Consider the following 136541-nt stretch of genomic DNA (forward strand, 5'->3'; position numbering starts at 1 on the left):
ATGAGTAATTAACAATTGAATTAAATCTGGTTTGTTTTCAAAACTTTTTGAGTTTTTTTGTTGTTATTTTGATTTGTTTATTATATTATTAGGTTTATTGTTTATTGTTTAGTTTTTTTTTTTTTTTTTGATGAGAATGCAAGCTTTTTTAGTTTTTATGTAATATTTAGTAATTTATTTAAATTATTTTGTTTTTGAGAGCAAAGTTAACTTTTTGTTTAAAGCCCAAGTTATAAATCATGTATATTTTATTTAATTTTTTATTGTTTTTTTTTAGTTTTATATAAAGGAAACCTTAACAACAAGCTCATTTGTATTTAAATGAAGAATGTTAATTATTTTTTTATTATAATTTGTGTTTGTTTTTAGCTGATTTAGTAGGTGTTGATTTTTTGTCTGTTTAAATAAAAAAAAATTCCTTTCATTATCACACCTTAACTTGGCTTAACTTTGTGTGTTTTCTGGGGTTTTGTTTGTTTTATATTTTCTATATATTTATATTAAACTTGGTCCTTTTATATTTACCTTGTTATGTTTTATTCATTTACTTAGGCTTTTTATAAGTAAAGTTTGTTTGTATTAATATGTATGTATATGTTGTTTGTATTAATGCGATATTCTTTTAGATTATTGCTATAAAAATTAACAGAGGGTTTAACTTTTGAATTTTTAAAAGAAAATACAAATTTACTACATAAATTTTAGCTAACTAAATTTTTAAACAAAACAAACTGTTATTGATGTTTGTTGATAAATTATGAAATTTTGCTAACTCTGGTATTTTTAATTAAATTTTCACTATTGGCTTATGTAGTATATGTGTATGACTAATTCACATAGCTGGACATTTGAGGTCAGTAATAAAATTCGAATCCTAAAAATTGTGTAATTTTTAGAAAATTCCTCACATCCCTAAATTGCCAGCTACGTATGATTTTTAAATTTAATTTATGGTTATTGATAACGTTTGGTGTTTATTGAAATAATTTACATAATTCCGTTTGTATTATTTTTAACTATTTAAATTTTTTAAATTATTCTAAACTATGTAAATAATTTTGTTTATATACTTAAACTTAGCAATTAGTTGTTCGTATTTTTTTTTTTACAAAATTTATTATAAAATTAAAATTAAAAAAGAATCTGTTTAATTTTTTTGTTAACTCAACTATTTTTATAAATATAATTTTTCATGTCAACGCATTAATTTTAATATAAGTGTTGGTATATACATGTTTGTTTGTTTTTGCATTTAATTAAATTCCTGAATTTAGATTTAATTTTTTTAACAAATTATGTTTTTTTTTTTAACTAAGGAAATAGTGTTTAATATGGAACCTAGCTATAATAAATTTTTAAATTATTAAATTGTCCTATGGGATTAAAAGATTTATATAAGAATTATTTAAAAAAAGAAAATATATTTGGTCATGATCGGGACCTTATATAGAACTTATGTTAAAAAGTGACCAGACTTTCACGAAATTTAGATGTCAGATTTCTAGAAGTATATTTGGGCTGCTTATACCTTAGGGTATAAGTAGATTAAAAAAAAACTCAGATAATTAAATTTAAAAAAAAAACAACAAAAAAAAACTTAATGAAAAAGTTTTTTTCTGCATTAAATAAATTGTTGATCCATGGTGCAACTATAAAAGAAACTAACTGAATATTAAACTTAATAAGTCAATTTATAAATACAAATATTTTGTTTAATTAGTTAAGCCAGTATTTATATTAGGTTTTTATAATTAAATCTATTTGGTTTTAGTTACATTAGTTAGTATATACTAAATGAATTAGTTAATATAGATTGATATATTTTTATATAAATATATAATTATAAATTGTAATACTTATTTTAGTACATAAATTGCATTAAATTTAAATCACATTAAAGTTTTATTTTTAACCTTTTTTCATATTTATGTTTATACAGAGACTTAAAGGAATCAAATTAACTAAATAATAATATAACAAAAAAAAAAATATAGTTTTAATTCTTTTTCATCTCTGTGTATGATAATAATAGTAATAATGTTAATTCACTTGTAAGAAAACAAATTACAAATAACCGAAAAAACCAAAAAAGTAAAAAGGACAAAAAACAGTAAGAAAATCGCCTTCGATATCGTTAAAATTTATTTGAGTGTATAATGACAAAGTTACGTGTGCCAGAGGATAATGGGGTTTTCTTTCTTTTTTTTTCTGTGGAATTTTTTTATTTTTCGTTATATTTCTAACTAATGCAGTAGTGAACAAACATCTTCATATTTTATGGGTGATTGGCTTAAATACAGCAAAAAAAATATAATTTTGTTTTTTCTTTCTTTGCTTTATAAAAAAGTAAAATGTTTTTTTAATAGAATTTTTGCCTTTTGCTTGGTTTTACAGTGCGAAGAGTTTTAAAAATGTTGAGAAAAACTTAATGTTTTTTTTTTTAGATTTTTACTTTGAATTTGTGAACGAACGAGTAGTTTGCAATAGATTTATGGTGTAAAATGTGTGAATTTATTTCTTATATTTCGATCCATAAAATATGTTTCTTTTTTTAATAAATAGTCGTTATAATCTATGATATTATTTTCGTTTTGTTTTTTTGCTATAAATGCTTTCAAAATTTACAGCTTAATAATAAATAAATTCTTATCATGATTTATAATAGTTAAGTTTTTGTTGTTTGTTTTTCTTTATTTTTGGTTTCTCTAGGTTATAATAGTTAGATATTTTTGGACTATAATACTAATTAGAGTATGTGGTAATGCTACCTGGTGGTATCCAATTGATAATTATTCATTAATATTACAACTAAGGATATCAGCAAATATTTTAATCTAAGGGATGTCGTTGATGATATGTGTTGATTTTGGGAGGCGGTATTACAGGCATCGGCATCACTGCAACTCTGCAGACAGCCATGTACATATCTGTAGGAATAGAAAATATTGTTTAAAACGGATTTAAATTAATTTGTATTTTAGTATTTTACACTCACCTGTCATCATAATAGAATTTACCACAATGAGACATACGCACGATTTCCGTGTCTGTAGTTAAAGTGCCACTATCTAAAGCACAGCCTCTAACGGTTATAGTTTCACCATTGTCATCTGTAATATAGAAAATAATTAAAATAAATATTTAAAATCATTTGTAATTAAAATTTTGTTTGTTCTCATTAAATATGAGGATGATCGAGTTTTGTCTAGTCTATAGTCTAGTCTATAGTCTAGTCTATAGTCTAGTCTATAGTCTAGTCTATAGTCTAGTCTATAGTCTAGTCTATAGTCTAGTCTATAGTCTAGTCTATAGTCTAGTCTATAGTCTAGTCTATAGTCTAGTCTATAGTCTAGACTATAGTCTAGTCTATAGTCTAGTCTATAGTCTAGTCTATAGTCTAGTCTATAGTCTAGACTATAGTCTAGTCTATAGTCTGGTCTATAGTCTAGTCTATAGTCTAGTCTATAGTCTAGTCTATAGTCTAGTCTATAGTCTAGTCTATAGTCTAGTCTATAGTCTAGTCTATAGTCTAGTCTATAGTCTAGTCTATAGTCTAGTCTATAGTCTAGTCTATAGTCTAGTCTATAGTCTAGTCTATAGTCTAGTCTATAGTCTAGTCTATAGTCTAGTCTATAGTCTAGTCTATAGTCTAGTCTATAGTCTAGTCTATAGTCTAGTCTATAGTCTAGTCTATAGTCTAGTCTATAGTCTAGTCTATAGTCTAGTCTATAGTCTAGTCTATAGTCTAGTCTATAGTCTAGTCTATAGTCTAGTCTAGTCTATAGTCTAGTCTATAGTCTAGTCTATAGTCTAGTCTATAGTCTAGTCTATAGTCTAGTCTATAGTCTAGTCTATAGTCTAGTCTATAGTCTAGTCTATAGTCTAGTCTATAGTCTAGTCTATAGTCTAGTCTATAGTCTAGTCTATAGTCTAGTCTATAGTCTAGTCTATAGTCTAGTCTATAGTCTAGTCTATAGTCTAGTCTATAGTCTAGTCTATAGTCTAGTCTATAGTCTAGTCTATAGTCTAGTCTATAGTCTAGTCTATAGTCTAGTCTATAGTCTAGTCTATAGTCTAGTCTATAGTCTAGTCTATAGTCTAGTCTATAGTCTAGTCTATAGTCTAGTCTATAGTCTAGTCTATAGTCTAGTCTATAGTCCAGTTTATAGTGTAGTCTATAGTCTAGTCTAGTCTATAGTCTAGGCTATAGTCTAGGCTATAGTCTAGTCTATAGTCTAGTCTATAGTCTAGTCTATAGTCTAGTCTATAGTCTAGTCTATAGTCTAGTCTATAGTCTAGTCTATAGTCTAGTCTATAGTCTAGTCTATAGTCTAGTCTATAGTCTAGTCTATAGTCTAGTCTATAGTCTAGTCTATAGTCTAGTCTATAGTCTAGTCTATAGTCTAGTCTATAGTCTAGTCTATAGTCCAGTTTATAGTGTAGTCTATAGTCTAGTCTATAGTCTAGTCTATAGTCTAGGCTATAGTCTAGGCTATAGTCTAGGCTATAGTCTAGGCTATAGTCTAGTCTATAGTCTAGTCTATAGTCTAGTCTATAGTCTAGTCTATAGTCTAGTCTATAGTCTAGTCTATAGTCTAGTCTATAGTCTAGTCTATAGTCTAGTCTATAGTCTAGTCTATAGTCTAGTCTATAGTCTAGTCTATAGTCTAGTCTATAGTCTAGTCTATAGTCTAGTCTATAGTCTAGTCTATAGTCTAGTCTATAGTCTAGTCTATAGTCTAGTCTATAGTCTAGTCTATAGTCTAGTCTATAGTCTAGTCTAGTCTATAGTCTAGTCTATAGTCTAGTCTATAGTCTAGTCTAGTCTATAGTCTAGTCTATAGTCTAGTCTATAGTCTAGTCTATAGTCTAGTCTATAGTCTAGTCTATAGTCCAGTCTATAGTCTAGTCTACAGTACAGTCTACAGTCTAGTCTATATATTAGTCTATAGTCTAGTGAAGTATCTATCATATATGTATGAATGTGTATATCGCTATATCGAATGATTTTTTAAATTAAAAACAATTTATGTAAATCTGTTTTTAAAACAAATGATCCTTAAATTTATTGCATATAGCCCTATTTAAACAAGCATTTGCTTTTGTTTTTCAAAAATCCTTTGTTTAGTTTTTATCTTAATTTCCATGTAAAAGACTATAAATATGTTCGCCAATAGCACATCATCGATATCATCAGCATATAATCGCCATAAATCATCGAAGATTGTCATCATACAACAACAGTGTATTTTGTAAGTTCTTTTCTATTTTTGAAAATGAAAGAACAAAAAAGAAAAAAACGATAAAGTGCTTACCATAGTAACCAGCAATTTTAATGCATGCTGTAGCTGGAAACAGTCCATTTCTACCTTTACGTCCACCCATGCACGGTGATTCCAATATACCGGTTGAGTAATTATTGTGAAAAGGATCATCACAAGCCTTGTTGGTGCCATTATATGAAACACACTTGAAACAGTCGATGGCAAAAACTGAAAACAAAAAAAGAAAGAAAACACAAAATAGCAGCAACATTTAAAAAAGAACCATTGAAAACGACATGAAAGACACAAATTATCACATTACAACAACGGAAAATACACACATGCTTATTCACATAAACGAGGATAATCCGAAAAGTTCTGTATTTGTGTTAAATGTTCAGGAAAGGAAGGCAACAAAAGCTCACATTGAATGTTTGAAAGTTATAAGAAAAAAATAGTTGAAAGGACCTTTCAGCCTGCTTTCACAAATACACATACATGTGTATGGATATAGATAAATGTTTGTAATCGTTGACAAGATTACCAAGCCTGTGAATGTTTCTGAATGCATTAGAGTGTATGTGTGACAGTGTTTGTGATTTCGTCGTATGTTAAAACTTACCATTTGTTATTGTTGTCATCAATATAACACATACAAGTCCTGTAATGGTTAAAGACCACAAGTTAAAAGGCAAAGGCAGCAACGGTAGCGGCATATTGTTCTTGTCAAGTTGTTGTCGTCGTTGTTGTGCTTGTTGTCTATGAACGAACAATTTTCTGGCCCAATACAGCTAAAGTAGTTGCTATTGTTGTAGCTGTGATTTAGCTTCCTAAATTTTGCACTCTCCTCTGTTTTTGTTTGCTTTTTAAAGACTAAAAAATGTTTGTTTCGTCTAACTAAATTCTAACGAAAGAATATTCTAATCGTAGTAGTGGTGGAGGCAATTACGATGATGAGGATGTCGAGGATGTTCTTGATGTTGATGTTGATGTTGATGACGATGATAATGACTTTGCCCTTTTCCTTTTCTTTTTTTGGTTCTCGGTTCCTTTCCTTTTTGTTTTCTTTCTATTTGTGGTTGTTGTCGTCTCGTATGTATGTGTGTGTGTCAGTATGTGTAGTTAATTTTATCGTTTACGGCTGTTATTGCTTCTACTACATACGTCTTCTACTATCACTACAACAACAACTGTTATGTTTGTTGATGATGTGTCCTTGTTGTTGTTTTTAATGTGCTGTGTATATGTCTACTTCCTGCGGTTGTTGTTTTTGTTGCTGTAGTTGTTTTTGCTGTTGTTGCAGTATAAAAACCACTTGAAATTTTAAGATGATTTAACGACGACAAGGATGCTGCTGCTGCTACTTTAACTATTGTAGCGGCACGCATGGTTTTATGGTTTTAGGAAATCATAAAAGTCATGTTACTCCTGTTGTTGTTGCTTCTTTTTCTCCATACAACCTTTAAACCACACATTTAGGCTCATAATCAAAAATAGGCAGTTTCAGACATTATTGGTGATTATATCAATCTGCAACGAGTAGAAGTGGGAGAAAAAAAAATAAGTTAAAATGGGCGAAATGTTATGTATATGTCAGTATAAAAATCAATGTTAAGTAGAAATCTTTGGATTTAAAATTTGTTTCTAGCGTTTGTTTTTTTATTTCTCTTATGACGATTTGTTTGAAACATGTTACTCGTACTTTAGCACATTTGGTGGTCATCATACTACGTGCCTATTATAAAGAAATACATTAGTCCTACTTATTCTTAAGTAACAGGGTGGTTTCATTTGTAAGGTGTAAAAAAGAGTTTATAACATAAATTCAAATTTATTCGATATGTTTCATATAACAGGATCGAAACGATACTCACTTTCAATTTCGAACAAATGAAAATATTTTTTTAGTTGTGTTGCGACTATATAGTGCAAAAAAATGTAACCATATACGGACTCTATTACGTTATAAAAAACCAAAAAAAAAAAATACGTATCTCCCAGTTTTGCCCCAAGTTATACACTTTTTTATTGGACCTCGGCGTCATTTTTGCAAAAAAGTTCTCAGGCTCATATCATACAAACCATTCGGAATTTTGTTTTACTCTCTAAGGAAAAGTTGTAGGTAGCTCTAGTCATAAAGAACATATAAAATCAAAACGACTTGATCAAGTGCTTGTCTAAATTAGGCGTATACTTAATATTTGTAATATCAATAAATCATTAACACGTATACGTACAGGTGTCGTTAATAAAAGCAATGCAATTGCACAATGTAAAACTTTCCATTTTAAATGAAAAAATTAAGATGAAGTTTTTTTTTGATTTTATATATACGGGTCATATAAGCCCGAAAAAATGGTCTTTGTAAAAATGACATTGAGGACCCAAATCTTTGGGGGTCCATAGAAAAGTGCATGACTTTGGGCAAAATTGGGAGAAACGGGTGTGTTTTTTTTTTGGTCTTTCATTACGAAATTATGTCCGTATATGACTTTAAAAATTACACACAGTGCTAGTAAGAAAATAAAAATCGGATCAGAAACATAAATAATGATTTAAATGTTCACATATTCCTCTAAAATGATTCGATTTGTTAATATCTAATATTTTTTTTTTTAAATTTCACCAATGTTCATCGAGAAACGTATGTGTCTTGCAAGTTAATATAAACGAATTTAATTAATAATCGTTATTATACAGTCCAGTTTTACTATTTTGCAAATTAGTTTAAATCTGTAAAAATGAAGAGCTCCGAAACAGCTTCGAGTTCCAAAATACTTAATATTATACCGAATTTTATAGAAAACTCATATGTGCAGGACCATCCTAATATACCAAGTAGACAAACATGTAGTAGCGTAACAGTACACTTGGAAAAAAATCAATCAGTAATATATGTATCTTAAAAAAATGTTAAATCACTCCGCCTTAAGTATTTCTCCCACTAATTCTCCTTTTGTACGATTATTTACTCACATAGAAATATGAAGTCTTATATCATGTTACAAAGATTTTTAATTAAAAAGGTACCATTATTTCCTAAAAAAACTAAAAACAAAGTGCTTAAAAGGTAAATTTTATAAAAGTACTTTTGATATATTTAAAATAAAATAAATTTTATATAAATAAATTTAGTTTCGGGGTAAGCCTTTACTACAAATATTGTTATTAGAAGGAAGAAAAATATGTAACAAAGAATTTCTTTAAGTGTATGCGTATGTAATATGCAGGCTTCTTGAATGTATGTTAAAATGAAATTCGTACATTATTCAAAAAGTCGTTTTTAATATATAAAGAAAAAACAGAAAGAAAAATGGAGAGTAAAACAAAATAAAACAGTTATAATAAATTCGCGTGACCCTCTTACATTTTCTTGGGGAGTAAATAAAAAAATACTGTAAACCCCATAAAATTGATGATTACGCCAAAAAAAAAAAAAACGAAAATAAGGAAAAGGAACCAAAAACCCACATAAACTCTATAAAAAAATAAATACTAACAAAAAAAAAAAAAAAAAAAAAAAACGATTTCAAAATATAAAAAGCAAATATATGTGTGTAATAAATTTAACTTTCAACAACATTTTATGCTTATTGCTACTGCAACTGGCGAGGGGAGGCAAGACTAGGGAATTTATTCGTGGCATTGTGGACAAACTCACAATCAGACAGATTTCTTTATGGCTGGAGATGAGGAAAATAAAGGTTATAGGTTTCCTCTTTTTATGACCAAAGTGTAAATAATTGCTTTTGCCTTATAAGTCGCTGTTGTTTTTTTGTATTGGTTTTCAACAGATTTTTATGACCCGCTAATTCCCTAATGTTTTAACAAAATAAGATTCTAGTTCATGTAGTGTCATTGTTAACTAAACAAAAAGAACAACAAACCAAACTTTTATACACTTGCCAACACTCAACTATAAATTATGACATTTGTGTAAAAATATGACCGTTAAATCAAAGTAAAAACCACATAAATCTGTGCGATACGCAACAAAAGTTCCTTTATATTTTACGAGTAACATGTTTTATTTATTGCCAATTTTTTATATATTTTTTTTTTCTTCATCTTCTTGCCAAATTAACAAAATCTGTTAGATTTGAACGTAAATGAAATGTAACGAAACGTAACAGCAACAAATGTTTAATTTTTATTACGTCGCCTCATTTTCAGTTTATTAAAAACACATTTTTTATGACTTTTGCTTCATAAATATTACAGCATTTTATGTAGAAATTTTACGAATAATCATAAAAATAATTAACAATAAGAACAATATGTTTATGAAACAATTATAATTAAAATAACATAAAAAAAAATCAACCAGCCAACCAATGGGAAGGTGGGACTAGGTCATGAAACTCAAAGGAGACTATTGTTAAAATAATACAATATTAAGAAAATAAAATTTACTTTTTTGCTAGAGAAGGAAACGGAAATTTACGCCAACACAATATCACTTATTCATAAATAAGTAGTAGAGAATACAAAATAAGGAACAGATTTCTTAGAATCTTAAAAAAGAATGTCATCGTAAATAAGCTTAATACAGGAGAAAATAATGCTAACAGCAGTTAACGTGGTCTTGGCTTTTGGTCCAAGTCTCAGCAGCAGAACACTGACAACATCTGTTAATTATATTGCTTTTGTAAAATTTTTGTATTCCCTTGTACATTAATATGTGTGTGTGTGTGTGTGTAATATACTCACATTTCTAAGAATTTTTTATAATAAACTCTCTTGCTTGAATACAATGAATAGAAACTAATTTGTGTGTTTTTATTGGATGTTAGTAAGGAAATTGAACAACTTTTCGTAGAATTGTATTCTTATCACTTCGGAAGAATTTGTATAAAACTACTATGGAAGTGGAGTTTATTTACTTCTAAAAAGTGATTATAAATGTAGTTAATCTAGACATCTCCTTAGTTTTATAGTTTGACATTTTGTACGCTTCACCAATATATTACGGAAGGTATTATTCGTTAATGCTTATATTTGTAACGACTTTTCGACCTTCTGCCATTCCTCCATGTAAACTTTGTTATGCAAGTCACAATTTTCAATATAATTTGATAAAATTTGGCACAAATATTTTCTTTAATCTAAAGACTTAATATAATGAATTTGTTAAAAATCCAAGCATTATTTTTCCTATCTCACGTAGAACTGAAATTTAATATTCATAATTTTGTTAAATATTCATGTATTTTTAATGAGATGTAGGGCAGGTATAACTAGACAATTAAGTTCTATTTTACTTTTTCCAGTACTTTTTGATATCGAAAATGCCGCAGTAGTACCACTTCTACTATATTAAGAACTTTCAGACACAGTTTGTAGTCTCCATAAAAGACAAGTTTAAAGACCATAGATTTGTCCATAGACTAGCCCATAAACTAGTACATACAGTAGTCAATAGACTAGTCCATAGAGTGGGCAATAGACTAGTCCATAAACTAGCTAACAGACTGGTTCATAGATTAAGCAATTGAATAGTCCATAGACCAGTCAGTAGACTAGTTAGTTGACTAGTCAATAGACGAGTTAATAGACTAACTAAAACACTAGATAATAGAATAGTCCATAGAATAAATAGTTAACTAGTCAAAAATACCGTGGAGGTATAGGGTATAAATGCCGTGTTTTATATTTAATTTTTAGAATTGTACGATTCTTTCAAACTACATATTTAAAAATTTACAAACTTGTTAAATTTTAATTAAAATCTGCTCCATCTCAAGACCACAAATATTATAACAACAACATAAAATAAACACTTAAATGAAACAGCCATTAAATTCTCTTGTCCTGTTTATGTCAGATAAAAGACCAGAATCACGGCTGAAACTACACGCAGCAGCCAAATAAAAAAAATAAATATTTAAAATCAATTATCAGTTTCATGAAAACAGAAACAAACTTGTTGTGCGAAAACTTTTGAAATATTCGATCCAAAAATAAATATTTAAATTTAATTACTGGAACCACTCAGATGTTGTGAGAAAGAGACCAACGGATGGTAAAATACAATGTTAAAGATTTTTTATTTCTTAAATAAACAGTTGTGAGTTGGTCGTCACTGTCTTTATCGGAATTAAAAATCAACCATAAAAAAAGTAAAACAAATTTGAAAGTGTAATCAAATTATCTTTATATCTCTGTCAACATCCTTTTCCTTTTATTCAATCAATTCATTTCTGCATAATGGTACTTTTGTTGTTTTTCTGTAGTTGCTAGATGAGGTTCTCTTGTTTTCCATTTTTATGTTGTAGGTCCTCTTCTGATTTTTTTCCTGTTGTTTTGTTTTGCTTTTTATTATGGTAATTACCTATTGAAACAACCACTACAACATCAACAATGACAACAACATTACAACTACTACTACTACTAACTAGCTAAAGTAGTAGTAAATGTTTAGCTATGTTTGTGTGTAGCTGTAAGTTGGTGTATGTAAAAAGGAAACGGAAGCTAAACAGTAAAACAATTTTACTTTATACAACTATATAAAACCAAACTGGCAAATTAACATTAAAAATCATAACAATAGCAATAAAATGCAATTCAGACCAAAGTTAAAAGAGTTTAAAAAGTATAATAACAAGATATTCTATTTTTATGTTCTTCATTGTTAAAATGGGCGTATACATATATTTTTTGTATTTAAATAGCTGCTTAGTTAGTTTGATATATTTTTATTTTGGTTTTAAGGGAATTCTCTACCTTGTGTCCATTAAAACTTATTGTGTTTTAACAATAATAATCATTATTATAATGATGATAAAAATAATTAAATAAACAACAGTTTTATGAAGAAAAAAGTACTGAAGCATAAGTAAAAGAACATTATAATAATCATCTCTTAAAATAAGGATTCTAACTTAATTTTCTTTTCTGCTTAAAAAAATCGTTTAGGATGTTTTTCTTTCTTTCTCATGTTGGCAGCAATAATGTTAATTATGAACATTTCATAAAAGGTTTTTAAATAAAATTTTTAATTTTTCAAACAACTTTTGTCATTAATGTAAATAATAAAACAATTTCATTTATATTAAAAAAGGTAGATTTAAAGAAATTAATGCAATTTTGAAAAGGTATCGTTTGTAGGAAAATAACTTAAATAATATGAATTTAAATTATTAGTTAAAAATGTTTTTTGATACTTATTAAAATCAACTGAGAAATAATTTGTGGTGACAATTAAGTTTGTCTGGGCTTTTTTATTTTTCATATTTATATTTTAATATAAAAATAATAAGAAAATGCAATTATATTGTGTTACTAACTTTTATGATACCAGAGAGACAAAAAAAGTAATTTGTGTCTCCTTTGTATTAAACCTAATTAACTTTAAGCAAATTAAATATATAAAATTTATTTTCTGTCTCATTTATTTTTACTGCAACATTAAAGATTTCACCACAATGTCTTAGTAAAATAAGTGAAATCTGTTTAAATCATTTCACCTGGATAAATCTGTTCATGAAAAATAAAAAAAGTTCCTTTTTCTGTTTTAAATTGTTAACATTTTTTTAATTAAAATTTCTTAAATAAAAAAAAAACACATACAAACAAGCAAAAAGCATATGTGAAAAAGTTATTTTTCTTCTTGCTAAAATCATATTAAAATGTATATGTATGTCCTTATATGTGAGTACACACATGTATTTGTATATGTTATTGTATTAAGTAAAAATGCTTTTGAAGTAAAATAAGATTTTCTAATTAAATAAAAAATACCATGAGCTGGATTTCTCGAAATTCTAGCACAAAAATTTTTCTGTTTGAGGGGAACAAAAAAATCCTTTTAACAAGTAAATTTCCAGAAATGTATGAAAAACCTTTCAAATTATTAAGAATTGTTTAAGAGTATGAATACAAGCGATTAAAATCAGTATTACTTATACGCACGTGTATACATTAAGTTGACACACTTTTGTATGGAGTGTAGAATAGTTGGCAATATTAGCAACTAAATTCCTTTGACTCCAACACTAGATCAAGTATCTTGGTAATATTGTTTTAAATAAATTTAATTTAGTGTAGAACATGTAAAATTTCTATTTTGGAGTCTCCCTATTAAAATTGCGTTTACAAATTCTAAAACATTTTTAACAAATAACAGGTGTTCTGGGATTTATATGATATTTAAATACTTAAATACATTTATAATACAAATTTGAAAATACTAAACGAAGTGCATTATAAATATCGCTCATTTACTTCAAAATTGTCTTAATTCAAAAATTTTTTTTGGAAAAATTTTAGGTTATGACATTTTTAAAGAAGTCAGTAAGATTAATCAAGCTGAGGGTCCAATTCCTGCAGGAGACTTTGACCTATTTCTTGGTGGGTGAACAGATCCTTTATCTTCTTTAATAGTAAACTAGCATTTCTGATCGTATTCATATATGAACTAGTTCTTCTACTCATATATTTTTAAGAAACTTTATTAACAAATCTTGTAAAAATTAAAAAAATCAAACAAATTCTTACCAACTAAAACTCATAAACACATTTAACGTCATTCTTACTAAACCCATTGTCTCTCCGTCATTTAGAATTTAATATATGTATGTGACAAACACCTTTTAAGTATAAAGATATACATACATACACACATACATTCATACATACTTATATATATGTATGAGCATGTTTATGACTTTTAAAAGTTCATCACTTTCATCTAACAGGTAAAAGAAATAAACAAAAAAAAAGACAAAACAACAACATCATCAACACAATGGCAACCAGATAAACACACAAAAAGTCCAACAACAACAACAGGAACAATCAAAAGTAAGAAAAGAAACTTAAAACCAAAACAATTGTTAAAACTCATATGTTGTCTACGGGTGTAAATGAATGTGCTGGCATGTATGTCATGAATTTCACCTGTGTTCCTTAGATATTTAGTGGTTAGAGTAAACAACAACAAAAAAACTTACAAACACCGTGTCTCACATTTACTCACTCACTCTCTGACTTAATTGCTTACTCAAACTCGAATACATTTATAATATATAACGGGATATGCATTACTTATGTACTTATATTACTTAGTTCAAACTGTTTTTCCATGTGTCTGTGTGAGACAATGTGTCAGCTTGGGAGCATGTGTGTTTGCTTTTGTGGCATGTTTTGTTGCCAGAGCAAGAGACAAACAAATAAATTAGCTGCCATCATTTTGCGTGAAATTTTAATGAATCAACATTTTTTTCCTGTTTTCATTTTTGTTTTACAACAAACAGATTTTTGCCTGTATAAACATCAAGTAGTTAGATACTGTGAACTCAGTTTCATACAAACATATGGAGGGAACATACATACATGTGTATATTAGGATGGCTACAACTACAATGTATTTAATACTTGATCTAAGTGGTATGAACTAAAACAAATCGATAAGACATCGTGTATTATTAAGTGTATTAATGAAAGTTTTTTGACAAATAACTACGACTACCAATTGAATAAGTTTAAAGTTTACAGAGAAAATAAAATAAAACATTTTATGCCAGGACTTTACCCTTTAAACTCTATACAAAGATTAATTTCCACACAAATTAACCTTATTATCATCAATAAAAATTGTTTGGCTCTATATAAAGGAAGCCATCCTAAGAAACACATACACTTGTGTGGTAACATATGTATGTCTACATGTATATATCTATTTACTAAAGTTGTACATAGCTTCATGCATGCATGAGATTTTTAGTGTGTTGGTAATGAATGTCAGGAATTACTGTAATTAGCTTAAAGAAATCTCACAAAAGAAAAAAATATTACAAAAATTATTCATTAGCACATACACTTTAGCAAATAAAGGCGTGTTTATTTGTGTCCTTAATTCTTTCAGAGAAATGTCATTACATGTGTCAAACTTTCAACACTCAACATTGGATTCATAGCAATTTGTTTCGCGAGAGGAGTTCGAAAATATATTGAAAAGAAAAATCTTTAGTATGTTACTTATTCACTAACAAAAACTCTGATTTAACGTTAAAAACTCGAAAGTAAAACAAACGAAATTTCACAAAAAACTCTGATTTACAAAAGACATAAAATTTTACAAAATATTAACTTTTTTTAATAATAAAATCGCAAAAAAGAATCAATGTTTCGACTAAAACATGATTTTTAAATAAACCACTTTTTTTACAAAAACTATTTTGTTTAAAATATTTATAAACTTCACCTTTATAGACAAGTTTGTACAAAAAACCTCAGTTTTCACTTAATGTTACCAAAATCCATGTTTTTACTAAAAACTTCCATTTTACTTTTTTCGCTAATAAAAGACTTTCTAGTCTAAACTCGTATGAGCACAAGTGTCAGCTGTTTATTAATTGTGTTTAAGAAGGTACAGCAAAAAAGTTTTAAATTAATTGGCAGAGATTTAGAAAATAGTCTAAGTTGTCCTGCATTTTAATGAAAAACATACAAATATATAAAACATTAAACTAAATAGCTAAAATTTTGTATAAGAAACTTAATATTAAGAAATGAGAGTACCTGGACATAAAAACAAAGACATTACTTATGAATTAAAGAAAAAAATTTTTACATTTTCAACAAAATTTTAACGGTATTAAAGACACAACATAACAATTTAAAATCCACAAATTAATTTGCTTAATCTAGCATTTACTTATTAATAGTAAAATAATTTTTTGAAATTAAATATTTATTTAACACTCATACGCCTAAGTGTTTTCCCCTTCTGAAGGCAACGAAAATTAAAAAATAATTCAACACTCATACGCCACAGGGAATCAGAATCAACTTGAAAACACCAGCCACCACATTCGAAATATTACGCTTGTACAAGTTTTTTATTTTTTTGTTGATGGGATTATGTAAAACTTGTTAAATACTTGAGCGGCTGCTTGTTTTCTCTCCACTTCTCCCACAACTTTTTGTGTATTTTACGTAAGTGCAGAGATAGAGGGTCTCTATAATTCTGGTAGTCTAGTAGTACGGCATTTTAGCGAATATATTTTTAATAAATTCGTATGGTTTATTTAACTGTAAAAAAGTTGGATTACAACTATTAAGCGCAATAAAGGGAAACAAAAAGATACCTAAATATGAAAAAAAAACAACAACAACAGAAAAGTAATAGAGAAAACACTTAAATATGAGCAATGAATTTAAATTCTTAAGCCGCTTAAAGCAGCATAAATAAATGAAGGGATAAAAATGAACTAGAAATCTCCAAAAATATATGATGAAATTCATATATGTATATGAAAACCATAAGTTTTGGGTGTTAAGATTTAAATTGGTGGCATTCTTTATACATTTTAAATTTTGTCTGTAATTGCAGCATTTTCAGTTTAAATTTTATACTATTAAATTTATTTGTTTATACCCTACACCACTATAGTATGGAGGATATTATGCGTTTGTGCTTGCAGTTTACCAATCGACTCAGAATCACTTTCTCAGTTAATTTAGCGATCTGACTGGCTGACTGTTTGTCTATATCCATGTAAACCTTGTGCGCAAAGTACTGTTCGCAATTTTAAAGATAATTTAATGAACTTTGGCAAATACCCTTTTTCTTTGATAATCGGACCTCGGCTAAGGTCATTAGCTGCTGTACAAAGACTCCCTCAGAAAATGGATTAAATATCCTTAACTCCCGTATTAATATTACTATAACAATGAACTTTGGCATACAAATTTATAAATAAACATAATTGCTCATATTTGACCCGGTAGAAATCTCTAACGCTCGATTTCTCTCTTTTTATAACCTACATCATACAACCTGACCTAACGATTTGGGGTTTTTAACTCATAACTACGTCAAATATACTACTATCTCTACAAAAATTGTATACGTTTTAAAGTTGAAATCATGAAGGACATTTTCAAATGAATAAAACTCTTTTCCTTTAAATACTTACTTTTATAGTCTGTTAAATACTCAAGTAATTAATAGTGTTGTCTTTCAAGAACTAATTACTTACACCATATTTAATATTTATAAATAAAAATTTGTTCATGTTAATTAGATATTTTAATTAAAATCCAATTTAATTTAAACGTATTCATTGTTCTTATATCAGCAACATGTATAAATAAGAACATTTTCATATTTAAAATTGACATCGACATAAGAGAGTTTATTTTCTTCATTAATTAAGTTTTACTCAAACTTCAATAACATTTTTAGTTTAGTTACTCTAACATGTATAATTGCTATACAAACACATAGATATGTTTATCTAACTATAAATAATTTATAATTGTTGATAAATTAAAAGTAACAAGTGAAATGCTATCAGGTAAATGTGTGAAAAGTAAAAGAGGTAGAGAGGTATGCAAACTTTAAAAGTCCTTAAACTGAATTTAAGTTGTCAAAATTTAGAGTAAAATATCAAAATAAAAGAAAAAAGGTTTTAAGATGGCAACGTGCCAACCTTGACAATAAATAAGTGCATTTTAATATTATTTAGTCATACTATTTAATTTGTATATAAATGGCTTATGTGCAAAATAAGCTAACTCACTAAATCATATATTATTAAAAAAATACCATAAAATTTTATTATTTGCTTCACCATCATTACTTGTTTTACAATGAGTCAATGTATCTGTTTAAAATTGTAAGTTTTTTTTTTTTTTTTGGTTTTTTTAAGACATTTGCAATGCAAAAGGAATGGATGAATGCATCACTTGACTGTACCTATGTAATGCATATAGAAGTCAAACTACACCTTAGTGTCCCTAGTTTTAGAGTTGCTTCTTAAGAAATAATTCAAGTGCTATAATACTGAAATATTTAATACGAAAAGTCTAGTTAATCATTTTGACAATAGGGAGCGAAAGAAACATTTAGCATTTTAGCAATATGTTGTAAATCTGTATATATGTATGTATCTAAACTATGTTGTCTAAGTAACTTATGACTGTGGTATGCATATGTATGTCTACCCTCTTAAATAGTATGTTTGCTTGTTCATTTTGTTGCATATATTATTCCAAGTGCACACTATAAATTTAATTTTCATGTCTTTTCTTTAGAAATTTTAAATTCATCCGAATGAAGACACAACACCAAGAGAAATTCCTTGGATTCTGTTTTTTTTTTTTCAAGTTGTCCTTGTTGTTTTTGCCATTGCTGTTCATCCTTTTGTTAAACTTACACCTTTTGGGGTTTTCATTATATCAACTTGTTCTATATAGAGTATCAAAAGCATACTCACACATACATACATACGCATTAAATACAAACAAACATTTATGTATAGAAATACTAACTCACACATTTAAATACTTTAGAAGACTGAAGATTTTATTTTACATAATGTTTAGTGGGAAGAAAGTTGGTCCAATAGAAGTTTAAAAGATTGGTTTCTTTTGAACAGAAAAAAACTTGAATATTGAAGGCAAAAATTATGTTTTTACAAACATTTTACCTTTCACCTCGTAAAAGGCAATACAAATCATAAAATCATATAAATTCGGTTCATATTGGCAAACAAAAATCTTCCACACAAAATGTCCGTCTGTTTTTTGGAAGACTCTGATATTTTTGGAATCCAAATCTTAAATTAAACGATTAGCTATACTATTAAAAATTTTGCTATATAAAACCAGTAATATTGGGTCATAATTATCGGAAATATGATCAAAATTCCGAAAAAACCTAAACCAAAGTTCTACTCGTATAATGCGGTAATTTTTTTGACTCCAGCGGAAAATTAAGATTTTCTTTCTTAATATTTTTGTATGTCTTTTCTGATTTTAATTTCCGAAAATTTTTTCAAAAAGAGTACAAAGAATACACTATTTAACATTTCTGACAACCGGATATGCTTTTAATAATGTTGTAGTTGTTGTTGTTTTTTTCATTCTCACTTCTAAAGTGTTTTGTTATTCATGGAATTCATTAAAATTGTAGAACCCTGAGTAATACCGCTTAACAGAATAAGTATACAGTAACATTGAGTACGAATGCGAGTACTACGAACATCTTACTAAATAGTTAAGGACTAGAAGAACTTTCACTACAACTAAAGTTTTCAAAAGATAAAACTATTTAAAACGAACTAAGTGTGTGAAAGGGCGTGTGTATTACAGAACCACTACCCTGCAGTTTGGTAAGGTTATTCTGAACTATTGACTTGAGTCAATCATTAAATAGACAGAAAAATAATGGGTTGGAGATTACTCAGGGTCTCTAAAGTGAGTTGGGTTGTTTTCCTACTAGCTAAAATGTTCAAAAAATATATAAATTCAAGTCTACTAGTTAACCTATTAGTACTGTCTAAAAGTGATACATACATAGACACTGTAAAAAACTTCTGGGTAGTTTTAGAAATATGTTGTTCTTTTATATTATATATAAGTAAGTAAGGAAGTAAGTAATACATTTGCATTTACTTTAGTTGTTGCTTTTATGTTGATACATCTTAATGCAATTGTTGTGTGCGCCACCATATGGATAAATTATTTAATAACTTTTTTTATACCCTCCACCACCATCAGTGGTGATAGAGGGTATATATAAGTTTGTCATTCCGTGTGTAACACCAAGAAATATTCATCTGAGACCCAACAAAGTATATATATTCTGGGTCCTTATGAAATTCTGAGTCGATTTAGCTATGTCCGTCTGTCCGTCCGTCCGTCCGTCTGTCTGTCTGTCTGTGTAAAACACGCTCACGTTAAAACGAAGCAATATAATTTAACCAAATTCACCCAAAACATTCATTATTATCCGGTACAGTTTGGTATTGAAAATGAGCAAAATCGGTTCACATCGGGAAAAGTTATGAATCAAAATTTAAAACAACCTCGAAAAAAATAAGCATTTTTTACACATTCTGATGTAATTTTCTCGAAAACTATGCAAGATAATTTCATGAAAGTCATCATACATTCGTTTCTACACAAGATATTGATTCCTGCTGAAAACTGCCAGCATCGGTCCATAATTTCATATACCTCCCATACAAAAGTACATATTCCCGGAAAATGGGTTTTTTGTTAATAACTTCCGTCAGGATGTTGATATCTTCACAAAATTTTACAAATTAAAATCTCATGTTAATAGAATTCATTGAGAGAAAAAATTTTCTGGATCGGTCCATAATTGGACATAGTTCCCATACAAGGTCCCCTCCCAAAAATCACTTGAACGCGCATAACTCATTACTAAATTAAGATATCCATATAAAATTTTGAATAAGTATTGCTCTCACATACAGAAATATTACTATGAATTTTTTTCCGATCGGTCCATTATTGGTCATAGCTCCCATATAAGGTCCCCTCCCGAAAATCACTTAAACGCACATAACTCATTACTAAATCAAGATATCCATATAAAATTTGGTACAAGTATTGCCCTCACATACAGAAATATTACTATGAAAGTTTTTTTGGATTGGTCCATAATTGGTCATAGCTCCCATACAAGCCCTTCCCGAAAATCACTTAAGCGAACATAACTCATTACTAAATTAAGATATCCATATAAAATTTGGTACAAGTATTGCTCATATGTACAGAAATATTACTGTGACATTTTTTTCCGATCGGTCGATAATTGGTCATAGCTCCCATACAAGGTCCCCTCCCGAAAATTACTTAAACACACATAACTCACTACTAAATTAAAAAATCCATATAAAGTTTGGTACAAGTATTGCTCATATGCACAGAAATATTACTATGAAATTTTTTTCCGATTGGTCCATAATTGGTCATAGCTCCCATACATGGTCCAATCCCGAAAATCACTTAAACACACATAACTCATTACTAAATTAAAATATCCATATAATGTTTGGTACAAGTATTGCTCTCACATATAGAAATATTATTATGGAATTTTTTTCCAATCCGTCCATAATTGGTCATAGCTCCCGTACAAGGCCCCCTTCCGAAAATCACTTAAACGCACACAACTCATTACTTAATTAAGATATCCATGTACCATTGTACCATTTGGTACAAGTATTGCTCACATATACAGAAATATTATCATGGAAGTTTTTTCGGATCGGTCCATAATTGGTCATAGCTCCCATACAAGGTCCCCTCCCGAAAATCACTTAAACGCACATAACTCATTACAAAATATTGATATATATACATTTAGCACAAATATTGCTCTTATATACATAAATTACACTATAAAATTGTTTTGCAATCGGTCCATATTTGGTCATAGCTCTCATACTAGGTCCCCTCCAGAAAATCACTTAAATGCACAATATTCATTGCCAAATATAGATACAGAATTTTGAAATTTTGTCTTTATATACATAATTGGTCATAGCTCCCATACAAGGTCCTTTTACGAAAATCTCTTAAACGCACATTACTCATTACCAAATAAAGCTATTGATTCAAAATTTGGCACAAATATTAGTTTTGTATACAAAAATTCTATTTCAAGATTTTTTCACGATCGGTTCATAACATGGGTGCCGACTTCAGAAAATCACTTGAACACACATTTCTTATTACTAAATTACGATATAGATACAAAATTTGACTGAAATATAGCTTTTATGTATAGAAATTTTGCTTAAATAATTTTTTACGATCGGTATATAATTGGTCATATCTCCCATACTAGGTCCTGCCCCTAAAAGCAATTTAACCGTATTTAACTAGTTGCATTATCAATTTATGTAGAACAAAATTATATATGTATTTTGAAAATCCTTATATCTTTCACACACATGCATACATGCACATTATTAAATATCGTTAAAGCATATCTTAGGGCGCTATAAAAATATAAAAGAATGTAATGTTCAAAAAATCATGGAATTGTAACAGATTTAAGCTGTTTAAATCTTGGGGTTTTTCAATTTAAGACATGAGAAAACTTATTTCTACAAATATTTGATCAATTAGAAAAGTATTAATATAAAAGCAGCTGGTGGAGGGTATTTAAGATTCGGCTCAGCCGAATATAGCACTCTAACTTGTTCTAGCTGTATATGCGCTATCATGACAATGCTGCTCACCATTGAGACCTACTGCATAAACGATTAAAGTATCTTTATTTATTCGTATAGAAAATCGTATTTTCTTTAATTAAGATAATTTATTTAAAAAGGAAATTTTTTTACATTTCGACTTGACTTTTTATAAAAAATAGTTTACAACACTACGGCAAAGAGGATAAACATTAGCATCTACTTTTAGATTAAATACATTAAAATTCAAAAATTTTTAAACCGGAGATACAGATTCCTGGATTATTTGAATCTTTCATAAATTCTTATATAAATATCACATATTTACTACAGTACTGGTATAATCCAAAACTCGGCTTTTTTGAACTGAATAGTAGAAAATATTTATATCATTTAGTTTTGATATACATAGTACATATGTAAGTGTAATATACAAATGTACCCCAAAGTTCGGAGTGTTTGTACGGAACTACAGATTATACCCTACACCACTATAGTGCGGGGGTATTATGTGTTTATGCTTATATTTGTAGTGCTCAAAAATATTAGTCCTTTACCCATTTTAAAGTATACCCAACGATTCAGAATCAGTTTTTGACTCGATTTAACTCCTTACAAACTTCAGGGTACTTTATGTAATGTTTAGTTGATAGTGGTTGGTAGTAGTAGTAGTTGAGTTTACTAAAGAGGAGATGATAAAAACTTATTTCATTAAATATATGCTGATAATGATCATTATCAGCAACATCAACATCATCATAAATACTTGTAGTATTATATGTAAATACGTTTTTAAAATATTAATGCCTGATGTAAGGAATTGTTTTTGTTGTATTATATATTTTAGTTAAATAGCTTTTTGCTGTTAAATATTTTTAAATAAAACGGTTACTAGGGGTTACTTATACATACATACTTATATATATTTATATTAAGTATAGCAGGAAAGAAAATGATTAAGAAACTAAAAAAGGATGCTTCAATATTATAAAGAATTAAAAATGTGTTGAGATAACGCTGTAAATTATTTGAATTAATATTTAATTTTAATTAAAATTACTTTATATATGTAGAAAGTTTGAATGAAAACTTAAAAACCTTTTTCCCTTTTCACTAAAAATCCAAAAAATCACCAAAGATGTAAAACATACATCTTTGGTGAATAATCTAATTTTTAACAATGCAATCCATTTTTCATTAAAATTACATATGTATATGGCCAATTTCTTGTCATGTGACTCAACTGGAAAAATCGATTTTGATGAAATTTGCACCAAAGTTAGTACTATTGGATAGTAGGACAGAGACAGAATTTTTAGCTCTATCGGCCAAGAACTGCCGAAGTTAGAGGGGGTCAAAATTGGACATTTTGGTCATACAGGGTTTTATTTAAATGAGTGTAACTTTTCCTAGTAAAAACTGTCCAAAGGAGTTCAAATGGCTAATTCTTCATTGTTTCAAAAAAAAAACATATTTTTTTTTAATTTTTTTCAAAAAACTCCCTTTCATCCAAATCGGAAGACATCGATTTTAAAAGTTGGGTCACTTGACACGAAATTATCCATATGTATCATTTTTCTAAAAGGGTTTGATATTAAAAATAGTTTTTTTACCATGTAAAATTTCATAATGTTTCAATTTCGAACTAGTCCTTACTCCCAAAGGGACTAGTTTTAAACCAGCCCCTTTCGCCTACCTATAGAAGTTATCAGTTTCCAAACATTCAAACTCTTAATTTGTATAATGGAAATTTCAAAAAGTAAAATTATTTCAAAACTTTTAATGGTACCTACTGTCTGCTGTGTTGAGTTAAACATTTTATTAATATTTCTTTTGCTTTTACCTTCTGTTGTGTTAATTATTTTTTATTGTTATTATTTTCATTATTATGATTATTACAGACCTTTGTCCCATATATTCATTTTTCTATTTTTGCTTTCCTAAATAATTTGGAAATTTTTGTGAACAAACAAACAAACATTATTTGCACGTGTTTCACGTTGAACAAAATGAAAATCAACTTAAATATTTTGTTCCTTTTGTCATTTTCATTAAATAAAATAGTCAGTCAGTCAATTAAAGACAATTAAAACAACCTCAAATGACAATGATTCAGTGAAGTATTAAAACAAAGAAAAAATAAAGAAAGAAAGGTAAAGTACCATCCATTCAAACGTGTGTACAAATATAGAGATATACACATAGATACAGAAACAGATACTAAATAGTTAAACACACGCTTATACCTACTTATTTATACAATGCATTAGTGGTGGTAGTAGTAGCAGCAATTGTTGTGATAGTCGAAGGTTGAGGACTATTGTCTTTCGAATTGTGTGGAATGTTAAAAATTTTTTATTTTACGTGTATACAACGAGCGTATACAAGTACAAGTATACCCCAAAGAGCTAGAAGATTGAAAAACACCGAACTATTTTCTTATTTCAATGACAACATTGTTGTGTTTTCATTTAATTAAATTAATTAACATTTTTGTGGATTTTTTTTCCATACTCGGCTCCCTCTCGCTTATATATGGCAATATGGTTTTAATTAAAATGATAATTATATGTCAGAGTATTAAGTACTAATTTGTATGTTTTGACTTTAAAATGTTAATTTTTATATTTATTGGATTTGTTTCCATTCTAGTGCACTTTTAGTAGGGGGTTAAAATGTATACCTGTAGCTGAATCGGTTCAAGTGATTAATTATAAGTTTGGAAAAGTTTCAACTACTTTTTGTACTTGTGTTCGTTGTATAAGAGCAATAAACCTATAATAGTGAAACTTATATTGTTTTGAAAATTATAAATATCTATTTCTATTTATAGTTTTTATATTCGTTTTCATGATGATAATGATTAATCTCTATTTGACACAAATTTACTACAATCATATTATAACACAGGTATGAAAAATTAAAATATAGAATTAGTACTAAGTACTACTAACTTATTCCAAGAACAGAACATTTTAAGATTAAAAGTACTTTTGGCTAATCTATATACTAGTCCAAAAACTAGTTGTTTACTCTATTGAAACTAGTCTTTATCTATGTAGTTGTCTAGTCTATGGACTAGTCAATAGATTAGTTTATCGTCTAATCTTTTGACTTGTTTATGTATTACCCTTTTGACTAGTCTATGGGCAAGTCTGTGGACTATTGTATTACCTAGCCTTTTGACTGGTCTATGGATTAGTATATCGGCCAATATTTCGACTAGTCTATATAGCAGTCTATGGTCTAGTCCATGATCCAGTTTAAGGACTAATGTGTAGACTGGTCTGTTGGTTTGTCTATTGACAACTGTTTCGGCTAGCTTTTGGATTAAGTAGTTTATCATCTAATCTTTGGGCTTACTTGTAGACTATATACTATAGTCTATGGACATATCGGTTGACTATTATATGAACAGGTCTACGGACTATTCTATGGACTATGCTTTTTTACTGGTCTATGGTCTAGTTTATAGACTATCCCTTTGGTTTGTCTTTTCACTAAACTTTTGACAGGCCTATGGATTAGTTTATCGTCTAATCTATGAACTTGTTTATAGACTAGTCTATGAAAAAGTTTATGGACTATTTATTATATGGACTAGTTAGTTGACTAGCCAAAGATTAATCTATCAACTAATCTTTTGACTAGTATTTGGTCTATTGGTCTATCTTTTTACTACTTAGTCTATGGATTAATATATTGACTAATCTATGGACTAATCTAGAAACTGGTTAAGTATATTGACTACTTTATGTACTAGTTTGACTATTTATGGAATAAGCACTTGTATAGCCTATTCATTAGTTTATTTCTTAGTTATTTTACTAACTATCGATGCTGTTATAATATTTTTAGTGACTATAACATATTATTATAATTGAAATTTGTTAGTGGAATTTAGGTAGTGATTTTGAATAGAATCCACAACATTTTTTTTAATATTCTATTAACACAAACTGATTTTTGAAAGCATACCTGCTCATCTTATATTTTTATCACATTTTATTTATACTCATTAACATGTTGATATTTTCATAGAAAAGTATTAAAATTTGTGTTTGCAAGCCTTTTAGTCAACCAAGTCTCTGTATTAAAGTACTTGACAATTTTTTGGCTTTTAAGAGTCTCTTTAATATTAACAAGTATCTATGATTGTATGTGAATGTGCAGATGCATGTCGCAATAATAAATAAATAAACAACATTATAAATGTTGCAAAGATTTTTTCTCACATTCTCTCCGGGCTCAAGCTTGAGTTCTGGAAAAATTTATAAAAAGTTAATGAAACCAAAAGACAAAATGTATAATAAAAAACTAACAAGTATGTAGTTTCAACACTACAACTCGTATTCGTAACTGAGGTTTGTTTAGGTTGTCGGTGTTGAAATCTTCAAATACAAGGTATATTTATATTGAGGTGATATACATACATATATGAACTTAGCCATATAGTGCTATGTATGTTTGTGTGTATGTATGTATGTGGTTTTAGTATAAATATTTTTGTTCTATATTTGTGTGTATGATTGTGGGTTTGTTGGTATAAGTTAGTGAGTGCATTTGTGATCCCTAAAGGCAAATGAATTTTTAGCAGCTTGGAGTATAATACCCATCATCCGACGAAACACTATCAGCCCAACATACGCTAGCAAACAACTAAGTTTTTTAAGGTTACACACATACATATCAACTAACTAACTTTAGTTTCATATATTTTTTCTTTTTAAATTCATGTGTATGTTCACTATACTATGGTTGTTATTATATGAGTGTATTTTTTAACTTTTTTTTATTTATCTCACTCTCTTTTTAGTATTTGTCTACAGGCATTTCCACATGTGTGTATAAGTATAATTGCAATATGCATCTGTGTGTATGTATGTTTTTGCATATTTATACATACATTAGGGTTTACTGCATTAAATCTGACATATTGACACATAACAGATTTACTTTACGCTAGTTGATTCCATGTGAGTCTGTGTGTACGGTATTTGTGTTACAACATTATACCACCTGTGGTTGTGCGGTTTAAACCTCAGTCAAGGTATGCTATAGTTTTTATACTGCAGATATTTTGTTGTGTACATTCATATATGTACGTATATGTGTGGTTGTGTGATTCTTCCCAAAAATGAAACTAAAAAACATATTTTCATACTCTGTCATTTATAAGCTAGTTCTTCCTTCATCCTTTTTCCTTTTTGCTAGTGCTATTAAGTATGGATAAGTAGGTGTGTATTTTTTCTGTATGAGTGGATATTTATTTAAAAATCATTGAATCAGTGAATCAGGTATAAATATGTTATATTTCCAGAAAATTTAAGTAATTTACCGAATCATTTTGTATTATTTTATTGCCAAAAATTATATTAGTTATTTGGAGATTTATATTATATTTATATTTGGGTTCTGAAGTGATATTCGAAAACAGAAAGGTGAAGAAATGGACCTATTCCTATATAGCTTCAATATAGGAATAGCTTTATACCTTTAATCATCTGGTACATTGATAACAACATATACATGGACACGTAAACGGACGGATATCATTAATCGACTTAAGTAGAATTATTTCCTGAATTCTACGTCACCAACATATACATAAACCCGTAGTACATAACAGTGATGTAGGGCACAAAAATAAAATACAACTATATTTAAATTGCTGTTACTTATTTGCCAAGACTTAAAAAGATAAACTGCTTTTTGAAAGTAAATGTAAAGATTTTGTTTTTACAATGCGAGTAATTTTAAAAACTTTATTTTCAAAATTCTTTTATTTGTCTCTCTCCTTTAATTACAATGAGATTGCAAATTCGATTCTATTTTCTCTATAAACTCATTATTCACTAATATTGGTTAACTGTCCATCTCTGTATCTCATGCTTCATTACAATGAGTTAGCAAATTAATTTCTTTTTTGTAAATTAACTTTTTTCTTTTAATTTTTTAAAAGCACATTATTGGACTAAAATAAATAAGAAAAAAATAATTATTTTATTTTTTAGTTTTAAGTTTTTCATTGCTCTGCTTTCATCTCTCATTATTTACACAGACAGAAGCTCTAACATGAATTGATTGAATATAGAGGTAGACATGAGTGTGTTTGTGTATATGAAGTGTATAAGTGTGCAATGTGAAAATGTTTGTAAACAATATTCAACAAAAGAAAAAAAGAAAGTAGAGAGAGTAAAACTATTAAATGAGGTTTCCGTTGTTGTTTTTTGTTATTTATGTGTCGATGAGTTAAGTTTAAGTTGAAAACTTTCTCTATTTCTTTTATAAGTATGTACGTTTGTATGTGGGTACTTTGTTTTTAGTTCATTTTAATAGTCTACATATTGCTCATTTATTTCAAGATTGTTCTAGCTCAAAAATTGTATTTTTTATTTGAATTAACTAATTGATACAAAACAAGTTAGAGTGCTATATTCGGCTATGCCGAATCTTAAATACCCTCCACCAGCAAGCTACTTTTTATTGAAACCCATTTAACTATCTAATTTTTAGATAACTTGGCAAAATTTTTGTTTCCGTATTGCGGGTACTAACATTTATGCATATGTCAAATTTTAATTATGTCGAGATATATGTATGTATATTAATAGGCCAGTTTGAAAACATTTTAATATATTGATTTATATGTACACAGAACATACTCATTTTGAATTTTATCCGGATGTAATCATTTAATTACGAATTAAGTGATTTTCAGAAGTGTACCTTATATGGGAGCTAAGACAATCTATGGACCGATCCGGAAAAAAATTCCGTAGAATGATTTATATATACAAAATACAAAAAAATCAAGTCGAATTTTACTACAATAGATTTATTAATTAATGAAATATTTGCATTTAGGTGATTTTCGGAAGTGGACTTTATATGTATTTGTATAAGGTTTGGTAGAATGATTTATATGCTTACAAAACATATTCAAGTCGTACTTTATCCCGATAGCTTTATTATTCAAAGAAATATATGCGTTTAACTGATTTTTGCAAGTGGACCCTCTATGGGAGCCTATCCGGAAAAAAATTCTTTGAGTGATTCATATAAAGACAAAACATATTTGTGTCGAATTTTATCAATATAACTTTATTTGACAATTAAATATGTGCGCTTAAGTGATTTTCGGAAGTGGGACTTATATGGGAGCTATGGTCAATAATGGACCGATCCGGGAAAAAAGTGGTAGAATGATTTATATGTACATAGAATATATTCAAGTCGAATTTTATCCTTATAGTTTTAGAATTTAATGAAATATCTGCGTTTAAGTGATTTTCGGAAGTGGACCTTATATGGGAGCTATGACCAATTATGAGTCTATCCGGAAAAAATTTCGTACAGTGACTTATATAAAGACAAAACATATTTGTGTCCAATTTTATCAAGATTGCTTTATTTGACAATCAAATATGTGCTTTTAGGTGATTTTCGGAAGTGGGCCTTATATGGGAGCTATGACCAATAATGTACCGATCCGTAAAAAAATTGGTAAAATGATTTGAATATACACAAAACGAATGTCGAATTTTATCCCAATAGCTTTAGAATTCAATGAAATATATGCGTTTAAGTGATTTTTGGAAGTGGACCTTATATGGGAGCTATGACCAATTATGGGCCTATCCGAAAAAAATTTAGTAGAGTAATTCATATTTAGACAAAATATATTTATGTCGAATTTTATCACGATAGCTTTATTTGACAATGAAATATGTGTTTTTAAGAGATTTTTGGAAGTGGGCCTTATATGGGAGCTCTGACCAATAATGGACCGATCGGTAAAAAAAATTTGTAGAATGATTTGTATGTATACAAAACATATTTTTGTCGAATTTTATCCCGATAGCTTTATAATTCAATGAAGTATATCCGTTTAAGTGATTTTCGGAAGTGGACTTTATATGGGAGCTATGACCAATTATGGGCCTATCGGAAAAAATTTCGCAGAATGATTCATATTTAGTCTAAACATATTTGTTATCAAGATAGCTTTATTTGACAATGAAATATGAGCTTTTAAATGATTTTCGGAAGTGGGCCTTATATGGGAGCCGATTCGGAAAAAATTTCGTAGAGTGATTTATACATACACAAAATGTATTTATGTTAAATTTTCTCTTGATAGCTTTATTTATCAGTGATATATGCGCGTTTGAGTGATTTTCGAAAGAGGGCCTTATATGGGAGCTATGACCAATTGTGGACCGATACTAATCTACGTTGGTAGTATGATTTTTGTTGATATTTTATTTATATGTGCAAAATTTTGAGTTGATACCAATATATTTGAGGAAGTTATTCACGATAAATCCATTTCCGGAAATATGTACCTTTGTATGGGGGCTACGGGAAATTTTGGATCGATTGTTTTGATTTTCAACATAATTGATCCCTGGGTAAAAAAGATAATGTGTATTTTGTCACACATTATCGAATTATCTTTTGTAGTTTCTGAGAAAACGACTTAAGAATTACGAAAAAAACGTAATTTTTTTCGAGGTAGTCTGAAATTTTTACTCATAACTTTTAACGTTGTGAACCGATTTTGCTGATTTTCAATACCAAACTGCTTAGGATAATAACAAATATTTTTTGGTGAATTTGGTTTATTTCTTTTGCTTAGTTTTAACGTGAGCGTGTTTTAGGCAGACAGACAGACAGACGGAATTTCATAAGGATCAAGAATATATATACTTTGTTGGGTCTCAGATGAATATTTCTAGGTGTTACACACGGAATGACAAACTTATATATACCCTCTATCACCACTGATGGTGGTGGAGGGTATAATAACCAAAATACAACAAATATCAATATTGCTGATGTAAGTATAATTTTTTCAGATCGTTATTTAAGAAACATTAAAATATCTTAAAGCATTCTAAAGCCATTTTTGGGTTAGAACGTTTTTAATGTAAATGAGCTTTATATACCCTTTTGTTTTATGAACATCTTCTACATCAAGGTATTTAAAGTTTATTGGCGGTTTTACTTTTAAAGGTAAATGTATGCGTGTGTTGATGTTTGACTAAGTATTTGAAGAAACATTTTAAAATGTTGGTTTGTAGATTGATGTGTAACACACATACCGTTGTACTTATGAATGTATGTACTTCTTTCTACTATAGTTAAGTATTTGCAAAAAGTTTATAAATAAATGGATTTCTTTCTTCTTTGTATCTTAATTTCTTGTGTTTTTTTATATTTTATTATGGAGTATATTTTACAGGTAAAAGTTTTATAAAACAAAGTAAGAAATAAATAGAAGAAGAAAAAGAAAATCTATAGAAAAGTTTTTCTCATGAACTGGTTGCAAATAAACAAGAACACAGCAGAAAAACGCAAAACTATAAACTCTTTTTCCAACATTTACATATTATTGGCTGTTTAAATGTGAGAAGGTGTTGTAGAGAATGTTGTTTGTTTCATGTTTTGTAAAATTCTTTCAATAAAGTGAAAGTTTTACATTTTAATACTTCAAACCAGAACGAAATACAATACTCAATGTGCATAATAAAATACTTATAATAACTGTGTAAAACTCCAGAAAAAGTTAAAGTTAAGTAAGTTTTCTTTCTGCTGTGTTATTAATTAGTAATTTAAACAAAGTTTATATAGAACTTTTTCTTTATTTTGTCTCTCATAAGAAGCTAAACAAATATGTATGTGAGTTTTATGTAAGCAAAAATTTAATAAAAATGTTGTAACTGAATTGTTCGTTTTTTACATTTTTTTTTTCTCAATTTTTCAATATTCAATAAATTCCTGCAAAATAAAACTATCCATACAAGTACATGTCAGTTATGTGTGTATATTATTGATTCTACTATAAAATATATACGTTTGATATGAGTATACCATTTAGCAATATTTGTGGTCACAAGCTATAACTATCTAAGTGGACTTACATGAAATCCCGTCCATTTACTTGAAATCCTTATTTCTCTAAAAAAGTTTTCAGAAAATTTAACTATAAAACATATTAACAAAGTATTTGTTCTTGACTTAAGCTAATATTGCTTGGAACTAGAGATATTACATCATATATATGACGAGCTCTATAAAAACATACACCCACATATACTTTATTGGTTCACAAACGCACATACTCATGTTTAGTATTGTTTTACGATACCAATTGCACCCTTTTTTTTCCTTTCCTTAAACGCACTTCAATACAATAGAAAAAGAATATTCTCATATAAACACATGCACAAACTAACATAAACAACTGCAAGCAAGAAAATTTTATTATTAAAAGAATGTTTGAAATTTATAGTCATTTGACTATGAACCTAAGTTACTCTACATTAGATTACTTATAGAAAAGGAAAGATATTCTAATATGATTAATTTAAATTATATTAATTATTAATCGAAATTGGCCTTATTTTTAAAAATTCTATAGAACACGTTATAATGTATCAGATCATTTAATCAGTGTAGGGTATTAAAAGGTACATATGAACTCATTCAATTTTTCAAAAACTTTTATGGATGTGTATGTGTGTCATATATTTAAGTACACAATGAATAGAATACATCGTATAAGTGAAATGGCCTCAAGTACTCAACTAGACGACAGACAGCAGAAAACATACACATGCACGCACGCACGCACACATACACACAAAAAGTACTTAGTTTGACAATCACTCAATAAATGAAAGAGCATACTCCTTGTAACCTGATCTATAAATGCAAGTAGAAAAAATGAGCACCAAACAACAGAAAAAAAAACTAACAAATAGATTGAAAAAATAACATATAAAGACTAGAAATTGGGAGTGAGGAAAAAGGTAAACGATTTTCCACTTTTACTTTACCACTTGAATAGAACAAAAAATAAAAATAAAGAATAAAAAACCAAAACAACTACACACAAAATATTTATTGATACGCTTAGAGAGATAGAAAAAGTATTCGTTAAGAGTACTTGTGTAAATAGTGAACAAAAAAAGAAAAAAAAAAACCAACAAAGATAAAACTGAAGGAAAAAATTTTTTGCAACTGTTGTTAGTTGTTAAAGTTTTCCATATAAAACTGGTCAAAATGTTGATAGAGCAAAGAAAAATATAAGCACTAAATGAAAAGTTTTTTTTTCTTCAAATTTTCCATATTTTGCTTTAATATTTTTTCTGTGTTTTTTTTTAAGTAAAAGTTTTTTAAGGTTAAACAAATTAACAAAGTTGAAGACATTTAAAAACTTAAGTAAATTAAACAGCATTTACAAAAACGTTTAAAAAAGAATAACAGGAAATAAAATGTTTAAGAAATTATAAAAAAAAAAACGAAAATAAAAAATTTAATAAAGAGACGTTTCTTTAGTAGAAAAAGTAAATTAGGCGTATACTTAATATATATCTAGACATGTTAAGGTTTGTTACTCATACGTACTATATACAACAGCAACTGGAGAGAAAGAGTTAACATTTTTATACCCAACACCACTTTAGTGGGGAGGGTATATTGGGTTTGTGCTGATGTTTGTAACGTACAATAATATTGGTCCTATACCTACTTTAAAGTATACCAATCGTTTTAGAATCATTTTCTGAGACGAATTAGATATGTCCGTCCGTCTGTCCGTTCATGTAAAACTTTATCGGAAATATTTTATGTAAAAAAATTAAAAACAAAAAATCTATATCAATATTAAAAACAGGTTTTGACATATTTATCCAAAAAGATTTCTATGATCTTTTTAGGATTTTTTTTGTAAATTTACTCAATTTCCTTCCAGATAGAGTAAAAAGGTTTCGACTAAATATTCCCTAAAGTACTCATGTATCCGACTCTTGAATTTATTTACACGAAAAAGTCACATCGGAAACTATAATTAAAAGGTTGTTGAAAAAGATTCGACAAATATAAAAAATTCTGCAAAAACCTAACAAGCATATGATTAATATTAAACTTCTTCTTTAAGTTTAAAACTTTTGTTACTATTTAAAAGTTTAGTAATTTTTTAGCTCATATACATATTTTCAACATTTATGTTAATTGTTGGAATAATTTTTAAAATAAAATCTTATTAAAACTTTTAGTTCAAAAAGAAAAAAGTAATATAACAAAAAGTTTCTTAAACATAAAATTCATAGCAACATGTACTTGCCACTTATTTGGCATTTAATTAAAAACATAAAAAAATTTTATTATAGAAATTTAAATTATAATACATTTTCATATTTACTACTATACACAAACTTTTACTTAACAAAACAATAAATCAAAATAAAATGTATTTTACAGACAAATAAAACGAGAGACTTTTAAAGCAAATTTTAACTGATTTCTATCAAAATGATTGACATTTTTATAATGATGTAAAACAACAAAAATTTGCTTTGTGTTCTTTTAAAACGCAACAACAAAAACAGTTATCAGCTTAAACTAACATTGATAGAAGTGATGGATTTATTTTTGGGGTGGGTGTAGGTAGAGGAGGTTGTTTGCTGTTAAACGCACACAATTTTTACTAGATCAGACTTTTGAAATTAAAAATTCAATTGTTTCCACCACTGCAATGAAAAATACTAACACCTGCTAAACACAAGAACAACAACAACAGTATTTTTCAGTTTCTAAAAACAAAATTAAACTTTTTTTGTCGAAAAATTTCATTAAAAATATTTTGGCTTGTTGATTACAAAATAAACTTTCTTTCAAACTTGTTGTGTGGCTGAGGGAGATGTAAATGAGGCTGTCTGTATGTAAATACTTTTCAATGTGTTGGCTTGCATGTTTGTTTATGAAACAGAAAACAACAACTACCACAACAAAGCTTGAACAACAGCAAAATTGAAAATTGTTTATTAAATAGCCTTCACAACAACAACAGCAGCATCAGCAATACTTTAGCAAAAAACATATTAAACAATATACTCAGAATGAATGGTGTCATTCGCATAAAATTGCTGACTAGCAAATTTAAAGCAAAAAAACACAAATTAAAATCATGTCTATATGTATCTGTGTATATGTCAGTAAAAACAGCCTCATCATTATCAGAAAGGACACAGTAAACACCTTTCTCCAACTCCATCACATTGGATTTTCATTATTGAAAAATTTATAAATCTGACCTCATTAAAGCCAACTTATGAACGTTAATATGAAAACCAACTTCTGCGAATGCAAGTTCTAGAATAATAATAAAATCACTCTGGAGATTAAAAATGAATTTCAACAAGAGTTTAATAAAAATTAAATAAAATTTTTGCAAGAGGGGTTCAAATTTAATGAACAACAAAATGTTTTCACTACAATTTTGTAGTTAATTTAAGGTAAATTCCTAATGAGTAACAGACAACCAGAATGAATGGAAAAATTCCATTGTAATGAGCTTTATACAGTTTATGTGATTTCTGGTCTCTCTCGGAATTTCTTCATTAAATCGTTTGTTTGTTCATTCAATCAAACTGTTTTTCATTTATTCAACATACAAAATCTTTTCAATACAGGTAAGTGAAATTTTTGCATAAATACTTGCTAACTTGCAACACATATGTGTGAGTGTTTAAAATCGCATCATTGGGTTGAGTGTATGTGTGTATGTTTCATACAACCAATTTTAAAATCGGGTGCATTTACAAATGCAATTTAAGCTTTAAGTAAATGAATAACCACTATGGACCATTGGTCAGCAATTTCAAATTCACTGTGTCTGCGTATTTATTTGAATGTGTATATGTTGGTGTGTGTACATTCATAACCCTGCAGTATGGAAAGTCTGTCTTTAAGTGTGTGTTACTTTGAAATTATGTTCGTAGCACTTTCTGATAAATTAATTTACAAGCATTTAATTGATCTTTATTGCAAAGTTAAGGTATATGAGGCAATCAGATAATAATCAATAAAAATCTGTCTAAAAAGATGGATTTAATACCTGTTGAACTACTGGGGTATGTTGTATTTATTTTCATGTATATTTTAAACTGCATAACAGAAAAATACAAAAAAAGGTCACGTATGCATTTCTATGCTCAATGGCATGGCACAAAAACTATTTAATTGGTTAAATTTGCCATAGTTGTTGTACAGCGGACAAAACTACTGCAGTGCGAGAAATTGAAAAACGAAGTAAATGATTTTTTTTGTAATGATTTTTTTCTAATTTGCCATCGTTTGTGGGGATTTGTAGTAGCTTTGAAATAGAAAATTAATTGCTGAGGGTATGTTGAAAAAGAAAAAATCAATTAAGTGCAACACAATACAATATAAAAAGTACAAAACAATAAAATAATATAATTGAAAGAAAAACTTTAAAATGCATATTGTTCACTTAATTACTCAAATGTTTTGTTTTTACAAAAAAAAAAAAAAAAAACAACAATGAAAATATGTCAATTAGAGGAAATACGAAAAATGTAATTGTTTAATTGGTTTATATTTACAACAACAAGTAAACGTGCTATATCGAATTATATAAACCCTTCACTATATTGTGTTTAAAAAAATATTATTTTATTGAAACAATTTTTGTTAACTCCTTTAAAAATTCTTTAAAATTAAAAATTATTTAAAAAAAATTAAATTTTTTTCTGACGCAAGGTTGTAGCTTTTGTCATAAAGAACAAAAATTGTGAACATATAAAATCAAATAAAACTTCATTTTCATTTTTGCATTTCAAGTGGAAAGTTTGACTTTGTTTAGTTGCACTGCTTTTATTACCGACACCTGTACGTATACGTGTTAATGATTTATTGATATTGCAAATATTAAGTATACGCATACATACTTTAGAGAAGCACTTTTTTTACACGTCAAATGTCGATTTTTTTAAAGTTTTCTCCGGTTTTTGATCTTAAAGATGATGTTGTTGTAGTTTTACATTGTCACAATTATCTTTGCCTCAGAGAATAAATCAAAATTCCGAATTGTGGAAATTTATGATAACCTTATATATAACCTTCCCATTAAGGTGAATGTTATTAAAAGATATCTACGTATGGGAAATTTCGAGTCAAGTGACCCAACTTTAAAAAACGATGTCTTCCGATTTGGATGAAATTTGCACAAACGTTAGTTCTATTGGATAGTAAGTCAGACACAAATTTTCAGCTCATCGGTCAGTTTAAGAGGTCCGGCAGTTCTTGTCAAAGTTGGACATTATGGTCATACAGGGTTTTATTCAAATGAGTCTAACTTTTCACCTATTGATCCTAGCAAAAATTTACCAAAAGAGTTCAGATAGCTATTTCTTCATTCTTTCCAAAAAAAAGTAAAAAAAATGTTAATTTATTTTCATTATTTCCTTGAAGGGCTTTATAGTCCCAAAATGCTAGTGGAATATCTATCAAAAAAAATTTTTTTACACTCAAGAATTAATTTTTTTTCAATATTTGGAACTAAATTTCCCCCTATTTTTCAAAATGGACGTTTCTGTTGTATTTTTTTTACACAAAAGAAAGCAATATCAGTTATATAGCTATAGCAGTTCTTGACCGATATAGCTGAAAATTTGTGTCTGACCTACTATCCAATATTACTAACGTTTGTGCAAATTTCATCAAAATCGATTTTTTGAGTTGGGTCACTTGACAAGAAATTCCCCATATGTTAAAATTTGATTAAATTTAAAAATTTTTTAATTCATATAAGTAGTTAAATTTTATTTATCTCTCAGACCGAAAATAAATTAAACTTAAATGCAATTAGGAAAAAGTATAAAATTTCAAATTAAAACAAAATCAATATTCTTAATGTCACATAAAAGTAAATAAAAATATAAAAAAAATCTACATCTTAGGTTTTGTATCAAATTACAATCTATTGTATTGAATATTACTGATTACTTAAATAAATAAATAGATTTAATTATAAAGATGTCTCTTCAATGTAAACAAAAACATTCATTGAAGAGAAATTTTTAGAAAATTTTAAATGAAATCCTTAGAAAATAAACCGACACACACGTACTTACGTACAAGCATATTCACTTTTACTTATTTATGTTTGTAAGTAGACATGATGACATTTGTATGAGACTAAATAAATATTTACATAAAATATCAATACAACGATTCTTAAGCAAATTTAAATATAAAAGATGATAAATAAAGTACACACTTATACACAGACAATTACAGTAAACAAAATAGGAAATTGGGGTTAGTATGAATTTCCTTTTATACATCCTGCTGCCTTTAAGGATAAATGTGAGTGATACGAATGAATGGCTTGATAATGATGATGAAAGTGAACTAGAAACCATATAGATTACTAATACAACTGGCGGCAGCAACGGCAGCAGCAGTTGCATTACCAGCTCATGTCATGTCATTTTATATCAACTTCAAATGCCACAAAAACAACAACAAATATCTTAAACACTACTAATACCAGCACAAAATGTTGTCATATTTTAACTTGTTTTTAGTTTTTCTCCCTCGTTATTTGCAGTTTGTTATTTTTCCCCTTTAAAAACATTTACACTTGCAACATCAAATAAATGTTTTTGTATTTGCTGCTCTTCACTCTTTTTCTTCCTGTCATTACTAACAATTATCTGTCACTCTAGTGACATTTAACCATAAATGAAAGTTACAAAGGAATGTTTTTTCTATTTGTATACGTGTGTGTAGTATATGTACTTAGATAAAACATAATTTTCCTTGATTTCCATGTTATAAATGAAATTTGTAGTCTATACATGAATGTTGGGTGAAAAAAAGAAAAATGTGGTCATAATCTATTTATTATTGATGCAGGTACTTGTAGGTACATAGAACATTCATAGAAAGATAATATTTTATAGTCATCTTTCTCACTCTCTCCCTCTTTTTTCCTTAGTATACACATACTTGCACACGTGCATGACAGACACAATATATGACAGTGGGGTTTAACTAGCGCAAAGGATTATAAATTGTAGTTAGTATTTAGACATTAACTAAGTGGTTTCGAAATTGTGATTAAAGAGAAGAAAATTGTATTAATGAAATAGAACATTCATAGAAAGATAAATATAAAAACTGCAAAATAAATGAAAGTTTATTTTGCAGTTTCCGAAACTAAAATGATGGGGTTACAAACATAGTTTCATATAATATTTTTCAAAAAATATGTTCCCTTTTAAAATTATATCAAACATTAAAATGTTTTCTTTTGAGCAAAAAAAAGGGATATTTTTTTTTTTTTTTTTTTGAAAAAATATATTTAAACAAATTTTGACAATTTTTGCTAGGATCAATAGGTGAAAAGTTATACTCATTTGAATAAAACCCATGACCAAAATGTCCAACTTTGTCCCCGTTTAACTCCGGCAGTTCTTGGCCGATAGAGCTGAAAATTTGTGTCTGACCTAATATCTAATAATACCAATCTTTTTTTTTTTTTTTGAGTTGGGTCACTTGACATGAAATTGCCCCACTGTATGTCTAGCTTGACATGTGTGTTCATTCGGTTTCATTTTTATCTCATTATATGATGTATTATATGGCCATGCGATGATGTTATAATCATAATAAAATCATAACCATATTATGAGTATAAAATTCTATTATTATTGCAATACAATGACATTTTATATTATTTTATTATGTCATGTTTGTTAACATTTCACTATTGTATTCGTAGTACTTGTCTCTAAATGTATACGTGTTTGAATTTTTCTCTACTATAGCATATTTACTATTGGTAATATAAACACATACTTTAACAATGAATATTACCAACTACCCAATAAACATCGATTCAAACCTGTGAATATTTTTGAAAATTTTCTTAACTAAATAATGTATTTTCCAAATTGTTTTCAAATTTTAAAGTTTAGCCTTTGAAATAAACATGATAATTTCAAAAAACGTTTAAAAAAATATAATGTGTGATATTTATAAAATTTTCAAAGTTTTGTTTTAATTGAACTTAGAAAAGTTTCTTTCAAAAAATAAATTATTTTAGAAAAATAAAAACAGAACATTTTTTCTACAACAAGGGAGCGAAAAAACGTTAAATATAGGAGAAATAATCGGAGATATAAAAGAAAAATATGCTAAAATAAATGTATGAATGTTTTATTTTCAGGTGATGTAAAAAAATATATAAATTTTGCAATAGTTAGCATTATAATTAGGGTTTGAAATATGTATGAAAATAATAATAAAGAATACTTGAAATACGTTTGAAAATTTTTTTAGTTTCAAGCTTACCTCTAGCCTTTTTTTAAATTTGAAATACATTTGAAAAATACGTTTGATCTCTAACTGCCTTTTTGTTTGAGAAGGCCATAATTTTCCATTTGAAAACAAAAATTTTCAAATTTGTTCTCAAAGGCTATGTATGAAATTTGAATAGGTTTTCAAATACATATTTACATCATTTCAAAGGTTTTTGCTTATTGGGTATGTATATCTATATAAAATGAATAAATACACCTGTTAAAACCTGACTGCCAGCCAGCCTGTTTTCATACAATAGAATGTCATCTCAGCAGTTTTTGTAATAGACAGTGAATCACTTTCTAATGTATTTGGTTTTTTTTTGGCACTTGCATATGTGTATTTTATAGAAGTCAATGATTTCTGTCCCCCAGAACTGCAGGGAAATTGTTAATATACTCCTATATTATAAGAGATTATAGGTGAGAGAATGGCTTAAGAATGAGATAACAGTTGTATAGAATACCTTGGAAAAATATTATACAATTGGGTGACATATTGTCAAACAGAATTGGTTCAATTTTTATAGAATAAAAGAATAGTTTCTATTTAGAATTAATACAATTTAATTTTTAATTCGGCTTAAAATTTTTTTCGAATGTACAATTCCTTTAAATCATACTCTGGATATTAATTTAAAAGTTTAACTATTTGGTTTTACATTCGATTGAATTTGATCCCAAGAGTGTTTATTCTTTTTTGGAATGAGTTCAATAAAATTATATTTCCTATTTGTATGCCCTTCAACTTCGTGAAAAGTTTGTTATTTCGTTTGTAATATCCACAATTTAATTATCCGATCCCTATAAATCGTATTCTAGCTATGTCCGTCTAACTAAAATTTAAATTTAAAAGATAGTAATAAAACTCTTTTGAGGTTTTTATAAGACTTTAACAAAATCTGTCTCTACATATATAATATGAAAAGGAATTATAATAAACTAGCTAAACCCAGTGTGCTTTGCTACCCTAAAAGCCATATGTATAAATAAAAAACCCACTTAACGATTTTGAAGATTCTAACTACATTAGTTTTCCAGATTTACAATATGTTACATATGAGAGATGTCAAGCAAATTATTGCAAGTTTGCCTGTTTCTATCTATCTATGAAAAATTTAAAGAATATAAGAGTTTCCAAGATACACGAAATTTTGTAATTAATTCATATATGTGGTGCCAAGTCACCCATTGAAAGTCCGCCCGTTATTCTCTAAATGTTCCCATGAATGTCAAAGTTCTTCATGTAAAATTTGAAGATTCTAGCTCTAATAGTTTCTCAGTGGGGGCTTCAAGCTCCACAGATGAAAGCCCACACTTTTTCCCCAAAATGTTCAGATGAATATTAAAATAATTTGTGCAAAATTTTAAGAATCAAGTTCTATTAGTTTCCCAGATAAACGAAATTTTATATTTAATTCATATGGGAGATGCAAAGTTCCCCATTGAAAGTCCGCCCGTTATACTCTAAATGTTTAGATGAATTTCAAAATTCTTCAAGTAATAATAGTTTCTCAGATATACGAATTTTTCTATTTAATTCATATGGGGGCTTCAAGCCCCCCCAGGTGAAAGTCCGCTTTTTTTTTCCTCCAAAATGTTCAGATTACCCAAAATGTTTAAATGGATGTTAAAGTTATTCGTGCAAAATTTTAAGATTCTAACTGTAATAGTTTCCAAGATAAACGAATTTTTGTATTTAATTTATATGGGAGGTGCCACGCCCCCTAATGCTAGTCCGCCTACTTTTTGTCGTAAATAATTATATTGACACTAAAGTTGCTCCGACAAAATTTGGGGACTCTAACTGTTATATTATCTCAAATATACGGATTTAATAATTTCTTAATATAGGCGTGGCTGCTCGCCCACTTGGAATTTCAAAGTAAAAAGTAGCCTATTAAGTATTCCAGACATGCAGGAATATGCTGTTTGAAGAAAATCGGTTCAGCCGTTTAGTAGTCTATAACGTTCAAACATACAAACAAACTCACATTCATTTATATATATATATATATATTTATATTTTAAAATGACCCCAAATTTCATTTTAATTTCCTCTTTAGTCTATTTAAAAAACCTTATTTATAAAAAAAAATTATCAAGTTTGACAATTGAAAACATAACTTTTCTTAATATAAAACTCAACATTATGAAAATTAAAAGCAATTAGACAACAACAACTAAAACAATAATAAAATTCCAACTTAAAAAACAATAACAGCTGTTAGTGTTATTTGTTTATGGGAATAACAAACTACGCACCCACATATAAAATACCTTCCTGCACTTTTGGGATTGCCGTCCCCATCATTAAAGTCAAAATAAACAATTGACTTTGCAATAGATAACTTTTGGGGATCAAATAAATTTCAACAGTAAATTATAAAAAATATTAAGAAGTCACTCTTTTGATTATTTAGGGACATAAAAATCAAGACTGACTTCCACAGCCACAGTGTATCCACAATGGTTTCTTATGAGATAAAGTACTTAGTTGACACGAATTTAAATATTGTTGGTTCATTTGATAGGTTGCTATTCAAAGATATTTATTACATCACAGCCCTCCAGTAATGCAGTCACTCTTTCCACTCCATTACTGGAGGGCTGTGATGTAATGAATAACTTTGAATAGCAACCTATCAAATGAACCAACAATATTTAAATTCGTGTCAACTAAGTACTTTATCTCATAAGAAACCATTGTGGATACACTGTGGCTCTTTTTAGAACTGTTGGATATTATTTTTTATGACTATTTAACATTATTGTTAGTGGCATATGTTGGCATATTCATCATTATCATCTTCATCATCATCACAATTATTTCAAATGGTTTTTGTTTTTAATATTGTTACTGTAGCTGTTGTAGTTGTTTATGTTTTTATGATTCGTTACAAACGTCATGACAGTCATTAATCATATGAAAATATACATAAAATATACATACATACACAGTCACTGCAATTATATTTATAGTACTAAACAAACAATAACAACAATAGTAAAACGGGCCATGTTAGAAAAACAATTAGTTTTGCTTATTTGTTATTGCAAAATATTTATGTTCTTGTGGATGTGGATGTGCGGTAAAAATGTGGCTATAAAACCCAACAGTTTTTTAAGGAGATAATGTATCCTTTTAAGTTCATACGAAACAATGCAAAGGGAAAAATTTTTATAAAAAAAAACTCTAACAGAGTTTGATTTGTAACCATTTTTTCACAGCTCCACAATAACCACCCCAACCAGCAGGGTTTAGCTAGCACACACACTACCAACAATACTGTCATGTCCTGTGTAAACACACATGCTGTCGTATGTGTCGAGTGGACAAACTCAATTGAAAATTTAGGTCATTAGTTAAATTTTGTGTTGGTTGGCTTTTTTTATGAAAATTTGACACTAAATCATGATGACAAATTATTCAAATTCATAAAATATACTAAAAAATAGGAAAAAATACTTAAAAATAAATTTTTCATTTAGGAGAAACATTTTTATAGTCAAATGCCTGTTAGAATAAATATTAAATGAAAACTATAAAAATGAAAAGTTAGAAAACTAATGAAAATAATGGTTATAAATGGATCGAGTAGGTAAAATTTAGATAGGCTTCAGAGCTGGTAGTTAGCACTTAGAAAAAAGATTTCTTTTTGCAAAATAAAATTCCAAAAAAAACTTCTTAAATTATTTTGGAGCTTATCTTTTTGTTACAGAAATTGCTTCATTGTTTCAATATATATTTTTATAAATTAAATAGTAATTGAAGGAAATGTTGTTTAAATTGTAAATGTTACGAAATATCCCTTTAATTTTTGATATTTACAAAACCTATTTAAAAAGAGTAAAGAAAAAAATATAATAATTCGGTCAGTTTTTTTCCATTGCTTTCTATTATTTTCACTTTCTGTTAAACATTTGTAAAAAAAAACGAATGTTAAAAAGAAAACGTTTTTTGGTTGCACAAATAAACCTTTAACAGAAAATTGCTCAAATAAACCCAACAAAGAGAAATTTAATTAAATTTCATACAATAACTTTTCGTCTTTTAAATACACAAAAACTTACACGTACAAACTCATACATTTAGAAAGTATTTGTTTGAAATATATAAAAAAATAAAACGGGGAATTAGAGAAAAGATTCTTTACTTAGTGTAAAAGAAAACTGTTTCAAATTGCGTTAAATATAATATTATTTCTAGTATCTCGGTAAATAAAGGCCTTAGTTAAATGGCAAACATCATACGTATCAGTTTCGGATTCACTTAAAAGAAAATAAAGAAAGATATCCTTTCACCCCCGAAAAAATAAAACGTTTTATTGTAAAAAATTAATAGATTTGTTAAAAGGAAAATGTTAAGTAAATGCTTACGTTCTAAAACATGGCCTGTTTTAATGGCTTTATTTAATAGGTTTGAAGGTTGGTCGGTCTTGTTTGTGTTTAATTTCTTAAAGGCTTTTGTTTACTTTAAATAAATTTATTTTTGTAAAGGGTAAAAACTTATTTTTAAATAAACACTAGAGTTAATTACAGCTACAGTTTTTAACAATCTATTACAACGTTTTTGAAGAAAAAACAAATGATCTGGAAATGATATTTTATTTCCGGTGTATTGGTAATAAACTCGTAGTTAAAGACAATACATAAACATAAACAAAATTTTAGCATTTTTGTAAAGTATTTCCCATTATCTGCCCATTACTTCTTGAGTCACGTGTTAAATAATTTCTCATGTTAATTTAGTTAATTATTTTTGAAATGTGAAAATATACTACGTGATTACATGATCCCCTAATGCATACATTAATAAACAAACCAACTGCAATAAAGAAAAGCCACCTAAAAATCGTTAATATACTTTAATTAATCTCTACAGATCCATTAAATTAATATCTTTGTCTGTGTACTATGACGATAATGATGATGTCATTAGAACATTTAATATTAAGCTCTTTGTAATCTGCTAGATTACTCACGGCTTAAAGTCACATGAGTGTTACATCCGCTTTGGCATGTTACCACTACTAAAACCTAAATAAAATTTGCTAAAAAAAGACATTTTGTAGGCTTTGAAATACAAACACACATACATACAAACATACTTGACAACTTCCGTTTTATAAACAACGCACGTTTTTGCAATAAAACAAAAATCCAAAAGCTCAACGATTTTATTATACGCAAAATAAAAAAGGGAATAGAAACACATAAAAATACTTACACCAACTAGTGGTAGTTGTAGTTGTACTACCAAATAACCATCCTTACCAACACATTTTTGATGGATATAATACTAAATAGTCTTTACAATGTACTCGCATGTTATAAGATAAAGAGGTAACACGGAGTAGGGAAAAGAGAGAAAACGTAAAACAACTACCAACAATTTCTAAACGGAAATGAAACTTCTTTTTACTGGTGACAACATCATTTCCGTTCTAACCAACACAAGCTACGACGACCTTTCATTATTTCTCTTTTTTTATTTTACATTTATTTTGCTTTTTTCAATTTTTAACTTTTTCTTCATTTGCAGCTGTGTTTTATGTGAAGAGAAGGTGTAATAAAGAAAAACGACAACTCAAATTGCAGTCATTTATAAAGAAAAAAGAACAACAAATTTAAAGAAAACAAGTAGAGAAAATATATAGTATATGGTAAAGGTAAGCGAAGAGCAAACAAACACAGGATAAAGTGAGTAAATTTGAGGTGTTTTTTATCTGAAGGAAGTAGACTAAATGGCAAACAACACCTTTTCTTTTTGGTAGAAAAACAAATTTTCAAAATTAAAAGGATGTAATTTAATTTTAAAATATTCCCAAATGCGCACATAACTACAACAAACAAAAAAGAACTTCATTAAACTTTAAGTAAATTTGAGATAAGAATAATGTAATATTTAACTTTGTCATTTTTTTTATTTAGAGATGGACTAGGAAAATGTAGAGCAATGAGAACTGTAGACAGTAGTTGTATGTTTGAAAAATTTAAAAAGGTAAAAGATTTAAAGCTTTCGAGATAATGAGACAGATGTTAATGCATTTAAGGTTATGAGAGCATAGAGTTTGTTTATAGGATTCAAGCATTGACAAATATCAAAATCAACTTTACTCTAAATAAGTTAAAGGGAGAAAATGTCTTGAGCTTGAGACCTGTTATTATTTTAATAAGTATTTTTGTTTTAAAGAAATTTTATTTACAAATTTTATTTTTTAAAAGATTTTTAAAAATATTTATACCAAAACAAATCTACTGGCTTAAAACTGAAGAACCCATTATATAGTAAATTAAAAATAATTAAGTAGGGATAGAAAGAAATCCTCTTGTTTGTCCTTAATACACAGAAAAGTATATAAATTTTACTGCCATTACGTGCACAGTACAAACAACTATAACCACTGTTAGGCAACATTCTATGTAGAAAATATAAAAACAACTTCTTACCGCATTAAGATGATAAATTAGTTTATGTAAATAGCGTAGAAAAGAAAACGAAATTGTGAAAACAAACATTTTGTTAATAGCAGAGAAAAGAAACAAAACTGTAAACAACACAACAAATACATTATTAAAGACTTATTCCGCCTACTGTTTCAACCTCTACCACCACATCCGTTTCCTTCCTCAGCCACCCACTCTGGCTGGTCATAATTCATACAAAGATATGAGAGTTTAAAAACATAAATTGTCTAAGGTTCGTTCGGTATTGTTTTTTTAGTGCCTTTATTACATTCATATTATCAACTTAAATTCACAATTCTTTTGAAAAATTATTTATTACAATGATTGTTTTTTGCACACAAAGTTAAACAAAATCTTTGTCTCATTTTGTTGTTGTTCGTTCTATTATTTATTTTTTTTTTACAGACTAACGTTTATAAACTCACTTACAAATACTAATACAAAACACCGGGGCGAATAATGAACGTATGTTTGTGTGTATGTAGTTGTATCTGTATTGTTTGTTTTTATTTTAAATCCTCGTAAATACTTGGAAAGACCATAATATTATAGTCGTAATATTTGTATGTATGTATTGGTTTATGTACATATACATATGTATGTGTGCATGTGTGGGTGAATGTCTGTATGTGTTTACCGTTACAATAGGCTTGTTAAGCACTTAATGCAAATGACTGAATATACATACACTGAATTTGATTCACGGAAATACGCTCCACTTGACTTTTGCAATTTGCATTGTGGCAATTGTTTCCGTTTTGTTTTTGCTTTTTTTGTCATTACTACGTTTATTCTGTTTGAAATATTGCTACACTATAACAATTTCTTCCTGCAGTTCATAAGACTGCTCTTCAACGCTTTCAATATCACAATACTTAACGAAGTCTTTGCTCAGCAAAGTGTCTCAATTATTTCTATAACATATAGTTTTAGATCGCTTTTCTGTCATAATAAAAGTGGAGATCATTGACTCAATCAGAACGGACGGTAGTTTATGTGAAAGTTGATATGGAGGAATTGCAAACAAAAGACGTAGTTCAAACAAAATTTCAATGCAATCACAAACATGTGAAAACTAACGAAATTAAAAATTCTGGAATATATTGAAACACAATAATAAAAACATAAATGATTAAAAATTATTGATAAAAAACACGTAAAAGCGTTCTTTTTTATACCCTTTGTGAGAAGGATCCTTATTTATTTATTGCGGAGTTAATTTATCTGTTTGTCTGTCTGTCTTTCTGTATGACTCTTTAATTTTGTAATTTTCTTTTTTAATTTTTTAAAATAATTATTAAAATTATTTTTATGTGATTTTTCTGAATTGTATTTATATCTTCCTTATTTATAGAACAATTTGGCTAATTTGAATATAAAACTTTTTCAGAACACATCTGATAGAAACATTAGAGATTTGTATCCAGAAGATATCTAAGGGTTTCAGAAAATTTTTTCAACAGACATACAGACAAACGGACATATCTTAAATATCATCGCTATCTATAAGAATCTAGAATATATATACTTTATTGGGTCAGGAAATCATATTGTGACAAATGGAATGGTAAACTTACCTTCTCACTAAAGTGAAAGGTAAAAGAATCTTCTTAATCTTACTAAAGGAAAATAAGTTTTATTTAGTTGTTACCTTTATTAAGGACGATGGGGTAAATTTTAAGAAACGATTTTTTAAATTTCATTATTTTTATACCCACCATCAAAAAAGATGGGGGGTATATTGATTTTGTCATTCCGTTTGTAACACATCGAAATATTGGTCATAGACCCACAAAAGTATATATATTCTGGGTCCTCATTAAATTCTAAGACGATCTAGCCATGTCTGTCCGTCTGTCCGTCTGTCTGTTGAAAGCACGATAGAGTCCGAATGGAAAGAGCTAGAGGGTTGAAATTTCACACAAATATTTCTTATAGGTAAGGTTTGTTTGGTATTGAAAATGGGCAATATCGGTCCACGTTTTCGGATAGCCCCCGTACAAGTGGCCCTTCGAAAAGCAGCTTTAACAGCCATAACTTGTTTAAAAATACGAATATAGCGATGAAATTCGACATAAGTAAGTTTCTTATGATCCAAAATCACTATGCAAAATTTTATGAGGATCGGTCCATAATTGACCCTACCCCCCCATATAAGGTCCCCTTCAGAAAATGATTTTAACGCTCATTACTGGCTTAAAAATACTAGTATATAGATGAAATTCGACATAAGTAAGTTTCATACGAGTCAAAATCTATCTAAAAAATTTTATGAGGATCGGTCCATGATTGACCCTACCCCCCATATAAGGTCCCCTTCAGAAAACGACTGCAACGCTCATTAATGGTTTAAAAATACGAGTTTAGCGATGAAATTCGACACAAATAAATTTAATACGAACCAAATTCTGTCTATCAAATTTTATGAGGATCGACCCATATAAGGTCCCCTTCAGAAAATTACTTTAACGCTTATAACTGGCCTAAATATACGAGTATATAGATGAAATTCGACATAAACGCGGTTTGATGGTGGGTATATAAGATTCGGCATAGCCGAATATAACACTCTTACTTGTTTCCTTTCATTTGGAAACAACAGCTGAAAAGTTGATGAATTTAAAACCTCGCTTTAATAAAGCGGTGTGTTTTAAGCTGAATGACTACTGCAGCGTTTTACAGACTGAAATCTCAGCTATAAATAGAGCGGTTAACTGGATGAGCAACTATAGGATATACAACGGTAATATTCGAATTTGTACTGAATGCAAACCTGCCATAAAGTCTCTATCTGATGTCTACACTACATCCAGACTGATTCTCAGGTGTCTCTTGACGAGATGGCGAACCATTCGTGCCGAGAACTGCTCTGGGTACAGGGTCATTATAATGTACCTGGAAATAAAAAAGCGGACGAACTAGCAAAAACTGGTTTTCGCCTTCATATAGGGGACACTGACACATTAATTGGTGTCCTACTTTCGTGCTGTAAATCCCTCATACAGCATGAAATTTACGGTTCTGCTCAGACCAGATGGTCATCACTGACCTACTGTTCGACATGAAGAATGAACTAGCCTCTCTATGGTGAGCGAAGTTTTAAATGTTTGATGGGGCTCTCCAGGACGAAACTACGTGTATTAGTAGCCATTCTGACAGGGCACTGTACTATAGGTGCGCACGCTAGAAGACTAAATCTTCCATACAATGACTACTGCAGAATCTGTAAAAATGAGGAAGAAGAGGAAACTGTTGAACACATCCTCTGCCTGAGTTTCTAGACAGTCCAATACTGCGTGAACTTGCGGCTCTATCAAATATAGACATATAAAAGATAGAATCGTTCATTCGTGCATCTGGATGGTTTAATACCATGCTAAACACGGACATGTAATGTCCTTTAGATGGGTTTTTTTCGTATGATCCGTTACAGGGTAACGCAACGTGACCACTAGGACCCAAGTGAGTCGGTCATTGGCCGACTACTTCAATAACCTAACCTAACTAATTGAAACTAATTATCTCTCTTCCACTAAAACCTTTTTAACAAATACCATAAAATTGTCAACAAAAATTTATAAATTTCCTTTAAATCACTTTCATTCCCCAAACACACTGACACGTCTTTCCTTCCGTTGAATTACATTTGTTATTTCAATTCACTCATACATCAAAAAAAAAAAAAAAAAACGAAGAAAAATGAATTATATTTTTTATATAAATGGCTTTAAAATGCTAACAAAATATTAATGTTGTGTGTGTGTTTTTTTTGCCTTAAATTTTGTGGTCTAGCATTTTATCATCATCTAGTTATGTTTTTTTTTTTTTTTTTGTCTAGTTTGAATAAATAAATTTCTTATGGAAATTATTTTTCATGTCATGTAATAAACAATAAAAAATATTAATGATTTAACAGCAGTTTTTTATTTATGCAAACTACTGAATTTTTAATATTATTTAAACTATTAGTTATAATCTTTTTTTGATTTATTTTAGTTATTAAAAGGGATAAAGATGACTGATGATTGTATAATTGTCACAGAGTTTTGTAATTTATTTTAAGGCAGATTATTATTTAATTGTTAATGAAAGGCAAAAAAAAATTGGATTTATTGAAATGATTTATGTATGTGTGTGAAAACATAATACTAAATTAATAGGGTAATATTTTGCTAAATAACTTTAATGCCTTTAAAAGCTTTTTTGTTATATAACACTTTTTTTGTTAATATAGTTTTTATATTAATATTTCAACTATTAAACTTTAAATTCCACTAAATTAATATTTATTTACATAAATTTCATTTATTATTCATATTTATTAGAAATGAATAAGTAATGCTATATTTACACATGTTGTTATTTGATTTTATATAAAATTTCTATTTACTCACAATCCAAAATATTTTGTTTACATATTTATTTATACAAATTGTTTTTCGAAATTCAAACATGCTGAAATTTTCCAAATAATTTTATAAATATTTTAAATAAATACACACACACGCATTGACCTAGAGAAATTGATTTTTTATATAAATATAAAATTGTTTGGTAATTTAGAAACCACACTGAGATTATTGTTTTTATAGTCATAGTTTTTAATGAATAAATTGATTTTAAATATGTATAAAGTTTCTTGTTTGTTCGTGCTTAACAATTTTCTTTAAATCTGTTACATAATAAGTTAAAACAATAACTTTTAATTAAATTGACTTGACTGATTAAATACCAATAAATAATAAGAATTTCAAATTGATTTAAAAAGTATTTTTTTTTAATTTTTCAAAACCACCCTATCATTTTATTACAATATACGTATGAGTAATATGCAATTATTTTTAATTAAATATTAAGTATACGTACTCACAAATACTATCCTTTTCTAGATAAAAGAGTTTTTGATATTAATAAAATGCAATCATGAATAAAATTATCAAGTATGTATGAATAATATTACGTTCCATTTAAATTGTGTAGCAATGAAATGAATCTGCACTTAATTTGCCAGTTTCATTTTAATGAAGCAATTTCAAAGTGTTTTTATTTATTTTCTGCTTTAAGATATTTCATCTCAATTTTCTCTATATTAATGTTTAAACATATTTCATTTTAGTACATATTTACTGCGATAGTAACTTTTTTGTTTCAATGATCATTAATTAACCTAAATTGAGATTTTAAAATTTATAAAATTAAATTGATTGAAAACTTTATTCATTCGTTTTAAGGGGGATTAAGCCCCTTTACAAAGGTCATGTACATTCTGTTGGCTACTTACAATGTCATTTATAACACTAAAATTTTCCAGTTTAGAAAAAAAAAAGTATTTCATTCTCCACCCCTACAAACGAAAAGGAAAAATGTAGGAAAAAAATCCAACAAATGACCGTTACAAACAGATTTCAACCAAAAGTTAACAAGAATTTTTTTCAAAAAAATACTTAGCCAAAAGAAAAAACATCAATATGAAAACCTAAAAAGTTGTTGAAACTAAACAGCAAATGTTGGTTTCAAGTCGTCTGCAACTAAATATATAAAATTGAGATGAAAAATTGTTAAAAGACGAGCATTTCAAAAAAAACATTACTTACTTACATACATATTTCTAGAAATGGAAATGAAAACATAGCCAGCAAGACGCAATGGGTAGAGTCAGAAAGTCAAACATGTTTTGTATATTAAAAATGTACGAATTTAGGTTGAGTTTGTAAGTACTTTAAATTTTGTTAAATGTTGAAAAAACGAAATGTTTTTTTAAAGCCAAAAATAGTTTACACCCAAGCTTTTGGACACAAATCTGCAAATCTTTGGCCAGGGGACTAAATTTGCACTTAAATCTATGGATTTAAGTATTCTCAAGATGTTAATGCTATTATAATGATTGATATTTTTGTAAAAAAAAACTTATAAATTTAACTTTAACTAAAAGTCAAGTAGGATTGAGTTTATTGATTTATCAGTTTTGTTTCCTTTATTTAAGGCCCCTTATTTGGTTGTTGTACTCCATAACCATAACTTAAGCTGCTGTTGTCAATACTTATAAATATCTTTTGTATTAATGTAGAGTTTGGTTAATACAAAAATCATATAAATCTTTTATTTGTCAGTCTGTTTTTTTTTTTTTTTTTTTTTGTGATAAGAAAAGCTTATCGTTGTAACATTTTGGGGCAATTAAATGGCCCATACAAAAGGCAATACGGCAAAACAAAGCTCCTAAATGCTATCAGCAAAAAATGCCAATGAAACCAATTTCTTTCATTTTAATTTTCTTTCACATCCACTCCTTGTTTCTTAAATAGGAGCAACAAAAATAAAATAAAATAAACAAAAATCAAAATGTATTTATCTATAATGATGACCTCCTCACTTTTGGCCTGCTTTAATAACTGTTATTGGAAAATGTTTAGAAAATGTGTTTGGTTTTTGGAGATTCTTCTTTTGTTTTGGTTTTTTTTTGTAAGTTTATTTATGCTTTGTTTTTATAGGACCTGCGTAACCCAACCCTAACAAATAAAAATTGAAAAAAAAACTAAACACTCGTTTATCCTTTTTAGCAAGAAAAACAATAACAGGAACTACAACAACAGCACACAGTGGGGCAGAATGGAAATTTTTTGGAAATAAATCTGGCATTTCTAAACGGCTGATCCGATTTTGAAGATGAACCCTGCAGATGCCCCAGGGACGGCGCTGTGGCGGCTCAAAGTAGGGTACCTACGACATGTAAAATTTTTAAACTCGTGCCATTTTTTTGTTTTTCACCCAAATACAAAGATTTTTATATTTTATATTTGCGCTCGACGAGATCTTGAAAAAACATACTACTTATCTCTTATAATATCCGAGTTATAGGCATTTAAAAATTTAGTGATACAAAATTTACCATACCTTGATCCGCCTTTTTTTGAATACCGGGCGTAATTTTGGACCAAATGGACTCAATTTTTTCTTGTTAGTTAGACAACAAAATTTCCAATAATATACAAAAAATTTCAGATCAATATTGTTTACAGATCCAAAAATATACGTTTTTTAATTTAAAAATTCAAAAAATTTTAGATTTTTGGCGTTTTTTTTGCCAAAAATGTGTCTTAACTCTTTTATTAATAAAATAAAATTTTTATTAAGATTATATAACAATTTTATAGTTTTCTAAAAGGTATCTTTACGCAGAACGCTTTGGCGTAAAAAACTTGTCCTATTTTTTGAAAATGTTGCCACTGCGTCCTTCCGAATATGACCTATCTTTTATCAAAACTTCAACTTTGGGCGACATGTTCTAAAATCCCAAAGCTGGGATCAGAAAACTGAAAGCAGTTTTGGAAACCTCAATATGTTTTCTATTTACTCCAAAAGTATTTTCCCAGCCTTGAAAGAAATGTGGACCCTATGGGCAAAAAAGTAAAAAATCCCATTTTTGGGATTTTCATTCCTATTTTTTGGGAATTGCGGGATGCCCTTTGACCTTTTCAATTTTTTTTTTTGCATATTCTTATTTGAAATGACAAATTTAACAAGCGTTGAAAATTTCATTGAGGTTTGTTCATAAATAAAGATTTTGTCATATATTACATATTTGTTTAATTTCTAAAACTATGATTTATATCAAAATTTTAATAGGATCGCAGATAGCTACAACAATTTAGTCCATATTTATCCCTTAATATAATTTTTTAGTTAGATATGGAAATTCTCGACCCTTTACAAAAAATTTCAAGCCAATATCTCAATTATATTCAAAAATATGTTCATTTAAACCTGTGTCCTTTAATTTCATCTTTTTCATATTTTAGTATTAAGTATGACAGCACATATTTAAATCTTATATTTACCTATTTTCTATTTGTTTGCTTATCCTTATAATTGAAAGGTCCTATTATGCTTGAATTTTCAAAAATTTATAACCATTTGTTACCTAAATTTTTTCGACAGATAATTTCGTTCTGTTTCGTTTATGATCATGTAGGTAAAAATATACAGGTAATGATAATTTCGATTCATTCACTAATAAGAAATATCAATGACTGAATTACAGGTTATAGTAATATAGTCCTAAATGTTAATAGGTAGACAATTCGTAATTTTTTACTTTGGAATAGCTGTATCGGAAATGACAAGAATTGGTATATAAGTAAACTTCTCAGATTTTAAGTACCATATTTAATAAATCTACAATGAAGATTACATTAAAGTACGAAGAGTTGTGTTCCGTTTTATGGAGTATATCTTCAAAAGGGCCAGAAAGAATTGAAGACATTTCAAATTACATAAAAACTACATATAGTAGAAAAGTAGACAAAACAGGCATATCAAAAATTGAAAACTTTTTAAAACTTTTTGATGTAAAAAGTAAGTCTGTGGATGGAAATCAAAAGAAATTTCGATTAAAATTTTGTAGTTGGATGGAAACTACTACGGAAATCTCAACTTACAACACATCAACAGGAGCGCCTTGCAAGTCATACGAAGACTTATGTTCAAGGTAAAAAAAAAAGAGGGTCACACAAAAACTTTTTTCAATCTCAAATGAGCAAATTGCTGATACATTTAACGAAATGCTGAAAAAGGAAAACCAACATATGGATGTCGTACATATTGCAACTATTCTTCCTAATGCATCACCAAAACGACTTAAGCGAATTGTGGAAAGTATACCAACTCCAACATCATAATCAAATTTTACTGAAGAGGAAGCAATAGCGCTTATGTTGGAACTGGGTCTCAGTCGAAATAAGTACCAAATATTAAGGAAAGCTCTGCATGAAAAAGGACACAATATATTACCATCATACAAGGCGATCCAGGAAAAAAAAACAAACTATCCTACTAAATCAACAAAAAATAATGAAGAATTGAAAGAACTGAGAGCTGCGGAAAAAAGCAGAATCCAAGAAGAATTTAAAGTTCAGATGCGATTAAACATCGACAAACCACTTTCAAGTTGCGGTAGTACAAATGACGGTAATACGTCGAGAAGGTTTTTTCGTGATTTTGAAATTACTTCAAAAATAACTGGAATCGACAAGGAGTTGCTTCGAAGAGTTAAAACTATTTTAATGGCACTGAATAGTAAACATAAAATTAATGAAAATCGATTTGGGGAATACACATCTGAAATTTCTAAATTACTTGTATCTCTGTATCCATGGAGGGAACTAACACCAACAGTACACAAAGTATTGTGTCATGGTCAAATAATAATTGAATCGAATATTCTTCCACTTGGAGAGTTAACAGAAGAAGCCCAGGAAGCGAGGAATCGAGATTTTAAGCATGTTCAACTATTCAGCTCAAGAAAATGCTCCAGGCAATCACAGAATGAAGATATTTTTAATAGTTTACTTCTATCTTCTGATCCTGTTCTTTCAACTATGCGAAAAAGATGGATTTGTTATGAAACTCTATCATCTCAAAAAAAGGAAGATTTAAAGGACTTATATTACCTTCTGGATATGTATACCGATATGACAGATTATTTTATAGAAAATAAGTAGTGTTAGGAATTAACTATATAAGTAGGTTGTAAGAATTAATTGTATTATGTTTAAGATAAACAGTTCAAATAAAAAAAGCTATTATACTAACTGATGATATTGTATTAAATTGTATTTTATATTTCGGTGGGCGGGAAAGGTAATTTGTGTGGGGTGATTTAGGTGTTGTTGTGCGTGGCTCATAATAAAATTATAATTTTTTTATTTTATATACAATATTATAATAAAATAATTAACTAAATAATTTTTAAAAATTGTCCAAATATTTTATTCAACACCAAATGTATGTTCTGTCATACTTAATACTAAAATATGAAAAAGATGAAATTAAAGGACACAGGTTTAAATGAACATATTTTTGAATGTAATTGAGATATTGGCTTGAAATTTTTTGTAAAGGGTCGAGAATTTCCATATCTAACTAAAAAATTATATTAAGGGATAAATATGGACTAAATTGTTGTAGCTATCTGCGATCCTATTAAAATTTTGATATAAATCATAGTTTTAGAAATTAAACAAATATGTAATATATGACAAAATCTTTATTTATGAACAAAACTCAATGAAATTTTCAACGCTTGTTAAATTTGTCATTTCAAATAAGAATATGCAAAAAAAAAATTGAAAAGGTCAAAGGGCATCCCGCAATTCCCAAAAATAGGAATGAAAATCCCAAAAATGGGATTTTTTACTTTTTTGCCCATAGGGTCCACATTTCTTTCAGGGCTGGGAAAATACTTTTGGAGTAAATAGAAAACATATTGAGGTTTCCAAAACTGCTTTCAGTTTTCTGATCCCAGCTTTGGGATTTTAGAACATGTCGCCCAAAGTTGAAGTTTTGATAAAAAATAGGTCATATTCGGAAGGACGCAGTGGCAACATTTTCAAAAAATAGGACAAGTTTTTTACGCCAAAGCGTTCTGCGTAAAGATACCTTTTAGAAAACTATAAAATTGTTATATGTTCTTAATAAAAATTTTATTTTATTAATAAAAGAGTTAAGACACATTTTTGGCAAAAAAATGCCAAAAATCTAAAATTTTTTGAATTTTTAAATTAAAAAACGTATATTTTTGGATCTGTAAACAATATTGATCTGAAATTTTTTGTATATTATTGGAAATTTTGTTGTCTAACTAACAAGAAAAAATTGAGTCCATTTGGTCCAAAATTACGCCCGGTATTCAAAAAAAGGCGGATCAAGGTATGGTAAATTTTGTATCACTAAATTTTTAAATGCCTATAACTCGGATATTATAAGAGATAAGTAGTATGTTTTTTCAAGATCTCGTCGAGCGCAAATATAAAATATAAAAATCTTTGTATTTGGGTGAAAAACAAAAAAATGGCACGAGTTTAAAAATTTTACATGTCGTAGGTACCCTACTTTGAGCCGCCACAGCGCCGTCCCTGGGGCATCTGCAGGGTTCATCTTCAAAACTTAAACTCGAATACTCCTTGGCTACGCTCACGCCAAATTTTATCCCGATCGGATCAGCCGTTTAGAAATGCCAGATTTATTTCCAAAAAATTTCCATTCTGCCCCACTGTGCAGCAGCAGTAGCAAAAAAAAACGTTTTAATCCAATTTACTTAGCCATGACCAAATCGTCTTAAGTTTTCTTTTTATTTATTTTTTATACACATAAACACATACATATATACTTTCTTTCAATCTTTTTGGGGCTTTCCAAACTGAAAATGTTGTTTGAAATGTGTAGCATAATATGGGTAGAAAATATTGCATATTTACACAATATTTTTTAAAGGCCTTTTTACAAACAAAACATAACAACAATCATCTATAATAACAAACAAAATAACGAGCCAAACCAAACAAACAAAAAAGGAAACAATATTCACAAAATACACACAATAAATAAAAACATAAAAGTTATTAAGAGAATTGGTTTGGAAATAAAACAAAAAACATTAAATACACAAGAAAAAATATTAATAAAATAAATAAAAAACACACATACATAATGCAACCAAGCAAAAGAGATTCTTTCGACTAACAATGGACAAAGATATTTAATTGGTCTACAAAAGAACGATTAGATGTTGATATTATTTTAGATATTTTTTATTGAAAATGGTTTATTTTTATAAAAAATATGTAAATATAATATTAAATTTAAAAATATGATCACTTTTTTACAGAAATTTAGAACAAATTGATTTTTATTTAAATCAATTTAAATAAAGAAAAAGAAAAATGTAAAATCCTATTTTAGTTATAATTTTTTTTTTTTAATTTGTGGGTTTTCTTATTATTATTACCTTATTGTTGAGCATTATTGAAACTAGAAAACTTGGCCTTAGCGCCCATATATTGTAAGATTCTCTTTAACGTTCAGAATTGGATTGAAACTTCCAACGATTGAAATTCGTTATAAACAAACTTTATACGAACCGAAATCTCCTTACCAAATTCCATGAGAATCCGTTCATAATTCCTTATACCTTCCATATAATCAACAAGTAAGGATGTACCGAATCTTATATGCCCTTCACCTTCAGAGTGTGTTAAAAAAAACAATCAGTACTAATTTTATTACACAAAATCAAAAAATACCAGTTGTAAAACGAAAAAGTACAAGCAAGTCCCGTTTTATAGATGTTCATTCTATCAGGACGATGCTTGTTTAATTCGATAGTCCTAGGTTTAATATTAAAAAAATATTCAAAAAGTACCACTTGAATGATGAAAAAGTACCATAATGTTATCTATTAAAAATAATGATTCAATCCGTCTGGTGCATGTTTAATTTAGCATTTTTTAGGTTCAATATTATAAAAGATTCAAAAACAAAAAGTACCAAAAAATTCACTCTTTTAGATTTTCATTCCATCAGGATCCTATACATATGTCTGATTATATGTTTCTAGGTTCAATATTGCATAAAAACCAAAAAGTACCAGTTAATAAACAAAAAAGTGGTACTTAGGTTTTCATTACTCCGGGCTTTATATGCTTAATTTTATGTTTTAGGTTCAATATTATAGAAAATTCAAAAAGTACCTTTTAAAGAACGAAAAAGTATCAAAATGTTTTTTATATGTTATTATTTACTCAGGTCTTTATATATATAAAAAGTACCTTTTGAAGAACTAAAAAGTACCAAAATGTCCCTTTTTATTGGTTCTCACTTCATCCGTGCTTTATATATTTAACTTCATGTTTCTATGATCAATGAAGAACGAACAAGTACCAAAAAGTTTCCTATTATTGGTTTTCATATACTCCTGGGTCCACATGCTTAATTTTATGTTTCTAGATTTAATATTATAGAAAATTCCAACAGTACTTTTGATAAACGAAAAAGTACAAAAAAGTCCCCTTTTATAGTTTCTCATTTACTCCGGGCTATACCTGCTTAATTTCATGCTTCTAGGTTAAATTTTATAGAAAACACGAAAAATACCATTTGAAGTAAAAAAAAATACGAAAAAGTCGCTTTTTATAGGTTTTCATTTACTCCGGGCTCTGCATGCTCAATTTTATATTTCCAGACAATAACAAAACACATGCCATATAATGTTGTTTATTGTTGTTTTTAATGTCTAAGCATGCACAATAAATCTCAATTTTTAATGAAATTTTCAGTGGTTGTCTCGTAGTTATGTTCATATCTCTGTTTTTTATGGACCGATTTTGCTGAATTTAAATAAGAAACTTCTCGAGAGCACGTCTGACGGAATTATTGAAGATTCGGATGTCGCAGATATCTTTGGTCTTCTGAAAACTGATTTTAACATACAGACAGACGGACATGTCTAAATCGTCTCCATAAAGATTCGGAATATATCTACTTTATACGGTCGGAAATTTATAGAAATTACAAACGGAGTGACAAACTTATACTATATATATGTATACCCTTCTCACGAAGGTAAATGGTATAAAAATCAATTGAGAAAAAAAGAAAGTAATCACTTTCCCAAATTCTGTAGCGTTTGTTACGCTGGCCCAGGGTGCAGTTTAAAAATTAAGTAAATACAAAAGTAAATAAAACAAAAACAATCAACTAAATAACGTAAACTAATACCGATACAAGTAGAAAAACCACTTATACAAACAGCCACAAAAAAATGAAATCCCACACAAATTCAACCAAAATTCTATTTGGCCTCTAACGCAAACAATCATTTGTTTAAAGGAAGTTATTAAATGTTCTCATTAATTTCTTTGATAAATACTTAAAATCCCATTATTTAAACATAAACCATTTGTTTATTTATTTTCTTATATTATCTTAGTATTTTCGCTTTTTTGTTTATTTTTGCCATCTTAAGGTTTTCTGGCTTTCATTTCTTTACACAACTATGAAAAACAAATAGAATGTCATGTTTATACCGATGATATTTAACAATACATGTGTGTTGATGATGATGACGATAATGATATTTTAACATACAAACCAGCCCAAAAAAAAAGAGGAACCGAAAAATACATAAATGTGTAAATAAAATCTGCCAAAAACCATTAAAATGTAATTAGAATGTATTACACACATCATTACCAAATATATACACAAGAACAACTGTATTAACCCAAGAATATGTATGTATATATGTAAAAAAAATGGAAAAAGTAATGTTTTTCCTTTTTTGAATTTCTACTCATTCGAAGTATAAAAATATTTAAGGATGTTGGAGTAAAAAAAGGAATATATTATACATATTTCTTTTTTTATTTCTGCCAAGTAGCTGTATTTGAAAACCCCTTGTTGTCTTTATTGTTTGAGTCCGTCCTTCGGTTACACATATAGACAACATAAATCGAGATAAGTACGTGTATGTGCCAGATTCAACAGACATTAAGACATTTATTGAGTACGTTTTAACGACTCTTTTGTATGACTGCTAGAAGTACAGTGCGGAACTTGTACATTCCCTTTTACACACACATCGACAGGGGAAAATTTCATGCCGTGAAGAAGAGATGGTGGCATAAAATATGCCAACAATTTTAAAGAACATTTAACAAGTATGTAAAGAAAAAGGACCTAAAGTACAAAACTAATAATTAAAAAATAATTTTTTATGTCAGACAACAACAAAAAATTGTAAAAAAGATTCAAAAATGCATATATAACCACAAAAAAATCAATCAAAATTTTAATTAAATCAATTAACTGTTACCTCAAATTGTGATATATATATACATATACATATAAGTAGTCTTTGTATTGTTAATTTTGTGTCAAATTTGTACTTTATGACCTTATTTATATAACTCTTTTTATATTTCAGCTAAAATATTTATTTCCTATATTCTCTAGCAAGGAAATTATTTAGCACTTAAAAAAGACTAATGTATAATTTATTTTTTCTAACCTAATTTATAATCTATGTAATAATGAAATATTTCATTTCTTGTAATAAAATAAATTATCACACATATTCAAACACAAGTGTATAATTACCCCCAAAGATATTTGACATAAAATAATTGTGCTCAAGGAAGTTGAATCAATTACAAATGAGTCAAATCTATGATTGACATTCATTAAACGGAATAATTACAGCATTTATGAATACATAGTTTGGACAAAATTGTATGATTAAGAAAATGAAAATGTTTATGAGAGGAAAGAACACTTACCAGTAGTATTCAGCAATTTATCAGCAAATATGTTTGTACGTTGTAGTTTAAACTGAAATAACAAAAAAATAAACCTTTAATAAATATTTACACAATCCCAACATGTCTTTATTTATGTAATTGTATTTTCAAATATTTTTACATAAACAAGATTTATTTATTAATTTATTCACATTTGAACTTTCACACCAAAACCACAATTAACATTTTAAACACGTACTCAATCTTTTTAAGTTAAATGCCAAACAAAAACTTCAACATTCCTTAGCAAGAGATGTCATATGGAAAAATACATTTTCTAAATTAAAAAAAAAAATCAGTTTAGTTTTTTTTATTCTTAAACAACATTTTACTTAACAAAGTTAATTGAAAATTCTTTTGTGTTTTTTTCTCATAAACTTAAGAGTTTATTGGCACTAAAAACATGTAGAGATTAGTTTATAATCTTTGAAACAATCATCATTAGTTTCCTTTTCCTCATCGTTTATTGAATCTTTTTCGAACGCTGTTTATATTCATTTTTTTAATATACAACTAAATTAAATGAAGTGTTTGTAATTTTCTTCAGTTTTTTAAACAAAAATTTGGCAGAGAAACAGTAGAATACAATTCTACTCAATTTCATGTATTGCATGTGTTTTTGTTATATTTATTGTATTTTTGTTTAGTTTTTATACCCTACACCACTTTAGTGCGGAGTACACAATGCGTTTGTACATCGATTACGTCATGCATGTTCGTCTGCCCATGTATACGTTGTAATCAAACCGCAGGTCGCAACATCGATGATGCTCGTTTGAAACTAGATTTATAAAAACAAAAATCACTTTACACACTCTGTGGGGTATCTGCTGACATCGGCAAAAGCACCGAACTTACCTTGCATCAGTCTTTTAACCAACACTCTCTTCCCGCGAATTTGGATTTAAACCACTTGCAGCCTGAAGAAACCTCTTCAATAACCGGGACAAAACAAAGTCCAAAACTCTACCCTGTGGGCTACCGGTTCCCGTCGTGCCAGATTATGTGTTTCTCTGGTTCGACCCCATTTAATCATCACCAGTTTATAGTCCCGGCAAACTAGAGGAACTGGTAGCATCTCTTTTCCCCGGGATTGCAATCACACCAAGATGGGATCTTTCATCAAGGTAATATGCCCCCAGGGGGACATATACGACAGAATGTCAAAATGCTTTACGTGAACAGCTTCCATGTTGGCCTATTTCACTGTGGTCTTTTTCATCCACCGGGTAACTTTGAGAACGGTCTACCATCGCCCCTTCAATGAAGAAATCAGATGGAAATTTTTGTACATGGCTAAGCAGGTCCATGTACAAGCACTTTGCTGAAGTACTCCAGCTATCTAATCTCTTGCCATAGTAGCCCCGTTGGGGAAGGTCAGGTGTCATGAGGAATCTCAACCTAACCCTGACAAAGGAAAAGCCAATCACTAGTTAGAGTTAATTGAAGTCACCAACATCAGGTGAAAACACCCTATTGATATTATAAGGAATGATCATGTCCCTACAAAACATTCTCATCATCTAAAGACTCACCCCAGTGCATTCCTTGACCTTTTAAAGTCGCCCAACCACACTACTGAGATGGCTTCTGTTGGTTTGGCAACAGCACCTAGAGACGTATTTGGTAGCCCGAAATACCCAAGATAATAAATCAGGATGTAAAATTTCAAAAGTCAACTGCACCCAATAATTGCACCGACAAATAGTGAATCAATATATCCTGTTGAGATGGCAACAGCACCGAGAAACTTCTCCGAAGCGTAAAAAGGTATACTAAATCAGTTCTAATACAGTATAATTCCCATGATCATAAAGATCTTTCTACGGAATGACAGGCAACTACTGAACGCTTACCAGACAATTCGCCAGCATATACCGGCTCTCTACTTCACAACCGATAATCCAGCATATTCTGCTGTCCCGGCAGACTTGAGGTATTGGTTACACCTCTTTTCCTCCGGATTGCAATACACCAAGATGCGGATCTATCATCAACGAAACATGCCCTGGGGCAACATCTACGACAATAGAATTCAGCATAAATCTAATAAATCATTAAATTACAAAATTATCGATCTATGAAGTCATCAACAGTACGATTAACAAGACGGCCGAAATTCCGAAGTTCCGAAATTCACCATAAATTAAGAACTCTTGTGTTAATGTTGGGTATATAAGATTCGTTATAAGCGAATTTAACACTATTACTTATTTTATATAGTTGTTTTCTATGTATTTTATCTTGTTACTGTTTTTCCTTCCTTTTTGATTTTCTTTGCCATATTATTGTTGTTTGTTGATTTTGGTATAAATAAAGTATATCCCTTGAGTCCAATTCAATAAAAATTTCATTTAAGCAAACATTTTTTATTACTTACATGCATATACATATATTTACTAAGCAAACTCCCACAAATACATCAAACATTCACACAATATATAAACGCACATATGTTGATGTATCAATTTAGTTACAACTGTGAATACACTATGGCTCATAATTACAAAAAAGCGGAACAAAAGACAAAACAAATAAACAAGAGAATAAAATATAATTTAACCAGAACATAATCTCTAACTCACAACCACCAATTCTGAAATTTTTTAACAAATTTAAAACTATTCATCCCATTATGCAAAGCTTAAATAATACATCTTTTTTACTATTTTTTATATAGAAGTTTTTATACTATTCATTCCACTTTTTCTTGCTTTTCAAGAGTAAAGTTTAATCAATGTGTTTTGTTTACTCATTGTACTGATGTTGTCTTTTCGTTCATCTTTACGTGTCTAAATATGTGTCATTTTATGTGTGTATGTGTGTAATATGTCTTTGTGTTAATAAGAATGTATTGGGTATGATGTGTTTAGTCATTCATAAGGGACAGTACAATGAACATATAAAGAAATTCATTTAGTTGTTCCTTAATTCTTGTTCATCTTCATTTTGCTTTCTGCTCCTTTGGCCTTTAACCGACACTAACCTATTTATTTACGTAGATTTACACTAGGGAGTTATTGAGCCATGTAGTCGTAGAGCATTTTATAACCGAATTTGCTAATAATAGCCAGTTTTATTAACTATTTAAGACAATATAAAAACTACAGAGATTAATGTATAAAAAAGGGTATGAGTTAGGAATACACGACTTAACTTATTTAATTTTTTTATAATAAATATTTAGTTTATTAAAGGTATAACAGAATTTGTTTCATAAAACTTTAATAAGTTCAAAATTTTTATTATGAAAAGCCATGCCAAACAATTATGTTAATTTTTATACCCTCCACCACCATCAGTGGTGATAGAGGGTATATATAACTTTGTCATTCCGTGTGTAACACCAAGAAATATTCATCTGAGACCCAACAAAGTATATATATTCTGGGTCCTTATCAAATTCTGAGTCGATTTAGCTATGTCCGTCTGTCCGTCTGTCCGTCTGTCCGTCTGTCCGTCTGTCCGTCTGTCCGTCTGTCCGTCTGTCTGTGTAAAACACGCTCACGATAAAACGAAGCAATAGAGCTTAACCAAATTCACCCAAAATGTTCTTCATTTTCCTAAGTTGTTTGGTATTGCAAATGGGCAAAATCGGTTCACACCGGGAAAAGTTATGAATCAAAATTTAAAACAACCTCGGAAAAAAATAAGCATTTTTTAAACATTCTGATGTAATTTTCTCGAAAACTATGCAAGATAATTCCATGAAAATCACCTTACATTCGTTTCTGCACAAGATCTTGATCCGTGCTGAAAATTGCCAGAATCGGTCCACAATTTCATATACCTCCCATACAAAAGTACATATTCCCGGAAAATGGGTTTTTTGTTAATAACTTCCGCCACAATGTCGATATCTTCACAAAATTTTACAAATTAAAATCTTATATCAATAGAATTCTTTCAGAGGAAAAATTTTATGGATCGGTCCATAATTGGACATAGCTCCCATACAAGGTCCCCTCTCGAAAATCACTTAAACGCGCATAACACATTACTAAATTAAGATATCCAAATAAAATTTGGTATAAGTATTGCCCATATGCATAGAAATATTACTGTGAAAGTTTTTTTCGATCGGTCCATAATTGGTCATAGCTCCCATACAAGGTCCCCTCCCGAAAATCACTTAAACGCGCATAACTCAGTACTTAATTAAGATATCCATATAAAATTTGGTAAAAGTATTGCCCATATACACAGAAATATTACTCTGAAATTTTTTTCCGATCGGTCCATAATTGGTCATAGCTCCCATACAAGGTCCCCTCCCGAAAATCACTTAAACGAGCTTAACTCATAACTAAATTAAGATATCCATATAAAATTTGGTAGAAATATTACTCATATGCACAGAAATATTATTGTGAAATTTTTTTCCGATCGGTCCATAATTGATCATAGCTCCCATACAAGGTCCCCTCCCGAAAATCACTTAAACGCGCATAACTCATTACTAAATTCAGATATCCATACAAGGTTTGGTACAAGTATTGCCCATATGCATAGAAATATTACTGTGAAATTTTTTCCGATCGGTCCATAATTGGTCATAGCTCCCATACAAGGTCCCCTCCCGAAAATCACTTAAACGCGCATAACTCATTACGAAATTAAGATATCCATATGAAATTTGGTATAAGTATTGCCCATATGCATAAAAAATATTACTGTGAAATTTTTTTCCGATCGGTCCATAATTGGTCATAGCTCCCATACAAGGTCCCCTCTCGAAAATCACTTAAACGCGCATAACACATTACTAAATTAAGATATCCATACAAGGTTTGGTAGAAGTATTACTCATATGCACAGAAATATTACTGTGAAAATTTTTTTCCATCGGTCCATAATTGGTCATAGCTCCCAACAAGGTCCCCTCCCGAAAATCACTTAAACGCGCATAACTCATTACTTAATTAAGATACCCATATGATACAAATATTACTCATATGCACAGAAATATTACAGATAATTTTTTTCCGATCGGTCCATAACTGGTCATAGCTCCCATACAAGGTCCCATCCCGAAAATCACTTAAACGCACATAACTCATTACTAAATTAAGATATCCATATAAAGTTTGGCAGAAATATTGCTCATATACAGAGAAATATTACTGTGTAATTGTTTTCCTATCGATCCATAATTGATCATAGCTCTCATACAAGGTCCCTTTCAGAAAAACACTTAAAGGCACAAAACTCATTACCAAATAATGATATAAATAAATACTATTTTTGTTCATAAATACTATTTTGTAATGCAAAAAGCACTTAATGCTATTTCAAAAAATTTTCACGATCGGTCTATATTTGGTCATATCTCTCATACTAGGTCCTGCCCCTAAAAGCGCTTTAACCGTATTTAACTCTTTGCATTATCAATTTGTGTAGAACAAAATTATATATATGTATGTATTTTTAAAATCCTTAAATCTTTCACACACATGCATACATGCAAATACGAGATATCGCTAAAGCATATCTTAGGGCGCTATAAAAATTTAAATGAAAGTGGCGTTTCTAATGTTCAATAAATCTTGGAATTGTAGTAGATTTAAGCTGTTTAAATCTTGGGATTTTTCTATTTCAGACATGAGAAAACTTATTTCTACAAATATTTTATTAATTAGAAATGTATTAATACAAAAGTTGCTGGTGGAGGGTATTTAAGATTCGGCTCAGCCGAATATAGCACTCTAACTTGTTAAATTTATTGTATTCATTTTGCTTGTAATAATATCAATCATTAAAAAGCCCATTGAATATCAAAATCAAGTTAAATTGACATCTTATACACAACGTTTCCATGTCATTTAATGTCAATGCAATGAGAGAATCCTTTCAAAATGTCAACAATATAATATAATTAAAAATTGTTTATACTTTGGTATGTTGTTTTTTGTATTAAAGTAACAAACAAATGTTATTCAGTAGCAGCTTACAGAACAATAACAAGAGACTACAAAACAAAAAAGGAACAGTACAAAAGATTGCTCTAATGCCATCTGAAAAATAAAAGAACGAGAAAAAAGAATTTGATCATCATTTACATATACAAATATACATACATGGCTAATGCGACTAGTACACAAATTCACATTTTTATAAAATGCACAATAGGATGGCACTAAAAATTTCTAATTTTTCAAATACAGAAAAAAAAATTTTCGAATTGATTTAAAATAAGAGTAAAGAGGTAAAAGAGTAAAAAAGTTTCCATATTTTAAGGCCTTGATTAAGTATATCGTAATAATTCATAAATAATACAGATATAAGCAAAAAATTTCAATAAATTTAGGAAGGAAAACCGAAAAATTAAAAAAAGTCTAAAACAAGTTAGAGTTCTATATTCGGCTGAGCCGAATTTTAAATACCCTCCACCAGCTACTTTTATATTAATACTTTTCTAATTGATCAAATATTTGTAGAAATAAGTTTTCTCATGTCTTCTCATAAAGACAAAATTTCAAAATTCTGTATCTATACCATTATTTGGTAATGAATATTGTGTATTTAAGTGATTTTCTGGAAATGACCTAAAATGAGGGCTATGACCAAATATGGACCGATCGTAAAACAATTTTATAGTGTAATTTATGTATATAAGAGCAATATTTTTGCTAAATGTATGGATATCAAGATTTGGTAATGAGTTATGTGCGTTTAAGTGATTTTGGGGAGGGAACCTTGTATGGGAGCTATGACCAAGGATGGACCGATCGTGAAAAAATTTTGAAATAACATTTATGTGTTATAAATAGTATTTATTTATATCATTATTTGGTAATGAGTTATGTGCCTTTAAGTGTTTTTTTGGAAAGGTACCTTGTATAGCAGCTATGATCAATTATGGACCGATAGGAAAACAATAATATTTCTCTGTATATGAGCAATACTTCTGCCAAACTTTACATGGATATCTTAATTTAGTAATGAGTTATGTGCGTTTAAGTGATTTTCGGGAGGGGACCTTGTATGGGAGCTATGACCAATTTTGGACCGATCGGAAAAAATTTTCACAATATATTTCTATGCATATGGGCAATACTTATACCAAATTTTATATGGATATCTTAATTTGTTAATGAGTTATGCGCGTTTAAGTGATTTTCGGGAGGGGACCTTGTATGGGAGCTATGTCCAATTATGGACCGATCCAGAAAATTTTTTCTCTCAAAGAATTCTATTGACATAAGATTTTAATTTGTGAAATTTTGTGAAGATATGGACATTGTAACGGAAGTTATTAACAAAAAACCCATTTTCCGGGAATATGTACTTTTGTATGGGAGGTATATGAAATTGTGGACTGATTGTAGCAATTTTCAGCAGGTATCAAACACTTCGAATGTATGGTGATTTTCATGGAATTATCTTGCATAGTTTTCGAGAAAATTACATCAGAATGTGTAAAAAATGCTTATTATTTTCGAGGTTGTTTTAAATTTTGATTCATAACATTTCTCGGTGTGAACCGATTTTGCCCATTTTCAATACCAAACAACTTAGGAAAATGAAGAACATTTTGGGTGAATTTGGTTCAACTCTATTGCTTCGTTTTATCGTGAGCATGTTTTACACAAACAGACGGACATAGCTAAATCGACTCAGAATTTGATAAGGACCCAGAATATATATACGTTGTTGGGTCTCAGATGAATATTTCTTGGTGTTACACACGGAATGACAAAGTTATATATAACCTCTATCACCACTGATGCTGGTGGAGGGTATAAAAATCTATTAAAAGTATTTTGTTTAAAAAAATTTAGATCTATTATAGTAGAAGTCATCCTAATATAGAATACAATAAAATTTCAAAGCATATTGCATATGAATTATTATGATGTTTTTTTTTTTTTTTTTTTGTTGAACACAACAAACATACATTTGTATAGAAACTAGAAATTTTTTTATCTGTCTGTTTAAGAGGGAATAAATGAAAGTTAACCAGATATTCACACTCAAATATACATACATAGAAAAATATAAACAAAACATTTACTATGCAGGATTCTAGTAAAAACTCATATTCATCTGTTGTTTTCATGTAAATAGATGTTTTTTTTTTCTCTATATTTCCAGATTTTTTATTATTCATTCTTATACTAACAAAAATTCATTGTAGAATAGAATAGTTTGTTTATACATACATATGTGTATTTGTACGTATGAGTGTTTGGTTGTTCATATGATGTTGTGTTTATGTGTTAAGAGAAAAGGATAACAAAGTCAACTTTTTTGTCTAGTTTCTTTATCGGCTACAATATCTAGAAGAGCAAAAAGCATTTGGAAGCAAAAAAACACACAAAAATTAAAAACCGGAAAGTTACTGCAGTGCAGCATTAGATCTCTTTAGTTTGAGTAAAAACAAATAGTAAACAAAACAAGAATAGACCAACAAAAAACTCTATGAGAATGAAAAGTTTTTACTTTTACTACAATATGTAGTAGTATGTAAAAGTACACATGCATATATGTATGTATAAACGGTTGTGTAAATGTGTGCAGACGCATAGAATGAAACAAAAATATATTTAATTTTACATGTGGGTCAGTATGGTACTTAATGCCCAGTCAGTCACTGCTGTTAGTCATACTAAATATGAAGTTGTTTGTTTGTCATGCATGTAGTAGGTGAACAAACGAGGGTTAACTGAAAAGTTCTATTACATATAATGGTTTCTAATACTGTTTTTCAAAATTAAAATTTTTAAATTCATACTTTTACTATTTATTCTCGTATACATACATATGTATATGTGCATTTACTATAACTGTTTCAGCTGCTAAACATTTATAGAGCATAGATTTTACTTTCGTTATATTGTTGTTGCTGCTGTTTACATTACTTTTTACTCAGGTAACTTGTTGTTTATGTTCACGTATAATAAATTGAAGAACAATGTAAACAGTACATGTTTGTACCGCACACGCATACAATTTATATTACTTTACCTTTGACAATGTATGTATGTATGTTCTTCTAATACACTTACTATTCGAGACATGTTTTATGGGAATGTTTTTGCTTTGTTTTTATTTTTGAAAACAACAACTGAATAAAATAGAAAACAGACAAAACAATCTGTGTAAATAGAATTAAGTGAATGTTTCTGCGGAAAGTGCCATTATAGTCATATTTAATTGGCTGGCACATACATATAACTTTTGATAATTTTTTTTTTGGTTCTATTTAATTGTTTCGTTAACAAAATTTGTAAAACTTTTTTCAATTTTTAAAGTAATTAGTAAACAAACAAATGGAAAATTCTGAAATACAATAAGACAGTTCTGGAATACAATTGGAAATGGTGTATTATAAATAAAATAAAAAAACTAAAAAAAATTATAAATAAATTGTATTTAATATATTGCCACAAAATTATCTATTTAAAATCCATGCAAACAAAATTAATAAACTTGGGCGTATGAGTTATTTTCCTTCAACAACTAATTGCCTACATTATTCATACGCCATGAGGTGCCCCAAAATAAAAATTCAATTGTTTACAGTGTCTGTGAGTTTTTTGTTGTAAATTAAAGAAAATTATATTTCTTGCTGACTTAAGCAAAAAACATACAAAAAAATATATATGCATACAACAATAAAATTTCACTTTTTTATTATATATGTAAATTAAATTTTATTTCCATCATAAAGTAAAAAACTTTAAAGTATTTATTTTTATATAAATTTTTCTTTTTATTTGATATTTTTTTGTAGGAATTTACATAAATTTAAATGTGCCATTATTTGTTTGTTGTCACATTGTTTCTTTCATACAGAAAAAAACACAACAACAAAAACAAAGAAGTTATGTATGCTCAACAGCAGCAACAATAAGAAACATATAAAAACTCTTACCTACAGAGACAAGTTAGAGAAGAGAAAGAGAGAATGAAATTCAAACAGTTTTTCTCCAACATATTTCACTTTAACATACCTTTAGGGTGGAATAACAGTAAATATATAAAATAACAACAAAAAATCTCTGAGAAAAAAACAATAACAACACCAAAAACAACGACGACGACAACAACAAGTAGAAATGCAAATGAAACAACATCAAAAGCAAATGACTTTTTAAAAAATAAGAAAAAAAAACGGATAAAAAACAGCAATGAAAAATATACAAATATTTATATACATTTTGTACATACTACACATACTATATATGTATGTATGTGCTTATTTATATGAATATATACAACATGTATGTATGTGTGTTGTGTTTACACAACAAACGGATATTCAAAAAATACTTTAAACTTAAACTTATGCCAACAACAAAGCAACATTTTTTAAGTAACAACATCCGTACAAAGTAAACAGACCGGTTACCCTGTTTCCCCAATTTTCTGTTGCGCCTTGCAATGTTAATGATTTGGCATGATTTACTTTAGAGAATTTTTACTATAATTTAGAAACACTGACAGAAATAGGAGGATATTTATTCAGAATGTCTAAGCCAAAGCACTTTATTAATCTTCATCACAAACTTTATGTTGAGATCCTTACTATCTATAGATATAATATTTTATCAGATATCGGCTCCTACTTACTATAGTTTAAACCATAGTTCAGATTTAGTCCAGGCGGTAGTTTAGACTATTGCTAAGCATGTACTACAGTTAAAACTACAGTCAAGTCTATATCTCAGACTATAGTTCAGAATACAATTCAATCATAGACAATCTAATAGATAACAAAAAAAAACTTTCTTTAACTCCTTCTTACAAACTGTCGAAAAACATAAAAATTTAAAAGATTGTTTTAACCTTAAATGTAAATATTAACAAAATAAATCTTTAACTAGCTTATAAGTTATAAACACTTTATTTAGAGCTAAGTTGAACATTTTACCCTTGTAACCAAATATTTGTTTAATGTATTTTCTTCTGTATAACTCTGGGGCATATTTTTGTGTACAAAATACTGGATTGTGTCTGGAACTTGCTCAAGTTTGTCTATTTTTAACATAGAACTGCTGCTGGTTACTGGCAATAATACATCTAATATTTATAGCAGATATCAAATGTACCAGTAAAGTTCTAAGTATTTATAAATGAAAAAAGTTTATATGTAAGTGGTCGGCAAACGAAACCATGAGGTATGAAGAAAAATAAGCTAATTACATCTACATAATAGGTATCAATACATAACTAAAACTTATCAACAAGTAGCTTTTTAATAAATTCAAATTATGTCTAAGATAAGATGTAAGATGCATAATCTCTTTGTGCCAACCAATTGTCTCTATATATGTGTGTATGTAAATCACCTTTTTATTGTTGGTTATAAAAACAAACAAATATTTTTATTTTATTTAATAAAACTGCACAATAAAATAAGCAAAATTTTGTCATATTCCTTGGGCATGGATTGCTTCTTCTTTTTTCCCAGTTACTTTAAGTATTCAACCATTCAACTACACATTCATAAATAATTTTAAAGTCACACATGTTTGTCTCCAAACACCAGCCAACGAACCAACAAACCAACCAACCCGTAGCACATGAAGATGGATGAATACAATAATAAAATAAAAGCATAAATTAAAATGTTACATTCCTATTTGTTTTTCGTTTTTTTCCCAGATTTTTCCTTTGACTTGTCATTCTGCTTGAAGTGGTAACATTTGTTTTTAACAAAATATAAAATATGTATATTTTTCTTAAATTATTGAATCTTTTTCTTCTTTTGTTAAATTTATTTTTTTCTGTGAGTCTGCATATTTTTTCGTTTTGTCCCCGTTTACTATCCCCTCCTGCCCTGTTTTGGGTTTGGCAAACTCTGAACATTGTTTTGCATTTAAAATAACAAATATGCCCTTAAGCCTTAATATTTTAACAAGAGTAGCAGCAGCAACAGAAATAAAAAGTTTTTTAAGTGTTGAAAATATTTTATATTTTAATATTTTTTGTTGTTTTGCGTTTTGTTGTGTGTATGTTTTATCTTAATTTTTTTGTTTTATGGTATTATGAAATATTTTTTATCAAAAATTTGTACAAAATATAAACTAAATGTAAATACGAATATGTATTTATAGTTGTAGTTGTATTGTACCTTAAAGCATTAAAAAGTCATATACAAATATTTTATATTTAAAAAGGAGAAATATAAAAAATTAATATAAATTAAGTATGTCGCTTTTCGTCAGTGATTAACAGAAAAATGATTTATATACACACACACACACATTGGTAGATTTAAATGTGTTCGTATGTATGTATACTAACATAAACTCATTAAATATGTGTGTTATAGAGGTAAAATATTTAATATTGTACATATGTACATACGTATTTCATTGTACATATGTATTTCTATTTTATTTTATATGGCACATATAATCACATGTGTAGTAATACGTTGACTTAAAAAAATTGTATTTTAAAATTAATTGTTTTTTATTTCCAACATCTTAATTTAACTAACCTTATTTACTTATTCGGATACACAAAAAACAAGTTTCCTGCAAGTCCAACTTTACCAGGATTATATATTTCTACTTTATAAAATTAAAAATATCTACACAGAGGGAAAAGGAAATATACACGCCTGGTAAAAAATTGAAACCAAAGAGTTTATATTTTTTCAATAACATCCGTTGTCAAAGTATATACATACGTACGACAACACTATGTAATGTTAACAACACTACGTTGTCAACATTGCAACAATTGGTTGTCGAAATCTAAATTTCATACACATCACTGTTGAGAAACAATCCGTTGTCAATAGCGAGCTTACTACGTTAACATTTACACAACGGATATGTATAAAATTTAGATTTCGACAACTAATTGTTGCAATGTTGTCAACATTACATAGTGTTGTCGTACGTATGTATATACTTTGACAACGAATGGTATTGAAAAATTAAGAACAGTTTGGTGTCAATTTGGTACCAGGCGTGTATATTTATTTTTCCCTTTGTGTACTTTCAATGTATTCTAAAGAGAAGCTTCTAAATATCTTATAAGTCCCAATCGTTCCATAATAGGCTAAGTTATTATTTGTTTTATCTTATTTGTATGTATATAACTATATCTCACTTATCACCCCATCAAAAAAGATGGAGGATCTTTGTCTGTCTGTTTGTCTATCTGTCTGTCTGTAAGAATACCTTTATTGTGATGCAATTCGACAGAAATAAGTATTATTAATAGCAAAATCGCTCTACAACATTTTATGACGATCTTACTTTACGTTCATAAAATTTTAAAATGTCAACATACTTATGCAATTTGACATGGACGAGTTTTATATTAACCGAAATGTATCAACAAAATTGTATGACGATCGGTCCATAGTTGATCCTACACCTCTCTTACAAGATCCCCTTCAGAAAATGAATGAGAATGAATTAGCAAAACTGGATACATGTTTAGCCAATAAGACTTAAAAATGCTATAAAATCCATAAAATAAAGTAAAACAATATAAAAAGAAAACAAAATTAAATTCATGATAATTAAATATTAATCTAAAGATTAAAACATATTTATAAATAAAGTCGAAGTATCCAGTTTTGCACGTTTAAAAAAAAAATTTTGATTTTTAATATTTTGTGCAAAGTCCTTTTTCTTTTATGACACTCCGTTTGTACTCTCGACCAAAGTTCTTTAAGATTTCTTGGTGCATTATCGAATTGCGCAAGACGTTTTTTAACAAAGCCCATAAATTTTCAATTGGATTGATTTCCGGGCATTGAGTTGGCCATTGCATCGTTTGAAAATTCTGCGCTGAAAGCCAATTCTTTACCATTTTTGCCGTATGCTTCGGATCCCCATCCTGTTGGAGTATAACCTCTGACTCTGGATATGCACATTCTTCCACAAAATCTGGAATATTGGATTGAAAATGCTCAAATAATCCTCCTTTTTCATTATAGCACCTAATTTTACTAAAGACCGAGATTCTACCAAATGAAACAAACCCACACCATCAGACTACCACCACCCATGTTTCACCGTTTCTTTTACTTGGTGCTTTTTTTAAGGGTTCATAAGGGCGGTGCCAGTAACATTCCTTGCCATCAGACTGAAAATGATTAGTCTTCGTTTCATCGGACCATATAACCCTTTTGCAGTCATCAACACTCCAATTGTTGTGCTTCTTGCTAAATTTAAGACGATCCTTCACATTTTTTTTCTGATAACGCTGGTGTTTTCTGTTTTACGGCTGATATAAGGCTAATTCTACGAAGAGCTCTCCGGGCTGCCCATTCACTTAAGGGCTTATTTATGGCGACAGGAGCCTATTTTTGGTGTTTTTACCTGTAGGTCCATAGTGGACCCTCCCTATAAACCCTCTTACATAAAGTAAGTTTATCGTTAATGAATCATTCCAAAAGTTAAGAATTATAATAGAATTCGAAAAAAATAATAACTTTTTTTAAATTCTTTTGGATTCAGAAAATCGTCCGACAGTCCATATAAAGGGCCAAATGTATGATTTGATAGTAATTTAAAAATAGATACCAACCTATTGTAAGCAAATATTTTTACTAGCTTATCTTAAAAAAAACATTTGTCATTTTACAGCTGTGTCTGCAAAAGTGTTTATGTATGTATGGGTACTTTTGGGGCCATGTGTATATACGATATATGAACATTTGTATATGTATTTATGTAATTTTCATATAGTTAGTTTATTTATATGCAAACATGTGTGTAAATGCTTGTCAGTAAATGTAGATGAATATTGTTTATTTTCCTCCCTCTGGTTTGTTTGGCGAAAGTGCGGGATTGACAAATGTGTTTTTATACTGTTAATTTTACTTTTTGCTCGTTGCCCTCTTGCTTTTTTATGTTGTGTATATTTAGGCGTAATATTTTTAATTAAAGTAAATAATAATAAATTTAACAGCCTTCTTGGAGATTAAGATAAACTTGTTATATATGTAAGTTATAAAGCTTACGTTAGAAAATTGTGAAACATGCTGTGGTCAGTATAAGTTTGCTGAATGTAGTATTAAATTAAATTAATTTTTTAGCTTAAAACATATAATTTTATATGTGAAGCATTCTAAACTAAATGGAAATTCTATTACTCCCAAGTAATACATATGATAACATTAACAAACTGGAGACCCTTTTAAAGCCAACAAAAAGTCAGGTAAGTGTGTAATAAAAACCTCATTTAAATATTTTATTTTTATATAATTTTAATTTTAAATATGTGGCCATTAAATTATAAAAACAAATAATCCCAAAATGATCAAAGAAAAATATACGAATTAAAAACCAATTTTTTTTTTCTATTTTCCACTTGGATTTGTTTCACTCTGCTTTAATTTTGTGTTAAGTCTTAAGATTTTTTGCCATTTCTGCGTTTTATTCCCCTCAAAAAAGATTAAAAATAAAATTAGCGTGACTAAGATGTTGATGACGGTGATGGTTTGTTGCCATGTACAATATATTAAATATTCCTTTTACCACATTATTTAATCTGAATTTGTTTGTTTTCATAAAGACGATACACAATTTTTTTCATGATTTCTACTCATTATCAGGATACTTGACACATTTAGAAAAAAAATTATTTCAATGTTTTTCTTTTAGACAAACCTACAACAGCATATTTTTCTTTAAAAAGAATTATGTAAACAGGAATTTTATTTTCCTATGCTTTTGCTAAGGTTTCTTATGGTTTCCTTTTGGCATTTTAATTCTCTCTCTTGCTTAGTTTTAACAATAATTTTAATTTGGTTAAACCAAAAAAAACCAACGCACAGTGGTTCGTTTTAATGGGAAAAATCATTCCTTATTTCATAAAAATGCTTTATTTTTATATCCTTCACCTTTGTGAAAATCTTCAAGAATTCTATCATATATCCTTTCGAGAAGTTCGCTGCTGAAAATCAGCAGTGCCGGTCCATTAAGAACGGATATATGGGCGAAATTCCACTTCCTGTATTCCAAAAATTAAGCTAAATTTCAGCTCCATTCTAGTCCTCTAAATATTTATATCAAAACGAAACACTGTACAACGTTCGAGTTTATAATAGAGCTAAAAATTAATAGAAATGAGAATTTAATAAAGTAGAGAAAAATCTACAGGAATTTAAATGTTGTAATAAGAAGAAATTACAATAAAAATCCACAAAAACAAAAGAACGTGGCATAAAAGAAAGGAAAAGAAAGTTGTTAAGTAATTATAGATTAGGCGGCTCAAGATTTACATAAAAATCAAGTACTTGTCGTTTCAAACTTGAAAAAGAAATGAAAAAAAAAAATTCCTTGAAAATATCTACCCAGCGAAAAGTTTCATTACCAAGTAAGTAGTTAAAATGCTAAAATTTACTTACACAATAACATTTGAAGTCATTATTTTAACATGGTGATGTCATTGGAGTCAAGTACTTACAACAACCGCTTACAAGTAATTGTAAGTATTTATATAACGCATTATTAATAAGACGTTATTTGACTACTTATATATATGTAATCAGGACGATATGTAGTAGTCATTGAAAAGTATGCTGATAGGTAGGTAGTTACTACAGAAAGTCATTACCGAGTTTTTGCTGGGTATTTATATATGTATGTATATGTATTTTAAGAAACACCCATACACATAAGTATTTATAAATGTACTCACATTTTGATCAATTATTTTGAAAATGTTATAAAACAAAAATTAGAGTTTGGAGAAAAACGGTTTAAAATGTTACAAATTTTTATTATTTGTCATATTTATTAAAGGATCCATGGTATTAAAAAATAAACATTTGATTTATAACACTATTAAAGAAAATGAGCTAAATTTATTAGAGTTTTATGTTTTTGGGAAATGGCTGTTTCTTAAGAAAATTTTTATATTTTATATTACAAAAACAAACTAAAATACGTCAGAATATCTATGTAGAGGAGAACTCATGTGAATTGGAGTTTATAAGTGTAAATGTAGTGGGAGGTGATTTGATGGTTTTGGCCTGTTGCTTCTTTGCGTGACCAAGCAGAAAATCAAATTCATTTCCATTATTTTTATTATCTTATATCGTCTCAATGTTGTCCTTCTCATCGACCTCATCAGTATTATCGTTATCGTCATCGTCATCCCTATCATTACCATGATTGTGATGACCCTGCTTTCATATTCGTTTCGTTTCATTTCGATTCGTTTTGCTTTACTTCACATTTCCCATTTATTTTTGCTTTAAGTGTTTGTCATTTGTTTAATCATGTTCAATAATTAAGTGTCATTGTGTCTAAATCAATGGACATTGATAATGAATCATAGGCTGTTTTCCAAGTGAAAAATTATCAAGATTTTTATCATTTAGCATTTGCAGTGCGTGGCAAAACAATAGCAAGTTTTTCTTCTTTTCGTTTTTTTTTTTGCCCACAATTTGATTGATGGTATTTAAGTGTCTTTAAGAGATTTTGTTATGAAAATTTGTATCTGTTAACGATTTGTTTGTCTTTTTCCGTTGTCTCTGCCTCTTTTGGTCTCTGTTTGTCAATTGTTTGTTATTAATATTGTAATATCCTTCCCCAACAATTTTGGGTAATTTTTTTTGTTCGTTTTTCTTTTCTGTTTTCTTTGTTTTCCTTCGAAACAAAATGTTCTTTTTTATTTAGTATTTCCCTTTTGTTTATCTAAGTGTAAATCAGTTTATATTTTTATATTTTAAGTGTATGGGTCATTTCTTTTGAATTGAATATTGTAAAAATAAGCTACTGATTCAATAATATAAATAAGCAGATCAATTTATTTTGAAATTGAGATAATTAGAAAATAGAAATTAATAGAAATGGAAAGAGAAATAGTATAATGGAATAAAAAAAGAGGTCTGGCAAACTCTAGGAAATGAACACGTGCAACATGGTTAAATTTGTGTGACAATTTAGACTTCTAAACTTTAATAGTGTTAAGGGCAAAATTATTAAAGTTTCAACTAGAAAATATGTATGTATGTATGTATATATATATATATATATATATATATATATATATATATATATATATATATATATATATATATATATATATATATATATATATATATATATATATATATATATATATATATACAGGAATTACAAATCTTTAATAATAATTTTTCTTATTCACAGATTATACATTCAAATGAAAATGTCTCTATACATCATAGTTGTTACGCATAACAAGTACCTATAGCACACAATCAAACGTATATGACTCTGATCAATATTAGCAGATTTTTTTATCACAGTTTTTTTTTACCTTAACATCTTTACACTTGAATAATTTTTATCAGCTTTCAAATCTTGTGCTCAATACAAAAGTATATTGAAGAAAATTCCCAATGCGTAGATTCATTTTTTATTTCTGGTTCCTTAAACATAACGCTTTCTAACGAAAAATGTTAGTTAAATAAGAATATTTCATGTCAATAGTTTAAGTAAATAAATACTAAAGAAAAGTTCGACAAAAACTTTACCAACATTTTTTTAAGGCTTTTTATTGTGGTTTAAAGGTACAACTTCGAAGTATAACTCTTGTTTACGAACACAATAGGTTTTATTTCCTGTGTCTCTTCCTCTTTCTTTTTCTGGGGTTTTTTTTTGGTATATGTTTTTATTCGTACAATATCAGGTTATTGTGTGAGTTTTATAATTTATTTCTTTTGGCTCCAACTTCAATATCAATCACCTGAGATCTTTTTACGTAGAGGTGTTGGTTTTTTTATTATTGCTGTTAGTTTATTGTTATTGCTTGTATTAGAGAGCATTTTGAATAAGATTTTCATTTTAAATTCAATAGAATTAAATGTGTGTAGAATGTCTGATTTATCAAATAGTTTAACTCTGTAATATATAGCAAACTGAACAACAATTTCTATAAGTCAGGGACTACTTGCCATAACTACTTGCTGATCCATTAGCAACAACAATGATTTTTATACCCTTCAGAAACATCTTTAATAATTCTCACAGAATCTGCACAGCCGACCTTCAATCAGTATATATATTTATTCCTTTGAATACAACAAATTAAAGAGCTTTTCCATAAAATTTAAAAATCTTCAAAATATGGAGTTAATCATTTTGCCTTATAAAACATTAAAATGTGATAGCTTTGTTTGCGAACATATACTGTCACAGTCTAATCCAATATTTATCCAATTTCTTATTTTATATTTTATATAGAAAAAGTCTTTAATTTAGATTTTGTGGTTTTCAGACAAGAAAAAATATAATAAAGGCAGAATGAAAAAAAGGCCGAAGAACAAAAGTAAACAATTACATTGTTAACAAGGTTGGATTTGAAAGCATCAAATATTTTAGACACATTTTGGCTTCTCAAACAATACTTCAAAATCAAACCAAATCTAGGATAAAAGGATTGAAGTTAAAAATCTAGGTAAATGTAATTTTCAGAGAAAACTCATTCGGTTAAAGCTTTTACATATATGAAGTTATAAAGCATTTGCATTTATTAGTTTAATGTTATTTTATAAAATTATTACATATAAATGTTGTCATACATTGAACTCCAAAATTGAAATATATTTTAAATTGTTTTTATTGCAAAAAATCTATATATATAAAAATGAATGTGTGTTTGTTTGTATGTTTGTATGTTTGTATGTTTGAACGTTATAGACTACTAAACGGCTGAACCGATTTTCTTGAAATTTTCACAGCATATTCCTGCATGTCTGGAATAGGTAATAGGCTACTTTTTATTTCGAAATTTCAAGTGGGCGATGAGCCACGCCCACATTAAGAAAATATAAAATCCGTATATTTTAGATAATATAACAGTTAGAGTCCTCAAATTTTGTCGGAGCCACTTTAGTGTCAATATGATCATTTAGGACAAAAAGTAGGCGGACTAGCATTAGGGGGCGTGGTACCTAACATATAAATTAAATACAAAAATTCGTTTATCTGGGAAACTAATAGAACTAAATTCTTAAAATTTAGCACGAAGAACTTTAACATCCATATAAACATTTTGGGTAATAAATTGGCGGACTACCCATGAGGGGAGCGGCACCTCCCATATTAATTAAATACAAAAATTCGTTTATCTGGGAAACTAATAGAACTAAATTCTTAAAATTTTGCACAAAGAACTTTAACATCCATATAAACATTTTGGGTAAAAAATTGGCGGACTACCCATGAGGGGAGCGGCACCTCCCATATTAATTAAAAACAAAAATTCGTTTATCTGGGAAACTAATAGAACTAAATTCTTAAAATTTTGCACGAAGAACTTTAATATTCATCTGAACATTTTTAAGGAAAAAAGAGCGGACTTTCATCTGGGGGGCTTGGAGCCCCCATATGAATAAAATAGAAAAATTCGTATATCTGAGAAACAATTAGAGCTAGAATCATTAAATTTTACTTGAAGAACTTTGACATTCACCTGAACATTTAGAATATAACGGGCGGACTTCCAATGGGTTACTTGGTACCTCCCATATGAATTAAATACAAAATTTCGTTTAACTGGGAAACTAATAGAACTAGATTCTTCAAATTTTGAACAAATTATTTTAATAATCATCTGAATATTTTGGAGGAAAAAGGGCGGACTTTCATCCGGGGGGCTTGAAGCCCCCACATGAATTAAATTCGTATATCTGAGAAACTATTAGAGCTAGAATCTTAAAATTTTACATGAAGAACTTTGACATTCATGTGAACATTTAGAGAATAACGGGCGGACTTTCAATGGGGGGCTTGGCACCACATATATGAATTAAATACAAAATTTCGTGCATCTTGGAAACTCTTATATTATTCAAATTTTTTGTAGATAGATAGAAATTGGCGATAGATAGAAACTGGCGAACTTGCAATAATTTGCTTGACATCTTTTATATGTAACATATAATAAATCTGGTATTTATTTATACATATTCCTTTTAGGGTAGCAAAGCACACTGGGTATAGCTAGTGTTTATATAAAAATAAATTTACTAAATGTTTAAACAAAAACATTGTTTTAATTTTCAACAGCGAAAATGTAATAAATAATATAGAATTCGTAAACAATTTGCTGCACAATGGACAGGGATACATTATTGATTTTTATTTTTAAAATAAACATAATGTCTAATGTTAATACAAATTAAAGAAATTTAATACCTCAGTCCATATTTTAATCGATAAATAATGTAATATGATTATTTTCTTAAATTTATTTTTTTTGCTAAAAACCTGAACAAAGTTTTCTTTTATTTAAAATTTTGTATACATATAAGAATTTATTCAACACATTGTCGATTAATTATTTTTATTTTATTTTTTCCAAATAACTTGAAATTTCTTGCTCTAAAACTCAATAATTACAATTGAAATCATTGACTCATTCTATATACAAACTTTAGAATGTTAATTTGGAAAATAATTTCAATGATACTGCAAATCATCTTTAAGTTTAAACAACAATTCTAACAAGCAGATCAACTATAACAATGAAAATTCCCACATTTTATAACGACTACAATAGAAACACACACACACACTCGCATTGGCAGTCATACGTACACATTTGGATTTTGTTTAAACAATATACAAAACAAATCAAATCGAAAAAATAACAATGAAATTGGAAAAAAATGAAAATTCAAATTAAAAATGAGTTGAATTTTCAGTTTTTTGTGTTATTTAGTGTTTCATATGTATCAACCATAAAGTCTTGTTGTATGTATGTTTTGTTTTTGTTTATATTATCTCAATCTATAAAATTTGTTTACACAATTTAGAGGTTGTATTAGTAATCAACTTAAATTCAAATAAATATAAACAACAATAGACAATAGAGAATTTGAAATAGTAGAACAAAAATCCTAAACAGATTCATTTTATAGTAGAAAATACAAAATCGATGCTAATAATGCAATAGTCAGAGATTTAAAGGTAATTATTGTTTGACATTTTTAGTATTAGTTTAAACACATAAAGAAAACAAGTAAGAAATTATAGTCGGGCGAGGCCGACCATATAATCCTACACCTGTCTCCTACACCTGTTACAAAAATAAAATGTGATTTAGTTTTCATGATAAAGCATTTAAGTTGAATTGTACCTTGCCTCAGATATACTTGAGCCATTTATGGTTGAATAAAATTAGGCTTCGTCTCCGGTACCATAGAATATCATTGAATTATCTTCAAAATTGCGACCAGTAGTTTGACTACAAGGTATACAAGCCCTATTCGGGGTTTCAGTTGTATGGGGACTAGGTGAAATAACTATTAACTATTTTCAATAGGCTTCGTCCCTGGGACATAGAAGATCATGTACCAAATTTCATTGAATTATCTTCAAAATTGCGACCTGTAGTTTGATTACAAGAACATAGCTAAATCGACTCAAAAAATGATTCTAAGCCGATTTTTATACTTTAAGGTGGGTATAGGACCAATATTATTGTGTGTTACAAACATCAACACAAACCCAATATACCCTCCCCACTAAAGTGGTATAAGGGTGTAATTATTTAAAAATGCAAAGTCTTGTTGAACAACTTTAATACAAGAAAGTTTAGTATTAAACTTCTGGCGGAACTATTCGAGTATGAACTAAGGACTTTCCTTCTTAAAGTTTGCAATATATTCGTTATTCAAAGACAAGGTGTTATAGTTTTCTTTTCATCACAGAGATTTTCAATTACTTATATATATCAAAAAAAAATAAATCAATTGAAAGGCAACGAAACATCTTTCTTTTGAAATACCACCTGCAACACATGTATGTTTCATCAGATCCGAAGAAATTCACTTCGGCCACTCTCGGGCCTCTTTTACGGTCCATTACAATTTCGGATTTTTGCCCATATCTCCCTTATTTATGGACCAATATTGCAGATTATCAATAGAAATCTTCTTGAAAGAATTTCTCATAGAATTATTGATGATTTGGAATCTATAGATATCTGGATTCTTCAGAAAATTCATTTCATCAAACATTAAGACAGACGGAAATAACAACTCGGATATCTATAAGGAACCAAAATATATGTATATACCTTTTAGGGTCTATCAATTATATTGTAGAATAACAAATGGTATCAGAAACTTATACATACATAACCAATTTACGAAAGTGAAGACTATGAACTATTATTCACAATAAATAAATAGAAATTTTCATAAAATAAACTTGGAAACATCCAAATCCCATAAGAGTTGACAATTAAATAAATATTTTATTTATTCACACAAAATTATGAAGTCTGATATTGATGAGTAATCATAAGTATAAAGATAATATAGAATCAAAAGTATGAAAGCGATACGATTCTGTGAAATACATACTAAGAAAATATTAAGGTAGAATTCTTAAGAATTACACCAGTTGGAAAATTTTAATTTTGTTAAATTTATAAATCAAAATTTTCCAAGAAACAAATTTTTTATATTTAAGGTTTCTTTACCATAGACTGAGTATCTTTACTAAAAGCTGAGTATCATTTACAAAAGAAGCAGTAGCAAATTTCCAACTTGGTAATATAAACAAAGATTGTAAATGTAAATAACTTTAAGTATATTTACTTTAATATGAAGCCTTTAAATTTATTTAAATTTCATATTGACAATTTGACTTTTTCAAACAGCCATACACATTCATACATGCATACATATACACATAATCGCGTGATTGTGTGTATGTCAATTTCATTGCTATTGCTAATTCTAATGTCTGCGTACAAATAAAGCGTAAATATTTGAAAATTTTTAACATTGTGCGAATAAAAGGATCAAGAAACAAAAATAAAAAAAAAACATTGAGTTGACATCTAAATACAAAGACAAAACAAGAGAGAGGAAAAAAACTTTGACAAGAATTTCAATGAAATGCTTAAAGTCATAAAGTGTTTGCGTAAATGTTGTCAAAAATTTACTTGTTAACGTTGATATTGTGTGTGTGTGTGTCTAAGTGCATGAGAGGGGAAAAAAGAGATGATTCAATTCCAGCTATTTAGATTTAGAAGAAAAATCAATTTGTTTTTATACTTAACCTCCAACATTTTATACAGCTACAAAGTTTTTGTAAAAGAGGCAGGAGGTTGTACTTTAGTGATTTAAAATGTCATAAATTTATATCTATAAATAAATTTTACATTATTATTTTAGAAAAATCTTTCAATTTTAATACTGTAGAATATTTTGTATATTTATATATTTGTAAATAAATAACAAGTCATAAATAGTTAAATAATTAACAATATGTGTTAAACTAAATTAGCTGGAATTATTATGTTTACTGCAACCGGATTAAAATTTTTTAAAAACTCATTAGTCTTATCTTAAAGAATTCTGATATTAAATATATTTTTCTTTTTGTATATCTTGAAAAAATTTCTGATTTGTCTATGTTTCAAAATTAAAATGCTTGAAAATTTACTAATTAAAAATTTCTTTAGATTTAAGTGAATATGTGTATTATATAGTTATTGATGGTTTTCTTTAAATTAATTGGAAATTTTTACAAAATATCACTCAAACTGAAGTAAATAATCGTATAAAATTAAGTCAATATAAACACTTTATTAATTATTTATTTTCTATATTTATTCGCACTTGATTTGTGATTGAAACAATATTGTTTTTTGTATTTTAAGATTCATAACTCTTTCTACCCATTAGAACCATATAACGAAATAGAATAGATGTTTATAATTAAAAGAATTTAATACATTTCCCATAAATTTTGTAACACTTCAAATAGATATCTAGCTATAGATTTTCCTATGTGCTTAAGAAAGTGAAGGGGACTATTTATTATACCCTTCACGTACATACGCCCGTATAGTTTGCCGTTCAGTTTGTAATTTCTACAATATAATTTTCCGACCATATAAAGAATATTAAGCTATATCTGACGGTATTTGTGTTAAAATAAATTTTCTGAAGACCACAGATATCTTCGTATTCCGAATATTCAATAATTTTATCAGACATGCTTTCGAGAAGGTGTATTTATATATTATATTGTTTTTATTATACACAGGATTTCACACAGTTAACAGCTCAGGGATGGAAACGTTTTTTAATGAAATTCGGAATTGTTAAAATTTTAAGAAACAATCAAAATAACTCTTCTTTAGATTATTTGAGGACAATGTTAATTGGTTAGTTTGAAGGGAGGATGTATGTTACATAAATTCCAAATAAATACTGCTAAGCCTCCATCAGGTCTGTATGCTCCCTTACTGGTACCTGGGGTGGTAATTGAACCTACGACCTCCAGTCTAGAGACCACTAACCCACCGGAGGCACACTTGATAACAAAAGTGAAACCAATTATTTTCTCTTTTTATTAGAAAAAATACAAATTTATAAAAAAAACAAGTAAGAAAGTATAATCGTGCGTGGCCGACCATATGATATCCTACACCAGTTATGAATATTTGTTATTTATTTGTTTATCTTCAATATAACCTAGTTTTCGATATATTTAAGCAATTTTTAAACGAAAAACTAATTTTCTGAAAGAGGGTTTATATGGGGGCTAGGGACAAATATGGACGGATACCGATAACATTTTGTGATTAGATTTATATTTATATAATATTTATTTGTGCTGAAATTCATAGCGATATTAGTGTTTATTTGTGAATTTTGGACATTCAAGTCATTTTCTGAAGGATGAGTCACTAACCCAATATACCCTCCCCACTAAAGTAGTGTATGTAAATTTGAGACCTACTTCTCAAAATTTAGACACTTGCTCGCTAAAAAAACATTTTGGATAAGTATATATTTTTGTAAATAAATCACACGCAAATAATAAACAAAAAATATAATTAATAAACACACGAAAAACACATGCATACTTAATAAATTATACCTCAAAAATGATTTATAATAAAATTCCCTATTTTCTTTTTTGTATAAAGTAAATCATTGATAAATAGTAACATATTGAATAAAAATAATAACAACGAAATCTTATAACAAAATTTAATACTAACAATGACATAAGCAACATACATAAATTCTAAAATACACAATAAAAATTATGCATAAAATAAAATGCAAAATGATGATGTTGCACCAAAGTCACTCAAATAAAGTTCATACTTATACATAAATATGTATGAATAATGTAGATTCAAATGAACGTTAAACTACATACATACATATGTGCATATGTGTGTATTTGTTGTTTGGAAAAATTGATGTATGAAGATATATTATGCAAATAGAGTTTAGTATGAGGATTTTTCATATTTTCTTTTCAATTCAAGTCACGAGATTGTTCTCACATAAACTGTGAATATTTATTTACAGATTTATGATTTTAAAAATTTACCTGAAAAAACATACGTTTTATGAATAAAATCAATCAATTTTTTTTTGTAACAAATAAAACACATCATATCCTCATAGTGAGAAAAACAATGTCATTATATCACCACTGCTTCAATATCTACAAAAAAAAGAGGTTAAAATTTGAAAAGAAATCTTATGTTTACAATGACATCTGTCATGAAGTTAATATCAGCAAAATCAATGACATTGTCAAATGTCAGTTATGGTGACATATGTATAAAGTTTACTTAAAGTGTTCAAATATTGTTATGTGAAGTCAATTATACATATTCATATATTTGTTTGCTTAAGTATTTAATTCTTATTAAGAAGTATTCAATCAAATAATAAAATGAGGAAAATATTACCATGTCAGATGGGGAAGAATATGTATTTAGATGGAATTAAAATCGAAGCTTATATAGATTAAGAATAGATATATGAAAGCTAATATAGAGTAGACTAAAATCCTGGCAGAGTGGTTACCGTTTTGGTTTTAAAATTCACTTTTCATCTAAAATAATGTTAAATCGATTTATTGATTGCAGCCGCATAATGTAATTATGTTCACTTAATTAAATATGTGTTAAACATTAAAATTTATTTCTTTGTTTGTTTTCAGACGAAATGAAAACTACGCAGTTCATTAAAACATAAAAAATATACTAAAATAAAAACGTGCGTATAAAATGTCATTTAAATTCTCATGAACTCGTTTATGTATGTTACGTTTTTACTTTTCCTTCATCATTTTATATCACACGCATACATTAAATTACATAAATGTAAATGTATGGTGTATAGTTGTGCATACGTGTGTGTATGTGTGTTATCCCTGCAGTTCGACAAAGAGTCAATGCATCCGAATAAAACAGTGATTTCCATTAATGTCTAACCACCTGGTTGGCTCTAATTCGTCTTTCATCACGCATGTACTCTTTGTAAAATAGGGTGAAGAATAATCGTAACTTTAGTATCTCTTTTGTAAGCGAAAGAGCGGACATTTAAAAAAAACACTTGTCTGTCTCTTCGTAACCTATGGGGTGACGATTGACTTCCTCGTAGGACAAGCACATGTTAAAATATCTAGTCACCTGGACAGTCGGTGGCTAGGGATAAACCTAAGTGGTAGATTCGGGACTGTCCGACCGAACTGCTGGGATGTTATCGCCGTTAATACAATATAACGCTTGTATATGTGTGTATAATTATATCCTTTGGGCGTTTAACTTTATGACAAACTTCACTTTGTTACAATTGGTCATTACCACAACAACAGCAACGATAGCAACAACTACCACGTTTACATTTATACAATATTAACAGGAGGAAAATAACAGCAAGAGTAAAACAAAACACTGTTACAATTTCAACAACAAAAACTCAAAACAATTATATATTAACATTTTATGCTTGATCAGCAGGCTGGCAGTATTATTATATACCCACATACACTGTATACATTGACATACATGCATACACATATAAATGCATGTGGACGTGATGATATACTACGGAGTCACCCTGCTGTCTTAGAAGCCATCTATGTTTGTTTGTATATCCAAAATCAGGCAAGACATTTAGGTTTCTTGACACTTATGTACACTTTATATTGCTAAAAGAGCGAAGTCAGTTGTAAGTTTTGTGTCTCTAAGATATTTAGAAAGAAATGACTTTAAATCATTTTTTTAATCCACATCAGAAAGTACCTTCAGAAATACTCTATAACAGATTAATTTATGAACGAATATATGTATGTAAGTGTGAAATTGATATGCATTTGTAGCAATTATTATTCTTCAAAGATATTTACATATATGTCCTAGAAGTATACCAAACCCTAACTGCAGGGCAGTTATGCTAATACATAAACACACAAAAATACATTTAGTCCTACATGCATGTTTTATTTCAGTATTTTTACACTTTAAAGAATATGTTCCTAAATAAAAATCTTTAATTTGTATTTATTTTATTGTAAAAAAGGAATTATTTTCCTTTGTCATTTACTTTAAGCAATTTGTTTTGGTTCTTGAACATTTTCTCTGTGTATGAATACTTTGTTTATTTATCATTAATACTTGTAAGTAGTAACTAAAAACATACAATATATAAGTAACTATGTATGTATGTATGTACTTGTATTCTAACGTGTGTTTCTATGTAGTGGCTTTGTCATGTGTATGTTTGTGTTTTGTTTATATGTAAATGTAAAGCTCCCTTTTGTATTCTGTTTGTTATTGTCATGTCAGTTATGGTTTTGGCATGCAAATGTGTTTTTACACGTTTTACTTACTTTCTATTTTTTTCTGTTTTACTTTTTTTATTATTTTGTTTTTATTATTGTTGTTGTGTTTTATTTTCTGTGGTTTTTCTATAGACATTGTTGCCATTATTGTTTATTACCTCATACTTTTTTATTATTGCTTACACCCAAGGGTTAAATTTATAGAGTAACTTTTTGTTGTTGTTGCTTTTCGTGTGCACTCATACACTAAACAACTATACACACTCTTACATACACATTCATATCTACACATTCCTATACAAATTCATAAAATTTTTTGTAGTAATTCATAAAGAAAGACTCGTATCTACAAATTTGTCAAGCACTTTGTCAAAATTAAAGTTTAACTTTGAATAAGCAAAAACTTTATAACGTAAGTATAAGTATACGTGTTTGTATGCACAATGATGTTGAATTAATAAAATATAAAATTTCTCATCTTTAATTATATATTCTTATTGGCAAGAAAATAGCATGAAAAGTTTAAATATGCAAATGATAATTTTAAATTTTCATAAATATGTATGGCAGGAAAAACTTTTTCAAATGAGCAACAATATAATTTGCTGTAAAATATAATTTTTATTTTGAAGTATAGAGTATGAGATACACCTGATGGTAACATATTGTCTTGAAGTAAAGTTTTTAGTTGTTTAAAATAATTGTGTTGTAAATATTTAATAAGAGACTATAATCAAAACTTTATGGAATCAATAATTTAAAACATTACATTTACCTAAATTTATTGTATTTGCAACAAGTATGATTAATAAAATTCAATATATATTGCTCATACGCTTGGGTTAACTACTTAAGCGAAGTCATACATGTTAATTAATAACTAGAAGCCAAAAAACAAACACACAAACAAGCAAGAAATAAAAAAAATAAGTTTCTAAAGTTAAAATGTAAGTGAATGTCCTTTACCAGTAAAATAAATATAAATCATTCCAATTATATTGTAAAACTACTAGTTCTTTTTTCAACAAGTTTTAGTCACAAAACAACTAAAGCCATACAATAAATTTTACAAAATAATGTCACAAACATAATCATGACCATACTTATCACAAAAATACATAAATGGAAACACTAACATTAAGTTTTACAACCAACTATAGTTACCACTACTAATACGACAACAACAACAGCAACAACTACTAATTTAAGCTCTTAAATGAATGAAGTTTGTAAAGGTAGAGGGAGTCAGGACAGAAAGAGCAACAAACTATACATATTTATAGGTTAATGTGTAAAAACATATGAGTTCATTAGGATGGTACCGGATAATGGTTGTTATTCACTATTCTATACATTTAAAATGATATAAATAAAAAAGGTATTTCTTCAATATTGTTCTAAAAGCAAACAAAATAATTTTTATCTACATTTCTTCATTGCTAGACCACTTACATGCGTATATTGAATGTTTTTTGTATACTCGTCTAATAATACATACGAGTACATTTGAAAGGTTGTACACACAAATATTCTGCTTGAATTTGTAAATGAACAACGAATATGTTTTTAGAGTTGTTGGGGTTGAATATGAATTCATGTAATAAATATAAATGTAATTAAGTTAATTATATGACTCTCTCACACAAAACATTATTTTATTTACATACTTGGTTCAACCGCTCTCAAAATAGTGGCAAACCTGAAATCAATGGTTAAAGTGTATGCTTCGCTGACACACAATCATAGACATTATTAACAGAATTTTTGGTAACTAAAAATACACATGTATAAAAAAATAAAGCTCAAGCAATTAAGATTAACAGTTAAATTACAAATAAATATAACAGATTTATGAATATTTGTATCTTTATTGAATTCATTACTAAAATCAATTGTCTTTAAAAAATATTTAGAAGATCTTTTAATACTAATACTTCTATACTTACCCTCTCCTAACACTTCAGATTAGATTTTTCTCAATTTAAAATTATGCTTCTATTGGAAAACAAAAAGAACCCAACTCTGCATTTTTTATATACTACACCTTCTGCTGGCCTCCGGCAAGTTAGTGGTTAGTGTTCTAGTGTGGTCCTGAGGCCCTGTAAAGAAGTGCACAACAAACCCGATAGAGGTCTAGTAGTAATTTTTATACCCACCATCAAAAAAGATGGGGGGTATATTGTTTTTGTCATTCCGTTTGTAACACATTGAAATATTCGTCTAAGACCCATAAAAGTATATATATTCTGGGTCCTTATTAGATTCTAAGACGATCTAGCCATGTCCGTCCGTCTGTCCGTCTGTCTGTCCGTCTGTTGAAAACACGATAGAGTTCAAACGGAAGTAGCTAGCGAGCACAGATACTTCTAGTTGATGCAGTTTGTTTGGTATTGAAAATGGGCAATATCGGTCCACGATTTCGCCTAGCCCCCATATAAGGCCCTCTTCAGAAAATGACTTTATCGCTCATAACTTGCTAAGGGAAGCATCAATAGCGGTGAAATTTGGCACAAACATGTTTTATGGGAACACAAATCTCTTCGTAGAATTTTATAAGGATCGGTTCATAATTGACCCTACCCCCCATATAAAGTCCCCTTCAGAAAATTACTTTATCGCCCATACCTTACTAAGAGAAGCACCAATAGCGGTGAAATTCGGTACAAACATGTTTTATGGGAACATAAATCTCTTCGTAGAATTTTATAAGGATCGGTGCATAATTGACCCTACCCCCCATATAAAGTCCCCTTCAGAAAATGACTTTATCGCCCATAACTGGATAAGAGAAGCGTTAATAGCGGTGAAATTCGGCACAAACATGTTTTATGGGAACATAAATCTCTTTGTAAAATTTTTTAAGGATAGGCCCATAATTGACCCTACCCCCCATATAAAGTCCCCTTCAGAAAATGACTTTATGGCCCATAACTGGCTAAAAGAAGCAGCAATAGCGGTGAAATTCGGTAAAAACATGTTTTATGGGAACATAAATCTTTTTGTAAAATTTTATAAGGATAGGCCCATAATTGACCCTACCCCCCATATAAAGTCCCCTTCAGAAAATGACTTTATGGCCCATAACTGGCTAAAAGAAGCATCAATAGCGGTGAAATTCGGTAAAAACATGTTTTATGGGAACATAAATCTCTTTGTAAAATTTTATAAGGATAGGCCCATAATTGACCCTACCCCCCATATAAAGTCCCCTTCAGAAAATGACTTTATGGCCCATAACTGGCTAAAAGAAGCAGCAATAGCGGTGAAATTCGGTAAAAACATGTTTTATGGGAACATAAATCTTTTTGTAAAATTTTACAAGAATCGGTCCATAATTGACCTTACCCCCCATATAAAGTCCCCTTCATAAAATGACTTTATCGCCCATAACTGGATAAGAGAAGCGTTAATAGCGGTGAAATTCGGCACAAACATGTTTTATGGGAACATAAATCTCTTTGTAAAATTTTATAAGGATAGGCTCATAATTGACCCTACCCCCCATATAAAGTCCCCTTCAGAAAATGACTTTATCGCCCACAACTGGCTAAGAGAACCATCAATAGCGGTGAAGTTCGGCACAATCAAGTTTTATGGGAACCTAAATCTCTTTGTAAAATTTTATAAGGATAGGCCCATAATTGACCCTACCGCCCATAAAAAGTCCCCGTCAGAAAATGACTTTATCGCACATAACGCTAAGGAAAGCATCAATAGAGGTGAAATTCGGCACAAACATGTTTTATAAGAATTTAGATCTCTTCGTAAAATTTTATAAGGATCGGTTCATAATTGACCCTACCCCCATATAAGGTCCCCTTCAGAAAATGACTTTAAGGCTTATTACTGACTCAAAAATGTGAGTACAGAAGTAAAATTTTACATAAACAAGTTTTGTCCAAGCCAAAAGATCTTTATCAAATTTTATTAGGATCGGTCGTTAATTAACCTTATCCCACTTGTAAAGTCCACTTCAGAAAATGACTTTAAACCTCATTACTAGCTTAAAACTGCGAGTACATCGATGAATTTCGATATAAACAATTTTCGTATTAGCTAAAATCTCCCACTAAATTTTATGAGGATCAGTCTGTAATTGACCCTACCCCCTATAAGGTCCCCTTCAGATAATGACTTTAACGCTCATTACTGACTCAAAAATGCGATTACAGCAGTGAAAATCTATGTAAACAAGTTTTGTACTCATGACTGAATTAAAGATACAAGTACAGCTACATTAGATACAAATAATTATTGTATAAACCGACAAGGATAGGTCCATAATTGACTCTACCCTCCATATAACCACTCTTACAAAAAAACAGTTTATGGTTATAAATATTGGATCAAACAAAATTAATATTTTTAATTCGGAAGAGCACGGTCCATGCTTAAGCCCTTATTAAATTCCCTCTACCAAATATTTCCCTGATGTTCATATTAATATCGACATACTAACTAACTAACTAACTAACTAACTAACTAACTAACTAACTAACTAACTAACTAACTAACTAACTAACTAACTAACTAACTAACTAACTAACTACTAACTAACTAACTAACTAACTAACTAACTAACTAACTAACTAACTAACTAACTAACTACTAACTAACTAACTAACTAACTAACTAACTAACTAACTAACTAACTAACTAACTAACTAACTAACTAACTAACTAACTAACTAACTAACTAACTAACTAACTAACTACTAACTAACTAACTAACTAACTAACTAACTAACTAACTAACTAACTAACTACTAACTAACTAACTAACTACTAACTAACTAACTAACTAACTAACTAACTAACTAACTAACTAACTAACTAACTAACTAACTAACTAACTAACTAACTAACTAACTAACTAACTAACTAACTAACTAACTAACTAACTAACTAACTAACTAACTAACTAACTAACTAACTAACTAACTAACTAACTAACTAACTAACTAACTAACTAACTAACTAACTAACTAACTAACTAACTAACTAACTAACTAACTAACTAACTAACTAACTAACTAACTAACTAACTAACTAACTAACTAACTAACTAACTAACTAACTAACTAACTAACTAACTAACTAACTAACTAACTAACTAACTAACTACTAACTAACTAACTAACTACTAACTAACTAACTAACTAACTAACTAACTAACTAACTAACTAACTAACTAACTACTAACTAACTAACTAACTAACTAACTAACTAACTAACTAACTAACTAACTAACTAACTAACTAACTAACTAACTAACTAACTAACTAACTAACTAACTAACTAACTAACTAACTAACTAACTAACTAACTAACTAACTAACTAACTCCTACTTGGCCTATGTCCTATGTTTCTTTTATACACAAGATTTGTCACTGTTAACTGAGATGGAAACTATGTACTGTTTAAATTAGAGTCCTTCTATCATAATGAAATATTTTCAATAAAACTGTAACAATTTAAAAATATTTTTAAATACATATATTTAAATGATATTAATTCAACCAACAAATTACAAGACTTGCATGTTTTTGTTATGTTAAAACTTGTCCAAACATGCACGTTTTTAAATACATTTTACATGTTGGTTGGAGCTTGTAAATCCCTAAATAATTAATTTCTTCATTTAAAATGTATAAAATTTTATCAAAAGGAAATGAAATGCAGAACTTTACGTATAAATGTGGTAAATCAAGTTAAAAGTGCAGGAAAAACTTTTATTTTATATAATTTCTCTTTAATATTACCGTAATGTTTAATTAAATGAAATGAATTAAATTAATAAATAAAAATATCCTACGCTTGGTCTGATCTGGTCTGCTTCGGTTGGCTAATGGATTGGTGGGTGGCGGTTAAATTTGTTGGGTTTTGTGGCTTATTAAAAGCACATGTCAAGTATTTTGCCTTTTTATTTCATTTTAAATCCCGGCGAAATAAAAACTACATAAATTTAATAAAACCAAACAACAAAATGAAAATGAAAAAAATAAATAAATAAATAAATAAATGTATATTACAACAACGAACGAAGAATAAAAATGCACGTAATGAAATAAAAGCGTTTCAATACTTACAATATTGGAATTTTTGTTTGATTGTTGTTGTGGTTGTTCGGTATGTAGTGGTTGTTAAGGGCCGTGTTGTTGTATTAAAAGGGTGTTGGCAGATTGTTTGGTTGCAGACGAGTTTTCAATTTCGTTATAGTTGTTGTTTATATTTACCTTGTTGCTGTTGCTTGATATGAAATATATTTTTGATTTTTATTGTTGTTTTTAAGCATTATTTTCCACTTTCATTTAAATTGGCTGCGATACTTTATTTTGGATAATTTTATTTTATTGTGCCATATATACGAATTTAATTGAATTACATCGTAAATTTTTATTTAGATTTTGATTTAAAATTTATTAAAAAGAACAAAGAACGAAATAACATGAAAATATTTTATTTTGATTTTATGCTTGATTGAATAAATTTAATATTTAGATTTTTTTTTTTTCAAAACATAAATTTTATTAATGTTTGATTAGTTTTAGACGAGTAATTTAATTTTAATTATTTTATAAATATTTAACATATAATTATACGCACTTATATTAGCATTTGCATTTTTTTGGAGTGTGTGAATATTTTTGTGTACGTTTTGTTTTTGTTAATTTTTCGTTTTTGGTTCAGCGTAATTAAAAGTTCGTGTTAACACCCTTCCCATTATTTGTTAGCAGCCATGTTACGAATATACTACACATACATACGAACATAAATGAAAATTTTTAAGGAATACTATGAAACTAACTGTGAAAATAAACCACTAGTGGAGAAAAACTAGGTTAAAATAATTTCAAACCATGAACGTCAACGTCATATTAAACAAAACATTGTGAACGTAGTATTACGGTCTACTAGCAACTCACTGACTGACTGCTGCATGTTTCGTTGACTGACTAACTGACTGACTGAATGAATGAGTGACTAGTACAACAACTACTACTAAAACTGATGGCAACCAAAATGTATACAATATGTTTCAGTTACTCTGGTTCCTTCTCCTCATACATCCATATTGTGTATCCGTACGTGCACACATACATACATTTACAGTATGTAGATGTAATCGTCATAGTCGTCTTTATCATCATCATCATCATCATCATCGTCGGTTGTTCAAAAAACAAAAGTATATTACTATAGTATTGGTAGATTTTGTATGATGGATGAAGAGTGTTGCCACTTACCACTCGAGTATCTAAGAAAATTGAAATAGTTTATGCGGGAAATTGCACTTTTATTAAAATCCAAAGTCAATTGAGCATGTTTAAATAAAGACGTAGCAGAAATTGTTAAATATACATAGTTTTTTGAAATGCTCTTAGTGACAGTAGTTTTAATTAAAATTGTTTAATGTATCTATACATATATTAAAACAAATCTAAAGAATTGCGAGGGTATAAGTTTTACCGTAATTAAATATCATATATACCTACTAGAATATATGCATGTGATCTAAATTTATTACAACCAAACAGTTTTATTGTTTCTCTAATAGGAAAACTTATTTTATTTGTAAGATCTTTAATCAATATATTGGGTAACATCGATAGCTAAATCTTGGTACTAGTACTATCTCTATCTCTTATCAAAGAGCAACTGTTTTAGGATTAAAAGTACTGTTTTTTAAAGGTCTTGTAAGTCTATGAAGTAATCTATCGACTAGTCTATAAAGTAATCTATTGACTAGTCTAACTACTAGAGAATTAGTATGTTAGCTAATCTGTGGATGGGTCTAAGGAAATTTGTGAACTAGTCTATTACCTAGTCTTTCGACTAGTTTATTGAACTAGTCTAATGAATAACACCGTCCGACACTCAAAATTAGACATGAACCAGATGATATCAATCTGAAACTAGAGATTAAATGAAGTAAAACTACCTTCACAGTTTTTTATTTCGTGATCCTGTTTCTTTTGACATTTGGCATTGTTTAATCAGTAGAAGTATTTTAAAATATTTTTTTGAATAACATACTTCTTTAAACTTTGAAGTCCTTTAGAAAGGACACAAGATCACGAAATGAAAAATTAAAAACGCAGTTTTTCTTCCTTAAATGTATAGTTTCAGACGTATATCATCCGGTTCATGTTTACCGATTTTTTTCTCTTTTTGTTGGACGGTGTAATCTATGGATTATTCTAATGATCAGTCTTTTGACTAATCTATGGACTAAAGTATTCGTTTGCCTACACAGAGGGAAAAAGCGCTCCGCATTGATTTGAGTGTGGATTACTCCATCCTTTTTTTTTGTGTAGAAGCGATCTCTTAAACACTTTCTTTTATAGGAAAGTAATTTTTTATGTTTTGCATTACAAAATTTTGCTTCTTAAGTTAGTCTAGTAATATAACAGATCATAAAGTAGTTTGTTTATACACAGAAGGAAAAGGAAATATACACGCCTGGTACCAAATTGACACCAAACTGTTTCAATAACATCCGTTGTCAAAGTATATACATACGTACGACAACACTATGTCATGCTGACAATATTGCAACAATTCGTTGTCGAAATCTAAATTTTATACACATCCGTTGTCTAAATGTTAACAAACATGGTAAGCTCACAAAAAAGAATGAAGTAATCCGCACTCAAATCAATGCGGAGCGCTTTTAGAAGTACGGTAAGTATAGTGCTCCTTAAACCAGCGATAAAATACTTGAAACAATTAATTCAAACCCTTTTTTGGATCAAAGTGATCTTACAATGTACTTATTTTTATAATTTTCTATTTCATTTAATCTCAAATGCATACTTGATTTGAGATAATAATAAGATTGATTTATGAATGTAAAATATTGAATTAATCCCAAAATGGGCTTGACTTGAGCACGATTCGTACTTAATTTCATAATTCAGAACATTTTTATCTTTCAAATTTTAATATCGAACACAATAAAAACTAATATTTCCATAAGGAAAACTACTTGCAACCAACGGTGGCAACACTATGTTGATAGTGAATTATTGTTATTAGTTACAAAAAAAAAAAAAAAAATACATTTATACGTGGTATATGTAAATAAATTGTATAGTTAATATTTATGAATGTAAATATATTCCCAGAGTAATTGTGGGTTAAAACCCTCTCTATACATTCTTTCAACATTTCTTTCATTTATTCTATACGTTCTTTTTAAATATTTTGAAAAGGATACAAAAATGAAAAAAGAATTTTTTTCTATAGAATAACCAAAAAATCCCTAAGGCTAGAATGCATGCACTAAAGCTAAAACCTACATACCCATTTACATATCGACTCACTGATACACCCGCTCATTTACTCATTCAACAACATTCATTTAAACTCGGTTATTCCACATTCAAACTGGCACACATGTATTTGTTGTTGTTTTTTCCTATTTCAACTACTTTTTACCACACAAATAGAGCAACAACTTTTAATTCATCGTAGTTATAGTAGTAGACGTCGTAGTAGTCGTTTTTGTTAACAACTACAGCAGCAGCAGTGAGACAAACAAAAATATTCCACATTCGCCTCCGACAAAACAAAAAAAATTATAAATACAACAAGAAATACTACAACTCTCTAAGCAATAAACACGCACATCCTACAAAAGAAATATTAATGGAAAACTTGAAAGTAAAAAGAAATAGCAAAAAAAAAACGAAAACACCAAAAGAGGGAATAAAAAACACGAGACAAACACGCAAAGTGTGCGGTTGTTATTGTTGTAATTATGATTATTTTTGTTGTTATTGCTGTTGCTATATTAGTCCATACGCAGCAGGATCACATCAAAAAAACTACTGAGACAATTTCCTTCGCAAAGTGAAGCATTAAATAAAACTTTTTCCCTGCAGTTGCTTAACATAAACTAAACAAAAACAAAACAATTTTAGTTAAATCTCTTTATATTCACACAACATCTTCTATTCTTCGCTTTTCTTTTTTCATTTATTTTTCAACAATTACAAATGATTTTTCTCAAAATACTGATGTGTTTAATTACTTAAATTGCACGTACATTTTTAAACCACTTCTGGTAACACACGCACTCATAAAATATAACTCTTCATTATAATTCGTTTTGGATTTGATTTATTTTGTTTGTTTGTTTCACTGAATACGTTTATTTATATATTTTTGTTTTAGTTTTAATTATTTTTAAACGGACCGACGCTATGCCGTGTTGTTAACGTTTAAAATGCCGCAAAATGACTGAACTTTCAAGTGGCATCAGTGATTATCACACTTTATGCTTTCGACACATACCGTTACATGGAATACATGTGATTACAATTGACGTTGTTGTTGCATGCGCAATAGAGCACTTGTCATGGCAATTATATAATATGGTAGCACTGAATAGTTAAGCAATGACTTCTAAACTGTTTAGCAGAGATCAAAACCACTTAGTGAATGCACAAACTATGAGTGTTACATAGAGAAGGCTACAATTTATCGATTGCTGCTTGATTTTGATTTCATATTGTACGTTTTATTTATTTCAAATAAATTGTAATACAAAAACAGTTAAGAATATGTAGTGTGTCGATCATGCCCGATTATATGATACACTACAGCAGTTATGAATATGTGTAAAATCTCTTTAGCTTTTATGTACTGAATACAAACTGATTTTCTGAATAAGGCTTTGTAAAATGCATGGATTTAAGTTCATAAATAAGGCAATTTAAAAAAAAAAAAAATTTAAGGCAATTTTAAAAAAAATAATATGCATTAACGTAATTGTGAACTATAAATTCCTAATCGGAGAATCCGGTTGTATAGGGGCCTGGTGAAATGTTGAATCTATTTCAACAGATTTCGATAGGCTTAGTATTTAATAAAAAATGTCGCAATATAGAAAACATTGCTACGGATAAGTCGAAGTTCTCTCTTAGAACTATGAGAAAATATATAATATCTTTACGAAGCATTAAAATTTCAAAAGCATGATTTTAAATTTATTAAAAAAACTATTCTATTTTATCACAATTCAACTTAAAAATTAAATAATATACAAAGATACATAAATACCTATCGAAAAATAAATATTTACAATTTAAAAAGAGCTACATTAACTGAACACATCGATTTGATCTATCAATTCGTTTTCATTCGCCAACTATTCTTAATCATATCGGCTGCTTTTTCGGCAATCATTATAACAATGGCATTTGTATGACCAGCTGGTATATTGGGCATTATGGAGGCATCTGCAACGCGCAGATTATCAATACCATATACCCTTAACTGAGGATCAACCACAGCCTCTGGATCAGATGATGGACCCATTTTACAAGTACCCGATTGATGCTGTAAACTGGAACCGTACAAACGTAGACAACATTTCCAATAACTATCGGATGAAAACGGAAGATGTTCACAACCCAAAAAGGGATTACGATTAAATTGAGTGCCAATTCTACGCATCGCTTTAGTTTCGGTTAATTTCAAGATCTATAAATAAAATCCAAAACAGTTAAATTATGTCATAATTAAAACTCATTTGTTTTTACCAATTTTACACCCTCTATCATGGCTCTTACATCATCGGGATCTTGCATGAAATTTGGTTCCATTTTGGGCCAATGAAAGGGATTAGCACTGCGCAAAGAAATACGTCCTTTACTCTTGGGTCTTAATAACACCGGTACCAAGCCAAAAGTTTCCTGAAAATTACAAACATTTTTAGTTAAAAACAAGTTACCATTAATCTTTCCACAAAATGCTCATCAGCTCAAATACTTTATCGTGTAATCCTTGATAAACTGTTTGATAAAACTCATCCGATATACCCAAAAGATCTCTCATGGAACCCATATGATCACCGCTTAGAGAACCAGCCCCCAAAACGATTTCCATATCAGAATAGTCCTTATCAAAAGCCGATGAAGGCGTTCTTACAAAAGCAAATGCTTCTGCTCCTCCTGGTATAGTATAAGGTCCTTTACCTTGTAATATATATTGTAAAATATCGGTGGGATTCATTAGTCTACGATCGTTTACCGTACTATCATTGATGGAGAACACCAAACCATTTAGTGTTATATGATCTTGCAGATTGTAGCCCACTTTCAGATCCTTAATTACAGTTATATTGTGTTGCTTAAGATTTTGTTTGGGCCCTATGCCCGATAGCATTAATAGTTGTGGTGAGGCTATCGAACCAGCCGATAATATTATTTCCTTTTTGGCACGTATTACAAATCTTTGGCGATTTTTAATAAATTCTACTGCACGAGCTTTAAGTTTTTGAGACTTTTTGGAGGTTTCTATTACAATTTTAGTTACCCTTGATTTCATAGATAAATGCAAATTTTGACGATGTACAATGGGTTTAATAAATGCTTTGCCGGAACTGCATCGGCGGCCGTTTTGTAAAGTAGCTTGAGAACGACTAAATCCCAACATATGCTCACCATTGGGATCGGTTATATTGTAGCCCATTTCATGGCTAGATTTTAAAAAAGCTTTCAGTAGTTTTGATTTATAATCAGTGTAGCAGACATTTAAAGGACCTTTGGTGCCATGATATTTGGATTTTCTTAATTCCTCAATTTCCATATGTTCCGATTTCTTAAAATATGGCAGAACCTCATCATAACTCCAGCCTTTATTGCCCAATTGAGACCAGTGGTCATAATCCTTGCGATGGCCCCGGGTGTAAAGCATGAAATTTATAAGACTAGTACCACCCACACCTCTGCCCTTGGGCCAATTACACACACCATCCTTTAAACCCTGGCAAGCATTTGGTGTGGGATCAGACTTGTAACCCCAATTATAACGGGTCATTTGAGTGAGAGCTGCTGTTAAAGGTACATCACTGATGAAAGTTTCCTGATCCCCGGCCTCCAAAAGCAACACTGTGGCATTTTGTATTTCGCTCAAACGATTCGCCACCACACAACCACCCGAACCAGCACCAATTATAATAAAATCATACTCTGGCAAAAATATTTGTGTATCCGGTAAACGAGTATTTAATAAAGATGTTTCCAAATCACGAGCCAAGTCAACAAAATTTTGTCCCCAGGACAAACTGACAATTGACAGCAAACTTATTATGACAATATTCAAATGCGACATGATGCAGGCATCTCAAATTCAAACTGAAGAATCTAAAATAAAATAAATTGCACAATGTTCTTATTAATTAGCACTTGAATGTAAATTGAAGAATAAAAAAAATATTCTAACTAAACAAAGGCAAAGAAGAAAAAAATACATTGAATAAAATTAACACGTTCTAGAAAAAAAATTAATGTTTATTTATTCACAAATTAAAATTCACTTTCAATCTCAGTTTGAGTTTTAAAAGAATTCAAGCGACAAGCAGACAGTAAGACAATTAATGTCCATTATATTACATTACATTTGAGACGTTTCTTCATTTACATACATGTACATGTATACATATGCATGTATATGCAATAAAATCCTTTGTTTTTAACGGTCTTGTAATATTATAACCTTGAAAATGCCAACCAGTTTTTTCTTGCAATTCCTTGACTTTACTTTAAAGAATTGTAACAAAATTTCAAGTTCAACCACTTGTTGTAAGCAACCAACTTTTCAGGCATTCTGTACTCCCCATATGCATAAAAACTGGTCATAATATTTACAATTTTATTACTTTTTTATGCGATTTTTATACAAAAATACCAACTGAATGTTTTAAAAAGAAAGAACCGGTTATTTTACCACATTTTTTTTTTTTTTTGCAAATCAAAACAAACCTAAAAATAACAATAATAAAATATTGAATAAAATTAATAAAGATTCATATGGTTTGCCTCTTCAGACAAATAAATAATTATTGCAACATTGGCTAAAATTCAAATCAATGAACAATATTATTTTGAAAAATTTTTTTTTTATATAAAAAGGAAAAAAATCGCATTTTATCTCTCCATATAAATGTTTAGAAATACAGTTGGTTACTGTTTTAACGAATGGCAGTTACTTTTTTATTTTAAATTTATTTAAATTTTGAAATTGTGTTAAATATAAATATAAAAAATTCAAGTTCAAAAGTTTAATATAATTTTAATTTATAGTTTTTATTGAATTTATTAATAAGTCTTTTTTTTAATTTCTTGAATTTATCGTTTAGGTCACCCACTAGACATACCACATGGATATACATACATATACATAAGTATATGTATGTCAGGCAATATTTGTTGTCAAAATTTATTTAATTGGTCTATTTTTTTGATTTTTTAGATAAGGTTGTTGTTGTCGTTTTCTGCACGATGAGCATTTTGTATATTATAAGTACGTGACTAGAATTGCAAACACGAAAATATGTCTAAGTTCTAAATATTGGTCCAATGCATTTGGAGTATTAGTGTACTAAGTTTGTAATTAATATCACATTTTATTATCTGACCAATCACTCAATTCATATGTCATGGAACGCATTCATTGTCATGTAAATTAAAAACTGCGTTGGTTTAGTTTTTAACTATAAATCAAAGCAAAAATATAAAACTGAAACTCCTATTTGTAAGGTCTCATTACACCCTGCAACAATTTTGAAAAAAAATTAACATGCATGTGAAACTAGATTACATTCGCAACAATTCTGCGTACTCCGATTTTTATAATCAGCTTTTATGTCCTTATAAAAGGACTTCAAAGTTTAAGGGACTTACAATTTCTAAGGAATATTTTAAATATTTATATCTATTACATGATGCTAATATTGATATTAAATGAAAGCTGGTAATGTGTTCATTTTATATATATTATTTATTTGAATCACTAAGATAAAAAATCGAAAAATAAATTAAATTTAAAAAAAGGTCTCATATTCTAAACAAAAATTTTTAACTACTTTTTTGTGACAAACTTTAAGCTTCCTGATAAATTTAAATAAATAATATTTTTTTTGTAGCAGAGGTTCTCAGCTTCATTTGATATTAATATTAATACCAAATTTTTAATATAAATTTGGAATTACATCTTTTGAAATCGTAAGTCCTTTAAACTTTGAAGTCCTTTTGCAGGGGCATAAGAACTGATCATGAAAAATTGAGTACACAGAGTTAATACTAATGGTCCCGATATCGGGATTTTTAACAACAATCGGAGGCGAGGTATAAATCAACTTAAATGATTTATTATGAAAACTAAATCACATTTTACTCACATAACTGGTGTAGGGTGTTATATGGTCGGCCTCGCCCGCCTATAATTTCTTACTTGTTATTTTTATATATCCGATGGTATCTATGCCAATTTATTGCCCTTTTTATTTTTGATATTTCAGTTTGTAAGTTAGTAGAGTCATCTTAAGTCCAAAAACTTTTAAAATTCTCTTATTTAACACTTTATAATGTATAAAATAGCGGAAAAACACTTCAAAACTCAGGATTTTAAAATCCCGGGATTTCATTTTTTAAAATCCCGGTTTTCGGTACTTTCAAATCCCGAAAATCCCGTTTGGCATCCAAACTGTACACATAGATTTTTTTCATGTGTGAAAATGACTGTTGCACGGTGTTATATTAAGGTTTTATTTAAACTTACTAAAAGACTTTTAGTAAAAGTGCAATAACACAAGCCCTGCTTTTAGTTAAGATATCTCGTAGATGGAAGAAAATATAACAGAGCTTAAATTTTTATTTTAAATTCGACAAATTGGACGTTCAGATGACATAACAAATTTTATGAATAAAGTTGTTTTCGCGCTGCTATAGAGTCTCAAATATGGCCAAAATCTTGTTTTTTATAACACGATATCTGGAAACCCGATGTAATGGATGAATTTTAAGCGCTTTGGTCTCTGGGTAAGTAATTTACAGAGACTGTTCAGAGGGTATGATTTCTGCGCTTTCACTATAGACATTTCTACGATTGACCAAATTTTCCAATGAAAAAAGTTTAAAAAGTTAAATCGTACGTACATATTATGAAAGAATTGAAAACTCAATTTTAATTCTATTCTATTGTCCTCAAAATCTTCTAATGTTATTCCAATGAAAAATATCTAAAAAGTTAAATCGTAAAAGAATTGAAAACCCAATTTTAATTCTATTAAAGATATGTATGTTAAAAATCTATGTATGTATATAAAGAAAAGTGAAATATCGAGTTTAGCTATTACTCAAATCTTTCAACTACGCCTCTGTGCATTATCTTGTATTGTGAACGTCAGTATTTAATTAAAATTCATACAGCATTTTTATTCAATTTAGTATCTGAAATAATCTCTACTTTGTTTTCTATCATGCTCAATAAACCAATATATAAGTTTAATTTAAGCTCATTTGTAATCAATAGATTAATAACACATCAATTTCTAAACTTTTTTTATTTCAATTGACGAGAAAGTATTTTTTTTTATTTCCGAAAAATATTAAAAGTAAACAAATTAGTCTTAAAGCTTAGTTTTGATTCTCTAAAAAAAAAACGAGATAAACCTATTTTGGTTGTAATTATGACCGTTCATGAACAGGACATCACATCATATTTTCGAGACGTTTTAAACGGGCTGTTGCAATCTTAGTTTTAAAGCCAACAGATTGTCCTGTGTTATTTATTCTTCACCGTATAACAAAAATATTTTTTGGAATGTTGAACACAATCATCTATTTATGTATTAAATATTTGAGTAATGCCATACGCACAATTGGGACGAACGACGAATTTCGTATAGCACGACGACTAATCGACGTTGCGTAAATTCGTCGAATGGAATACAATCAAATTATTCGTACTGCGAATTCGTTTTAAAATTTGTTTGTTCGAAATTGGACAAAGTAAGAAAAAGGAACAAAACTTATATTTTTGTGAATCTCCACGATTTTGAGATAATTTTAACAGCTTTAAAATTTATTCGAACATTATTTCGAAATTAGAAAATATAAGAAATTGGCCTCGAAAAGAACTAAAATTATATTTTTGTGAATATCCCCAATTTTGAGACTATTTTAACAGCTTCAAAATTTTTTCGAACATTACTTCGAATTTTCGAACTTAATTTTAAATATTCCAACATAGCATTGTAGTGTCATCAAGTGTACTCTAGATTGCCAAATTTCAGACAATTAGGGCCACGAGAACTGGTTTTAATGGCTTTAAAAATTTTTCGAACTTAAGTTCGAATTTTCGAAAATTTTGTTTTTAGTTTTTATGACCCAGAGATTATTTTAAGAGCATAAAAATTTTTTCGAACATAACTTCGAATTTTCGAATATAATTTCGAATATTCGAACATAATATTGTATTGTCATTAGCTGTACCCACAACCGCAAAATTCCAGCAAATTCGGGCTACCGGAATTGGTTTTAAAACAATTTTCCCCAATAAATTCGTCGTTCGTCTGCATAAAAAATAGAAATAAACCTATCGCACAGTTCGTTACGTACGACGAATTTCGTCATACGCAATGATTGTGTACATTTTCATATACCCAAGTGTGTTATATTTCTGACGACGAATATTCGTTCCGAAAAATTCGTCATTCGTCCCAATTGTGCGTATACTATAACTCAGTTTCTATTAAAACAACTTTAGATTTTGAGATTATTTCAAAGTTGAGAACATATTATTTTTTTCTTTTTATAGCACAGTGTAGTTGAAGAATTTTTGCAACCAATTTATTTTCACTCACATTCAATAATCACTTAAAAATCATGTTTATATTCTTCATTACATATTAATTTATATTTAAGAATATTTTTCAATTATTTTTTTGCATAATTTTCAAATTCCTCTTATTTATGCCCACTTTTTGTATAAATTTTTTATTAGATGAATATTTATTTATATGGGTAAATATTTAAATAGCTCTATAATTGTTTAGTTTAAAATAAAATACACTCGAATATGTAAAAATCACACATAAAAAATTAGAGATGAAATCATAAATATTCAAACGTTTAACACAAGTGTTTAATTAACAATTAACCAGAGAATATAACCAAAACACACTTTACAAATTAGACACGATTGAAATAAATGCAGACAAAAAGTAAATTAGTTAAAATTGTATGCATTTGGCAAATTAATAAATTGGCATACAGTCAAAATTAACAAATGTATTCAAAATTAGATTATACCTTATATATATTTTTTATTGTTTTTCTCACGTTTTTTTTTTTTTGTAAATTTTGTTTTTGCAACGTTTTTCTTTAATTAATTTAAATACTTGTAATTTGTATATAAAAAAACCGTCCATAAAATTTAAAACAGTTTTACGCTTATTAACGACGCATGCGTGCGTTTCTTATGACTGCTTATTGACAATTAAACGTAGATGAGATCAATGCTTAAACAAGAAAACCCCATAACACGATAGATAGATATCTACTCAATCACTACGCTGTTATTATTATTATTATTATTATTATTGTTATAAAGGTAACATCTATCTCTGTAGTTAGAGGGTAAATACATTGCTACTGCTACCCAGCTAGCATTTGGAAGATTGTTGGATGATTAATCAGTAAACTGAGTCATTTTTGACTCCTTTTGATGACCTAAAAGTGATTAATAAGTTGAGCGCTTAAAAAATGACCCGAATGTGATTGAAAACTGAATATTTGAAAAACAATAACAAAATGTATAGCAAGCATAAATTTATCATCCTGGTGTTTAAAATATGATGGTTTTAAAAATATATTTTTTGGTCATATTTCAAGCAGTTGGAAGATCTAAAATTGTTCCTTATGTAATTGTTTTCGTTTGTAATGAAATAGCAACACTTACACTTAAAAATGACTCAAAAACTATTCAAAAATGAGTCGAAACTGATTAGAAATGGGGCTCAGAAAATACTCTTTTGGAAGAGTTAGCAAAACATTTTGTGTGACCTAAAATGAGTTGATATAATTCTCATTTCGTTTATAAAATTAAATGTATAAGTATTTGAATTTGTGTGATATTTATAAAGTCGATTTTCTGTCAAGGAAATTGAAAATATATTATGCTTTAATTATAATAATTTTCTGTGTTTAATGATCTTCTACGGAAGATAGTTGCGCGACTAATCACTAAACTAAGTCTAAATAGCCCAATTAATGTTTGAATTCTGATTTATTTGAAAAACAATCATAAATAGGTCATCCAGGTGTTTGAAATATGATTGTTTGTAAATTTAGTTTGTAGTTATATTTCGCGCAGTCGGAAGATCAAAAACTGTTTTCCGTTGTATTGTATTTGTCTGCAACAAACATAAAAATTACTCAGAAAAGACTCAAAAATGACTATAATATGATTCGGAAATAACTCAAAAACGACCAGTTATTTGGCTCATTAATGACTCAAAAAAGATTAAAAAATGAGTCATAATTCATCAGAAGTGGGGCTGATAAATTACTCATTTAGAAGAGTCGCAGGTAGGGTACCATTTTCTACCGACGAATGTATCATTTATGATTAGAAAATGAGCGCATATATGATCATTTTAATCGTGCAGAAGAGTCATAAATGACTCGAATGTGATCAAAAATTTCAAAAAATGCTAGCTGGGTATTCGTATATTATAAATGTTTATTGTATGTGTGTATATTGCTGTGTTGAGAAAGGTGTGATAAGAGATAAATGAGTAGTATAACGTCCATAGCCAGTTTTAAATTGTTTTTTTTTTTTTTTTTGGTTTGGCCCTATGCTCTGGTTTATGTGCCAAATAGCACAAATGCGCTAAATTCCACTGGAGATTTTCAAGTTCAAGTCAACGAACGCCTTGTGCGAAATTATACACAAATATTTATATTTACATAAATCAATTATGAATATCAATATTAATTAATTACTTATAATGATGAGACCCAAAACGGCATTATGATGAAATTTTGTTTTTTTGTTTTTTTTTTTTTTTTCATATTTAAACGTTTATTGTGGATTTTTGGCATTTTTTCAAATTTAAATTTATGTTACAAATAAAGTGTTAATTCGATATCAGACAACATTTGTAGGTTTTTTTAAAATTGATACCAAAATGTCACATACATACTTTAAGATACATGTTTTTCTTCGTCTTTATATCCGCCTCAATTTACATTGAATTAATTGATTATTTTAAATTAAATTGTTATTTTGTATTTTATCAAAATACAAATCGCTTTTGTTTTGTTTAAGTACTTTTTTTACATTGTTACAGAATTAAGAGTCTTGACCTTACACAACTTGGCTTGATTTCTGGTCATTATTTTTTGGTTTTTATTATGGGGGCCCTTTTCAATAATATGATTGAATCTGTCTAATTTATTCATTATTTATGTTTTACAAATAGATTCTAAATAATTTATTGTTAAAATACATGAAAAAAAACAACGGAAGAATACCACCACACACTAAAAAAAACAACGGTTTACAAATCTAGCAGATTCTTATTGAATTTATTAAACTAGTTTTATTGTACGAGTCAAAACACTTGAGTAACGTTATAAATGTAACGAATAAAATCTATAAATAAAGTGATTTTACACTGTTTACCTTTGTAAAAAAGAGTGAACTGTGTTCGACTATGACGAATCTTACATTTGAAATCAACATTTTCAAGGGAGAAAGCAAATTTATTGCAACAGTAAACAATTAATTTAACTTTTTTGAAAACCATAAGAAGCTAATTTAGGAAGAAATACTTTAGTCCGAAATTTAAAGTTTACATATAATTTTTAGTAACGGTTAATTTCTTTTAACACATACATATACATATATCTTCTATATAGTATAGTATACAACGGGTTAGCCCTCATCTACGTCACAATTTACACCCAACTTATGATTCATTTTATAAAATTTATTTTTACTGATCTTGTGCATGTATGTATATAGCTGTTGTGTACATTTGTTTTGTCTCAACTTTATTTGAACATGTTTTATTTATGCAAATCAATATTAACAAAACCCCAACTAACGATGATTGTGATCTTCATAATGGTCAACAACACATATCTAGTATGTGTAGTAATAATGATCAAAGTACATGATAATAAAAATAAAACGCATAATATATAATATAAATAAAATATTGATTTAGTTTTTGGTAGATTTATTAAGTTTAACATAAGAGTGTGAAGTGTTATGAGAACCATAACAAAACTAAAATTTGGATACGCTTAAAAAGGCTTCCGGTTATTTAGCGCATCAACTCAGACAGATTAAAATGAAATCATGCCAATGTAAACAAACCAGGAAAAATGTTTTAAAACATGTTAATTAAATTAGATTTGGAAGCCAAACAAACCAAACCAAAAACTAACTTGTAGTGGTAGTAATGAACTCTTAATTATGAACTTTTAAAGCTTAACGTTGAGCACCCAATGTCAAGGTCAAAACATAATGATACTTTTGCGGAGGAAACAGCTTAAGAAGAACTTTAGTTAGCTAGCAAATTTTTGTAGAAATCAATTTAGTTTTTGGCATGACCTTGGAATATATTTACAACTTTTTTTTACAAATAATTATTACCTAGAAAAAACTTACCTATTTAAAATGCTTCATTAATCATTAAGAAAAAAAAAAACTATTTCATTTTATATTTTACTATCTAAATGGATAATAAATTTTACCGTTTTTTTTTTAGGTCAAACATTAATATTTGTTTTTTGGTATTATTTTTAAAATATTTATGTAGAGAAAAAAAATTTATAAAAAAATATTTCCACTTTAAATGCATTTAAACGTCTCTTGTACAGCTTTTGTACACCATTATGACCCATCTAGACATTTTATGCTCGAAGCGTTCATTAATCGATATTTGTGTGCATGATTTTGCACATTTTTATTATGTATTGTTGTTTTAATTTCAATTAAATGAAAAAAAAAAAAAACACACAATTTGATTTCTTTCAAATGATTTTGTCTGAACAAATTTGTAGTACGTGAGTGATAAAGTTATATCTATAAATTCCATTAATATAATAAAATTGTTTATTACTTATTCACGTACAAAACCTGGGTGTAATGTTAAGTCTTTTTTCTATAACATTTTGGTTGAACTTCTGCTTATTGACTTCTTCGATTAATATGTTTATTACAAGACTAGCATACCCTGGGTGCTTCGCTACCCTAACTTAAACTAAATAAATACAAAATTTTGTTTACTTTTATAGAAAATTAAAATTGATTAAACATTTTTTTAATGTTTCAGTTTTATACGTTCAATATCACGTGATTAAATTCGCATTCAGTAAGAAGCTTGTATTTTTAGTTTCATTCATTTAGCTTACACATTATAGAAAATTGCGAAAGTACTATTTGAAAAAAAGTACTATAAAATACCTCTAATAGATTATCATTTATGTTTCTGTGTTCAATATTATATACAATTCAAAAAATATAATTTGATGAATGAAAAAGTACCAAAAGTCCCTTTCAGTAGATTCTCATTCACTAAGGTCCCTACATTTTAAATTTTATTTTCAATATATATGTTCAATATCGTAAAAATATCAAAAAGTACTAACGGAAAAACGAAAAAGTACAAACATCTCTTTCAATAAATTCTCATTTAATAAGGACCGTATGTTCCGGTTAACCAATTTAAAGAATCTAAAAGGTACCATTTGAAGAATAGAAAAGTACCAAATAGTTCCCACTTACAGAATATTATTTAGTCAAGACCATCTAGGTTCATTATTTTAGAAAATTAAAAAAGTACCATTTATGAGAAAGTACTAAAAAGTTCTCTCTTAAAGGATCTTATTCAATGAGGACCGTGTATGTTTAATAATCATGTGCTTTGGATTCATATTAAAGAACATACAAAGAGTATCATTCGAAGAAAGAAAAAGTACCAAAAGTGGAATAAATTTTACCTAAGTGGAAAGTGCTAATAAAAAGAGTACAATTTTCCCCCTTTCACTAAGAAATATACTTTTTCGAGAATTATGTTTATAAAATGTTCCGTATTTAAATCTATATATCACAAATAAAACTCAAACGATTCAAATCTGCATTCATTTGTTTTAGAATAATAGTATTTTCAAAAAGTACCAAACAATTTACTCGAATTTGGTCCTATATACGCCTTAGTACTCGAATTCCAAAATAATATAGCAACAGCTATGTGAGTAAATAAACTACTTCTTCAAATTTTAAAAAAATAGGCTCAATAAGTTAGAATAAAATAAAATTTCCCGTATTTTCCCTTTTTGGTACTTTTTTCCCCAATGAAATATCAAAAGTTTTATTACAATAAATATTACAGAGTTAGTCCGTAATTTAATAGGAATAATTCAATAAACCGAAAAAGTTTTCTTAATGTGCTAAAAAAAAAGTAGCATAAATACAGTTTTCTCCCTTTTACACCCAAAAAGGACTAAATTTTAAAAGAGTACGAAACAGGTGTCTCATAATTTGGGAGATGTATCCAAAATATTTATAAAAATTTTATTATGTTGATTAGTTCAAAAGTTATAAAGGGCCAAAAAAGGTACCAAAATCACCTTTGTTACACATTTTTACCCCTTAAAAGTACGAATTTCAAAAAAGTACCAGACACCCATCTACTCATTTTAAGAGTAGATACAGGTGCATTTTAAATTTTTCTTGTATCACTAATATTGTGTAAGATAATTAAGAAAACCTGTTTTACCAGTTTTTCCCCTTTTTACCCCCAAATGTACCAAAAACACATCTACTGTCAAAATTTCATGATTCTAGGTTCAGCCGTTTGGGCTGTGCGATGATGAATCAGTCAGTCAGTAACGCTACTCTTTTATATATATAGATTATTACGTTATTATAGTAATTGTTATTGACAATAAAACTATTTATTAAAAATTGATGTTACTTCTTTAATCAATGATTTGTTATAATTTTGAAATATTTAGAAAAGTTTTAAAAAATCCAACCAAACGTAAATAGAACTTCACAAACAAGAATCAATCGTTCTCACGACAATTTGATCTGCGCTCCAGAACGACCCGATTAACAAACGGCCAAAGTTTGATGTTTTTTGCCAGGGAAGAACTTCTTCCAACAATTCAAAAAATATAATTTGATGAATGAATTCGAACAGTGAAACTGTTACAACAACATAAACATAAATAAATTTTAATAAAAACACAATTTTTTTATATTTGAAAACTCTTTTTTAAGGAAATGTTATATTTTTCTTAATATTTATCTTAAAATATTATAGAATAGTTATATTATTATGAATGCGCATGTTTATGTATACAATAGTTTATTAGTTAATATAATCAATTTATTTCTGGTGAACAAAATATATTTGTTTTAAATATAGAATAAATGATATAAATCCATATTACTTAATACTTCAATTATAAATTTTAACATAAAATAAAGTGATTCTTAACAATGGAAGTTGAAGTTAAATTTTTTATAGTTAATGCATGCAAAATAACCAATTTAAATTTACAATTTTTCGTTTCTTTTAAAGAAAAATTTCACTTTTTAATAGCAATTAATAATTATGATAAAAAAGATTTTATAATTTTACTCTTAACATAACTAAAGGTTAGATATTTCTTATTTGTTTTTAGTTTTATATAAAGTGGTTTACAATATTTATATGATATTATAATGTTAAATGTTAAAGACTAAAATTAAACAATATTTTAAATAGTTGTTTATATGTATGATGTATTAAATTTTAGTTTAATATATAAAATAAATAGGATTATTTGTTTATTAATAATAATAATTTTAAATACATGTTAACATCCACTATGAAAAAGCCAATATTTTTTATTAAAAGGTTAATGTTTATATAAATTAATTACGTATGAAGCTTAATTTAGAAAAATAAAAACTAATTTTTATCAGACATAATTATACAAATATCTTTCCATATAGTAAATGCCTAAAACTACGCACACATTTATATTTTATAATATAATTCGTTAAAAAAGGAGAGGGTGTCAAGGTAGAGTACTCATAATTAGCAGGAGTATGTATACAAATTGCTTTTAAGTTTATGATTTATCATGTTTAATTTTAATCGCTAAAGTATGATTTATAAAAAAAGGCAACAAAAACTATATAATCTTAATGCTGATTTTTAGTATACTATGTATTAATGCAAAAATGGGCCAAGTAGTTTCTAGAATTTAGCCCTGCTATTTTATAATTAGTTAGTTCTTTAAGAATAAATTAAATATTACTACATTTAATAAGCAAAAATTATTATTTTTTAAATTTCTACGAAATCAGTTCATTTGTTTAACATATTTTGTTTATTTTCCATCTTTATATGAGAAAATCTATAGTAGAATGAAATTTTGATGAAATAAAGCCAAATTAAGAAAAATTTAAATTCACAAAAAAAAAAAAACAAAACGATTGAATGTACACCAAGTGAAAATGTTTTTAAAAAGCCATCATAATAGGTATCCATTAAAGTGAATTATTTGTTATTTATAATGAACACTTAAGACTAACGAAACCTTTTAAAACTGTTGAATTTATATTATATAAAAACTATCAGTTTAACTTTTATTTGCCATTTAGACAAAATTTCAAAAATTATTAGTTAATTGATGAAAATTTTTATAAATTTTTTTTGGTTGACAAAAATAAAATGTTTATTATGAGATCATTTTATTAGAAAACAACAAATATTTTTGAATGAATATGACTGCCACAACAATGCTATACATTTGCTTTGTTTATTTCGTTAATCTTGTTTTTTCTTTCTCATTTTACAATAAATACTTGAATGGTTGACTAGAAAATGTTTCTTGATTTTGATAAGGGAATTTAATTAAAGCAGTTTAATTATGAAAAAACAATTATGATGTTTAGATTTTAAAAAAAGAAATTCTATTAATATTTTCAAAATGATTATTTTTATCACAATGGTAGTTAGCAGTTTTTTTTTTCTTCTAAATATTTGGTGTGGAATTAATTTATATTTCCAAAACTGCCTAAAAGTAGGCTTTACAGGTGTTTTTTAAATTCAGTTGTTTAACTAACTGACACGTTTGTGTTAGAGTGTGTTTAGTATTAAATATTAAAAAAAAGCTTTTTTAACAAAAATAAAAAAAGCTTTTTTATTTAATTTCAACTTAATTTGAAAAAAACTTGTGCTTTTTATCCACCACAATGTTTAGCTTCTTGGTTTTGATTTGTGTTGTTAAACTTTGTTGTTGCAAAATGTTGCTTGGGCTGGTTCAATTCCTGGCCGCACTTTCTCAATGTTGCTAATGCTGCTGTTGTTATTGTATTCCAAAAGTCTTTTCTTAAACATTATCCACCTTTTGAACTTTCTGCTTAATATTCTCACGGAAATGACGATTTTCCGGATTGGCCAACACAGACTGTATAAATTCCGAGGTTTCCAGTTGCAATTGCGTAAGTCTTTTTTGCAGTAATTGATTGCGTTTAACCAATTTTATTGTTTTGATGGCTATGGAAAGTAAACCATCTGTGTTGCTGCTGCTGTTGTTGTTAGTCTGTTGTTTGGCCAAGAGTTTATCTCTCAGTAGGGGATGATTGCCTCTTTTAAGTTCTGCACTTTTCTCTGTATCCAAACTAGTCATAGAGTCTCCTTCATCGGTATCCATATCAGTATAACTACCTTCATTACCACTCATGTCACTGTTGTCTAGCTCTCTGGCATCTTCCAACTCGTCGTATTCTTCCTCCGAATCAAACTCATTGCAAGCATAGTAGTGTTTCCTAAGATTTTTGGAATGTATTTGATTTGTTTTCTTATTCGAAGTTCTTACTTTGTCATTGTCATCTTCGTATAAATCCGTTACGTCATTATCACTACTACACTCTCCTTTGTCGACTATGTTGTTGTTGACCTGCATTACTGATGAATACCTTTGAAATCTTCTTTCTTCTCCGTACAATGGTGATGTGGATGATGACGTTGTTTCTCTTTGTGATGGTGATGATAATGATGTTGAAGATGTGTTTGAATCTGATAATGATGACGATGACTGTGATGTGGAGGTGGTTGGGTTTGTTGTATTGCTGCCATATGTTGCCATTGAATCGTTTGTAAATGGCTCATTGGCCAATCTTAAATCAAATGAATTTTCTGTATCCGAATGTGTTGAAGACGTTACAGCATTGTCCGATATAAAGGAAAACTGTTGATGACGATGATTTGATGCTGCTGATAATGTGGCACTTGTTTCCATCGAGTGGTTATAGTTTGAACTGGCCGCATTATTTGTGTTGCGATAGTTACCGGTGGTATTGTTGTTTCTCTCCGTTTCATTGTGGCTATGTATTCTCAAGGAAGCAGATACTCTGGAGCCTTTAGAAACTGTAAATAGAACAAAACATAAAAAATTCATGAGTCCCAACAGAATTTAATAAACATTTTAAAATTAAATACAAAATATAATTCAAACAATTATTTCCTTTTCATACTAAAATAACAAGATTGATCATAATATTAATTTTAAAAAATAAAAAAAAAAAACACAATAAAAACTATTTATTTCTCTTGCACATGTTGCTCTCAGATGACCGTTGAATTGGGCGACAGTTGTGTACAGAGAAAACTACACATACAAGGCAAACACAATTGATGCATGATTAAAAACGTGACTTCTAACGAACGTGTTGAGTAAGCAGACGACGGACGTTTTACTCAGTTTTCTATTTTATTTCAATGTTGTTGTTGCTATTTTTATAACAGCAACAAAATACGGAAGAGAATTTAGAACTAGAAATGAAATTAGAAAAATAAATACATTTATAATTGCAAAAGTAGCAACAACATTGTATTTTTTATATACAATATTTTGTATTTTAGAAAAGTAGAACGATTATGTAAAAGTGAAATGTTTTTCTAACAAAGTGGACAATATTAATAAATATCAACATTTTATATTTTTTGGCAAATTAGCCAAAATGAAACTTATGTACCCTACATTAGTGTTGTTTAGTTATTAACAAATGTTAGAAATTAGCTGGTATCTAACCAATTGTTGAAAAACAACTTTCAATGTTTTAAGACACTTTAATATTTCTTAATAAGTCATGGGATATGAGAAATTTAAGGTGATTAAAATAGTAGAGGTTGGTTGGTTGGATGGCCATTTCTTTTATTTTTTCAAAAAATTAATGCAATTAAAGGGCTCATTACAGTCCATTGTAAAATATTTAAATATCTCCCACAACGATTTAACTTGGATGCACCTTCAAAATGGCACATGTCCAACAATGACATTTAAATATTTAAAATTTAAATGTATTCCTACATGAGACCGTTTAATTGTGCATTTTTGTTCTTAATTTTATATTTTATTTATTGTTTTTTCTTTCTTTTTTGCTCAAAAACCCCATTAGTAAGCATGAAGAAGATTTGCATAATGAACATTTGTTTTCTTTATCTTTGTTTTTAATTGCAAAAACCACAACACATGCTGTAAAAAAAATAAATTAAAAAGAAAACAAATAAATAATTAACGTTTTTTCTGTATGTTCCCATGAAATTTTTGTATGTCAATAAATCGTTCAACGTGAAAAGTACATGATTTTAAACTCACACGCTTCGTCGACAGGCGACATCAAGAAGAATTCATTGTAAATAAAATTGTTGCAATAATTAAGTCAAATATCAATTAATGAAAATTGTATGACAAAGGTTTCAATAACAACAAATTCGAAGAAAATAATACAATTTATGAATCACATGTTTGTACAATATCTGTGGTCACTAGCCATAACCGCTTAAGTCGAATTAAGAACGAATTCCAGTATGTGTGGCATCATAGCGATAAAAACTGCTGCTGAGATTTTTAAACGTTTTCTTTTCAAAATTTTAATTGAAGTGTTAGTGTGCTACTGCTTGGGTCTACAGATAACAGCATGCATTACATCACGCTCTACATTTATACTTTTGCAGGAGGAAGTGAATTATTGTTCCAAAAACCTTACTCATTGTCGTTCTAAACTAAGATTTTATTCCAACAATGAGTCAGAAAAAGAGAAAACCTTGGAGTTGTGGGAGTTGAGTACTAAATTAACACTGATACTCTTCCAAGAAATAAGAAAAACTTTGTAAATCTGTGCATAAAGTGAGACAAAGTATTCATATACATGTCTGTACATATGTATATGTAGATGTCTGTACATATGTATGTTTCAATATTTCATTCTCTAATAAATGTGATTCCAACACAAGTCGTAGTTAATCAAATGCACGTGTGTCTTGTTGTCTGGTGTCATGACACAACATTTGAAAATGTGTTTTATTTTTTTTTTCCTGTTGTGTAGTTGTAGATTTCTTCTCTGTTTTAATTGTTGTTCTTATTTATTTGTTTGTTTCGTAAGTTAATTACTTGCTGCAACTACAAAGTAAGGCAGGTAGGTAAATAAATAAATATTAAGAGTTTGAATACAGTTATGATAATAAAAAGGGAAAAATTTTAAAACGGAAATGGAGTTTAATTATTTTAAAACTATAAAATTGCTGCTGAAGATTGCCGTCACTTAAGTGTCTCCTTAGAATGCGAGAACGGAGGCATTCGTCAGTTTAAGTCCTCAAATAATCTAGAAAAAGGACAAATAAAAAATCTCTTTTGGACAAATTTTTTGACTGTCTCTTTGTTATATATGGAATGATGATTTAATTCTTCCCAGGACAAGCACATGTTAAAATAGCTAGTCAATTGGGTAATTGGTGGCTAGGGGTAACCCTAAGTGGTAGGTTAAATAGCTAGTTCGAGAGTGTCCCTCCGATCTGCTGGTTATAAATATACATATATTCTGTATCTTTATGGATAGGGAAACAGATTTATCGATTAGGTACCATATATTTTCGGGTTCTAAATCTAGAGTTATTCACTGAGACTTCGAAAGTTTGTTATTTTATAAAAAAAAAAAAAAAAAAAATTCTAAAATATTATTAAAATTGTTTAACTTAATTTTTATACATTTTAAACAAAATATTGTTTGAATTTAAAAAATTCTAATAATTCGTCTTGACTTAATTACATAATACAATCAAGCTATTATTCTATAAGTTCATTTTATCCTAGCCATAATCCTTGCTAAAATGAACAGCAGCAAGTACATGACTTTATACAATCTATCATTTCCATTTATTACTTTCAGAGTTTTTCTGTAATTTGAAACGGATTTTATAAAGAAAAATATGTAAATTAATATTCTTTCATGACATTACGCATTCACTTTTTGCAACTGGTTTCATAACGTTACTGACGTTGCAACGTTTATACTTAATTGTCCATATCTTTAATGTTAGTTTTTGTGTGTGTGTTATCTGTCTGTGTCTGTATTGTTGACTGCCTGCCTGTCTATTTCATGTGATCTTTAATTGAAGTGTAAATGCACATATGTATTAATTTACATGTGTGCGTGTGTTTTTGTTTATAAATAAATTAAGGCACATGTCAGTGCTACATGACGTATACGTAACGAAATTGTTCATACTCAAAATGTAAGGAGAGAAAACACCACAATCTAACAACAAACTAATACTCTCTATCTACATACATACATACATACATACACATATGTATAAGGTACGTATGTATGTATGTATATTTTTTCGCTTTTAACTTTATCATTTGCATTTTAATCGTACTTTGATAAGTAATTTATATTCACGTATATGATTTCGTATGCACGAGTTTAACAAAATTTAATGTTCATTTTAACCGGCCTATATTTGTTATTTTTTTTATCGCTGTGATTATTGTTGTTTAAGTTATAAATCTAAATATTAGTAACACGTTGTTGGAAACGCATGCCTTGATTTTTTTATTTCAAAAGCAAGAAAACAAGTAAATACTGCTTTTAGCAAACGTGAAATTGTGCATGAGTATTGCGTTGAAAGGGAGAAAGAGGGTGATAGCAGGTATTTGGAATTTTGAAATATTATTAACCAAAAAGAGTACTTTTTTGCAACTGAAAAGTACTTTTTGGATCTTTTCAATAAAGCAATTTTCGTATTCGAAGATTTAATTTTTTTCCTAGACTATGGACTAGTTGTTGACTTGTTAATAATCTATATACTATACGTTAACTAGTGGAATATTCGTTGACTAATCAATAGACTTTGAACTAATCGTTGACTAGTTAATAGTCTATTGTTTGTAGATCAATCCATTGACTAGTCAAAGACCTAATCTATGGACTTTTCTATGAACTAGTCAATTAACTAGGGCATGAACTAGTCTATGACCAAATGGCCTTTCTATTAACTACTCTGACTTAAAAAGTACCATTGTACTGTGATTTCCAACCTAGAATGGTCTTGTACTCACCATAATTTACAATATTCGATAGTGCCTGATTTAGTTGATGTGAACCTTGTCCACTTCGTCTTATATTTGTGGTGGCAATGGTACGTGTTTGACGTTTTTTCCCTGAGCATATTGTTGGTGCCATAGCAATGGGTTTAGTGAGTTGAGTTTTATTGCAGGGATTTTGAATCAAATGAATCTGTAAATAAAAAAGAAAAGCAAATATAAATAAGAAAGTTAAATTTTAAACAGATTTATTATAATGCACAGACACCAATACAAAAGTTAATAAGTTTATTTATGCTTAAAAGATTTCACAAGAAATCACATTATATATTTTTCTTTTTATTTGTATTTATTGGGTAGAAAATATACAAAAATCCTGTTGAGTGCTGTGAAACTCCCACAACCACAAAGACTGAAAAAGTCAAGGGGAAGTGCAAAATCAAAACAAATGAATTTAGGTCTGGTTAAAAAGAGGTACACACAACAACAACACATAACTGGGGAGAAACTCCAGCAATAAGTATTTTTCAATAACCAAACAGCAAACAGCTCGTTAGTATTTTTTTGTTTATAATATCGTAAATATTTTCAACACGCATTATTCGTTTGCGTGTGCCAGCAATAGTAGACAATGAGTCGTTTATTTATTTTTTTTTTCTATATAATTTTAGCAGGCTGGAAAAAACGATTTTTTTTTTGCTTTAGTTGTTGATTATTATGAAGAGTGTATGTGTGTGTGTTATTATAAAAAAATACCTCAGACAACACAAAATCAGCAAAAAACAAAAAAACTCAAGTACTGTGAAAAAAAAATATGAACAAAACTGTTTGGCACGTGTACGCTCTTTCCGGTTGTTAACACTCTGGCTGTAGAAAGAAGCCTTTTAAAATGAAATTACGAAAGGAGAAAGAAGAAAAATTAAATACCACCCCTCAGATGATGATTAACTAAATATGAATGTATGTTTGTAACAACATTGTCGTTGTCATCATTATCAACAATAACATCCTTGGGTTGGCAAATTTTCACTTTATCTTAGATGACACATGCATGCATTTCAAATGGAATTTAATAAATTACAAATTAAATAAATTTATTCCAAAAAACGTTACTTATAGATTGTGTTGAAAATTTAATGTTTTTTTACAAAAAACAACACAAAGAAAATAAGTAAACAAAAAATTTAATCTTATCAAATACATTTGGTACATTTTTAATTTTAAACATTTTCAATAAAATGAGTCAAACCTTACCTTACTACTCTTGAGATATAAAATATAAACATTTGACGGACCCAGAAAGTATAAATTGATTTTGTTACCTCTCTATTTTGTTTTCAAATGTTTTAGGGCATTAAACAAACTGAGTCCGTTTAAAAATAGAAAACAGTTAACCAGTATATTCCAAAGTTACAGATGTGCTTAGAAAATCTTATTTAAAATAATATTCTAGTTTTATCGAATCCTATTGAATGTCTTGAAGGTTTATTATGAAATTAAACACCATACAAACAAAAAAAAAAAAAAAAAAAATTAATTAAAACAATTAAAAAAAATATCGCTTTTTCAATCAAACTACTTGGTCCCAACAAAAAAGTACGCCATTTACACTTTGTTGCTGTCTATTAAAATTATAACTTTTATGATTTAGATCTTTATTTAGCGTGTGTATCTAATTACTGATACGATAGGCATTAATAAAGAAATTAATGTTGTTATATCTTTTTTTTACACACGTCTAACACAAAATTCCCTAAACCTAACTGTGTTTATCATTTTTAAACAATTAAATAACAAATTATAAAAGTTTCCGAATATAAATACAAATTTAATACATTTAAAAGATCCTAAGAAATGAGTAACCTATCTCTGTCTGTAAACATAAAATTTATTTGTTAATTAAAAGTTAGAAATAATCTACTACACGTGTTTCATTTTATATTAAACATATGAAGTAAATTATCACGCAGACAGGCGCGGATTAACTGGGAAGAAAAATAAAAAATTTCCTCTCCTAAACCGCAAACTCAGTGGCCAATTTGTAACACAAATCTTTAGCAAATTTAAGCTTTTTCTATCAAGTATTGGTGACAAATTATTGAAATTAATATCACAATCTTAATACGCCTCTGGTTCACAATTTACATAGGCCCCCTTAAAAATTATTAAAACACATACAAAAAAAGCTAAATGTGCAAAAAATCTAGAAAAGCAAAATGTGTAACTTGATAGTTTCTCCCCAACAAAAGAAGTACACAAGAAAAAGAACGTAATACTTTACTTACAGCAACTAACTGCGTAAAAAAAAACTTAACAAAAAATTAACAAGACAAGCTTTTTAAGTATTATAATGGATTTTTGTCTGAGACGATATGAAAACATGAAACAAAAACATTTAAATATTAAGTTTAACTTAAATTGTGTACTTTAGTACATTTCATTTAGCATTAGGTTGGTCTGAAAAATTCAGTAATTTAGTACTTTTATATAGTCTAGTCTATAGTCTAGTCTATAGTCTAGTCTATAGTCTAGTCTATAGTCTAGTCTATAGTCTAGTCTATAGTCTAGTCTATAGTCTAGTCTATAGTCTAGTCTATAGTCTAGTCTATAGTCTAGTCTATAGTCTAGTCTATAGTCTAGTCTATAGTCTAGTCTATAGTCTAGTCTATAGTCTAGTCTATAGTCTAGTCTATAGTCTAGTCTATAGTCTAGTCTATAGTCTAGTCTATAGTACCCGCAAGGATATCCTCAGGAGAGGATAACGGGTGTAACGACCCCGCGGTCCCTGATGTTATGCAGATGTATGAAAGCATCCATCGTACATACTGCTCCCAAAACCCAGGCGCGACGGTTCCCAGATTGGGCGGCTTCCTGGTCGGCGTCTGAACCCATGTTAGGGACGGCCGAACACTTCACTCCTGGCGGAAGGTCTAAAACGCAAAACCTTTACTTTATCGAAATGTCAAATAATCAATTAACAACTACTGCACAGGAATTAATAACTCCAGTGCCGGCGGCTTTGAAGGGTGTGCAAGCGGGCCCTCAGGCGTCGATATCCTGCGACCGTAATGCTGTTTTGGAAGACTTGGCTAAGACTGCAGATAATGTTACAAGTCCACCTGAAAGCACAAGCGAGGTTAACACAAAGCCCATAAGTGATGAGGAAAATAAGGAGTCTCCTCAGCCGGAGAACTCAAATAGAGTTACAGAAAATGTCAACCAATTAGATAAAATTGTTGAACTTAGAAAGGCCGAGGAAGAAACCTTTAAGCAGTTAGGCGAAAAACTTACCATTGCCTTTAAAGTGGCATATAAAGCTAATAATATTCACAAACCTGTACGTAACAATCTTATTTGTGCTTTTGCACTATATCATGAATTGAAAGAACAAAGAAACGAACTGTCTGCGATCATGTCCAGCGTGAAACCCATGAAATTGGTAAACACAGCAACAACACAGACAGACCACATCAATACAACGAGAACGGAAGAGATCCCACCAGAATCCCCAGTACAAGATAGGAAAAGGAAGAAAGCAAAAAATAACTCGACTATTGCAACACTACAGGCTAGTGCAGAGATAAAACTTCATACACAGGAAGAAAACACACGAGAAATACCTACACAGGAAGTACCTACACAAGAAGTACCTGACCCCACAATCGGCCAAAAAAGAGATGATTGGACGGTAGTCAAAAAACAAAAGGAAAAGAAGAAAAAAACAAAAAAACGAAGTATAATTCATGACAAAGGAGAAGCACTAGCAATAAAAACTGTTTCATCCGAATCCTATGCTGATGTTATTAAAGAAATGAAGAGGACAATAAACCCTACGGAAATTGGAGTCCAGATAAATGGTATAAGACGTACTAAAGCAGGCGAGCTACTTCTCAAGCTGAGCAAAGGAGAAGGCCAGGCAGAAAAGCTCAAGAACGCAATAAGCCAATCTCTAGGAAAAGATATCACGGTTAGAACTGTTACAAACAACCGGATGATAGACATACGAGACATGGACGAGGCAACCGACGAACCTGAACTACTGAAAGCTCTTCAGGATGCTACGAAGAGCGTGGACACAAATGTCTTTAAAGTTTTAAACACAAGGGAATCCTATGGTCGGACTAAACAGGCCCTTGTTCAACTACCAGAACATCTTGCATCGACCCTTATAGAGCGTAGTAAGATTAAAATAGGCTGGGTAATGTGCAGAGTTAGAGTTAAAGCTAGAGTTTTAAAATGCTTTAAATGCCTGGAACAAGGCCATATTGCCACCCAATGCCAAGGAGAGGATAGATCTGACCTGTGCAGAAAATGCAGTAAGCCAGGCCATAAATTTAAGGAATGTACCGGAGAGCTAAATTGTACACTTTGCCAAGAAGCTGGTGCAATAAATACCCAGCATTATCTAGGCAGCAATATATGCGTAAAAAATCGAAAAGGAACAACATGCCTATAAGATTTCTCCAAATAAACTTAGGAAGAGGTAGAGAAGCTCAAGACTTGTTGATGCAAAAGGCGGCAGAATCTGATATAGACATACTATTAATAAGCGAACCATATAAGAATTTACCAACACAATCATGGTACGAAGACAAAAGCCATGGTGCTGCTATTATGATAAGGAACGGTTCCCTTAACATAAGGAACGTATGTGAAGAGTACTTTGGGTTTGTTTATGTAACAGTGAATAAACTTCGCATCTACAGCGTTTATATACCACCAAGTGTAGAATTCCCCTCGTTTGTAAACATAATCCAAAACATGGAAAATTCTATTAGTACAGCGCAACACGATGTTATAATCGGAAGAGATTTCAATAGCAAATCACCGGAATGGAACTCATCTATTCTCGACAATAGAGGAGCAACACTATGCGAGATGAGAGCCAGCCAAGGTCTAACTGTTTTCAATAATGGACACAAATTTACGTTTAGAAGGGGAAATGGTGGGAGCATCATCGACATTACCTTCGGAACAACGAGTCTGTGCCACGAGTACATGAATTGGACGGTTTTAAAGGATTTAACCTTAAGCGACCATCAATATATTACGTTCAGTATCTACGATAGACGCAAAGAAACACCACAATACGCGGACTTGCCGAAATGGAACGTTAGGAAACTAGATGCAGAAAAACTTACACAGTTCTTATGTTTGTGCAAAGAAAGAAGTGTAAACACACAAATGGAAAACGAAACGCCTTCTAACGCCGTTAGAAATCTCAACGTGATATTGAGAAAGGCGTGTAACATATGTATGCCAAAATCGAAGAACTTTAACAATAAAACACCAGTGTACTGGTGGAGTGACGACATTCAAAAATTGAGAAAAAAGTGCAATGCAACTCGCAGAGCTGCAACTCGAAACTACGGAAACGAGTTCCTAAAAAATAATTTTAAGAAAGCCCGCAAAACACTCAAAAAAGCTATCAGAGATAGTAAAAAAAGGTGTTGGCAAGAATTGTGCTCTGAAATTGATGCAGACCCGTGGGGAAAACCATACAAGATTGTAATGAAAAAATTTGGAGCCATAAAACCAATCCCAGGAGTAAAAGAAGAGAACTGGGCAAAAAAAATAGTTGAAAGCCTATTCCCTATAAATGAGGAAGAAGGTGAATCTAGTGATACTAGAATAACATCAGGCGATTACATAAATCTGACTATAGATGAAGTAAAAAATGCCTGCGCAAGTCTGAAAAATAACAAAAGCCCTGGACCCGATGGTGTCCCGAACGAATTGCTCCAAGTCATAGGTAACCTTTGGCCCGAGTTAATACTAAATGCTTTTAATATATGTTTAAGATATGGTTTCTTTCCGGAAAAATGAAAGATTCAAAAACTCGTTCTATTACGAAAAGGAGACAAACCTCTTGACCAACCTAGCTCATACAGACCACTTTGTATGCTATATACAACGGGAAAGCTCTTCGAAAGAATAATCCTTAACAGACTGGAAAAGAGAATAGTAGAATTGGGCGGCTTATCCCCAAGCCAATATGGTTTTCGAAAAGGCAGAAGTACTGTAGACGCTATTTGGGAAGTCGTAAATATAGCAGCAAATGCTAAAACAACAAAACAATATTGCGCGATCATAACGTTAGATGTCCGAAACGCGTTTAACAGTGTAAAATGGAAAGAAGTCAAGTATGCTTTTAAAAACAAAGGTTTGAGCGGCTATCTGTATAATATAATAGACAACTACCTCGAATATAGAACACTGATTTATGAAACAACAAACGGTTTAAAGAAACATAAGATAACGGTTGGAGTACCACAGGGGTCAGTACTAGGACCATTCCTTTGGAATGTTATGTACGATGGACTCTTAAATATGGAACTGCAGAATGGAGCAAAATTAATTGGTTATGCTGATGATATTGCTCTTGTCATTACACAACCATCTACGGAATTGTTGCAAATAGTAGGAAATGACAGCCTAAGACGATGCAACTTCTGGCTGGAAAACAAAGGCTTAGAGCTGGCTGCGGCCAAAACAGAAGCTATACTCGTGACAAATAGAAGAAAATTTATCCTACCAAAACTTCGTCTGCAAAACACAGAAATTCGGTTTAAAAGAAATTTATGTTACCTAGGAGTGCAATTAGACGACAGGCTAAGTTATTCCCAACACATTAAAAATATAAGAAATAAAGCGCTAAGAACGGCTACATCGCTCAGTCGAATTATGCCAAACGTAGGAGGACCTAAACCACAAACTAGGAAGTTGATAAACAGCGTAGTACACTCGCAGCTTCTATATGCTGCGCCTACTTTTGCCCAAGCATTGAAGATTAAATGTAGAATAAAAGAACTCGAGAAGCCACAGAGAATAACTGCTCTAAGGGTAATATCGGCCTACCGAACCGTCTCTACAGCATCGGCATTAGTACTTGCTGGTATACCACCAATCGACCTATTAGTCCATGAAAGGGAGGAAATATACACACAAACGAAGCAATTAGAATATTTAAACAATACAACGTCAAACGCAACCATGCTAAAGGAGATACGGAAGAATGCAAGAACTAATCTTATAAATAAATGGCAAGAAAGATGGAATCAAGATGAAAGGGGAAGGTGGACTCATCTGTTAATACCCAACATAAAAGTATGGCTCGAAAGAAAACATGGAAATCTGAGCTTCTACATAACACAAGCATTTACAAATCATGGAAATTTTAATCAATATTTACACAAATTTAAGATAAAAACTTCTCCACTATGTGAAACATGTGAAAACGATGAAGACACAGCAAGACATATGCTCTTTAAATGTAAAAAGTGGGATGCACAAAGAGAACAATGGAACAACTCAATGAATGAAGTTGTAACAGAGAATAACTTATTACAAGTAATGCTCAGTTCACAAGAGTTGTGGACACGCTGTGAGAAATACATCAGCACAATTTTTAAGCTGAAAAACTCCGAACCTCCTAGATAGGGGGATGTAGGAAAGTAAAAAAAAAAATGTCGCAGATAAAAAATCTATCATATAACCAGTCAACCTGAAGAAATGCCACAGTAGTACCAGGTTGTTCTGGAGGAGATCTCGTGGGGCCACTAGATGATAGCGCGCTATCACTACGTCCATTAATAAAAAAAAAAAAAAAAGTCTAGTCTATAGTCTAGTCTATAGTCTAGTCTATAGTCTAGTCTATAGTCTAGTCTATAGTCTAGTCTATAGTCTAGTCTATAGTCTAGTCTATAGTCTAGTCTATAGTCTAGTCTATAGTCTAGTCTATAGTCTAGTCTATAGTCTAGTCTATAGTCTAGTCTATAGTCTAGTCTATAGTCTAGTCTATAGTCTAGTCTATAGTCTAGTCTAGTCTAGTCTATAGTCTAGTCTATAGTCTAGTCTATAGTCTAGTCTATAGTCTAGTCTATAGTCTAGTCTATAGTCTAGTCTATAGTCTAGTCTATAGTCTAGTCTATAGTCTAGTCTATAGTCTAGTCTATAGTCTAGTCTATAGTCTAGTCTATAGTCTAGTCTATAGTCTAGTCTATAGTCTAGTCTATAGTCTAGTCTATAGTCTAGTCTATAGTCTAGTCTATAGTCTAGTCTATAGTCTAGTCTATAGTCTAGTCTATAGTCTAGTCTATAGTCTAGTCTATAGTCTAGTCTATAGTCTAGTCTATAGTCTAGTCTATAGTCTAGTCTATAGTCTAGTCTATAGTCTAGTCTATAGTCTAGTCTATAGTCTAGTCTATAGTCTAGTCTATAGTCTAGTCTACAGTCTAGTCTATAGTCTAGTCTATAGTCTAGTCTATAGTCTAGTCTATAGTCTAGTCTATAGTCTAGTCTATAGTCTAGTCTATAGTCTAGTCTATAGTCTAGTCTATAGTCTAGTCTATAGTCTAGTCTATAGTCTAGTCTATAGTCTCGTCTATAGTTAGTCTATAGTCTAGTTATAGTCTAGTCTATAGTCTAGTCTATAGTTAGTCATAGTCTAGTCTATAGTCTAGTCTATAGTCTAGTCTATAGTCTAGTCTATAGTCTAGTCTATAGTCTAGTCTATAGTCTAGTCTATAGTCTAGTCTATAGTCTAGTCTATAGTCTAGTCTATAGTCTAGTCTATAGTCTAGTCTATAGTCTAGTCTATAGTCTAGTTATAGTCTAGTCTATAGTCTAGTCTATAGTCTAGTCTATCGTCTAGTCTATAGTCTAGTCTATAGTCTGTCTATAGTCTAGTCTACTAGTCTAGTCTATAGTCTAGTCTATAGTCTAGTCTATAGTCTCGTATAGTTAGTCTATAGTCTAGTCTATAGTCTAGTCTATAGTCTAGTCTATAGTCTAGTTATAGTCTAGTCTATAGTCTAGTCTATAGTCTAGTCTATAGTCTAGTCTATAGTCTAGTCTATAGTCTAGTCTATAGTCTAGTCTATAGTCTAGTCTATAGTCTAGTCTATAGTCTAGTCTATAGTCTAGTCTATAGTCTAGTCTATAGTCTAGTCTATAGTCTAGTCTATAGTCTAGTCTATAGTCTAGTCTATCTCTAGTCTATAGTCTAGTCTATAGTCTAGTCTATAGTCTAGTCTATAGTCTAGTCTATAGTCTAGTCTATAGTCTAGTCTATAGTCTAGTCTATAGTCTTGTCTATAGTCTAGTCTATAGTCTAGTCTATAGTCTAGTCTATAGTCTAGTCTATAGTCTAGTCTATAGTCTAGTCTATAGTCTAATCTATAGTCTAGTCTATAGTCTAGTCTATAGTCTAGTCTATAGTCTAGTCTATAGTCTAGTCTATAGTCTAGTCTATAGTCTAGTCTATAGTCTAGTCTATAGTCTAGCCTATAGTCTAGTCTATAGTCTAGTCTATAGTCTAGTCTATAGTCTAGTCTATAGTCTAGTCTATAGTCTAGTCTATAGTCTAGTCTATAGTCTAGTCTATAGTCTAGTCTATAGTCTAGTCTATAATCTAGTCTATAGTCTAGTCTATAGTCTAGTCTATAGTCTAGTCTATAGTCTAGTCTATAGTCTAGTCTATAGTCTAATCTATAGTCTAGTCTATAGTCTAGTCTATAGTCTAGTCTATAGTCTAGTCTATAGTCTAGTCTATAGTATAGTCTATATTCTAGTCTATAGTCTAGTCTATAGTCTAGTCTATAGTCTAGTCTATAGTCTAGTCTATAGTCTAGTCTAGTCTATAGTCTAGTCTATAGTCTAGTCTATAGTCTAGTCTATAGTCTAGTCTATAGTCTAGTCTATAGTCTAGTCTATAGTCTAGTCTATAGTCTAGTCTATAGTCTAGTCTATAGTCTAGTCTAGTCTAGTCTATAGTCTAGTCTATAGTCTAGTCTATAGTCTAGTCTATAGTCTAGTCTATAGTCTAGTCTATAGTCTAGTCTATAGTCTAGTCTATAGTCTAGTCTATAGTCTAGTCTATAGTCTAGTCTATAGTCTAGTCTATAGTCTAGTCTATAGTCTAGTCTATAGTCTAGTCTATAGTCTAGTCTATAGTCTAGTCATAGTCTATCTATAGTCTAGTCTATAGTCTAGTATATAGTCTAGTCTATAGTCTAGTCTATAGTCTAGTCTATAGTCTAGTCTATAGTCTAGTCTATAGTCTAGTCTATAGTCTAGTCTATAGTCTAGTCTATAGTCTAGTCTATAGTCTAGTCTATAGTCTAGTCTATAGTCTAGTCTATAGTCTAGTCTATAGTCTAGTCTATAGTCTAGTCTATAGTCTATAGTCTAGTCTATAGGTCTAGTCTATAGTCTAGTCTATAGTCTAGTCTATAGTCTAGTCTATAGTCTAGTCTATAGTCTAGTCTATAGTCTAGTCTATAGTCTAGTCTATAGTCTAGTCCTATAGTCTAGTCTATAGTCTAGTCTATAGTCTAGTCTAGTCTAGTCTAGTCTATAGTCTAGTCTATAGTCTAGTCTATAGTCTAGTCTATAGTCTAGTCTATAGTCTAGTCTAGTCTATAGTCTAGTCTAGTAGTCTAGTCTATATGGTCGAGTCTAGTTTAGTCTATGGTCTAGTCTATAGTCTAGTCTATAGTCTAGTCTATAGTCTAGTCTATAGTCTAGTCTATAGTCTAGTCTATAGTCTAGTCTATAGTCTAGTCTATAGTCTTGTCTTTAGTCTTGTCTAGTCTGTATTCTAGTATATAGTCAAGCGAAGAATTAATTTAGTACTTTAAAAACAATTTTAAAATTTCAATTTTCCATGCCGGGTGGGAAACCTTAACAAATTTAATTTTAGGGGCGTTCACATTCCATATAGTGGAAAACCTTAAGTACAAACCTAAATTTGTTTAGAGCATAAGTATAAAGATTAAATAAATTGTTAATAAAATATACATATATAAAAGAACATAAAAAAGCCTAAACAAAGCAACAAAAATGCAAATTCACACTATTACTCGTACTCATTCATTCACACAAATACTCTAACTCATACTAACAAACACACTTGTTATACAAAATAATGGCCGAGTAATAAATAAACAACACTTTTGAATCGTTTACACGTGGAGGAAATGACCCAAATATTGACAGAATGTTATACACATATACATACTCACATACATACATATGTATTAATAAATAGATACAAATACATAAATGCGTAACATTGGATATTTTTTTAAGTCAATATACTTATCGATAAAGTCTGAACTGTATGTGTGTAGGTTTGTCAAATCTAATGGTTAAATGTTTGACTTGACAAAACCATAAAATAAAATACAGTTTTTGTTGGCTTCTATTCTCCTTAAGGAAGATATATAAATGTGTAAAAGAAGCATAATAAAATGTTAATTCCTTGAATTTCTAAAGGATATTTTATCCTTTCTGTTTCTTACTTACTTATTGATTGATTGTAATTTTTTTTTAATACTTAAGTATATATGTGTGTGCAAATATTTGTGTATGTGTGTAAATTCACGTGTCTGCACAAATATATACAACCCTGCAGTTTAAAGTTGCGATCCCGAAGTAGTGATCCGGAATCCGTTGGGTACGGTTTTTGCTATAGATATGTTTAAGAAGATACTTTTCTTCTTTGTCCTAGGGATACATAAGTGACTAAAGACTAGCTATCTGTCATACAAAGAGCACCATCCTTGGAGTTAAATATTATGGGAAAATTGTGTCTAAAAGAGACTCATTGCCTGTTTAGTTAACTGCCGGGTACCTACTGTGTTTTCAAACATTTTATTTTATACATTCACCAAACTAGTAGAAAAACCAACACATGCCGATTTTTTATTGCTTTTATTGCAAAAAAAAAAAATAAGAAGCGAAAAAATAAACAACAAAACAAAAACTGAAAAAAGGAAATTGTATTAACATTATAAACGAAACTTGTTTCTTTATTTTCTAATTTATTTATTGAATTAAATTAATAAATTATACAGTCAAAATTAATAAAAATTAAAATATGCACACACACTCAGCTTAAAGCAGCTTGAGAAACAGCTAAAAATAATAATAATTTATTATAAACAAATGAATGATTTTTTAACTTCAAATTTCATTAAAGTTGGCAAATGAATTTATTAATTAGTTTACAAGGATATTTTTAATAAATTTAGACGTTGAAATAACGAAAATTAATATTCATAATCTTTTTTTTGGGAAAATATGGACAAAATTTTTAATACAAAGAAATGGAAAGGTAAGTGAACAAATATTTATAAAATATGTGTATATTACTAATACATTCTCACCACTTAGATTTTTAATAGCAGAGTTTCCGCTGTATTATTTCGATATTTAAATGTTGTTGAAAATATTCATTCATAAATTTTTTAAAATAACAGAGTAGTTTTGTTTTTCACTTTATTAATTAAGTTTTTTTATTTATTTATCATAATTTGTTTTATTTTTAGAACGTTTTGTTGATAAATATATTTTTTTGTTTAAATAAAACTTGTTTTTTTATAATTTATTAAATACTAACACTCAGGTGTTTCAATAATTGAAAACAATATTCTAAAAATAAATTTAGAATTTATTTATTTTTAATTAAAGCTGTTGTTGTGTCAATACACTTTTACTAACTGACTGTAGCAATTTGCACTCAAATTACTTTCTGCTAAAAAAAAAGCGAACAAACAAAATCGTTTACAATTCCTAAAACGTTACAAAACTGCAATTATATCAAGAAAACGATAAAGTTCAGTGGTTACTTGAACACACGATTTCACTTGGGCAACTGTAAAAGGATTTCAGATTTTACTTTTTCTATTCTTCCTTTTCCTTCTTAAGAGTAAAATGAGCTTTTTTTCTCATCCCCAAAACAGTTCCATTACTTGCTAAATTTGCTCTAATTATTTGTTACAAACGTAGTAATGTGGAATATTTTATATTACTCTCATTGTAACACATTCTATCTCACTCTTGTCGTACTCTTGTTTGAGAGTGTAGCTGCACTACTAAAATGCACACGTTTCTATGACGTCAGTTAAGACTGGCAGCAAAAAGTAACAAATGTTACATAACGTAACCTTCAATTAATTTGTTTTTGTATTTGCAAATATATTTAAATAGGTTTAAGTTTATGCAGTAACCATTTATAGGAAAACTTCATAAGTTAAAATTTAAGATTTTTAAATTGAGTTTTTCCCATCAGTTTTCGTTAACAGCTTTTCTTAATAACTGATATTTTATGGTATAAATAGACATTTAAAACCATTTAATTGGAAACTGCTATTTTTAAATTTATTACAGTTTTCTGGCAAATAATACCTAAATGTTAATAAAATATTTAACTATTTATAAGATGCAAGAACATACACACGTACATATATATGTATGTATGTAAATGTAACACTTTCATGCAAGTGTTTATATTTTGGAACATGTCAATTAAATATCGAAATCTCTGGCAAATGAATGAAAAAATATTGAAAGCTTAAAAGTAATCACTCATGATGGGGTGGCACAAATTGCTTAAATCTGACGTAAATTTATGAAAATGAAATTTATTTTAAAAATAAACAAATATTGCAATTAAGTTGTTTATATTGATTAATAGCAACAGCAAATAAAAAATTACTTAAATAATTTCTAAAAGAATATGCAAATGTAATGATGCTTGAAATATAAATTAAATTTTTATTAATGCGATTTTGAAAAAAAAAACTAAGTTTAATTGTTTCTAGAATATTTTATTATTCATGTTATGTACTCGTTTTGGCAATGGAAAGTTTAAAAATAATTTTAAAAACAATTTCTTTCGAAATGGTTCTACACAAAAAAAAGTTTCCACTTAAATACTATGAACTGTTTCCATTGAATAAGGATAATAATATTTATGAATAATTTCATAAATGTTATGAATAGTTTCTTATTTATTTATTCAAATAATATTGGGAAACCTTGACTTAAATCGTTCAAATTTTATTTTTTATTTGTTAAAAAATTTTTCTTTCACAGAAAATTTTAAGAAAATTATTTAAATTTTCATTTTACTTTTATATTTGTTCAAAAATGTTTGCAATTTTTTTCTTATTTCAGATTTTGTTTTTCAACATTTTGAAAAAGTTTGCAAATTATTATTAATATTGCAAATTTTTAAAGAAATATTAAAAAATATCCTAATGTTCAAATAGCATACTATTTATGAACTTTTCATATTCTGAATGAAAAAACAGATTGGGTAAAATACCATCTTCGATTCATATTATTTACTACAAAATTTATTTTAGTTATGATTATGTATATTTTGTACTATAAAAACAGTGACTTTTAAAATAGTTTCATTCGAATCGAATTACAAATAGTGGAAATTTTTATATGAAAAAAAAAACGATTGCTTAATAAATTTGAATTATTCAAATATAATAATTTTAAAAATATTGTATAAAAAATAATTGTTTTACATTAAATGTAGATTTAACATAAATAAATAAGTAATGTTTTTTATTACTGGGAATCTCATGACTCATTGAGTGATAGATAGGTATGTAAGCATGGACCTAGTTAACACACCTTAAGTATGAGTACGGATTAAAGTGCTTAAGTATATAAATGTGTTTGTTTACTCGTGCATATATCGTAAATTGAATGCAAACCAGAAAATAATCCGACAGTTCGGAGTAACAAATTTGTTATTAGAATTGCTTACATTTACAATCACACTTCAAATCGAAAACGAATTGATATTAAGATTATTTAGACATATCTAAAGAAACAATTGACTTTCCGCTAGATTACTTGGAACATATAAAGTAACCAATTGATTTATTTTAGCATTACGAAGACCAAATCTCTAACTAAACATAAATAATTAGACATTTGGGAAAAAAGAGTAATGCATTGACTTTAAAACTGTTGGGTACCAACTACAACACTCACATCT

General features: G+C 28.9%; 3 protein-coding genes across 8 annotated transcripts in view; all 3 read right to left on the reverse strand.

Annotated features, from left to right (window-relative positions):
- Positions 1-2689: 2689 nt before the first annotated feature.
- On the reverse strand, positions 2690-100772 carry LOC119605189. The gene is made up of 7 exons (XM_037958146.1): positions 100588-100772; positions 96626-96864; positions 61983-62034; positions 5887-6794; positions 5316-5492; positions 2996-3110; positions 2690-2927 (listed from the first exon to the last, which is right to left on the reverse strand). The coding sequence occupies exons 4-7, from the start codon at positions 5978-5980 to the stop codon at positions 2765-2767; spliced, it is 549 nt and encodes a 182-aa protein (XP_037814074.1). The 5' UTR covers positions 5981-6794; positions 61983-62034; positions 96626-96864; positions 100588-100772; the 3' UTR covers positions 2690-2764.
- A 758-nt stretch (positions 100773-101530) lies between these two features.
- LOC119605093 (glucose dehydrogenase [FAD, quinone]) lies at positions 101531-108836 on the reverse strand. The gene is made up of 4 exons (XM_037958041.1): positions 108641-108836; positions 102315-103690; positions 102086-102238; positions 101531-102026 (listed from the first exon to the last, which is right to left on the reverse strand). Exons 2-4 carry the CDS (start codon positions 103656-103658, stop codon positions 101670-101672), a joined length of 1854 nt encoding a protein of 617 aa, XP_037813969.1. The 5' UTR covers positions 103659-103690; positions 108641-108836; the 3' UTR covers positions 101531-101669.
- A 6944-nt stretch (positions 108837-115780) lies between these two features.
- Positions 115781-136541, reverse strand: part of LOC119604591 (suppressor protein SRP40) — a 142200-nt gene continuing 121439 nt past the window's right edge. For 5 of the 6 annotated variants that reach the window (XM_037957324.1, XM_037957333.1, XM_037957341.1 and 2 more), the window contains 2 exons: positions 121751-121928; positions 115781-117774 (listed from right to left, as the gene is read on the reverse strand). In XM_037957324.1, coding sequence (XP_037813252.1) covers positions 116735-117774; positions 121751-121928 — 1218 coding nt within the window. In that variant the 3' untranslated portion in view covers positions 115781-116734. Of the gene's footprint in view, positions 117775-121750; positions 121929-133905; positions 134152-136541 lie in introns of those variants that run through there. The other variant, XM_037957365.1, reaches the window with a different exon arrangement.

This window comes from Lucilia sericata, unplaced genomic scaffold (genome assembly GCF_015586225.1).
Source record: "Lucilia sericata isolate MDLA Ls3-8-SP2 unplaced genomic scaffold, ASM1558622v1 Contig000014F_arrow, whole genome shotgun sequence".
Classification (NCBI taxonomy): domain Eukaryota; kingdom Metazoa; phylum Arthropoda; class Insecta; order Diptera; family Calliphoridae; genus Lucilia; species Lucilia sericata.

Excerpts from the sequence above, each read along its gene's own strand:
- LOC119605093 (XM_037958041.1), bottom strand. The coding sequence starts at position 103,658 with ATGTCGCATTTGAATATTGTCATAATAAGTTTGCTGTCAATTGTCAGT. Across the intron at positions 102,239-102,314 it reads ATCAAGGATTACACGATAAA|GAAACTTTTGGCTTGGTACC; the intron begins GTATTTGAGCTG and ends TGTAATTTTCAG. Across the intron at positions 102,027-102,085 it reads TGATAGAGGGTGTAAAATTG|ATCTTGAAATTAACCGAAAC; the intron begins GTAAAAACAAAT and ends TTTTATTTATAG.
- LOC119605189 (XM_037958146.1), bottom strand. The coding sequence starts at position 5,980 with ATGCCGCTACCGTTGCTGCCTTTGCCTTTTAACTTGTGGTCTTTAACC. Across the intron at positions 5,493-5,886 it reads GATGACAACAATAACAAATG|TTTTTGCCATCGACTGTTTC; the intron begins GTAAGTTTTAAC and ends TTTTGTTTTCAG. Across the intron at positions 3,111-5,315 it reads TAAAATTGCTGGTTACTATG|ATGACAATGGTGAAACTATA; the intron begins GTAAGCACTTTA and ends TCTATATTACAG.